This window comes from Salmo salar, chromosome 13, assembly GCF_965601325.2.
Source record: "Salmo salar chromosome 13, fSalSal1, whole genome shotgun sequence".
NCBI lineage: Eukaryota > Metazoa > Chordata > Actinopteri > Salmoniformes > Salmonidae > Salmo > Salmo salar.
The window spans coordinates 86,265,001-86,401,051 of record NC_138303.1 but is presented as its reverse complement, the minus strand read 5'-3'; the positions used below and the strand labels follow the sequence as shown (position 1 = coordinate 86,401,051).

At 42.2% G+C, this 136,051-nt stretch overlaps 5 protein-coding genes and 1 long non-coding RNA gene across 13 annotated transcripts in view; 4 read left to right on the top strand and 2 right to left on the bottom strand.

Annotated features, from left to right (window-relative positions):
• The window catches only part of LOC106567831 (transgelin-2), a 13,071-nt gene extending 673 nt beyond the window's left edge, over positions 1-12,398 (top strand). Inside the window, exons 2-5 of the mRNA XM_014137600.3 lie at positions 10,750-10,937; positions 11,138-11,309; positions 11,544-11,646; positions 11,790-12,398. Of these exons, the coding sequence (XP_013993075.1) occupies positions 10,758-10,937; positions 11,138-11,309; positions 11,544-11,646; positions 11,790-11,943 (609 nt within the window). The 5' untranslated portion in view covers positions 10,750-10,757 and the 3' untranslated portion in view covers positions 11,944-12,398. The remainder of the gene's footprint in view (positions 1-10,749; positions 10,938-11,137; positions 11,310-11,543; positions 11,647-11,789) is intronic.
• A 9,877-nt stretch (positions 12,399-22,275) lies between these two features.
• On the top strand, positions 22,276-32,567 carry rnf214 (ring finger protein 214). Of its 3 annotated transcripts, XM_014137603.3 has the most exons (16): positions 24,855-24,977; positions 25,090-25,152; positions 25,284-25,449; positions 25,540-25,599; positions 25,789-25,929; positions 26,051-26,184; positions 26,336-26,404; positions 26,539-26,635; positions 26,798-26,886; positions 26,994-27,075; positions 27,211-27,306; positions 27,412-27,743; positions 27,890-28,007; positions 28,107-28,277; positions 28,385-28,486; positions 28,757-32,567. In XM_014137603.3, the coding sequence occupies exons 2-16, from the start codon at positions 25,115-25,117 to the stop codon at positions 28,817-28,819; spliced, it is 1,758 nt and encodes a 585-aa protein (XP_013993078.1). In that variant the 5' UTR covers positions 24,855-24,977; positions 25,090-25,114; the 3' UTR covers positions 28,820-32,567. The 3 variants fall into 3 exon arrangements, with proteins under 3 accessions (XP_082816537.1, XP_013993078.1, XP_013993077.1); XM_082960411.1 differs by lacking the exons at positions 24,855-24,977; positions 25,090-25,152 and adding an exon at positions 22,276-22,345; XM_014137602.3 differs by having other exon boundaries at positions 24,911-25,152.
• Positions 32,568-32,696: 129 nt separating this feature from the next.
• LOC145860078 (uncharacterized) lies at positions 32,697-33,700 on the bottom strand. The gene is made up of 2 exons (XR_014380173.1): positions 33,284-33,700; positions 32,697-33,127 (listed from the first exon to the last, which is right to left on the bottom strand). It is a non-coding gene; the product is annotated as an uncharacterized LOC145860078 (long non-coding RNA).
• Positions 33,701-41,569: 7,869 nt separating this feature from the next.
• LOC106567833 (platelet-activating factor acetylhydrolase IB subunit alpha2) lies at positions 41,570-72,604 on the bottom strand. Of its 5 annotated transcripts, none has more exons than XM_014137605.3 (6): positions 72,078-72,604; positions 71,509-71,590; positions 57,506-57,595; positions 55,631-55,762; positions 55,379-55,501; positions 41,570-44,091 (listed from the first exon to the last, which is right to left on the bottom strand). In XM_014137605.3, the coding sequence occupies exons 2-6, from the start codon at positions 71,587-71,589 to the stop codon at positions 43,813-43,815; spliced, it is 705 nt and encodes a 234-aa protein (XP_013993080.1). In that variant the 5' UTR covers position 71,590; positions 72,078-72,604; the 3' UTR covers positions 41,570-43,812. The 5 variants fall into 5 exon arrangements, with proteins under 5 accessions (XP_013993080.1, XP_013993079.1, XP_013993081.1 ...); XM_014137604.3 differs by having other exon boundaries at positions 72,087-72,593; XM_014137606.3 differs by having other exon boundaries at positions 55,646-55,762; positions 72,087-72,564.
• Positions 72,605-83,965: 11,361 nt separating this feature from the next.
• On the top strand, positions 83,966-106,221 carry mpzl2 (myelin protein zero-like 2). Of its 2 annotated transcripts, NM_001141083.1 has the most exon segments (5): positions 84,018-84,229; positions 101,742-101,911; positions 102,109-102,319; positions 102,423-102,610; positions 105,761-106,221. In NM_001141083.1, coding segments are annotated over 5 exon segments (786 nt in total). In that variant the 5' UTR covers positions 84,018-84,174; the 3' UTR covers positions 105,923-106,221.
• Positions 106,222-113,070: 6,849 nt separating this feature from the next.
• The window catches only part of LOC106567834 (sodium channel regulatory subunit beta-4), a 24,916-nt gene continuing 1,935 nt past the window's right edge, over positions 113,071-136,051 (top strand). Inside the window, exons 1-6 of the mRNA XM_014137608.3 lie at positions 113,071-113,625; positions 113,950-114,281; positions 132,910-133,073; positions 133,286-133,508; positions 133,709-133,838; positions 134,027-136,051. The exon at positions 134,027-136,051 is cut by the window's right edge and continues 1,935 nt beyond it. Of these exons, the coding sequence (XP_013993083.1) occupies positions 114,179-114,281; positions 132,910-133,073; positions 133,286-133,508; positions 133,709-133,838; positions 134,027-134,123 (717 nt within the window). The 5' untranslated portion in view covers positions 113,071-113,625; positions 113,950-114,178 and the 3' untranslated portion in view covers positions 134,124-136,051. The remainder of the gene's footprint in view (positions 113,626-113,949; positions 114,282-132,909; positions 133,074-133,285; positions 133,509-133,708; positions 133,839-134,026) is intronic.

The following is a 136,051-nucleotide window of genomic DNA, read 5'->3' as shown; positions in this document are numbered from 1 at the left end:
AAGGGTGTAGACAAACTGACACGGGGGAAAACCTGACCTAATCTATTTTATATTCAGTCTCTTAATTACACACACACACACACACACACACACACACACACACACACACACACACACACACACACACACACACACACACACACACACACACACACACACACACACACACACACACACACACACACACACACACACTCAGTCACTGCATGGCATGTAACTAATTTATTAATTTCATGAAATGTTAAGAAGCCTCAGTGAATGACGCTGTGGCTTTTAGGTTTTCCTAAAAGTCTCTCTGTAAGGCTCTGTTCTCTCTTCTCTGCCCAGAGAGGCTCTATCAGATGGATCCTGTTCACTATCAGATCCTGCTTCTTATCAAGTCCTGCTCTCAGCACTCTCTCACACAAAAACTGGATACACCCCTGTTTAAAACAGCTAGCTCCATGCAAGGCAAATTCATTAAGTAATATAGGGGTACTTTCTTTACCATGATGTATGTGCTGTATCTTTGAGATGGAGATAGAGGTATCTCAACATGCAGTCAGAGAGTGTTGTGTAATGCAGGGTGCCTCCTCATTCCCTGTCCATCCTCTGGTATCAGTCTTCAGCACAGCTATGGTGTCAAACTGTGTACATGTGAGGGATTATGTGAACTATGCTGGTATGGCCAGGGGTCAATATATAACAGTGGATGTTTCAGTGGACGCCCTGATAACTCTGACATCACATTTACATGGACAAGTTGCTTTCGGAACACTGCATGATGGATCTTTTGTGAAGTAACCCCAGTAGCTTTCACACTCTCTGTTTTACATCTCTGTAATAATGTAATCTGTAACAGTAAAAATGTAGTCATGTATTAGTGAGGACACAAAGCACATATTGGGTAATAGGAAGTCAAGACGGCTTTACAGGCTGATTTAGGGAGATCTGGTCTGGACCTGTAGCAGCAGGCCTGATCCTCAGAAGAGCAGCTGTCAGGAGCCAACAGGTCTATCCTGCCCCACTCCTTCCCCTCCATGCACATCATGCAAGTTCACTCCTATACATATCAGGGTTTTTGGATATGCCAATAATTTGACATTTAAAAAACATACGGATGTGCTAGCTAAGAAACTGAGATTTAAAGTAGGCTTATTTTATAGAAATAGATAACGCCTCTTCCTAAACAGTAGGAAGCAGATTGTACAGTCAACTTTCCTACCAGTTCCTGACTATGGTGACACCATTTACCAGAATGCAGCAGCCACTACTCTTAAACCTTTGGATATCGTCTACCAAAGCGCCCTTTGCTTTATCACAGGTGACAGTTTTAATACGCATCACTGCCTCCTGTATCAGACAGTTGGCTGGTCCTCATTGATGTACCGTAGACCCCTTCATCACTCCCTTTCTGTTTACAAAGCTCTACTACACAAGCTTCCGACCTTCCTAACTTCACTGTTAATACAAAAATATGACATACCAAACCCGTTCACAGGGATGGTTAACTGCCTCTAGGGCAGTTTAGGACTTTAATGTTGAATGAAATTTAAGGAGAATTGCAACTGTTCGGATTGAATGAAAATAATTGTATTTGTGGTATTTGAAGCTGAAGTGTTGATTCTGTAACTTGTAGTTTATTTTATTTGTATTCCTCAGGGCACCATTGTAAATGAGACCCTGGCATCAATGGGTTCCCCTGAATAAATACAAGTTTAATAAAACATTTAAATACAATAGTAGACTATGCTTATCCCCCTCCTCTCCTTCCTCTGTTCCATTCCTGGGGAAAAGGGCAGTAAACAGATCTATAAACTCTCAATCACACATGGATTTATTCAGGTTCTGTGACGCAGCACACAGACAGGTTTAACCCAAGGCTTTTCACGGTTTATCGAGCCTGTTAGACACTTGATATAAGGCTAGAGTGAGGTTTGGAAAGGTTAGTGTAATATATGTAGTGATCTTATGGCCCCTGTCCCTTGCTGACCCATAACAGTCCTCATGAGCCAATCAAGAGCCTCCGTGTTCAGATAAGGCCTGATCCAGCCAGTGATGTGCTCTGTACTGAGGGGGGGATCCTCTCTGTGCATGCTAACACAGTGCTTGGAGGCAGATCCTCAAATTGTAAAACAGCCCTTTAGATTGGTTAGAGCAAAATCAGGTATTTATGATGGTATTTACAAGGGTTGTTGTTACAAACTGTTTCTGGTTGTGACATAGGGGGAGTGGGGTAAGTTGAACCATTTTTTGACATTCAGCATCACTCCTTCATGGGAAATATAGTATTTTTTCGAACCAAGGTATCCACATATATTTCAGGATGTTGTATAGCCCTGGAAATAATGAGAATTCATGTAAACATTACAATCTTGAAAACATAGCTTGTCCCTAAAAACTGGTCACTTGGCACAACTTACACCAGGTATGGGGTAAGTTGAACCGCAGGACAGGGTAAGTTAAGTTGAACCGCAGGACTGGGTAAGTAATGCCGCTTACAAATTTCTGTACTGAATGAAATATTATCGCTACCTTTTTAAAACCATGTATATCTTTATTTCCCAAAGACAATTCAACACAATCCCAATCACTTTTTTGTCTGTTTATCATTTTAAGCATATTTTAACACATGCTTAACACCTAACAAACACTTCGTACTTTTTAAAACACTTTTCAAATAGGCTAGGCCCTGTTGTTACCTCATATCACAGCGATAATGCCTTGCATTGCACCTGCGAAGAAAACTTAGATTTGCTCAAATTGCCATTGGCTTAACCATTGTTCAACTTACCCCACTGCCATTGTATAGCCAAACAGTTTGACTTTATTAACCCATACAGCTACAAGGATGCACATTCATTCTAGGTTTAGTACCTCATATTGAACCTTATAGAGACCCCAACTGATATATTGAACAATCTTAAAAGTATCTACTTTGGTTTAGATACAAGCATCATGAAACCTTTTAACATAATAAATTCATTTGACTTGAAAATCTGTTTTTTTGGACCTAACTTGCTTTTTCCAAGTGGTTTCTTAGTTCACAGACTCCATAAAATGATGATCTCTTCCTAAATATTTGGTCAAATGATTAATTTTATGTTTGATTTCCTAGAAACAAGAGTGGCTCATTTTACCTCTTTGGCTCAACTTACCCCACTCTCCCCTACAATAACTTGGCTGGCAGATAGAGAACAACAGGTCCCTCCTCCACATTCCATATAACATATGTAGTAAGAACTGTAGCCTGCTCTGCTCTGGGTGAGGAGAGATACTGACATGGAACTATGAGGTATTACAGTAGCTCTAATAGCTCTGGTCTAGGAGTCATTAACTACTGGATGACAGCTGATGTATTAGGTTTAGGAAGTAAAGCTTTCTCTGTGTTAGAGCTGAACAACATAAACAAGTGCTAACAACTGACACAAACATAGCAGTGCACGCAACCATGCATATTGAGAAACATTGACAAAAACCCTCTGAGAAAGAATTTAAATACGTGTTGCCCGGCCAAAACACAATGGATCGCACAAATACTATGCAAGCATGGCAAATCTGAATCTCCATCTTGGATTCTATTCTAGACACAATCTATCTGTGTGTGTGTGTGTGTGTGTGTGTGTGTGTGTGTGTGTGTGTGTGTGTGTGTGTGTGTGTGTGTGTGTGTGTGTGTGTGTGTGTGTGTGTGTGTGTGTGTGTGTGTGTGTGTGTGTGTGTGTGTGTGTGTGTGTGTGTGTCGCACGCGCAAGGTTGGGCAGTAACTGATTACATATAATCTGATGCCATTTTTTTTCAATGTAATCAGTTACGTAACGTTACCAGCAAAATTATTGTAATCCGATACGAGACGTTTGAAAAACTCGATCATTATTACTTCTTGGATTACTTTTCGATTCAGAAAGGATGTTTGTGAAAAAATACATTGAGACCTTTCTATTTTCTCAATGACATTCAAAGCTTTTTTTAAATGTTTTCCTTTATTTAACTAGGCAAGTCAGCTAAGAACAAATTCTTATTTACAGTGACGACCTACCAAAAGGCAAAAGGCCTCCTGCGGGGATGGGGGGCTGGGATTAAAAATTAAAAATAAATACAATGTAAATATAGGACAAAACACACATCACAACAAGAGAGACAACACTACATAAAGAGAGACCTAAGACAACAACATAGCAAGGCAGCAACACATGACAACACAGCATGGTAGCAACATAACAACAACATGGTAGCAACACAACATGGTAGCAGCATAAAACATGGTACAAACATTATTGGGCACAGACAACAGCACAAAGGGCAAGAAGGTAGAGACAACAATATATCACACAAAGCAGCCACAACCGTCAGTAAGAGTGTCCATGATTGAGTCTTTGAATGAAGAGATGGAGATAAAACTGTCCAGTTTGAGTGTTTTTTGCAGCTCGTTCCGGTCGCTAGCTGCAGTGAACTGAAAAGAGGAGCAACTCAGGGATATATGTACTTTGGGGACCTTTAACAGAATGTGACTGTTGTATGTAGAGAATGAGGGCTGCAGTAGATACCTCAGATAGGGGGGAGTGAGGCCTAAGAGGGTTTTATAAATAAGCATCAACCAGTGGGTCTTGTACAAAGATGACCAGTTTACAGAGGAGTATAGAGTGCAGTGATGTGTCCTATAAGGAGCATTGGTGGCAAATCTGATGGCTGAATGGTAAAGAACATCTAGCCACTCGAGAGCACACTAACCTGCCAATCTATAAATTATGTCTCCGTAATCTAGCATGGATAGGATGGTCATCTGAATCAGGGTTAGTTTGGCAGCTGGGGTGAAAGAGGAGTGATTACGATAGAGAAAACCAAGTCTAGATTTAACTTTAGCCTGCAGCTTTGATATGTGCTGAGAGAAGGACAGTGCACCGTCTAGCCATACTCCCAAGTACTTGTATGAGGTGACTACCTCAAGCTCTAAACCCTCAGAGGTAGTAATCACACCTGTGGGAGGAGGGGCATTCTTCTTACCAAACCACATTACCTTTGTTTTGGAGGTGTTCAGAACAAGGTTAAGGGTAGAGAAAGCTTGTTGGACACTAAGAAAGCTTTGCTGTAGAGTAGTTAACACAAAATTTGGGGAGGGGCCAGCTGAGTATAAGAGTGTATCATCTGCATATAAATGGATGAGAGAGCTTCCTACTGCCTGAGCTATGTTGTTAATGTAAATTGAGAAGAGCGTGGGGCCTAGGATTGAGCCTTGGGGTACTCCCTTGGTGACAGGCAGTGGCTAAGACAGCAGATTTTCTGACTTTATACACTGCACTCTTTGAGAGAGGTAGTTAGCAAACCAGCCCAAAGACCCCTTAGAGACACCAATACTCCTTAGCCGGCCCACAAGAATGGAATGGTCTACAGTATCGAAAGCTTTGGCCAAGTCATTAAAAATAGCAGCAGAATATTGCTTAGAATCAAGGGCAATGGTGACATCATTGAAGACCTTTAAGGTTGCAGTGACACATTCATAACCTAAGCGGAAACCAGATTGCATACCCGAGAGAATACTATAGACATCAAGAAAGCCAGACAGTTGGTTATTGACAAGTTTTTCCAACACTTTTGATAAACAGGGCAAAATAGAAATAGGCCTATAACCGTTAGGATCAGCTTAATCTCCCCTTTTAAATAAAGGACGAACCATGGCTGCCTTCCAAGCAATGGGAACCTCCCCAGAAAGGAGAGACAGGCTTGGCAATGATAGGGGCAGCAACCTTAAAGAAGAAAGGGTCTAAACCATCTCACCCAGATAGTTTTTTGGGGTCAAGTTTAAGGAACTCCTTTCGCACCTTGGACTCAGTGACTGCCTGCAGGGAGAACCTTTGTAGCGGGACCGGGGAAAACGAGGGAGAAGCATCGGGATAGTCACATTAGAAGGGGTGGGAGATGAGGAAATGTTGGACAGGCAAGGAGGCCTGGCTAAGTCAAATAGGAATCCTGACTTAATGAAGTGGTGATTAAAGAGCTCAGCCATGTGCTTCATGTCAGTAACAACCACATGGTCTTTAACCGTTTTCTAGAATGTCTTGGGGTTAGACCCACAGAGAGAGATCTGCTCCTTAAAGTAACAAACTTTGGCCTTCTGGATAGCCTGAGTGCACTTATTTCTCATTTACCTGAACGATAGCCAGTCAGCCTGAGTATCCGTGTGCCGAGCCTTTCGTCAAATGCAATTCCTGAGGTTGACTAACTCTGCAAGGTCATGGTCGAACCAGGGGCTGAACCTGTTTTTAATTCAAACTTTCTTTATGGGGGTGTGTTTGTTAACAATACCACTGAAAATATCAAAAAAGAAGGTCCAAGCATCTTCCTTTTTGTCTTCTTCTAATGCCTCTTAAGGGGAAAGTAACTGGAAGTAATCAGATTACGTTTCTGAGTTTTGGTAATCCAAAAATTACATTACTGATTACAACACAGACATTGACGCATGCACACAAGCAGTGCCTCCACCTCATTTCCAAACACATTACTATTGCAATAGCATGAATCAATGTGGATTTTTAACTGATACCTGAATGTAGACTTTTGAGTCACGTGTAAAGAGGAGAGGAGCATCTTGCTGTTAATTCTAGCTCCTACTGATAATATTTTATCTTACTCACCATGCAGCAACATGGTATTTGGTATTTTATTAGGATCCCCATTAGCCATTGCAAAATCAGCAGCTACTCTTCCTGGGGTCCATACAAAACATAAAACATAATACAGAATGACATAATACAGAACATCAATAGACAAGAACAGCTCAAGGACAGAACTACATCAATTTTTTTAAAGGTACAAGTAGATATCAATGCATACACACAAACTATCTAGGTGAAATAGGGGAGAGGCGTTGTGCCGCGAGGTGTTGCTTTATCTGTTTTTTTAAACTGGGTTTGCTGTTTATTTGAGCAATATGAGATGGAAGGAAGTTCCATGCAATAAGGGCTCTATATAATACTGCAAATTTTCTTGAATTTGTTCTGGATTTGGGGACTGTGAAAAGACCCCTGGTGGCATGTCTGTTGGGATAAGTGTGTGTGTCAGAGCTGTGTGTAAGTTGACTATGCAAACAATTTGGGATTTTCAACACAGGGTTTCTTATAAAAAGTACAAGTGATGCAGTCAGTCTCTCCTCAACTCTTAGCCAAGAGAGACTGGCATGCAAAGTATTTATGTCAGCCCTCTGATTACATTAAGAGCAAAATGTGCCGCTCTGTTCTACGTCAGTTGCGGCTTAACTAGGTCTTTCCTTGCAGCACTGGACCACACGACTGGACAACAATCAAGATTAGACAAAACTAGAGCCTGCAGAACTTACTTTTTGGAGTGTGGTGTCAAAACAGCAGAACATCTCTTTATTACGGCCAGACCTCTCCCCATCTTTACAACCATTGAATCTATATGTTTTGACCATGACAGTTTACAATCTAAGGTAATGCCAAGTAATTTAGTCTCCTCAACTTGTTCAACAACCACACCATTCACTACCAGATTCAGCTGAGGTCTAGAACTTGAGGAATCATTTGTGCCAAATACAATACTCTTAGTTTTAGAGATATACATGACCAGTTTATTACTGGCCACCCATTCCAAAACAGACTGCAACTCTTTGTTAAGGGTTTCAGTGACTTCATTAGCTGTGGTTGCTGATGCGTATTTGGTTGAATCATCAGCATACACATGCTTTGTTTAATGCCAGTGGCAGGTCATTGGTCAAAATAGAAAAGAGTAGAGGGCCCAGAGAGCTGCCCTGCGGTACACCACACTTTACATGTTTGACATTAGAGAAGCTTCCATGAAAGAAAACCCTCTGAGTTCTATCAAATTGCCATTTCGTGGATTCAGAACTGAGGTTGAAAAACCATAACACGTTTTTTCAACAACCGGTTATGGTCAATAATATCAAAGGCTGCACTGAAATTTAACAGTACAGCTCCCACAATCTTATTATACATTTTTTTCAACCAATCATCAGTCATTTGTGTCAGTGCGGTACATGTTGAGTGCCTTCTGAGTAATGTCCTGTTAGGGGGAAATATTCACTATGCCACACTTTGACTCATACAGTAAGATCATAAGGTAATTTTGGATGTATACATTTATCCCAACAATCTCATCTAGCTAGCATAATTCCCTGTGCATTTACTTACATTGCATATTATACATTGGGCTATAGGGTTTTCCACTTGCAGGGGACTTTGATGGGCTGTAATACACAGTAGAGTGTGAGCAGGTCTATGAAAGTTTACTCTAACAGCTACCTCAGTGAGAGAGGAAGGACGTGACAGAGGAGAGCCAGCTGAGAGGACTAAGCCAAACAGGATGTAGACAGCAGAGTGTGGCTGGGGAGGAGGACAGGAAGCAGCTAGAAGTCAATGAGAGCAGCAGGCTCACAGAGAGATGGCATCAACCTTTGACCCCCAGCTCTGAGAGGTTCTGTGATAGTTCGCAGCACAGGTGTTGAGACTTTTTGATTATACTGTCCAAGAATTGGGTCTAAATCTGAAGTCTCTATCTGGTGGTCCATTTGTCCATTTGCATGCTCTGATCTACATACTCAGTTGTCATACTCGAGCAAAAGTAAAGATACCTTAATAGAAAATGACTCAAGTAAAAGTGAATCTCACACAGTAAAATACTACTTGAGTAAAAGTCTAAAAGTATTTGGTTTTAAATATACAAAAGTACAAAAGTAAAAGTATAAATCATTTCAAATTTCTCATATTATGCAAACCAAACAGTTTAACGGATAGCCGTTATGGGGCACACTCCAACACTCAGACATAATTTATAAACAAAGCATTTGTGTTTAGTGAGTCCGCCAGATCAGAGCCAGTAGCAATGACCAGTGATGTTCTCTTGAAGTGTGTGAATTGGACCATTTTCCTGTCAAAATGTAACAAGTACTTTTGGGTGTCAGAGAAAATGTATGGAGTAAAAAGTACTTTATTTTCTTTAGGAATGTTTTATTTATTTAACCATTATTTAACTAGGCAAGTCAGTTAAGAACAAATTCTTATTTACAATGACGGCCTACCCTGGGCCAAACCCTATCCCGGACATGTAGTGAAGTAAAAGTTGACAAAAATATAAATATTAAAGTAAAATATAGATACCGCAAAAGACTACTTAAGTAGTACTTAAAGTATTTTTACTTAAGTACTTTACACCACTGCCCCCGGCATAGTATTCTTCAAGTTGGGAGGCATTTAGGCTCTCTGTTATAAGTTCTGAACCCCGAACTCAAGATCAGATCAGAGTTCAGATCTATATCATAGGACTGCAGTCACATTTGCGGACCTACTGTACTTGTGTTGACGCATTGCCAGTTTGGAGGGCTTGGACAGGCCAGGAACATGAATGTGAGCACTGTTCCGTCTATTAAGTGGGTCTGTTGAGCCAAGACAAAACGAGAAAGAGTTAAGCTGCCACTGTTACACATATAGACAACCTATCACAGTATTCATGGGATTTTCTATGTGAGGATGTGGCTCCTCACCTACAGACATTCTGGTTCATCATATTAACTCAAAGTATCGATTTATTTGTGTTTTGTATATTTAATAACTCAATCAGCCCAATTCTGATATTTTTTTCCACAAGGCTGCGTTTACACAGGCAGCCCAATTTTGACCAATCACATCAGATCTTTTTCAGAGCTGATCTAATTTGAGCCCAATAAGTGAAAAACATCAGAATTGAGCTGCCTGTGTAAATACAGCCTAACTGGTCTTTTGACCAATCACATCAGATCATTTCAAATCAGATCTTTTTAGAGCTGATCTGATTGGTCAAAAGACCAATTAGTGGAAGAAATATCAGAATCCACATTGTGGTTGATAGTGAGGCATGAAACAGGTCTGTGTGATGAGTGTTTAGTGGAGGAAATGGTGGAGCATGTGTTGATATTTTGTGAGCTGTATGATGGAGATAGGGAGTGATTGTGTAAAAAGGTTAGAGAAGCTGGACGGGGTTGGGATGGAGAAGTGGGGGGAGGTAAATGGTGTCTAGGGCTCTATTTTAGTTTCTTAAACGAACAGGAGTAATGAAGAGAATTTCATGTGCGTAGGCTGTGACTGGCCTCACACTCCAGTATAGCAGGTGGCGGTGAATGCACCTTAAAAGTTGGATGCGATCCGCCTAACCCAACTCCAAAGAAAAAAAGATCAGAATTGAGCTGCCTGTGTAAACGCAGCCCAACGGGTCTAAATTTGCTTATACATAATCTCAAACCTCTACAGTAAATTGTGTTTATGTGGGGCATATTCATTACGTCAATTCTGTTGCAAAACGTTTCTTAAACAGAAGCAAATTGAACTAAACTGGGCGGGACCTACCTGAATTTGTCCATTAGAAACTCTTGGACTAATGATTACACCTGTGTTTAATTATTTCTTTGTTTCTCTTAGCCAAACTGTCATTATGTGGCTAATTGACAGCTGATTTTTAACCCTGGTAATTAGGTTGCCTGCCATTTTAAATAGGTGTGCCCAAAGATTTGTCACTAGGATGTCTTTTAACCTAGGTGAGCCACAGTTTTAAGCTGCCAATGTAGTTATGGATAAAATAAATATGCCTTTGAATTGTTTTTTAATATTTGTTTTTAAAGCCTTAAGCTTTAAGACAGCTCTTTCACTGTTTTCTATACTTTGGTTAGCTTCTATGTAACTTAAGTGTATAGATGGTCAATACAATATGCAACAGAACAAACCAATGTTTGCTTGCCTTATCTGAAACGATATCTCTCTCTCCCTGTAGGAACAGCAATGGCAAACAAAGGTCCCTCCTACGGTCTGAGCCGTGAGGTACAGAGTAAGATTGATAAAAAGTATGACCAGGATTTGGAAGAGAGGTTGACTGAGTGGATCATTGCCCAGTGTGACGCTGGAGTGGGCCAACCCGAGGCAGGCAAGACCGGCTGGCAGAACTGGCTCAAGGACGGATGTGTGAGTGCCTGTCCTCATGTCTGTGTGAATGGGAGACAAATTCTAAGACACACACAGTCAACATTGTAAAGTACGGGCATTAAACAGTGACTTTGGTTTTATGTATGGCTTTCTGAATGCAACTAAAGTATGTTTTATATATATGTGTGTGTGTGTGTGTGTGTGTGTATGCTCCATTTCTCACACCTCTCCCTCTTCAGGTGCTGTGTGAACTGATCAACAGCCTGTCCAGTGGGAACAAGCCCATCAGGAAGATCCAGAGCTCAGGCATGGCCTTCAAACAGATGGAGCAGATCTCCCAGTTCCTCAATGCGGCTGAGAAGTACGGCATCACCAAGACTGACATGTTCCAGACAGTTGACCTCTGGGAAGGTACGTCCAGCCAGCTGCGATCAGCTGTACACACACACCCACACAGATTACATGTCATACACATCACTTCTATTCTCAGCTCAACTAGCATGCTATACAGATGGATATGTTTAAAAATGCTAGGGTGACTAAGCAACAATGTCTAGTCATGATGGCTACATTCACTTATGCTATACAGTAGCTGCACTTATTAAACATGTCTGATGTGCAGTACTGTGTATTAATTATCTGTAGGGAAAGACCTGGCTGCTGTCCAGAGGACCCTGATGGCCCTGGGAAGTCTGGCTGTCACCAGGGACGATGGGACTTACCGCGGCGACCCCAACTGGTTCCATAAGTAAGTCGGCGCCTCTGTCCTTTTCTCTGTAGAAACAGGACTGTCGTTACGGCGCTCTTAGTTCTCTGCATATTCCCGTTTAGCTAATAAAGGGTAACATTTGATTAAAATATGTAGTGATGGACATGACTTTGTCTGTGCAGGAAGTCGGTGGAGAACAAACGTGAGTTCTCAGAGGACCAGCTGAATGAGGGAAGGAGTGTCATCGGCCTGCAGATGGGCACCAACAAGGGGGCATCTCAGGCTGGCATGACTGGATACGGGAGACCTAGGCAGATCCTGAACAACAACCCCTAAAACATGACAACGCTCAGTCACCCTACACCTGAGTACGCTCCCTTTCTCAGCCAATCACTTAAGACTGAAACGTTATGTCTTAACTTGAACAAACAGGAGCAACCTTAACTTCAAGACCAAACTGGACCAAGGAGAACTAGTACTCAATGCACAGATGCACACAATCATGTTTTGTTAAAAATTTCGAACAATGGACACGGTTACATAGCAATGGGAAATGGTCCGTTTAGATACTGCTTAAACTGCACTCTGTTTGGTAATGTTAGAAAAAGATGTTGCTAGAATATGCTGCGTTAATGGGAAAGATGTTGCTAGAATATGCTGCGTTAATGGGAAAGATGTTGCTAGAATATGCTGCGTTAATGGGAAAGATGCAGTAAGATGTCCTTTTCAGAGCTCAGTATTTTTGTATATTGTATATTGATTATGAAATAAAGTTCAGTTTAATTTTAAAATCTTCTGCTTGTAATGTCTTATTGATATTGAGTGCCTGTATAAGGTTAGTTTAACAGGCAGGGACAGAACAAGAAGCCTCCCGAGGGATCCAGTGGAGGTGTGACACCTCTCTCGCCTGCCAAGGGTTTGTTCAGCTTGAGTGCCCACTGAACTACTCACCATGAGGTTAAACAGTAACTGGCTGGGGGGGACAATAGCTATGAGGATACTTCTAGGGTGAGATGTAGGAGTGTGATAGTGCTCTCACCACTGGGGAACAGTGTCTGGAATCAGAACATTACCTGAAAAGGACTGCTCACAGCAGGGAGAGGGTAGCGAGAGGGACCACTTTTCATTCTTAGACGGCATACAGTCCCTCAAGTGAGGGGAATAGTCTCACCACCTCTGACCAGCTAAACAAGTGAGTGAACTCTGACATGGCTGGAGACCCGCAAACAGTAACTGGATCAACTCGCAGTTAAAAATGGGAGCTGTCTGACTAAACTAATCCATTAATCACTACAAATGTAAAGGATTTTTATTTTATTTCACCTTTAACTAGGCAAGTCAGTTAAGAACATTCTTATTTACAATGACAGCCTACCTGTTTAGTGATCTACTAAAACCATGTAACCCCTGACTAGAATGATGCTATGCCCTCGTAGACACCATGTTTTGACATGTTTACCATAGGAACACGTGACTGATTTCCCTCTAGCTGTGGTTGAATGTAATGTTCGTGTGAACTAACCTAACGTAGAAGGGGTAAAAAGACGCCTGAGCGGAGCCCCCACATTGTTTTTAATGGTAAACAAGTTAGGTTGAAAATACTGTATTCCTGAAAAATGTAAACATGTCCTGATGAGCTCTGACTGCGGCAAAGTTCTGAAGACTGCTCTGTCACGTCAGCAACATTTACACTGGCCTCAAACGCTCCTGCCTCAGTGGATACGGAGGGCACTATGGTGGGGGCCTGGGAAAATAGGAGAGGTGGGATGGAGGCGGGGTCCTGTACAGCTGTAAAGAGGAGTTAGGATTTTAAAAAGGTGGGAAGTGTATGTTGATAAGTCTGTACTTGAAGAGGGAGGGGTCTGGGTGGGGTGTAGGAAGCTTATATTATGACCTAGTTAAGGTCAGTATTTACGATATCAGCGTCTCTCACACACCCTCGCAGCCATGACATCATCAGACATGGCTTGGTCACCAGGGAAACAGCAAACAACAGAAAGCAAAGCAGTCCGTGTCAGCTCTTCTACATCTCATCGCTTCCTTCCTGCCTTCCCTCCTTCCTTTCTCCTCTCTGGTGATCACTAAACACCATTTATTTTAGCCTATCACAGCAGAGCACCTATGACCCCCCCCCCCCCCCCCCCCCCCAATGTATTTTAAACCATTGTATTGAAGGGGTACTGTTTTCAAATGTTGTTCAGGTCACATTTATGAACCTGCCGTCTCCTCCCTATTATGGTGTTGGTGTCTACCTACACAGTAAATTTGAACGTGTTAAATCAACACTTTAAGAGTTAAATTTAACACTGTCAGCGTGTACATATGGTCCCACACTACACAGAGTAAAAAGTACACTGATAAAAGTGTTATATTTCTAGTGTTGATTTAACACTGAGTGCAAAAAGTTAACACTCCACTACACTGGCCAGTGTTGATCAAAATTAACACTTTTAAGTGTTATAGTGACACTATTAGAGTATTAGAGTAAAAATGTGTTTACTCTATTCAGTGTTAATGTATTTACTCTTCCCCCATGTAAATGGAAATTATATTTAGTAAAAGCACTTGGAATTTCACAAACTCAATCAAAGCTGTTTCAACATTCAAATATGTTTCTCACAACCTAACCATAAGTATCAGCCCTGGCTTAAACTGTTATCAAGTGACAGGTGGGGACAATGTAGTCAAAAAAATCCCTTGCTCCATTTGACATGAGCAAATCAAAAGGTTTGTGGTACATGATGTCATTTACATGAAATACATTGCATGGTGGACTTCACTTCAAAACAACTTTAAATGCATGCAAATGATCAACAAAACATAAGGTTTCAGGAGCTTACCCAACCAAAACATTTTTTTCCTCTTCCAGAACAATAGCCTTAATTTTGTTAAATACTGGCACTTCAATGACTACTTCACCATATATGACCAAATCAAGACGATATTCTGTACCATGGTGCTTTACCCATTTAACTGACAAAACATTTGTGTGCACTGAGACATTCAACTTTGCAGCAATCTCATGGCTTTCATTCAGGTCATTGAGCCTTGACATCTTTCCTGGACGTATAGCTAGTCTATCCTGGCTGAACATTTCCCAATTATATGCCATGTAATTTTGGTGTTTCTTGGCTAAGGTCATAGTGACATTCTTAAAACTCTTCAGTTGCTTTTTAAAGAAATAATGTTTTGCCATTCTACACCACGAGTGAAGAATGGGCCCAATACTCCTTATACAAAGAGATAATGTATCATGAAGTGGTGTTTCAGTAACAGATTTCTGTCAGGAAACAAATACATGAAAAGCCTATGATGTTCAGCAATGAAGTGCTTCAGATAGTCATGCCCTCTGTTAGTATAGGAGAAAACACAATATTTACAATTTGTAGTAGTAAGAGAAGCAGCTGCCAGTATTTATCATATTTTTGTATCAGATCACCAAACATCAATGGCAAATTACAGAAAAGACACTAAGACTGAATAGCATTTAGACCCAAATCATTGCTCTCATCCTCCAATTTGAGTGCAGGTTGACGATTCCTCCTCTCTGTGTAGCCATAGTTACATGAATGAACTCTACCGTACACATCTTTAGCAGTCACAAAGTTGGCTTGTATTTACTGTAACACAAGTTACCTCAAATTATGCAACTCCTAAAATGTCATGCATTATATCAACAGAAAAATTGTCTGTAGTATTTGAAGTACTGCAGAGAGTTCAATAAGCAAGCATGCTTCACACCGTATTCGAGGTAGTGTTGGGTTTGACTGAATAGTTTGACAATGGTCTGAGTGCATGTGTTTTGTTCGTAAAGTCACTCTTGGGTCATCCCCAGACAGTTTGAAAATCCACTTTCTCAGTGAGGCAAAAATGGCAACAATAACGAGCACTAAATGATTCCACAAAACCAAACAGGCAACATATACCAAGATTATCTCCAGTTACTTGGACAATACTGCCATGTATACGACCACTGAAGAAGGGAACTTCAATACCCTCAGTCACAAGCACTTTCAAATCACTTACTATTGGCTCAAGAATGGAATCAAATCCATAAGTCTTAAGGTCCTGGGTATGGAAGAGTGCACAAGTGAATATTTACCAAAATTGAATTAAACTTTGGGGTATCATTTCTCAAAGTAAAGTATACCTCCCAACTTGTGAATACTCTTTTTTAATCCCAATGGATTAGCAGTCTCAAAGTCATCATAAGAGTTGAATTTGCAATGCATTTTTCTCTTTAGAAAAGAGATCTCTTAATATATAGTCCATCTTCCAAATCAAAGTAAACTCCATCTTTAAAAAAGCTCTGAGCTCAGCAACCCTTGAAGTTTCCTTAACCTTCCCAATGTCTATGTTGTACACAGTTGTCTGTATGAAGGTGTGCATGTTGCGCAGCATTGTATTGTACGCAGTACCAAAAACAAAGTGAGTCTTGAAAAGCTCATCGGAAGCACCAAGAGTGCTTGTTGACTAACACGGCAAGGCTCGCTTGTCCAGGATGATGAAGTAAGCATCGACGCTGCTCTCCCTGGTCCCGACTGCAAGAAGATGTGGTTGGCGGCTCTGGTCAATCACATCAAGGTGCTCCTGGATACTGGTTCCTGCCTGAAGACGAGAAAAACAAACAGCATCATTAGTTCATCATAACGGCTGCAGCACCCACCATGAATAAGAATACCAATACAAACCTTTTGGAATATCACAAGATGCTGTTCAGCTTGGGATGCAGACATCATGCCTGGTCTTCTGCGGCCTTGTGATGAAGGAGGAGTCAAATGGAGCAGGGGAAGGATGCAGGAAAAGTCACCATCCCATCCTAAACAAAGAGATCCTGATTAAAATGGTTAATTCCATCAGTGACGTTAACATTTCAGAGTTATTTGAAATATAAATTATAAATTATGATCATCTAACCATCAGCATTCGTGTCAGCTCCCTCATCAACTGCAGATTCTGCCATCTGGATCAGCTCCTGAAGTTCAGCTCCCTGGGTGGCCTTGCTTAGGGTCTTGCTTAGAATGATGATCTTTTCCTTGAATGTAGTTGGCCACCTCTCCAAAAACATGACTGATGTTCCCTCTCCAAACAGCAGCACAAAATCCTGTTCAATCTGAAACAAATAAGACAAAAACATTCCATTTTAACCTCCAAAACAGAGTTTGAGTAAATCACCAGCCTACACATTCATTGAACTACTATTACTGGCCAACCTGAATTGGCATCTGGAGATTAAACACAATTTATACAACTTAAAACTATTTTTTTTTTAACTCATTCACATCAAGAACAACAAGCCCTTCACATCAAGAAAGCGTGGAAATTCAGTTAGGATGGTGGAGCATTTAATCGGGTCGTAGGTCATCTTCTTCCTGTACTCAAAGGTCAATTTCATCTTCTGTTTGACTGTTTCTTCATCAGAAGAATGCTTCATAAGAGAAATGGCCTCTCTGCACTGGTCTTCACTCAGGGTAGCCAAAGTGGATGGACTGGACTCCCTCTAAGCAGTTGGCCCTCCAGAGTATAGTTGAGTGGGCCGTTTCTCTGATGAAGCCAAATTCCTCTCAATGGTTTTGATTCTATACGAGAGGTACCCTTCTCCACATGGTTACTAATCTTGAAAGAAAAAACAAATAACCAAGTCCCATTTGCTCAGATACCATACCAGATGAATTAAAAGCAGATGCCCTTTATCAGTTGTAATGTATACTTACATATCCATTTGTGGTGTAGGGATCCTTCAGGTATGGGAACAAGGAGATGATGCCTTGTGCAAACGTTTCTCTCACACTGCGCAGTGGTGATGTCCTGACAAGAATATAATGTTATGTTTAGGTGGCAATCAGAATCTCCACAAGCAGCATTGGTCCCCAGTCAGCTAAATATTAGGAGTGATTTTGGAATCAGTATCATGCCCATCGAGTTTGATACAAGAAAAATCTTCTACCAATAGCAGTGGATGGTCAGCAGTAGCCTAACCAATTATGTGACTGAGATACTGATACAGAAGTCATTTTTAACATTCAGCAGATATGGGAGCAAGTAATGCTCAACAATTTTCATTATGAATCTTTCCTTTAAACTTACCCATGAGTCTCCGTCATCGCCGAAACAAGAATGTTGATCATCTTTAGTCTGGTGCAGTCAGTCAGGCTTTTAGTTTTGGAGTATTCCTTGATGACAACCTCTCCACCAGGCTTTTTCTTCAGTATGCTCTCTATTAGCTGTAAAAAAAAAAAAACAGCAGTGAAAAATCCATTTGATGCCACTTGAATTGAAGAATGAATTACAAACGTAAATGTTTTGCTTCGTCATCAGATCTTTGACGCTTCGTGAGGGGCTTCCATCCTCGCTCAATATGATCGTATCAACTGACTCATGGTCTGAACCACCCATCACAGAACTGGCAGAGACAGGACTCATCAGGGAAGATTCTGAAATACACAAAGATGACAATACAGGCATGTCAAATGTATGGTTATATTGAAAGTGATGCCACAAGTAACCAAGACCTGAAAACCAGCACATACCTTTAGCATCATTGGTCAGTGTGATCTTGAAAACACCAAGGTCTGGCCGTGTCACCACCTCCTCAAACACATCCCCATCAACTTCAGTTCCAGACCCATCATACAGCTTTGCCTCTGATAAACTAGTAAGTGGGATCTCAAATTTCAGGAAAGCTGTGACAAACATTAAAACAACAACCTACAATTAGAATTGCAATCGTAATGGTAAGAGTAATCAGACTGACTGGTATGAAAACATACATTTATTTCCAATCACAAATTAAATGTATACCTCCAATCAAAAGATTTAAGTGTCAGGTCAATGATCTTCACATATTTTTGTTCACCATTGAATTTCACCCTGATCAGCATGACTAGGTCTGAAAGCAGTTAATGGTACGAGATAGGGCCAACATGGATGAAAAAGCATTACATTTGTATTTCAATCATGACACATTATATAAGGATGACTACAAACATTTTCACCAATACTCCTGCAATGCTAATTTCAAAGTACCGTAATTTCCGGACTATAAACCGCAACTTTTTTCCCACGCTTTGAACCTCGCGGCTTAAACAATGACGCGGCTAATATATGGATTTTTCCCGCTTTCAACATTTTTTTTTCCAAAAAAACACATTCTGTGACGTGATCAGTTTTTTGGCGGCATGAAGCTTTCATTAGACCAATGAAATTGCTGAACGGGTTAAGGTCAAAAAACTTTTTGGTTTACTGTTTAGATTAAATTGAGCTCTCTCAAACTTCCCATCATTCTGATTAAGGTAGTCATTTTGTCACCCTCATCATGGCAAAGACACGGAGAAATGCATATGATGCAGCTTTCAAGTTGAAGGTAATTGATCTGGCTGTTGGAAAAGGAAATAGAGCTGCTGCATGGGAGCTTGGTCTTAATGAGTCGATGATAAGACGTTAGAAACAGCAGCGTGAGGAATTGACTATGTGCAAAAAGACAACTAAAGCTTACTGCTAATGTTTTATTTTTGTTACAAACCGTGTTTCGTTAAAGCCTATTTATTTTTGTTACAAGCCGTATTTCGTTAAAGCCTATTTATTTTTGTTACAAGCCGTGTTTCGTTAAAGCCTGTGTAAAGTTAATTTGTTTCAATGTACCGGTGGGCACCTGCGGCCTATAGACATGTGCGGCTTATTTATGTTCAAAATAAAATAAAAAAATTAATTCAGTGGGTGCGGCTTATATTCAGGTGCGCTCAATAGTCCGGAAATTACGGTATATTATGAAAATATTGGATCATGACCACAATTTGTCTGATATTACTTGAAGCAGGTCCCAAACTACAGCAAACACACTATTCAACTCATATTCACTGTCCCGAAATATTGACGGCCTAATTAGTCCAGTAAAATACACTCATAATTCCAGCTAGTCACTAAATTATGTTGTCATGTTCTAGGTGCAGTCTTAAAAGCCCGCCAAAATCAACTGGTGATAAAGCGAGTGGGAAACACAGTTAGCTAGACTAGCTAGTACAATATGTATCTATAAGCGTCACCCACAAGTCAAAAATGCAGTTATAATGTGGCTAAATAAACAACTCACCTTAATCAGACTAGTCCTCAATATATAGTATGCAGCTGAAATAAATTAGAACAAACTTGCATGAGGCTAAAAAAGCTTGGTGCTGAAATGAGACACTCGCCCATGGAATTACCATGTGGAGCAGGCTAACTGCACAGGTCAGGGGTGAGCTAGTTAGCTAGCATGCTAGCTAGCTATCTAGCAAAGACTTGCAAAAAGTGAAACGCAAGTAACTCTAACATTAGCTGCACACACACACAATCAAAACTGTTAGACTTTTTATGTTACACTGCAGTCTGACAACCATGTATCAAGTATATACATTAAAATAGCTAAATAATATCAGTGAAATAATTGTTTAAAACTCACCTTTGCGTGGAACAAACTAGGATTTTGTTGATCCAACAATGGTGTCAAGAAAAGAGGAAATTTGAACGCAGAAACTGAATTTATGGGTGGGGTTGTGATGGTGTTTACACTTACTGAGTAAAAGTCTACACTAATAGAGTAAAATGTTACACCATAGCAATTAACACCAGTTATCAGCACTGACGCTAGGGGTCATTTGGCACTGCTAGTTGCTAAAACAACTCTATGGGAGTCCATCACTTTTGACACAGTGAATTTAACCCTGGTGATTTTACTGTGTACAGTATGTAAACAATTTACATCTGATTTGTGGTCAAAATATCTACATTCCATGTCAATCATTGTCCACCTATATCCTAAGCGTATACTGTAGGCCTGTCTACCCACAGACAGCGTTTCCAAAGAATAAATTAAGACACATTTTCCCAGAAGAGTTAGAACCTGGGAATGTGAAGTAACATGAGACTGACCCATTTAACAAACCAGAAGTACTCAACTAGGATTCTTAAAGGCATGCTTCTGGATTCAGTATGTGTTTTCTTTTTAATTGAACAAATCACCTTGTTGTAGGCTTAGTAAGAATAGATTTGTGATAGAGATTATGATTTCTCTAGTCTAGTACATGAGATTAGCACTGGAATCAGGTGGCATAAGGAGTTCCTGGCTGTCTATCAATCCCTTCTATGATTGTTATGTTCAGGGTTAGCTGTGTTCACTATGGTTCATTCTTTCTAATCAGAAGTCCGAGAAAAGAAATTGTTGATAGTTTATGCTCTCTAGTGGCTTTGAGGGTTGCTGTCATATACTTAGATAGACATTGCATCACTGTACTGTATCTGTCTCATTATGTTGTCTGTGAGAGCATGGGCAGCACCATTGAGGCTTGCCTGGAAACCCGACGTTGAATTGCGTTGAATTCTACATTGGGCAGAAATTAGCCTTTGAATCAAGAAAGTTTCCTCTCATGAAACAAGCCAGAATGTTGAATATAATTATATTTTAACATACTGTCGTGGTTACGATTAGATGGTCTTGTCCTCTTCAGCCTTTAGATGACCGTTAGCTAGCTAGCTGAACTTAGTTAGCTACTGTACTGTAACGTTAGCTGGCTATAAACTGTACTGTTGTTGTAGCTCCACAGACCTTCTAATATGTGGAAAGAAGGTCCACGACACTCTTCTCTCTTCAGGATGTTTATTGTATTTAAGCAATAAGGCCCAAGGGGGTGTGGTATATCGCCAATATACCACGGCTAAGGGCTGTTCTTAAGCACGAAGCAACGCGGAGTGCCTGGATACAGCCCTTAGCAGTGGTATATTGACCATATATCACAAACCCCCAAGGTGCCTTATTGCTATTAATAACTGGTTACGAATGTAATTAGAGCAATAAAAATAAATGTTTTGTCAAATCCGTGGTATACAGTCTGATATACCATGGCTGTCAGCCAATCAGCATTCAGGGTTCGAACCACCTAGTTTATAAAACACTTCAGTTGTTGTTTATCTCTAATACAGATCACATGTAGGTGTCCATACCGGGGCCATACAAGAGAACTGACAAACCAACAGAAAAAAAATAACATAATTTACAACATAATGACAATTGGAACATACAGTTGTCAGTCATGTAGGGATTAAAGGAGGCGGGACATATTGCTTCTGTGGCAAAACATTATTTACCAGTTGTCTGTACAGATGGTCATTTTGGTGGTAGTGATGTGAGACTATATACACAGGAAAGTATAATTACATTCACTTTTCAAAGCGATGGTAGTGCGTTCAGATTTCTATCACCTGAAGCATGCACACAAGATTAAAAAAACCTGCATGAGACGCATGCATACATGCCGAGATTGTGCACGTATTTATATGGTTCTGCGCTTGCTTCAGGTGATCGAAATCTGAACACACTACCAGCGCTTTGAAAAGTTTTAGGGCAGACCCCAATTATTCGATTTGTTTGCTGTTGGTCGACCGAGATTGTTTTATTTGCAATGCCACTAGAGATTCAGGGTTCAAGTCCAGGCTCTGTCGCAGCCGGCGGCACACAATTGGCCCAGCGTCGTCCGGGTTAGGGGAGGGTTTGGCAGGCAGGGATGTGCTTGTCCCATCGCGCACTAGCGACTCCTGTGGCGTGCCGGGCGCAGTGCACGCTTACGCGGTCGCCAGGTGCACAGTGTTTCCTCTGACACATTGGTGCGGCTGGCTTCCGGGTTAAGTACACATTGTGTCAAGTAGCAGTGCGGCTTGGTTGGGTTGTTTTGGAGGACGCATGGCTCTCGACCTTCGATATGAGTAGGTGTGTCCAAACTTTTGACTGGTACTGTATATTTGCTCCCATCTCAGTGAACTAATCCATTGCGGAGGCCTAGACTAAAATGTGGTCGGAGGCTCCATATGAAGGGTGTGAAGCCTCCAGAGACGTGCAGAGGACAAATCTAGCTCTGTACCACATCGCCATGTGCCTCCCAAATTGTGTAACAATGCAGAGCAGGGTTGCCAGGTCAAACAATTTTTTTTGCCCCATGACCATTCAAAACCCGCCCAAAGGCCTGAAAACGAGCCCAATTTGTTTTTGTCACAGCAAGAGAGGGGTTGCCGTATCTATACAATAAAGCCTTTTTCCATAACGTTATCGAGCCAATTAAGAAGGAATCTCATAGTAACGACGTTAAAGCTAAATTCGAGTTTCCTTAAAATAATAGTTATTGCAAGCTATTACATGGCGCCCTTACTAAACTCGCCAGAGCATTCAATTGATGTCGATTTAACTTGTTTAACAACAAGGCTACAACAACAATAAACTGAAGTTATAGGCTATTTATTAAATTAGCTTGCCAGCTCCAGGTAGGCTACGCAAGTGGCACAAATTGATTTGATATGACTCCAGTGATATCGTTTCAACATATTTATTGTATCAAATGGTAGCCTACAATGGCATATACATTCTAAGGCTACTTGATCGCCAACATAGGCAAATGTATAATACTCCACATTTAGCCTAATGCCAGTGTCATTGAGGACTTAAAAAGAAAAATAACCACGCGAAGGAGTTCCATAATTTCCATTTCAAATTTCCACTCGAAAGCCCCAGAGACGCAAGAAATGAGCATGAATAAAGCACTTCGCTTGATACCGTTTTCTTTAAGCGGTCAACATTAGAATGCAGTTTAAACCACCATGAGCGGATTTATGTAATGCGCTCTAGTGGTGCGCCCAAAGTCGGTTTCCACTGCTTTGTCTACATTATTTATTGATGTGCATCAGTTCTAGAGTATTAATATGTTTAATATAAATGTTTTGGGAAATAGGTGTCTCCATAACGACAATCTAAATAGCCTACCTACAACTGGTAAAAAAGTAGTCAACGTGCGCGCTTGCCGCTCTCTTTTCTTCTCGCTCACGTGACTCAGCCAATAACTGTATAGCTCTCAACACAACACACACACACACACACACACACACACACACACACACACACACACACACACACACACACACACACACACACACACACACCCCTTCCGGCCCTCCCCACCACTCACCCCCCCAATTTCAATTCAATTTAAGGGGCTTTATTGGCATGGGAAACATATGTTTACATTGCCAAAGCAAGTGAAATATATAATAAACAAAAGTGAAATAAACAATGAAACATTTACAGTAAACATTACACTTGCAAAAGTTCCAAAATAATAAATACATTTCAAATCTCATATTATGTCTATATACAGTGTTGTAATGATGTGCAAATAGTAGCATGAAAGGGAAAAAGTACAAAAGGGAAAATAAATATAAATATAGGTTGTATTTACAATGGTGTTTGTTCTTCACTGGTTGCCCTTTTCTTTTGGCAACAGGTCACAAATCTTTCTGCTGTGATTGCACACTGGTATTTCACACAATAGATATGCGAGTTTATCCAAATTGGATTTGTTTTGAAATTCTTTCTGGGTCTGTGTAATCTGAGGGAAATATGTGTCTCTAATATGGTCATAAATTTGGCAGGAGGTTAGGAAGCCCCCCCATAGTCACTTTACACATTACCCTGACTAACCTGTACCCCCTGTATATAGCCTCGTTATTGTTATGTACATTTATTGTGTTACCTTTTGATTGATTGGATTTTTTAAACTTTAGTTTATTTAATAAATATTTTATTAACTCTATTTCTTGAACTGTATTGTTGGTTAAGGGCTTGTAAGTAAGCATTTCATGATAAGGTCTACAGTACACCTGTTGTATTCAGCGCATGTAACAAATACAATTTTATCTGATTTGCCTTCGGTGACATTTCTCAGTCGTCAAAGATGTCCTTAATTTTGGGTCAGTCACAGTGGTCAGGTATTCTGCCACTACTCTCTGTTTAGGGCCAAATAGCTCTGTTTTTTTGTAAAATCTTTCCAATGTCTCAAGTAATTATCTTTTTGTTTTCTCATGATTTGGTTGGGTCAAATTGGGTTGCTGTCCTGGGGCTCTGTGGGGCCTTTTTTGTGTTTGTGAACAGAGCCCCAGGACCAGCTTGGTTAAGGGGCTCTTCTCCAGATTTATTTCTCTGTGGGTGATGGCTTTGTTAAGGAAGGTTTGGGAATTGCTTCCCTTAAGGTGGTTGTAGAATTTAAGGTCTCTTTTCTGGATTTTGATAATTAGCGGGTATCGGCCTAATTCTTCTCTGCATGCATTATTTTGTGTTTTACGTGAAATGTATATATATTTTTTAGAGAAATGCCTTGGCGGCCGCGGTGCAACTTAGAAATAGTCCAAAACCCCTCGACCAAAACATTTTAACCCGCGACATTGTTTTTTTAAAGTTGTCAAATGACAGGAAAATCGCGAACATGGCAACACTGTTGCGCTGCGTGAGCTTACCCGGAAGTGTATGTCAGCAAACGTGTAATGTTTATAATTTTCTAACGTGGTTTGTCGATGAGGTAACACACAACTCAACATCTTCATTTTCCGTTTTTGATTACTAATAATGCACCTTGTCATTTAAGCTACAGTTTCCCAACACGTTTACCGCTGTTTAATTTCAATTTCTAGTCATAGAAACTAGCTAACTAACGTTATGGACTGGGGATTGGCGCTCGAGGAGGACATGGCGCGGTAAGTCCGGTGACTTATCTTGGGAGCTTTTGTTTGTTATGTGGGGTGGGTGATTACACGCTGTTATATCAGCTGAGTACGCCTACCTAACGAATTATTTACCCTAGCAACAACAATTCTGACCCCCCCAGCGAAACCTCCGCCACGGGAAACCCTGAGCAGCAATACAACCCCTGGTCCAACCAGTCCAACCCATGGTCAGATCCAGGCTGCACCTCGGGATCTATAGGGGAGCTGGAAAAGCTGGCCTCAGGGGATGGACACCATGGCACTCACTCGAAGAAGCAAGGCGTCCAGGTGGAAAGAGTTTGTATAGGACAGCAGTAATTTCCCAGACAATTGTGGGCATGTGACAGAAAGTCATTGTATGTGTTGTGTCTCTTGCAGACAGATGCCTGGACAGCAGACAAAGATGTTAACACAGATCAGGATTGGGAGTCACTGATGGTAATTTGTTCACTCTGGGGGCATGACTGGGGTATGGTGAATCAGTGTGGTAACTCACACACAACATATATATCTGTACATGTGCATGACACAAGTTAACAACCTCTTTCATTCTTATTCTGTGGTTACATTTTCCCCTCTTTCTCCAACATTTCCTCCTTCCCTTCCTATTTCTCTCTCTCTCTCTAGCGGTCAGTGGATGAGTACAGCACTCACCTGGCCCTGCAATATGAGGAGCTGATGAAGCAGCAGCAGGAGGAGGAGGCTGATCATGGCAACCTCGTAGACAGCCTGGTTCAGAAGAAAGATGAGGGAATCCACCAGCAGCAGGTCTGTGTTCAAATGCACATCTCTGTGCTGTAGGCTACGTATAGGCCTACTTGTGTCTTTTCATCAGCTTGAGATGTTGTACATCTTTGGACTAATTAACTGTGAGTGACAATATTTTCAGGTGCTGCTGGACAAAATTGAGTCTCTGCGTGTGAAGCTTCAGCTGAACTGCTGCAAGACCACCCGAAAGAACTTTGCAGTCAAGAAGCAAGACCTCAGCGTGGAGAAAATCAAAATGGAGGAGGAGAGGAACAGGTAGAGATATTGAGAAGAAGGTGAAAAAGGAGAAATTGGGGAAAACCCTTTGAGGTGTGGGACAGACGGTAGGCTAGGTGGTGGCCACCAACAGAACTGTGACAAGATGTCCTGTCGGTCAGCCATGTTCCTCTGTCTGTCCCTCTACCAGACTGTCTCAGGAGCTGAAGGAGACCACCAGGAAGCTGGCTTTGCTGATAGAGGAGCAGAACCAGGAAAAGTAAGACTACTGAGCCACACCTACACTTCATATAACCTAACCATAGACAACATATCATATACATTATGATGCTACACAACACATCTTGTCCACAATATAATGCTATACAACACACCTGCTGTGCTAATCTATAGGCTTATGTGGGAGCGGGAGCTAGCAGACCTGAACACTGAGATGGAGCGGCTACAGAAAGAGTCAGAGGAGGCCACCCAGACAGCTCTACGGGATGAGGTCAGTCTCTGTCCATATTTATCATCTCTACATCAGTCAACCATCACAACCCTATGACACTGAATGTTCATTCTGATTCACCTATCCACATGTCGCCATGGAGTTTGATTTGAAGACAATCGGGGATTAACCCTGATTTGTATTCTGATTTATGTTCAACAGATTGCAGCTCTGGAAATGCAGAGAGATGTGACCATGTCTGAGGTGGACGACTGGCTGAAAGAGGCTGACCAATACATAAACACACTTAGGTACTGTACTGAGCATGACCCTATGACTGAAGCTGGATGTAGCCTACATAGTGTAGCTTCTCCCATAAAGGCTGTGCTTCAGTGATTGGTGTTTCCTCTGTCTGCAGATTTGACCCCTCTCAGCAGCACAAAAGGCTGGAGTGGGAGAATAATGTGGCTGTTGTTCACAGCAGTTTGGCGGGACTGCAGGTGAGGGACAAGAGGGATGGTAGACCACTGCCTTTCACTGGATAAATGTAGGCTTTAAGAACATGCCTAGGGGGGACTTTATTATTCTCTCTCTCTCTCTCTCTCTCTCTCTCTCTCTCTCTCTCTCTCTCTCAGAATCAGTTCAAGGAGCACCTTCACCTGCTGCAAAAGGGCCAACTGATGGAAAGCCTCCCTGGAGTCACATTACCACACTTACCCCAAGTCCCCACGGTCTGTGTGTGATACATGTGTGTAGTTGATTCTGACGAAGACAGTCAATGTCAGTGATTTAATGTGGATACTGTATCTGTTGTTAATGGAACCATTCCTCTGCAGGTGGACTTGGTGATGAGTCCGATGATGTACGCTCCACCCCTCCCCCCTTTTCAAAATTTCCAAATGGGCCCTCCTAACGCCGTGGGGATGCCCTTCCAACCCCAGCAGCACCACCCAGCTGCCTTCATAGCCCCAGCCAGATTAACTCCCCCACCTGTCCCCTCCTCTACTCCCCCTGCCTCCGCTCTACCGCTCCACCCAGCCACCCCAACTGTTTCCCTGCCCACCACCGTGGCCTCCGCCCAGCCCCTGCCTTTCAGTAACCCCCCTGCTGCTGGCAAACTGGACAACCTGCTGAAGAGACTGGGGGACATATTTCCACAGTGCAACAGGTGAGCTCAAAGTCTGTAACTTACTCTGAATTTACTAGTCAGTAAAAGATCTTGCAGACTACAATCAATAAATATTGATTCTCGTCTCATTCTTTCCATTTACCTCCCTCTCTTTCTACTTTCCGTCCCTCCCTCTCTCTCTCCAGAACTCAACTCATGTCAGTGCTGCAGCAGATTAAGAATTCCCGTGGCACCATGGCTGGCATGTCTATGGATGAGGTCACACAGCAGGTGGCACAGAGACTGGCACAGAGTGAGAAACCGGTAAAACAATCACACAAACTCACACTGAGACACATACACACTAAGTGTGCACACACACCAACACAGTCTAAACCTTAATCTAACCTTTATCCTCCACAGGCTCCAGGGCCCACCAGGCCTCTTTCTGCTGCCAGGGGCGTTCCTGGTCTTCCAGGCCCAATCCAGCGCCCTCCAGGGCCAATCCAGAGGCCTCCTGGCCCCATCCAGAGACCCACAAATCCCCCTCAGAGACCTGCAGTAACTCAAGTCTTCCAGACAAGGCCTCCACAGGTACAAACCACTACCAACCCGCAGAGGGCACAATTGAGAATTTTAGGCTTGGGTGACTATGTACATAATTAATGTATTTCTGAGGTGCTGCTTCTCTCTCTCTCCAGCCTGTGACTCCCAGTAATCGTAAGCTGTGCTTGATGTGCCAGAACCACGTCGAAGCAGACAGCCAGCACCCCATGAGCTGCGCCCACACTGTTCATAAGGATGTAAGCCCTACACTGAATTAAAAACGTATAGATTACTGAGAACTGTATGGCTCAGTTGGTAGAGCAGAGCTTACAACGCCAGGACTGTGAGTTAAATTCTCAGGGCCACCCATACGTAAAATGTATGCACGCATGACTAAGTCGCTTTGGATAATAGCGTCTGCTAAATGGACACAGATGATAGATGATACTTTGCTATAACCCTAACTATGCTTAAACTAGTTAGGCACTGTTAGCTGATGTAAAGCTGATGATTTGCCTCTGTTTCAGTGCATCAGTGTATGGCTACAGTCCAGCAAGAACAACACCTGTCCCTTCTGCCCAGCCAAGTGAAAGGAGTAGCAAAAAAGACCGAAAGGAGAAGACATGAAGGGAAAGAGGAGCTGAACACTGATGGTGTTCTGTTCAGTGTCACAGAACGGAAGAAGGAGATGGTGGAATATGATTCACATCAACTATATACACAGAGCATACACGGTGACGTATTACTATTCACCTACAGTGCATTCAGAAAGTATTCAGATCCCTTGACTTTTTCAACATTTTGTTACGTTACAGCCTTATGCTAAAATAGATTAAATTAAACAATTTTCCTCATCAATTGACACCCACCATGATGACAAAGTGAAAACAGGTTATTTAAGTATTCAGACCCTTTGCTATGAGACTCGAAATTGAGCTCAGGTGCATCCTGTTTCCATTTATCATCCTTAAAATGTTTCTACAACTTGATTGGAGTCCACCTGTGGTAAATTCAATTGATAGGAAATGATTTGGAAAGGCACACAACTGCCTATACAAGGTCCCACAGTTGACAGTGCATGTCAGAGCAAAAACCAAGCCAGGAGGTTGAAGGAATTGTCCGTAGAGCTCCGAGACAGGATTGTGTTGAGGCACAGACCTGGGGAAGGGTACCAAACAATGTATGGAGCATTGAAGGTCCCCAAGAACACAGTGTCCTCCATCATTCTTAAATGGAAGAAGTTTGGAACCACCAAGACTTCCTAGAGCTGGCCACCTGGCTAAACTGAGCAATCAGGGGAGAGGTGACCAAGAACCCGATGGTCACTGTGAAAGAGCTCCAGATTTGGGAGAACCTTCCAGAAGGGCAACCATCTCTGCAGCACTCCACCAATCAGGCCTTTATGGTAGAGTGACCAGACGGAAGCCACTCCTCAGTAAAAGGCACATGACACCCCGCTTGGAGTTTGACAAAAGGCACCTAAAGGACTCTCAGACCATGAGAAACAAGATTCTCTGGTCTAATGGAACCAAGACTGAACTCTTTGGCCTGTATGCCAAGCCTCACCTCTGGAGGAAACCTGGCAACATCCCTACGGGGAAGCATGGCAGGGACTGGGAGACTAGTCAGGATCGAGGGAAAGATGAACGGTGCAAAGTACAGAGAGATCCTTGATGAAAACCTGCTCCTGAGCGCTCAGGACCTCAGACTGGGGCGAAGGTTCACCTTCCAACAGGACAACGACCCTAAGCACACAGCCAAGACAACACAGGAGTGACTACGGGACAGGTCTCTGAATGTCCTTGAGGGGCCCAGCCAGAGCCCAGACTTGAACGCAATCGAACATCTCTGGAGAGACCTGAAAATAGCTGTGCAGCAACACTCCCCATCTAACCTGACAGAGCTTGAAAGAATGGGAGAAACTCCCAAAACACAGGTGTGCCAAGCTTGTAGCTTCATACCAAGAAGACTCAAGGCTGTAATCGCTGCCGAAGGTGCTTCAACAAAGTACTGAGTAAAGGGTCTGAATACATATGTAAATGTGATATTTCAGTTTATTTAAAAAATGTTGTGCAACAAAAATCTATTTGCTTTTGCTTTGTCATTATGGGGTAGTGTGTAGATTGATGAGAAAACAATTGTATCAATTTTAGAATAAGGTTGTAATGTAACAAAATGTTGAAAAAGTCAAGGGAATAAACAGAAGTCTTTCATATTATGCATCCCTATATTGATACAGCTGACTAAATAATTTAATACCTTTTTAAAGGCTGACCAAAAGTACATCTGTTGTTAACAACGGCAATGATAATCTGGCACCATAACTTATTTTCTGTTTTCACATTACTGTTGTGTGTTAACCCATAGGGATATCATGTTTGTTATGTATGCCTTTTTATTTATTGTAAAATATACTTCTCATACCCTTTGACATAATTATAACAACTTTGACATGTTATTTTGTAAGTGTTGTTTCTAACTTCCATGCATTTGGTATGTTTATTTTTATTTGTCATGATCCTATGTTGACCATTTTATAATTTCTATGGCAAAAAAAATACACTAGAGTTATGTTAAGTGCCTTATTAAAAGTCACACTGAAGTATGACTCATTGAACTTAAAACTGGCCAATTTGAATGAGCAGAATGTTGAAATACTTACAGTTGAAGTTGGAAGTTTACATACATCTTAGCCAAATACATTTAAACTGTTTTTCACAATTCCTGACATTTACTCCTAGTAAAAACTCCCTGTCTTAGGTCAGTTAGGATCACCACTTTATTTTAAGAATGTGAAATGTCAGAATAATAGTAGAGAGAGTGATGTATTTATTTCATCACATTCCCAGTCGGTCAGAAGTTTACACTCAATTAGTATTTGGTAGCATTGCCTTTAAATTGTTTAACTTGGGTCAAACATTTCGGGTAGCCTTCCACAAGCTTCCTACAATGAGTTGGGTGAATTTTGGCCCATTCCTCCTGACGGAACTGGTGCAACTGAGTCAGGTTTGTAGGCCTCCTAGCTCGCACACACTTTTTCAGTTCTGCCCACAAATTTTCTATCGAACTGAGGTCAGGGCTTTGTGATGCCCACTCCAATACCTTGACTTTGTTGTACTTAAGCCATTTTGCCACAACTTTGGAAGTATGCTTGGGGACATTGTCCATTTGCGACCAAGCTTTAACTTCCTGACTGATGTCTTGAGATGTTGCTTCAATATATCCACATAATTTTTCTGCCTCATGATGCCATCTATTTTGTGAAATGCACCAGTCCTTCCTGCAGCAAAGCACCCCCACAACATGATGCTGCCACCCCCGTGCTTCACGGTTGGGATGGTGTTCTTCGTCTGCAAGCATCCCCCTTTTTCCTCCAAACATAACAATGGTCATTATGGCCAAACAGTTATATTTTTGTTTCATCAGACCAGAGGGCATTTCTCCAAAAAGTATGATCTTTGTCCCCATGTGCAGTTGCAAACCGTAGTCTGGCTTTTTCTATGGCGGTTTTGGAGCAGTGGCTTCTTCCTTGCTGAGCGGCCTTTCAGATTATGTCGATATAGGACTTGTTTTACTGTGGATATAAATACTTTAGTACCTGTTTCCTCCAGCATCTTCACATGGTCCTTTGCTGTTGTTATGGGAATGATTTGCACTTTTCGCACCAAAGTACGTTCATCTCTAGGAGACAGAACGCGTCATCTTCCTGAGCGGTATGACTGCTGCGTGGTCCCATGGTGTTTATACTTGTGTACTATTGTTTGTACAGATGAACGTGGTACCTTCAGGCATTTGGAAATTGCTCCCAAGGATGAACCAGACTTGTGGAGGTCTACAATTTATTTTCTGAGGTCTTGGCTGATTTCTTTTGATTTTCCCATGATGTCAAGCAAAGAGGTAGTGAGTTTGAAGGTAGGCCTTGAAATACATCCACAGGTACACCTCTAATTGACTCAAATGATGTCAATTAGCCTATCAGAAGCTTCTAAAGCCATGACATAATTTTATGGAATTTCCCAAGCTGTTTAAAGGCACATTCAATTTAGTGTATGTAAACTTCTGACCCACTGGAATTGTGATACAGTGAATTATAAGTGAAATCTGTCTGTAAACAATTGTTGGAAAAATTACTTGTGTCATGCACAAAGTAGATGTCCTAACTGACTTGCCAAAACTATAGTTTGTTAACAAGAAATTTGTGGAGTGGTTGAAAAATGAGTTTTAATGACTCCAACCTAAGTGTATGTAAACTTCCGACTTCAACTGTATGGAGAAGAGAGATGGCATTAACTATTTGGACTGTTGTATTAACCTGACAATAAACATGTTTAATTACCATCTGTGATAAAAGATGAAGGAAAACCATCACCGCAGTATTTTGGAGACCTTATCCATTTTACTGACAAGACGTCATCTCTGGAGTAGAGAGCAAGATGTTTGGAACTCAGCAAAAGAAGAAACATCCTCTCACTGTCAACTGTTTATTTTCAGCAAACTTAACATGTGTAAATATTTGTATGAACATAAGATTCAACAACTGAGACATAAACTGAACAAGTTCCACAGACATGTGACGAACAGAAATGGAATAATGTGTCCCTGAACAAAGGGGGGGGGGGGGGGGTCAAAAGTAACAGTCAGTATCTGGTGTGGCCACCAGCTGCATGAAGTACTACATTGCATCTCTTCATGGACTGCATCTGATTTGCCAGTTCTTGCTGTGAGATGTTACCCCACTCTTCCACCAAGGCACCTGCAAGTTCCTGGACATTTTTTTCAACACCTGCTTGGTGGCATCAAGGAACTGGGTGCTGAAGGCATCGCCGTAGGGGGCCAGGGTCTGGGAAGCAGTCTGGGCATACTCATGCAGCTTGTCGAAGCTCTTGGACAGCTTCATCCTGGGGGTACAGAGAGGTGGAGGGTAAAATGAGGGAGAGACCAGAGCAATCCATTGCTATTATGGAAAGAAGGATGAGGGGTTGTAGGGAAGAGAACATGAAGACAGAATAATCTGATAGAAGTTAACTATGAGTGGAGATATTTTTGTCTCTTACTTGTACTCGGCATATTTGGTTCTATCCAAGTGGTCCAGGGATCTTCACATGAGTGACGTACACCATGGCAGCAGCCTTGATGTGCTCGATCTGGGAGGGGAATTGTTCTGCAGGGCTCTGGCCTGGGAGCCTGGTGGGGGAACAACCACATGAGACCTAGGCTAGCTATAGAGTTCAGGCCTCTACACAAAACAATGTACTATGTCATATAACATTAGAGCTAATACTGACCTACTGCCAACAAGAGAGTCAGTGCAAGAGCGACTAACTGTATGGTGAGGGACTGTGAGAGGAGATGAGATAGAAAGGGAGAGGGGGATGGGTCAGATAAAAATATTGAGAAGCAAGCAACTTAACATTCAATGTTTCACACAACCAAAAACATTTGAATCTAACACCAAACATTCATACTCAAACTTTAAGGTACAAAATGCCACTGTTCAACACAATAATAACCTTTAAATTACTTTTGATGAATATGATCCATATTTCAAATGGCAAACATTTATTTCTTACATTTCTTTCCAAGAACCTAGTTTCAATAATAATATCTGCTGTCTTTCAGCAACTTTACGCTTGGTCATTCAATTCCTCCATTTTCCAATGTTGGCTATATCCTATGCTTTCTTTATACGCCCCATACCTCCCTTCGAGAGTCTCAGTGAGGCTGGCTGTGTTACCTGGGGGTGGTGCTGCTCTTTAAGTGAGGCCGATGCACAGCACCAGGCAGCTTTTATAGGTCTCTGAGCAGGTGTGTGTGTGCTGTCTCAGACATGGACCTCCCCCCTTACAACTCAACTGGAGGAGCAAGTTCAAGGGCTAGAAACAAATAGATTTTTTTTTTTTTTTTTACAAAGTACAGTTAGATGAGCAAATAGACAAATATAAGTTTGGACACCTACTTATTCAAGTGTTTTACTATTTTCTACATTGTAGAATAATAGTGAAGACATAAACTATGGAATAACACATGGAATCATGTCGTAACCAAAAAATATATATTTTAGATTCTTCAAAGTAGCCACCTTTGCCTTGATGACAGCATTGCACACTCTTGGAATTCTCTCAACCAGCTTCACCTGGAATGCTTTTCCAACAGTCTTGAAGGAGTTCCCATATATGCTGAGCACTTGTTGGCTGCTTTTCCTTCATTCTGCGGTCCAACTCATCTCAATTGGGTTGAGGTCGGGTGGTTGTGGAAGCCATGTCATCTGATGCAGCACTCCATCTCTCTCCTTCTTGGTCAAATAGCTCTTACACAGCCTGGAGGTGTGTTGGATCGTTGTCCTGTTGAAAAACAAATTATAGTCCCACTAAGCGCAAACCAGATGGGATGGTGTACAGTCGTGGCCAAAAGTTTTGAGAATGACACAAATATTAATTTTCACAAAGTCTGCTGCCTCAGTTTGAATGATGGCAATTTGAATATACTCCAGAATGTTATGAAGAGTGATCAGATGAATTGCAATTAATTGCAAAGTCCCACTTTGCCATGCAAATGAACTGAATCCCCCAAAAACATTTCCACTGCATTTCAGCCATGCCACAAAAGGACCAGCTGACATCATTTCAGTGATTCTCTCGTTAACACAGGTGTGATGGTTGACGAGGACAAGGCTGGAGATCACTCTGTCATGCTGATTGAGTTCGAATAGACTGGAAGCTTCAAAAGGAGGGTGGTGCTTGGAATCATTGTTCTTCCTCTGTCAGCCATGGTTACCTGCAAGGAAACACGTGCCGTCATCATTGCTTTGCACAAAAAGGGCTTCACACGCAAGGATATTGCTGCCAGTAAGATTGCACCTAAATCAACCATTTATCGGATCATCAAGAACTTCAAGGAGAGCGGTTCAATTGTTGTGAAGAAGGCTTCAGGGCGCCCAAGAAAGTCCAGCAAGCACCAGGACCGTCTCCTAAAGTTGATTCAGCTGCGGGATCTGGGCACCACCAGTACAGAGCTAGCTCAAGAATGGCAGCAGGCAGCTGTGAGTGCATCTGCACGCACAGTGAGGCGAAGACTTTTGGAGGATGGCCTGGTGTCAAGAAGTGCAGCAAAGAAGCCACTTCTCTCCAGGAAAAACATCAGTGACAGACTGATATTCTGCAAAAGGTACAGGGATTGGACTGCTGAGGACTGGGGTAAAGTCATTTTCTCTGATGAATCCCCTTTCCAATTGTTTGGGGCATCTGGAAAAAAGCTTGTCCGGAGAAGACAAGGTGAGCGCTACCATCAGTCCTGTGTAATGCCAACAGTAAAGCATCCTGAGACCATTCATGTGTGGGGTTGCTTCTCAGCCAAGGGAGTGGGCTCACTCACAATTTTGCCTAAGAACACAGCCATGAATAAAGAATGGTACCAACACATCCTCCGAGAGCAACTCCTCCCAACCATCCAGGAACAGTTTGGTGACGAACAATGCCTTTTCCAGCATGATGGAGCACCTTGCCATAAGGCAAAAGTGATAACTAAGTGGCTCGGGGAACAAAACATCAATATTTTGGGTCCATGGCCAGGAAACTCCCCAGACCTTAATCCCATTGAGAACTTGTGGTCAATCCTCAAGAGGCGGGTGGACAAACAGAAACCCACAAATTCTGACAAACTCTAAGCATTGATTATGCAAGAATGGGCTGCCATCAGTCAGGATGTGGCCCAAAAGTTAATTGACAGCATGCCATGGCGGATTGCAGAGGTCTTGAAAAAGAAGGGTCAACACTGCAAATATTGACTCTTTGCATCAACTTCATGTAATTGCCAATAAAAGCCTTTGACACTTAAGAAATGCTTGTAATTATACTTCAGTATTCCATAGTAACATCTGACAAAAATATCTAAAGACACTGAGGCAGCAGACTTTTGGAAAATTAATATTTGTGTCATTCTCAAAACTTTTGGCCACGACCGTATAGCTGCAGAATGCTGTGGTAGCCATGATGGTTAAGTGTGCCTTGAATTCTAAATAAATCACTGACAGTGTCACCAGCAAAGCTTCACGGTGAGGACTACACATGCTGAGATCATCCGTTCACCTACTCCATGTCTCACAAAGACACAGCGGCTGGAACCAAAAATCTCATTTTGGACTCATCAGACCAAAGGACAGATTTCCACCGGTCTAATGTCCATTGCTCGTGTTTCTTGGCCAAAGCAAGTCTCTTCTTCTTATTGGTGTTCTTTTAGTTGTTGTTTCTTTGTAGAAATTCGACCATGAAGGCCTGATTCACGCAGTCTCCTCTGAACAGTTAACGTTGAGATGTGTCTGTTACTTGAACTCTGTGAAGCATTTATTTGGGCTGCAATTTCTGAGGCTGGTAAATCTAACGAACTCATCCTCTGCAGCAGAGGTAACTCTGGGTCTTCCTTTCCTGTGGCAGTCCTCATGAGAGCCAGTTTCATCATAGCGCTTGATGGTTTTTGCGACTGTACTTGAAGAAACTTTCAAACTTTCAAAATGTTCCATAATAACTGACCTTCATGTCTTAATAAGGATCGGACCCTTTTTTAAAATGTTCTCCTAAAATGACATACCCAAATCTAACTGCCTGTAGCTCAGGCCCTAAAGCAAGGATATGCATATTCTTGGTACCAAATGTGCCTAATTTGTTTATTAATAACTTTTCATGTTCAAAACTGTGCTCTCCTCAAACAATAGCATGGTATTCTTTCACTGTAATAACTACTGTAAATTGGACAGTGCAGTTAGATTAACAAGAATTTAAGCTTTCTGCCAATATCAGATATGTCTATGTCCCGGGAAATGTTATTGTTACTTACAACCTCATGCTAATCGCATCAGCCTACGTTAGCTCAACCGTCCCACAGGGGACCCCCTAATCCTGAAGAAGTTTTAAAGTAATGATGGACTGTCGTTTCTCTTTGCTTATTTGAGCTGTTCTTGCCATAATATGGACTTGGTCTTTTACCCAACATGGCTATCTTCTGTATACCATCACAACACAACTGATTGGCTCAAATGCATTAAGAAGGAAAGAAATTCCACACATTACATTTTAATAAGGCACACCTGTTATTTGAAATGCATTCCAGGTGACTACCTCATGAAGCTTGTTAAGAGAATGCCAAGAGTGTGCAAAGCTGTCATCAAGGCAAAGGGTAGCTACTTTGAAGAATCTGAAATATAAAAAATATTTTGATTTGTTCAATACTTTTTTGGTTACTACATGATTCCCTATGTGTTATTTCATAGTTTTGATGTCTTTACTATTATTTTACAATGTAGAAAATAGTAAAAATAAAGAAAAACCCTTGAATGAGTAGGTGTGTCCAAACTTTTGACTGGTACTGTACATACATGGGTTACTGGGTTTGCCTGATGTTATGTACTGGAGTTACTATCAATCCTCTGAATGTAAAAGTATTAACATTTTTCTGGAATGGCAGATGACACTTATCTATGTGTTGTTTCTGGCAAGCAAAATCTTAGTACATAAATTGTATACATTAATACTGATATACTTCACGTATGTAACTGGATATATTCAATATCACTAAACATGCCCCAGTGTTGGACGTCATGATAAACAATATTTGTTAGATCCATATACAGCAGGGGTATCAAAAATTTTTGCCCAGGGTGCCACATTCGTTCTTCAACGACGTCCGGAGGGCCGCACTGAATTTATAAAACATTTCCTTGCTGTCAAAATTTGCAAAAAAAGAGTTCTCTATCGTTTAAAAAAAAAATCTCGATGCTCCCTGACTATCTAGCTTTCATTACGTGATTATTAGCGAGCTGGACACAGTCAATGAACTGTATGCATGTAGGTCCATTATAATTTCTACACAGTTTCAATTTGGTTTTAGTCATTTTAAATTATATTGAGTTTGTTTCCCCCAACAACATCAAAAAAGATATATACAGTGCATTTGGAAAGTATTCAGGTCCCTTGACATTTCCCACATTTTGTTACACTACAGCCTTATTCTAAAACATTTTATTTTAATTCCCTCATTAATCTACACACAATGCCCCATAATGACAAAGCGAAAACAGGTTTTTAGACATTTTTGCTAATTCATAAAAAATAAAAAAATAGATGCCTTATTTACATAAGTATTCAGACCCTTTGCTTGGAGACTCAAAATTGAGCTCAGGTGCATCCTGTTTCCATTGATTATCATTGAAATGTTTCTACAACTTGATTGGAGTCCACCTGTGGTATATTCAATCGATAGGTGTGTGCCTTTCCAATTCATGTCCTGTCTATATAAGCTCCCACAGTTGACAGTGCATGTCAGAGCAAAAACCAAGCCATGAGGTCAGAGGAATTGTCCGTAGAGCTCCCAGACAGGATTGTGTGAAGGCACAGTACTGGGGAAGGGTACCAAAACATTTCTGCAGCATTGAATGTCCTCAAGAACACAGTGGCCTCCGTCATTCTTAAATGGAAGAAGTTTGGAACCACCAAGACTCTTCCTAGAACTGTCCGCCCAGCCAAACTGAGTAATCGGGGGAGAAGAGCCTTGGTCAGGGAGGTGACCAAAAACCCGATGGTCATTCTGACAGAGCTCCAGAGTTCCTCTGTGGAGATGGGAGAACCTTCCAGAAGGATAACCATCTCTGCAGCACTCCACCAGTCAGGCCTTTAAGGTAGTGGCCAGACGGAAGCTACTCCTCAGTAAAAGGCACATGAAAGCCCGCTTGGAGTTTGACAAAAGCCACCTAAAGGACTCTCAGACCAAGAGAAACAAGATTCTGTGGTCTGATGAAACGGTGAAGCATGGTGGTGGCAGCATCATGCTGTGGGGAAGTTTTTCAGCGGCAGGGACTGTGAGACTAGTCAGGATCAAGGGAAAGACGAACGGAGAAAAGTACAGAGAGATCCTTGATGAAAACCTGCTCCAGAGCGCTCAGGACCTCAGACTGGGGTGAAGGTTAATGAGAAGGGTGTGCTTGAAAGGATGCACATAACTCTGCAATATTGGGTTGTATTGGGGAGAGTCTCAGTCTTAATTCATTTTCCACACACAGTCGGTGCCTGTATTTAGTTTTCATGCTAGGGAGGGCCGAGAATCCACTCTCACATAGGTACGTGGTTGCAAAGGGCATCAGTGTCTTAACAGCGCGATTTGCCAAGGCAGGATACTCTGAGCGCAGCCCTATCCAGAAATCTGGCAGTGGCTTCTGATTAAATTACATTTTCACAGAACCGCTTGTTACAATTTCAATGAGGCTCTCTTGTTCAGATATCGGTAAGTGGACTGGAGGCAGGGCATGAAAGGGATAACGAATCCAGTTGTTAGTGTCGTCCGTTTCGGGAAAGTACCTGCGTAATTGCACACCCAGCTCACGCAGGTGCTTTGCTATATCACATTTGACATTATCTGTAAGTTTGAGTTCAATGATGGAAAGACTTGTGTGTTGTCCTCGTTATTGCAGACAGTGTCCTGCACATTGAATATAGTTGCAGAGTCCCTGTAATCCTAGATTCAGATCATTCAGGCAGTCACCCAGATAGGCCAGTCGTGTGAGAAACTCGTCATCATGCAAGCAGTCAGACAAGTGATAATTAAATGTAACCTTTATGTAAATAGCAAGTCAACTTTAAGCCCGTCTCTCAATTCAAAAAATGTGTCAATACTTTGCCTCTTGATAACCAGCACGCTGCCCAAGTTAAAGCGTTACATGGTCGCTGCCCATATCATTGCATAATGCAGAAAATACACAAGAGTTCAGGTGCTTTAACAAAGTTAACCATTTTCACTGCAGTGTCCAAAACGTCTTTCAAGCTGTCAGGCATTCCCTTGGCAGCAAGGGCCGTTCGCTGGATGTTGCAGTGTACCCAAGTGGCGTCGGGAGCAACTGCTTGCACGCGCATTACCACTCCACTATGTCTCCCTGTCATGGCTTTTGCGCCATCAGTAGATACCAACACATCTTGACCACCAAAGTCCATTTGATGTCACAAAGCTGTCCAGGACTTAAAAAATATCCTCTCCTGTTGTCCAGAAGAGGATGTCTTCCTTAATTGACCTCCCCATAAACGTAACGGACATCTGCCAGGCCCGCCACATCTGTTGACTCATCCAGCTGTAACGCATAGAATTCACTGGCTTGTATGCAAAGCAGTAATTGTTTCAAAACATCTCCTACCATGTCACTAATGCGTCGTGAAAGTGTTGTTTGATGAAGGCATTGTCTGTGTAATTCTTTTGGCCTTATCCCCCAGCATTGTCCCAGCCATATCCGCGGCAGCAGGAAGAATTAAGTCCTCCACAATAGTATGGGGCTTTCCTGTAATAGCCACTCGGTAGCTCACCATATAAGAAGCTTCTAGCCCCTTCTTATTAATGGTATCTGTTGCTTTTATACGTCTTACTACTCGAAAGTTGTCTTAATTCTCACTCCAAAAAACTCTGGTGGCTTATTTTTCAAATTGGCATGTTTCGTTTCTAAATGTCTGCACAAGAGTGAAGGATTCATAGAGTTGTGAGATAGTACTTTTGCACATATAACACACTGTGGCTGAGGAAAGGCACTACTCCCAATATAAGTGAACCCCAAATCAATGTAGTTCTCATCATATTTGCGCCTATTCGATGGTCCAACGCCCCTGTCTGTTGTTCGGGGCTTTCCCTGGTAAGGGGGCAGTAGCTCTTCGGCTGCATTAGATTCACAACTGTCAGTGTCCATGCTCGCTGGGCTAGCAACAAATGTAGAATTACTGATGCTAGCATTGGATGTGCTCGTGGAAGCAGAACAACTTGTGTCGTCGACAGGTGCAGGTGTAGTACTGGTCGTAGTAGTAGTACTGGTCGTAGTAGTACTACCAGTAGAGCTGATGTGTCTCTGTGGACGCGGCCTTACTTTTCCAAACCATTTATCAATTTTCTAGCAAACGGAATGAGCTGCAGCTACGTTTGGCTACATACGGACCGTTTGTGGAATTCCCGAGGGAGTAACAGTTAATGTGATTGGATGTTAATTATTTGATTAGGCTACCTGTATTTGACATTGTCACTAGACGGTTTAATTTCATTTTTGGCAGTGAAACGAGGCTACTCGGGCGAGAAAAAAAGAAAAAGCACCCAAAATGTATAGCCCTGTTGGAAAATCTAAATGAACTGTTTGAATGTGAATCACATTTTAATTTGGCGTACCCCAGTTTGGGAATAGCCGCTCTAGAGGTTAAATGGGACTCCCGCAAGTTAGTACTGCAGTGACTGAATCACAGATAGGTTATTTTATCATCAAGGTTTGTGATTAGCTAGCCTTTCTTCACACTTACACCTTAAAATCAAGTGAAATGAAGCAACACCACAAATTATGTACATTCATGGTCCTTTATTGGAACACTTAAGCATGTGAGAATAAGCCAAATATAGCGCAGTTTGCACCAAATACAGATACTCACTAACGTTAATTATCTTACAAACACTACCACATCCGCAATACAAGGCCATCTATCCAAGCTTCACATATATGTATTATATACAAATGGGTCACTTCTAAACAGTCATACAACCATAAGCGACACATACTGTACACACTTCTCACCCAAGCCAGTGTTGAAGGTTCTCACACACACACACACACACACACACACACACACACACACACACACACACACACACGAAGAATACGTGTAGAGCTTAAAGGACAATTTAGCTTTTTACAACCAAATACATTTTTTTAAATATATATGGCATGTCCAGACACTTGGTGATTTCACTTGTTTTTGAGAAACTTACCCCAACCAGCGATTCACTTCCTTATCCTCGTTGTACAGTACGGGGGCTCCAAAAAAACGTGAACAAAGGCTCCAAAAACACCCAAATACATCCTTTAAGAAACAGAAAAGCTCTCAGTATAGTGATGCAGGTCTTTAGATGTTGTACACGTGAAACAGACAACTCGAGTGATATCTCTCCGCCCATTCTAGCAGCAGGCTACATGGAGAATGGAACAGCTGGATAGGGGCTTGACGGCTTGAGTTGCACAAAACGGAATATAAAGTTGCACATAAAGTTCAAAAGACCTGCATCACTATAGTGAGAGCGTTTCCGTTTATAAAAGGATGTATTTGGGTGTTTTTGGAGCATTTGTTCAGAGCTCCAGTACTGCACAACGAGGACGAGGAAATTATGGCTGGGGTAAGTTTCTCAAAATCAAGTGAAATCGCAAAAAATAAAAATAAATAAAAAGGGTTTGAACCCTTCTATAAATTTGCCATTTACATCAAAACAGAGATTTGGTTGTAAAAAAAAAAGCTACATTTCCTTAAAGACGGTAGCTAGTAACATGAGAGCAAGAGGACCTCAGAAACCACTTCAGTTCAACTGCACCAGGAAGAGACAAAACAGGGTTGTGACCTGTGGTTGGGTTTTAGTGTAGTAGTAGACTATTAAATCTATGTAATTCTATGTCAGTAGCTTTATCATGATGCTACTGTTTAAGACGTCCTGCGACAATGTCATACGTTAGGAGGCAGGTGGTAGTGCGGACAGGGATGGGTCGGAGTTCTATATACTACACACAAAGAGACAAAATAGGGACAGAAATGAAGAGTAGGCGAGAGACAGAGTAAGCAGGTATTGGAGTCTGTAGGAGAGAGTGTAGTTTCCTATGTGTAAGAAAGGGAGAGAGAGCCGATGTGTGTGTGTGTGTGTGTGTGTGTGTGTGTGTGTGTGTGTGTGTGTGTGTGTGTGTGTGTGTGTGTGTGGCAGAAGGCAGGTATGGGAGGATAGCTGGACTATCCTCCCACGACACAGATTGAGGGAGGGAGGAGAGAGGATTACAGTTGGTACTCGGATGGCGGTTTAGAGCTTTTAAAGAGCTGTTGGTTTAGACTGAGGCATATGGAGCCAACTCAAACGGATTTCTGAGAGGGAACGTATAGGAGTGTTTATTACTGTGCTGTTAAGCTGTGCCCAAGTAGGAAGCTAATTTACATTTCAATTGGCAAAGCTGACATTTTAGAGTCTACTACAGTGTCTGTGTGTGTGTCTCTCTTCTCTCAGAGTCTATGCATGTTTACCATTAGCCTCTCTATACAGCTTGTGCAGGTGTCCGATCTCTCTCTATCCTCTGTTGCTGCTACAGCGTGTACGATGTCTCTGGAAGTATTGTTGTCTCTCTCTCTTTCACTTCTCCACACCGTCAACTCTGTCTCCCTGCACACATGCACATGAACCCATGCACTCCCCCTCCTCTCCTGCAGTTCCAGTTCCACTCATATGAGTGCCCATTCTCTCTGCTTGGCCCAGCAAGTGACATCTTGATCTGACCCCATCTCAATAGACAGGAGCATGCCTCACCTCTGACTACCCCCCCTCCCCACGTTCCCTGTAGAGGTAGAAGTTGCCACAGATCTTGCCCCTAACAACAGACCTAGGACCAAATCAGATCTAGGATATATCTAGGACCAGATCAGATCTAGGAACAGATCAGATCTAGGACCAGATCCTGGATGAGTGGTTTTAGGCAAATTCCAGCTACTCCCCAGCAGAGTGAATGAGTGAGGCATGCCCCTGGCTGTGTGGGTGTGTGGCCCCTGGGTCGTGGCCCTCAGACCAGCGAGGCCCTCTTTTCCTCAGGCGTCTCCTCCAGTATCTGCAGCAGCAGGTCAATGAGGGGCTTGGCGATGGCCCGGTAGCCCGAGGCTGTCAGGTGCAGGAAGTCAAACATGTCCCGGGTGGAGATGGTTCCGTCAGAGTGCACGAAGCCTGCCCCCACATCAAGGAACTGGGTCTGGCCCAGCCGTGGCAGCCAGGAACGCAGGAAGCTGTTCACCGCCACGTTCTTCTCCCGCAGCGGGTTGGGCCACTCGCCCCGTGCCAACAGACCCTGAGACGGACAGACAGGAGGGGTTAGTTACTACTGGGAGCTAAGGACACATCTGTAAATGCATGCATCCTCATATACATGATCATATCAGACCTGGGTTCAAATACACGTGTATTTAAGTAACTGTTATGTAAAAAAACAAAAAAAATATTCTCTGTGTATTTGAGTATTTTTAAATACACAACCAAAAAAAAAGTACTTTTACTTGAAATTGTATTTGAATTCCATCATTCTGAAGTTGTATTAGGATATTGCATTTTTATTTAATATTTTTGAATTTGTAATGCACAAATTGAATCATTGAATTAATAAATTGAACTTTTTCATTATTTGAAACTGAATTGATTGAATATTGCATTCAATTTTAAAATTCAAAATAAATGTAATTCAATATTTAAATATTCTGTTTCAATATGGTATATATTGCATTCATTGTCTGTGTATCAAGTTAACAAACTATCATTTCAAGTTGATCAAAGTTTAATATATTCAACTTCTCAGATGCATTCAGATCAATGTTAATTTTGGCACTGTTTTTTATTTTTAGATTTAGTCTAGTCTTAGTCATTTTGGCAAAAATATCATTAAATCTTAGTCACATTTTTACCATTTGAATAAGGATTTAGTCTAGTTATTGTCGAAATTAGGAAAACTGTGGGCCATTTTAGTCAACTAAATACCCTTTCATTTTAGTCACATTATGTTTGTATTGCCTCAATAACCTACAGCAAACATTCATATTTTTTATTTATTTACATTTTATTTAACCTATATTTAACTAGACAAGTCAGTTAAAAAAACGTAAGGATCGGCGTCCCGTCGTCGGGACAGTTGTAAATCATTCAGCGAGTTATGTCAAGATTGCAGATTTTAGAGTAACAACAAATGTCGGTACATAGAAGTGTCTTACATTGGCTGAAAGCTTAAATTCTTGTTAATATAACTACACTGTCCAATATACAGTAGCTATTACTGCGAAACAATGCCATGCTATTGTTTGAGGAGAGCTCCTAACAACAAAATAGTTTTTTCACCGCGATAGGTTTGATAAATTCACCTCCGAAGGTGTAATGTGTACTTTCATTCTGGAATCTTGCTCTGATTTATCATCCAAAGGGTCCCAGAGATAACATGAAGTGACGTTTTGTTAGATAAAATCCTTCTTCATATTCTAAAAAGGTCCATATATCACGCACGATCGATTTTGTATTTCCACTCGTTCAATTTGCAAAGAAAGGAATCTGAAAATCTCACCCTAAACGTTGTTTCAACGAGTCAAATCACGTTCGTATCTATTCCTCAGAGATCCTAGAAGGTAACGAGACTTCCCTATTTCATTAGGGGTGTAGTATATCCTACAGAACACCATATTTGGTCAGAGAGCGACGCCTTCATGGCACGCCGATGACACGGGCGGCCATCACTTGAACGACTGTATCTTTGTCAAATAAGCACCAATTGGAGTCAAACAAAGCTAGCTAGATAGCCAATGAGCTGGGCTTTATGGGAGTATCATGTATATGTCCTAAAATGTAGCTTCTAGCCTTGTATGACAGCATGCCTTTTCATTTTGGACAAAAATTATAAGGATATTCAGAGTTATGAAGTTATGAAAACTGGTTGTTTTGCAAATGTTGAACTTCTATAATATGGCTACTAATACTTGGAAAGCTAAATCAAAGTCCAAGTATACAGATTTGACGATATTCTTGCAGAAAAATGGAATATGAATGCGAATGTCTCCTTCACGATTTGCCCAAATGTACTTGGGGACTTCACACTAAAAGGCTTGAGGATCAGTCATACTCCAAGTTATCCATCTGAAACTTTGCACATACACTGCTGCCATCTTGTGGACACTATCAGAATTAGTGTTGGCTATAACTATGACCTTTCGCTTGCATTTCAGAGATGGTGGTTGAAAAACACTTGTTGTTTTTTTCTTTGTATTTTCTTCTACCAGATCTATTGTGTAATATTCTCCTACATTCAATTCACATTTCCACAAACTTCAAATGTTTCCTTTAGAACGGTACGAAGAATATGCATATGCTTGCTTCAGAGCCTGAGCTACAGGCAGTTAGATTTGGGTATGTCATTTAGGCGGAAATTCAAAAAAAAAAAAAGTTTTAAGAACAAATTCTTATTTACAGCCCACCCCGGCCAAACCCTAACCCGGACGACGCTGGGCCAATTGTGCGTAACTCAATGGGACTCCCAATCATGGCCAGTTCTGATACAGACTGGAATCGAACCAGGGTCTGTGGTGACGCATCTTGCATTGAGATGCAGTGCCTTAGACTGCTGTGCCACTCGGGAGCCCAAATGGAGGGAGACAGCATGATGCTCCTTCATTGTCTCTGTGAGTCAATTTGCAAGTCCCATATAATGTGATAACGATGAGTTGAAATCCACTTAGCCGATTGTTTTCTGGCACATATATATATTTTTTGCGTGTTTCATATGTAGCCACGGAGTGGTGGCGCATAGGCTTACACTTCAGCTCCACTATAAGTGTTGCTTTGTCAACAGTGTGTTAATATGACATTCTACCTGCAAAACAGAGCACAGTGGAAGAGCATCTTTACTCTATTTTTCCCTACTGAACCATATTCATCGATTATGCATATGTACAACAGCTTTGATCCAGTTCTTAAATTGTTGCTAGCGATTGTACTAAATGATCCTCTAATTACACGTTGCTTTTGTTTTGTTTACATTGACTATGTTTACAATGTAGCTAGCTGGAGTTTCTGCTAGCTAGTAGATTCTTTACTTCAACCAATTCTTGAGCTTGGACGTCGAACGTGATGCAACGCGGGCGCAACACGGGCAGTATCTTTCATTGATTTCAAAGGAAGCATTCCCTCAACGGCTGACGTCTGATGGTAACGCCGGATGAATGATGGCTGTAGCGTAGCAGGGCCGCTACTGTGCTTTGATTGACAAACAGCAAGCTTGACTAGTTTATAAAAAGGTGTTGAACTGACTGAATAAAGTTGATCTCATATATCCTTGCCATTCAGAAATCATTTAATGTAGTTATATATCCATGGTATCACATCGGGACAAGTAAACTAAAGACCTCGATTATATTTTAAGTATTTAGTCCATTAAGACTTGCATGACAGTCATGAGATAATAATGTGTCCCTGAACAAAAGGGGGGGGGGGGGGGGGGGGGTGTCAAAAGTAACAGTCAGTATCTGGTTTGGCCACCAGCTGCATTAAGTACTACAGTGCATCTCCTCATGGACTGCACCAGATTTGCCAGTTCTTATCTATGCTTATCGACAACAAACATTTTGTTGAACCTTTATTTAACTAGGCAAGTCAGTTAAGAACAAATTCTTATTTACAATGACAGCCTAACGGGGAACAGTGGGTTAACTGCCTTGTTCAGGGGCAGCACGACAGATTTTTACCTTGTCAGCTCGGGGATTCGATCTAGCAACCTTTCGGTTACACGCCCAGTGCTCTAACCACTAGGCTACCAGTGTCGAAACTTTTCATTGATACTGAAGGTTGGGGTAAAGTGACTATGCATAAATAATAAACAGCGAGTAGCAGCAGCGTAAAAAAAAAAGTGGGCGGGGGCAGGTCAATGCAAATAGTCCGGGTAGCCATTTGATTAGCTGTTCAGCAGTCTTATGGCTTGGGGTTAGAAGCTGGGGCTAGGTGGGACGCTAGCGTGCCACCTGTGGTGCACTCCATCAACAGCAGGTGCATTTCAAGAGCGGCAAATTTGAATCCAAATAAATGTCAAAATTCAAATTTTTCAAAAATACAACTATGTTACACCATTTGAAAGATAAACATCTCCTTAATCTAACCACGTTTTACGATTTCAAAAAGGTTTTACGGCGAAAGCATAAATTTAGAGTATGTTAGGACAGTACATTTACAAGAGTTGTGTGTAATGTTTTGTCAAGTCAAAGACAGGGTCACCAAAACCATAAAACCAGCTAAAATGATACACTAACCTTTTACAATCTCCATCAGATGACACTCCTAGGACATTATGTTAGACAATGCATGCATTTTTAGTTCTATCAAGTTCATATTTATATACAAAAACAGCGTTTTACTATGGCATTGATGTTGAGGAAATCGTTTCCCTCCAATAACCGGCATTCAAGTCAGCGTCAGAAATTAAATAATTAAAATTAGAAAACATTGGTAAAATATTATATTGTCATTTAAAGAATTATAGATTTACATCTTTTGAACGCAATCAACTTGCCAGATTTAAAAATAACCTTACTGGGAAATCACACTTTGCAATAATCTGAGCACTGTGCCCAGAAAAATACGCGTTGCGATACAGACTAGACGTCATGTTGGGGAGATCTAAAATCGAAAATACTATGTAAATAATCCATTACCTTTGATTCTCTTCATCAGATGTCACTTCCAGGTATCACAGGTCCATAACGAATGTAGTTTTGTTCAAAAAAGCTCATCATTTATGTCCAAAAATCTCCGTCTCGTTAGCACATGATGTAAGCCAGCCGGACTTCTCGTCATGAACGAGGGGAAAAAATATATTTCCGTTCGTTCAAACATGTCAAACGTTGTATAGCATAAATCATTAGGGCCTTTTTTAACCAGAACATGAATAATATTCAAGGTGGACGAATGCATAGCCTTTTATAACGTATTGGAACGAGGGTACCCAACATGAAGTAGCGCGCCAGGTGTCTAATGGGACATCACCGTTCCATGGCTCTTGTTCGGTCAGATCTCCCTCCAGAAGACTCAAAACACTTTGTAAAGGCTGGTGACATCTAGTGGAAGCAATAGGAAGTGCCAAAATATTCCTAAACCCCTGTGTTTTTCAATGGGAGAGGTTTAAAGTCAATACAACACATCAGGTATCCACTTCCTGTCAGAAAATGTCTCAGGGTTTTGCCTGCCAAATGAGTTCTGTTATACTCACAGACACCATTCAAACAGTTTTGGAAACTTTAGAGTGTTTTCTATCCATATATAATAAGTATATGCATATTCTAGTTACTGGGTAGGATTAGTAACCAGATTAAATCGGGTACATTTTTTTTATCCAGACGTGCAAATGCTGCCCCCTAGACCCAACAGGTTAAGGAGCCTTTTCGACCTAAACTTGGAGCTCCGGTACTGCTTGCCGTGCGGTAGCAGAGAGAACAGTCTATAATTAGGATGGCCTTCCTCTGACACCACCTGGTATTGAAGTCCAGGAAGCTTGGCCCCAGTGATGTACAGGGCCATACGCACTACCCTCTGTAACGCCTTGCGGTCGAATGCCGAGCAGTTGCCATACCAGGCGATGATGCAACTAGTCAGGAAAGGAAAAGGGGGATACCTAGTCAGTTGTACAACTGAATTCAATCAACTGAAATGTGTCTTCCATTAACCCAACCCCTTTGAATCAGTTGCTCTCGATGGTGCAGCTGTATAACTTTTTGAGGATCTAAAGACCCATGCCAAATCTTTTTAGTCTCCTGAGGGGGAATAGGCATTGTCGTGCCCTCTTCACGACTGTCTTGGTGTGTTTGGACCATGATAGTTTGTTGGTGATGTGGATACCAAGGAACTTGAAGCTCTCAACCTGCTCCACTACACCCCCGTCGAGGAGAATATGGACGTGCTCGACCCTCCTTTTCCTGTAGTCCACGATCATCTCCTTTGTCTTGATGAGGGAGAGGTTGTTGTCCTGGCACCACACTGCTAGGTCTCTGACCTCCTTCCTATAGGCGGTCTCATCGTTGTCGGTGATCAGGCCTACCACCGTTGCAAACTTAATGATGGTGTTGGAGTCGTGTTTGGCCATGCAGTCGTGGGTGAACAGGGAGTACAGGAGGGGACTAAGCACGCACCCCTGAGGGCCCCTGTGTTGAGGATCAGTGTGGCAGATGTGTTGTTGCCTACCATTACCACCTGGGGGTAGCTCGTAAGGAAGTCCAGGATCCAGTTGCAGAGGGAGGTGTTTAGTCCCAGGGACCTTAGCTGAGTGATGAGCTTTGAGGACACTATGGTGAACGCTGAGCTCTAGTCAATGAACAGAATTCTCACGTAGGTGTTCCTTTTGTCCAGGTGGGAAAGGGCAGTGTGGAGTGCAATAGAGATTGCGTCATCTGTGGATATGTTGGGGCGGTATGCGAATTGGAGTGGGTCTAGCACCATTACTGATAAAATTGATGTAATTAATGCATTTAATCACCATTTTATTTCTGTGGGCTATATTTTTGACTCAGTTTCTAAGCCAACTCACATTAAGTGTAGTTTGCATATTAATGGAGATAATTTGTTGATTGATACTGTAAAAGTTGATCTGGGGTATTCTTTCAGACAATTCTCTGTTAAGGAAGTCCTTGATGCCTTGCTAGTATTAGACATTAATACATCTAAAAGGGGCCGATCATTTGGAACCTGGTCTGCTTAAATGTGCAGCAACCTTCATTGCTGCCTCAGGAATAATTCCTGAAGACTAAAGTATGGTAATCTGCGTATGTGTTGCCACTCCATAAGGGTAGTGATAGTAGTCATCTTGACAATTACCGAACAATTTCTAGGCTTCCTTGTCTAGCGAAGATTATTGAGTCGTTGGTAAATGTGCAGCTTTGTGACTGAGAAATGTATTTTAAATGTAAACCAATCAGGGTTTAAACCATGGAATAGCACTATTACAGCCACCACATTAGTTGTGAATGACCTTGTCAATGCATTGAATGCTAAAATGAATTGTGCTGCTTTGTTTATAGATCTGTCTAAGGCCTATCATACATATTGATCATGGTATTGTTTTGAAGAAACTGTCAAAGTCTCATAAAAGTATCTCAGTTGGGTTACATCTTCACTCCTTGAATGGTTCTGTAATAGAACATGTCCCTGCATACAAATACCCTGGTATTTGGATGGACAATGATCTATAATTTAAGAAGCATACAAATGGTTAAATAAATACAGGGGTCAAAATCAAATAGCTAAATGATCCTTGGTATGACCATGTTAAAACAACTCCATATCTTAGCTTAGTAGAAACCCAGCCCCGGGCCCTTAGACTCCACGGCAGGGATGGGCAACTGGCAGCCCACACCCCTTTGAAGGGTCACAGATCAATTCCCCTCCATTTTTTAGATTGCTAAATTAGTTTAGCAGCCAAATATCTAACCTTGTTATCATGGTCAAATTACCAGCAGTTGATTGATTTTGTTTGTTAGTCTCAGTCATTCAGTGGGGGAAAAAAAAATATTTTTTACAAGTATTATAATTTTAATGGTAGGTTTATTTGAACAGTGAGAGACAGAATAACAACAAAAATATCCAGAAAAACGCATGTCAAAAATGTTATAAATTGATTTGCATTTTAAATGAGGGAAATAAGTATTTGACCCCCTCTCAATCAGAAAGAGTTATGGCTCCCAGGTGTCTTTTATACAGGTAATGAGCTGAGATTAGGAGCACACTCTTAAAGGGAGTGCTCCTAACCACAGCTTGTTACCTGTAAAAAAAAGACACCTGTCCACAGAAGCAGTCAATCAATCAGATTCCAAACTCTCCACCATGGCCAAGACCAAAGAAGTCTCCAAGGATGTCAGGGACAAGATTGTAGACCTACACAAGGCTGGAATGGGCTACAAGACCATCACCAAGCAGCTTGGTGAGAAGGTGACAACATTTGGTGCATTTGGGGCTCCATGCAAGATCTCACCTTGTGGGGTTGCAATGATCATGAGAACAGTGAGGAATCAGCCCATAACTACACGGGAGGATCTTGTCAATGATCTCAAGGTAGCTGGGACCATAGTCACAAAGAAAACAATTGGTAACACACTACACCGTGAAGGACTGAAATCCTGCAGCGACCGCAAGGTCCCCCTGCTCAAGAATACATATTCAATCCCGTCTGAAGTTTGCCAATGAACATCTGAATGATTCAAGGACAACTGGTGAAAGTGTTGTGGTCAGATGAGACCAAAATGGAGCTCTTTGGCATCAACTCAACTCGCCGTGTTTGGAGGAGGAGGAATGCTGCCTATGACCCCAAGAACACCATCTCCACCGTCAAACATGGAGGTGGAAACATTATGCTTTGGGGGTGTTTTTCTGCTTAGGGGACAGGACAACTTCACCGCATCAAAGGGACGATGGACGGGGCCATGTACCGTCAAATCTTGGATGAGAACATCCTTCCCTCAGCCAGGGCATTGAAAATGGGTCGTGGATGGATATTCTAGCATGACAATGACCCAAAACACACGGCCAAGGCAACAAAGGAGTGGCTCAAGAAGAAGCACATTAAGGTCCTGGAGTGGCCTAGCCAGTCTCCAGACCTTAATCCCATAGAAAATCTGTGGAGGGAGCTGAAGGTTCGAGTTGCCAAACGTCAGCCTCGAAACCTTAATGACTTGGAGAAGATCTGCAAAGAGGAATGGGACAAAATCCCTCCTGAGATGTGTGCAAACTTGGTGGCCAACTACAAGAAACGTCTGACCTCTGACCTCTGCCAACAATGGTTTTGCCACCAAGTACTAAGTCATGTTTTGCAGAGGGGTCAAATACTTATTTCCCTCACTAAAATGCAAATCATTTAATAACATTTTTGACATGCGTTTTCTGGATTTTTTTGTTGTTATTTTGTCTCTCACTGTTCAAATAAACCTACCATTAAGATTATAGACTGATCATTTCTTTGTAAGTGGGCAAACGTACAAAATCAGCAGGGGATCAAATACTTCTTTCCCCCACTGTATATCATATTAAAAACTGCAAATCCATCCACCCTATGGCAAAATGTGTAGAATTGAAATAAAATAACTGTAAAACATCTCATTTTCCTTTCCGCCCCATAGCAAAATAAGTAGAATGGCATTACATTAGTTATACAATTGCTAAATCATCCCTGCTCTAGGAGGTTAACATGTAATGACCCAGAGCATCTGTTCTGTTTAGAGATCCATTTCATAATATGAAAAAAAGTGTCCATCACACAACTAGTTTGATTTAAAATTGTATCTTTAATTTGTATATCAAGATCATTTGAGCTATTTACTTAACTTTTCTGTTTTAATAAAATATATAATAATAAAAAATAAAAAACATAATGGTGTGTCACGCCCTGACCTTAGAGAGCCGTTTTATTTCTCTATTTGGTTAGGTCAGGGTGTGATGTGGGTTGGGCATTCTATGTTGTTTATTTCTTTGTTTTTGGCCGAGTATGGTTCCTAATCAGAGGCAGCTGTCTAGCGTTGTCTCTGATTGGGAATCATACTTAGGCAGCCCTTTTCCCACCTGTGTTTGTGGGATCTTGTTTTTGTGTAGCTGCCTGTGAGCAGCCTCAGAACGTCACGTTTCGTTTTTCTTCTGTTTTGGTGAGTTTCATCTTCATTAAAAGATGTGGAATTCCATGCACGCTGCGCCTTGGTTTATTTATGATCGGGAGTTTGAAGATAGTGAACGTGACATGGTGCCAATTCATATCTTGCAGGAAAATACATTAATCTCAAGAGAAGACAGGTTTAATGTTCTCATGATCATATAGGTCTTTGCCTAGACAATATCCAAAATGACTAACAATACACTGAATTCATACATTTTCAGTAACTGTAAACACAATTTCTGTTTTTGAATGGAATCAAGGCATTAGAATGTACCAAAGGCCACCAAAACACAGATTGTTGGCAAAAAAATGTCTTCACTCACTATTTTTTCTACGGTGCATCCGGAAAGTATTCAGACCCCTTGACTTTTTCCACATTTTGTTAGGTTACAGTCTTATCCTAAAATGTATTAAATAAATGTTTTCCCTCATCAATCTACACACAATACCCCATAATGACGAAGTGAAAACAGGTTTGTAGAAACTTTTGAAAATGTATACAAAAATAAAAACAGATATACCTTATTTACATAAGAATTCAGACCCTTTGCTATGAGACTCAAAATTGAGCTCAGGTGCATCCAGTTTCCATTGATCATCATTGAGATGTTGCTACAACTTGATTGGAGTCCACCTGTGGTAAATTCAATTGATTGGACATGATTTGCAAAGGCACACACCTGTCTATATAAGGACCCACAGTTGACTATGCATGTCAGAGCAAAAACCAAGCCATGACGTTGAAGGAATTGTCCGTAGAGCTCAGAGACAGGGTTGAACTCTTTGGTCTGAATGCCAAGCATCATGTCTGGAGGAAACCTGGCACCATCCCTAAGGTGAAGCATGGTGGTGGCAGTAACATGCTGTGGGGATGTTTTTCAGTGGCAGGGACTGGGAGACTAGTCAGGATCGAGGGATAGATGAACGGAGCAAAGTACAGAGAGATCCTTGATGAAAACCTGCTCCTGAGCGCTCAGGACCTCAGACTGAGGCGAAGAATCACCTTCCAACAGGACAACGACCCTAAGCACACAGCCAAGACAACGCAGGAGTGGCTTCGAGACAAGTCTCTGAATGTTCTACAGTGGCCCAGCCACTTGAACCCGATCGAACATCTCTGGAGAGACCTGAAAATAGCTGTGCAGCGATGTTCCCCAACTAACTTGACAGAGCTTGAAAGGATCTGCAGAGAATGGGAGAAACTCCCCAAAAACAGGTGTGCCAAGCGTGTAGCGTCATACTCATGGCTGTAATCGCTGACAAAGGTGCTTCAAAGTACTGAGTTAAAGGGTCTGAATACTTATAAATGTACTATTTCAGTTTTTAAAATGTATTTATACATTTGTATCAGGTATTGTGTGTAGATTGATGAGGAAAAAAATACATGAATACATTTTAGAATAAGGCTGTAACGTAACAATGTGGAAAAAGCCAAGGGGTCTGAATACTTTCTGAATGCACTGTATTTGGCTGGCTACTCCATGTGCATGTGTAAAACACTGTATTCACTCAATTCAGTTTCAAATCATGAAATCAACGATTCAATTAAAAAAATATTACATCCCAATTCAATATCCTAACACAAATTCAAAATGATGGAATTCAAATACAATCTCTGTTGGCAATGAAATCACTCCATATTTTAAAATACTTTCAAAGTGTATTTCCAAATACATTAAAATATTCAACTACTTAATTTAAATAAAATTTATCTGAATACTTACTTTGTATGTACAGTATGTGAAAGTAATTGAGATATTTGAAATAGTATCGGAACCCAGGTCTGGCTCATATAGTACAGTATTGACACCGAGGCGATAAAGCAAACCAAATTTCCAAAGGGACAATTACACTTTCTGAATGCAAACCCTGTATGAGATTGCATAATGGTACACTCCACTGTACACAAATAACACAAACTTTCACTTACCAGAACAACAACCTTAGTCTTAGGAAGACGGGAGGTGAGCAGTTGTGCAATGGCAAGGATTCCCCCTGCAACTTGCTCTGCCGAATGCTCATGATTGTTGGTTCCTACCCACACCACCGTCACCTGGAGGGGAGCAACGAGGTATTGATTAGTTTAATCAGATGTCATAGTTCTGATCTGGATGAAAAGCACTCCAGGACCACAACTGTCCACCTGTGCTGTGCCCTTTCCTCTCTCAGAGCCTGTGCTGACCTGTTTGAGTCTCACCTTAGGCCCAATGTTATCCAGTTCTCCATTCTGCAGCCTCCACAGCACATTACAGGTGGTGTCTCCCCCGATGCCAAAGTTGAGCGCGTGCAGAGGAGAGAAGAGCTCCCGCCAGATCTGTAGAGTGATGTAGCAGGTTGAGATCCAGGACAAGGATTAGTGTAAAATACCAGTGTCATAGCAAAAGGTAAACAACTAACACATGCACATAGGTCCACACACACAGAGTACTATAACTGATATAATGCACAGCAACATGTATCACACACACACACACACACACACACACACACACACACACACACACACACACACACCACACACACACACACACACACACACACACACACACACACACACACCACCGGGTTTCCGTTGTGGTGCTGGACAGTTGACCTGCAGCATTCTAATTTAACAGACATTTAAGAAATTTACCGGACCCATATGCATTGGGTGCATAACCGGATTAGGGTATCCACCCACAGTGCTCAGAATGACAGAAATCACATTTAGTTCATGGTAATTAATCTTAACAGAACATAAAACTCAAGGATGCAATGGCGTCCGTCCTTCTTACCGAATGCACAATTTGAAGATGTCCATATTTACTTTTCCGAACAGCAAAATCACTAGCCTATGCCAATCTACTATGCCCAATAGTAGAAAAGTTGACCAATTCTATTGGTCAGCTTGTCGTTCTGTGCAAGAAATAAATAGCCTATTCCAAACACACACTGGGAAAGTTGTGGGATGATAGATCCCAAATTCATACAACCTGTAGGCCTAGGCAACAGTCAAAAAAATGTAAACGCAATGAGGATCATGCAACAGATCAGAATGTTTAGTTTCAAATGTTGGTAAACTATTATTTCTTCACATTATAAGCGCAGAAATGCGCACATGGCAGTAGGCTACAAGATCAAATCCCTGAGCTGACAAGGTACAAATCTGTCGTTCTGCCCCTGAACAAGGCAGTTAACTCACTGTTCCTAGGCCGTCATTGAAAATAAGAATTTGTTCTTAACCGACTTGCCTAGTTAAATAAAGGTAAAAAAAAAAAAAAAAGATGCAAGAACTAGCATGAGTTGCTAATATGACTAGGATTGTGCATTTGGCTACTGGACAATGAAAGAAATTGGATTTCAAATCAACTAGAAGATGAGAGAAATAGGCTACTGGTTTCAATGGCATATGGAAGTCTATAAATAACTGCCTGCACGTTTGGTTGGATTTTGGCTAAGCTACTTTGAAGCAAGGTAAGACATGCCTCATTATATGCAGTAAAACATTCAGGTTTCAAATAATTAGGTATGCATTTTCAAAATGGATACGCCTACTGACTCCAGCTCATTGCAAAGTGGTGTGTGACCTGCTGAGGCTTGCCTAGTTGCTTATGCACTTGAATGGCAAATGGGAAACTCGCTTTAATTACCAGTTGAGAAATAAAAATAGTAGCTCTTTTTAATCTTGGCCATCGTTTTTAACATGCGATTGCATTAAGAATTGTAGGTCAATGATTGGGCAGGCTTCACTCCAGTAGCAACCAACAGCTAGCTGTTTGATGAGCTGTAGCAGCAGCTCTCACGCTACATTGACTGGGATCAATCAATGAATAGGCTAAAATGTGTTATTTTGCAATGGAATATTTTTATTCTCGCGGACAATTGGCCAGCACCAAATTGTATTTATCGCCTTTTCATTTATATTTTTGGGGGGGCAAAAGCCAGCTGTTACCAGCTAATGGAAACCCTGACACACACACACACACACACACACACACACACACACACACACACACACACACACACACACACACACACACAAAGTATGTTGTATACACAGGCATCTGTCCTCTCTCACCTCGTACTGCTGCATTAGCTGTACCATGGAGTCTCCAATAAACAGCACCTCTGGCTCTGCATCCTTACACTCCTGAACAAACCGCGTGTGCTGCAGAAACACAACACGTCATCCCCAGGCAGACACTCTACAGCCAAAAAGTTCTACAGCTGCCCCATCGAGAGCATCTTGACTGGCTGCACCACCACTTGGTAAACTCTGCTACCGTCTGGAAATTGGTACCGAAGCATCGGCATAACAAACTTATTATGGATACTCTTCCTGGGGTCCAGCAAAATTAAGGCAGTTTATACAATTTTAAAAACATTACAATACATTCAGATTTCGCAACACAGGGTGTGCCCTCAGGCCCATACTCTCCCCCTACCACATATCTCCAGTAGTAAATTAATGTGTATGTATAGTGCGTATGTTATCGTGTGTGTGTGGGTGTGTATGCATGTGTCTGTGCCAATGTTTGTGTTGCAGGCATGAGTTACTTGATGTGGAATAGAGTTCCATGTAGTCATGGCTCTATGTTGTACTGTGTGCCTCCCATAGTCTGTTCTGGACTTGGGAACTGTGAAGAGACCTCTTGTGGCATGACTTGTGGGGTATGCATGGGTGTCCGAGCTGTGTGCCAGTAGTTTAGACAGCTCGGTGCATTCAACATGTCAATACCTCTGGTAGACCCCCCAGTCACGTCACCTGGTGCTTGTTTACAAGCACACGTGTGCACAACTGCTGTGCAGCATGCTCCATGTGATGTTTATCAGCTAGATATCTTATAATATCTTATAACCATTATATATATATGCTTGATTTCAGAAGACGCTAACCAGTAAATTAGCAAACTAATATATAAATAAATAACTGTCTAAAATGTGCTAAATGCTCTGCGATTTAGATTTAGTTTGCTAATTTACTGGTTAGTGTCTTCTGAAATCAAGCGTTCCCTTGGTAACAGCAGAGAATCTCCTTCTGGATCAAGAGCCTTGCTGCCTAATATTTGTTTTATGCGTGCAACAAACTGTGAGAAGCATTTGAGTTACTTGTATAGTTTAGGTCAGACACTGTATGAAATGTTTGCAATGTGCTCGTTAGCATTTAGTTTGCATTCTCTATGGGATTTGACATATATTTGGATTACAGAGTATGAGTGGGCTTTGAAAACAGCAGCCCTTGTGTTCAGTGCCAGTATTACCGAATATTCCGGTATGGCACAAGGTCGGTATGAAGGTATGACAATCTGGATATCTCCCAAGCCTAAAAGGCGCTGCATGTGATACGGCCTCAGCAGAAGTTAGGGCATTTATACTTCTTGCGCTTCGTGGAGCAAGGCAGAGGTGTTGAGCAGAGCTGTTGTCAAGGAAGTGAGTGTGTTTATACAGGACCTCCCGCCCCCACCTACCATCAAACAATCATGTCAATGTGGAGCCCTCCGCATTGTTACAAAATTTGGGAGGCGCACGGTGATGCGTTACGGCTCAATTTGGCCTCTGCATGCCTCCAGAGGCGCCTCAATACGGAGCCTCCGACCACATTTTGGATTAAGCAGGAATTGGCTTTTACACACAGACAACTAGAGGTCTTCACGGGTTCAAAAAGTTGAACCCCTTCTGAAATGGACCTGGGGCTGCCCCACCCAGACCCGATATGCATAAATAATTGTTTTATATATAGAGACCCGCTTCGACCGGACCAGAGAAAAACTAGACCTATTTCGTATAGACCTGGTCGGATCCAGATCCGGTCGGAGTGAGGGAAGCTGCAGAAAAGTCATTTTTTAAGCTACCCGAGCTGATAAAGCGCAAGGAGGAGAGAGGTGCCACTCTAGCAGCCGGGGGAGGGGCCGTACTGTGAATGAGTGACAGGGAGGGAGAGACAGGAACCGACCAAGTAGACTCGTGCTATAGTAGACTAATAGCTGCCATAGCTAAGTTATTTATCATAAAATATGTTAACGTAGTACCCGTCTTGACTGAGTCAAACCGGGAGAAGCTAGTTACGCTAGCTAATGTTAGCTAGCTAGGCTAATTGAGGCTGCAGTGCATGCGCTTTCCCGTCCTACAGTTACAAATAACTCCATTCAGAATATTAGTAGCAGCCTACCAGTTGGCTCTTGGTCGTTGTACCCGATCCTTCTCCTTTCACTTTTAATTCCATCTTCCATTGTTTAGATATCTCCTAACTTTTGCCAAACAGGAGCTCTATGACTGTAACCTATTGCCGCTTTGATGACTTATGATTGGCCGCCCAACAAGAACAACTTACACACGCCACCCTCCACTATCGTGAAAAGCAAGAGCAGCAACATAAACGTCTCTCGCTCTCAAAATTACACATATCCGAGACCCATGACAATCATATCAGAACCGACCGAGACCTGCAACATTATTTAGAATTCGGGTACAGGATCGGGTATTCGCGTACAGGTGGATCCGTGAAGATCTCTACCGACAACTCAAACACACGTGGGTGATTCTCACGAACTTGGTACATTTTGAAAATTCAAAGGAAAAACACTATTTTGTAATCGATAAAATACCATCTCAAATGATTATCTATGTTAAATTAATTAACTGTTCAGATTTCAAATATTTTTTACACATTTTCTAAGACCATGCACAAAATAAATCTCATCACCGTAACTCATGTAAAGTTTGAAAAAAACCCATGGCAAGGTGAAAATTTAGCAAATTTTTTAATTGCCTAAGATTTAAAAAAAGGTCATTTTGATTTAAGTATATTTTCATTTTAATCAGTTCTCATTACCGTAACATGTGACATGTTCATAACCTGGATTTTTATAAATTATTTCTGTTTTAAACTATTATTAATATTTCAAAAGTACATACACATAAAGAGCTAAATGTAATTTAAATGTTATGGACATCTCAAATATTTTTAATTCTGTAATATTATTCTAGGAATATTTTATCATTGAGGGTGCATTTCGGTAATGAGATCCATGTTACGGTAGATGAGACCGAATTACGGTAATGAACAAACGGTACTTCATCATGAGCAAAAAATATAATTTTGAACCATATTAACCATCTGAAGCATTAAGAACAAATTAATAATTAACTACACACCACTGCCCAGCTCTACTCGCCCCCCTCCCAGTACTTCACATTCTTTCTGTGTTCTTTAGGAGTTAAGTCTGCCACAGACTTAAGTCCATTTCTCTTTTGTTTTTGGTACCTGTGAAATATAGAAATTAATCAAATTAAATGTCATGATAGCCCCTCTCTAGCCACTCCTTTCCTATTCCTTGTGTAATAAACAGCTAAACTCCATTAGTATGCAATTACAATGCAATAACATGATTACAGTGTTACTAGTGTAGGCTAACTACAGTGTTATAACCAGTGCCTAAAATAATGCTAATCACAAATGCTAATCACTATCTAAACTCAGCAAAAAAAGTCCTCTCACTGTCAACTGCGTTTATTTTCAGCAAACTTAACATGTGTAAATATTTGTATGAACATAAGATTCAACAACAGACGTAAACTGAACAAGTTCCACAGACGTGACGAACAGAAATGGAATAATGTGTCCCTGAACAAAGGGGGGGGGGGTTCAAAATCAAAAGTAAGTCAGTATCTGGTGTGGCTACCAGCTGCAGTAAGTACGGCAGTGCATCTCCTCCTCATGGACTGCACCAGATTTGCCAGTTCTTGCTGTGAGATGTTAGCCCACTCTTTCACCAAGGCACCTGCAAGTTCCCGGACATTTCTGGGGGGGGGGGAATGGCTCTAGCCCTCACCCTCCGATCCAACAGGTCCCAGACGTGCTCAATGGGATTGAGATATGGGCTCTTCGCTGGCCATGGCAGAACATTGACATTCCTGTCTTGCAGGAAATCACGCACAGAACGAGCAGTATGGCTGGTGGCATTGTCATGCTGGAGGGTCATGTCAGGATGACCCTCCACGAGGGAGGAGGATGTCTTCCCTGTAACGCACAGTGTTGAGATTGCCTGCAATGACAACAAGCTCAGTCCGATGATGCTGTGACACACCGCCCCAGACCATGACGGGACCCTCCACCTCCAAATCGATCCCGCTCCAGAGCACAGGCCTCAGTGCAACGCTCATTCCTTCGACGATGAACGCGAATCCGACCATCACCCCTGGTCAGACAAAACCACGACTCATCAGTGAAGAGCACTTTTTGCCAGTACTCTCTGGTCCAACAAAGGTGGGTTTGTGCCCATAGGCGATGTTGTTGCCGGTGATGTCTGGTGAGGACCTGCCTTACAACAAGCCCTCAGTCCAGCCTCTCTCAGCCTATTGCGGACAGTCTGAGCACTGATGGAGGGATTGTGCGTTCCTGATGTAACTCGGGCAGTTGTTGTTGCCATCCTGTACCTGTCCTGCAGGTGCGATGTTCGGATGTACCGATCCTGTGCAGGTGTTGTTACACGTGGTCTGCCACTGCGAGGACGATCAACTGTCCATCCTGTCTCCCTGTAGCGCTGTCTTAGGCGTCTCACAATACGGACATTGCAATTTATTGCCCTGGCCACATCTGCAGTCCTCATGCCTCCTTGCAGCATGCCTAAGCCACGTTCACACAGATGAGCAAGGACCCTGGGCATATTTATTTTGGTATTTTTCAGAGTCAGTAGAAAGGCCTCTTTAGTGTCCTAAGTTTTCATAACTGTGACCTTAATTGCCTACTGTCTGTAAGCTGTTTGTGTCTTAACGACCGTTCCACAGGTGCATGTTCATTAATTGTTTATGGTTCATTGAACAAGCCCTTTACAATGAAGATCTGTGAAGTTATTTGGATTTTTACGAATTATCTTTGAAAGACAGAGTCCTGAAAAAGGGCCGTTTCTTTTTTTGCTGAGTTTAGTTAGCTGGCTAGCTAAATGCACCAGCTAGGGCAAAGCAAACATTAGCTCTAATACAGTTTGCTACCAGTGGTGGTGTAGATCAGCATGTTGTTTGTGCAACGCACCCGGCACAGCCAGAAGAGGACTGGCCACCCCTCAGAGCCTGGTTCCTCTCTAGGGTTCTGGTCTTTCTGAGTTTTTCCTAGCCACCGTGCTTCTACATCTGCATTGCTTGCTGTTTGGGGTTTTAGGCTGGGTTTCTGTACAGCACTTTGTGACATCGGATGATGTAAAAAGGGCTTTATAAATAAATGTGATTGATTAATGTTCTGAATCTTTGTCTAAATGCTATTCAAATACGATTAGGGTCCCGTGGGAGACACCAACCAACACTTTGATTCATACCCTGTCATAACCACTACCTGGCTTTTCCATTTGCTGTTTGAATAATCATTCTATGATCCAAAACATTTGGGTGAACTGTTAGAATCTATAGCGCAAGTTAAAATCGCAATATTTGTTTTTGCCCATATCACGCAAGCCTACTTACAACCTGGTAACTTTACCAGTATATGCAAACATTTGGTGGCACAGAAAGAAAGGAAATGTATATCTTCTTCAGGAGATGTACTTCAAAAGTAAGTAGGTACTGTAGGCTATATCTTAAAAATCTATTTTTCTGCTACTTCTAAATTGAATGTGGTGCTCCTAACTTTTCTACCAATGAAAAACAGTGCTACCAATTATAATTTTTTATTAGAGCCCTGGTTAAAACACAGATCTAAAATCAATGTCAAGTGCACTGTTAGCAAACCTTTCTGTAAGGACAAGTGAGTCATCAATAACCCTCATCTGCAACCTCTCTTTCCTTTCTTCTGTACTCCTCAAGCAGCTCTGGATTTCTGTACAGTTGCTCTTTATGCTTCTCCACCCTAGCTTTTGAAGCTTTCTTTCCTTATCTGCCAGTCTTAATAAAAATAAGTTTAGATTAATCAGATTGTTCTGTTTATTATTAAACAACCCCGAAAGGAGCATTACACTCAAACATGTTAAGTTTGTCAGATGTTTACATACCTCAAAAGTCTTATGGGGATAGTTCACCCAAATTAAAAAATTACACTGGTAAATTGGTTTCCTTACCCTGTAAGCATTTGATGGACAAGGTAAGATAGCAAACTATGCTTTGGTTTTGTTTAGCATTTATAGCACAAAACCATTGCAACTGGATATCCCCGACATAAGCATTTTCACACTCCATATCCAAATCATCCCAAAGTGTAAAAAAAAACATTGCATAGCTCAATAAAAGTTACTTTAAGATATGGAAATGAAATGCGAAAAATTCTAATATCATGGATATTAACTTACATTGGTTTTGTGCTATAAATGCTACAAAGTTGGAGACAGTGATCAGGTAAACAAAATACAAGCATAGATTGCTGTCTTATCTCGTTCATAGACCGCTTACAGAGTAGGGAAACTAATATGCCATTTTGTAATTTGTGTGGACTATCCCTTTAAGTCCACATCCCAGGCCATTCACTGTGTAAATACACCCATTATGCAAAAAAATATAAAATAAATTAATGAAAAAGATAGGCACCAAATAAGATCTGGAAATGATGGTGTTGAGGCATACAACTGGCTCTACACAATCAATGGCATGGGATGTGTATTTATCTTGTGAAAAGCATGAGCTGGCGCACATCCCCAAAAAGTTAGTAGAGGTGCTGACGAACAGTGAGTAAACTGTAGGCTATAAAAATAGAGTTGCACACTCTCTATATACAGCGCATTCGGAAAATATTCAGACCCCATGATTTTTTCCCACATTGTTACATTACAGCCTTATTCTAAAATTGATTAAATATTTTTACACCCCCTCAATCTACACACAATACCCCATAATGAGCAAATACAGGTTTAGACATTTTTGCAAATTTATTAAAAAAAAAAAAAAAAGAAATGTCACATTTACATAAGTATTCAGACCCTTTACTCAGTACTTTGTTTAAGCACCTTAGGCAGTGATTACAGCCTCGAGTCTTCTTGGGTATGACACTACAAGCTTGGCACACCTGTATTTGGGGAGTTCTCCCAGTCCTCTCTGCAGATCCTTTCAAGCTATGTCAGGTTGGATGGGGAGCGTCGCTGCACAGCTATTTTCAGGTCTCTCCAGAGATGTTAGATCGAGTTCAAGTCCGGTCTTTGGCTGGGCCACTCAAGGACATTGAGACTTGTTTCGAAGCCACTCCTGCATTGTCTTGGCTGTGTGCTTAGGGTCGTTGTTCAGTTGGAAGGTGAACCTTCGCCCCAGTCTGAGGTCCTGAGTGCTCTGGAGCAGGTTTTCGTCAAGGATCTCGATCCTGACTAGTCTCCCAGTCCCTGCCGCTGAAAAACATCCACACATCATGATGCTGCCACTAAGCTTCAACATGGGGATGGTGCCAGGTTTCCTCCAGACGTGACGCTTGGCATTCAGGCCAAAGAGTTCAATCTTGGTTTCATCAGATCAGAGAATCTAGTTTCTCATGGTCTAAGAGTCCAGCTCTAGGAAGAGTCTTGGTGGTTTCAAACTTCCATTTAAGAATGATGGAGGCCACTGTGTTCTTGGGGACCTTCAATGCAGCAGACATTTGATGTTACCCTTCCCCAGATCTGTGCCTCGACACAATCCTGTCTCTGAGCTCTACAGACAATTCCTTCGACCACATACCCAAGAAGACTCAAGGCTTTTTGCTCTGACATGTGGGACCTTATATAGATAGGTGTGTGCATTTCCAAGTCGTGTCCAATTAATTGAATTTACCACAGGTGGACTTCAATCAAGTTGTAGAAACATCTCAAGGATGATCAATGGAAATAGGACGTACCTGAGCTCAATTTCGAGTCTCATAGCAAAGGGTTTGAATACTTACGCAAATAAGGTATTTCTGTTTATTATTTTTAAGACAATTGCAAACATTTCTAAAAACCTGTTTTTGCTTTGTCATTATGGGGCATTGTGTGTAGATGGATGGGGAAAAAAATACTCCATCCATTTTAGAATAAGGCTGTGACATAACAAAATGTGGAAAAAGGGAAGGGTCTGAACTTTCCCAATGCACTGCAAGCTCCCAGTAATGTAATGTATTGGGTAAACCACCAGTTCCGGCATCATCTTCTATTCATAATGAGAATTAATGTTGGAATTTGAGTGTAATGTCCCCTTAACACAATTTATATCAAAGTTTGTCAGTTGCTTTCAGACCTCAAAAGTAGGGTAATCTCAAGAAGAGTCTAAATCGCATGCCAACAATTAGAACATCATACTATATGTCTCAAAATGGTTTGTATTGCTTTTATTCGGAACCCCATTAGCTGTTGAAGAAGCAGCAGCTATTCTTCCTGGGGTCCACCCAAAACATGACAAATACAGAACACTAATGGACAGGAACACACATTTTAACTAACACTAGGACTAAAGAACAATATGACTATTTTAAAAAGTAATAAGAACTAAAAAATAAAGAAAAATAAATTAATAATACTACAAATAATGTGTGGGTGTCTCATTGTTCCTTGAGGTGATTTCTTTTTTTCTTCTTAAAAAAAAAAAAAATAGAAATTGTATTGCTTGCCTGAGTTGGAAGAGAAGTCCATGTAGTCATTGCTCTATACAGTACTGTGCGTCTCCCAGCCTCTGTTCCGAACTGAGAAGAGACCCCGATTGCGTCTTATAGGATATGTATAGGTTTTGAGCTGTGTGTTAACTGGCTGAAGAAACAATTCTGTATTTTCAGCTTGTCAATACTTCTTACAAAGACCAGCAGTGACGCAGTCAATCTCTCCTCCACTCTGAACCAGGAGAGTCTGACCTGCATGTTATTGACATTGGCCCTCCATGTACATTTGAGGGCCAGACGTGTTGCTCTGTTCTGGGCCAGCTGCAGCATTCTCTGTCCTTTTTTGCCACACATGACCATACAACTGGGCAATAGTCAAGAAGCAACAAAACCAGAGCTTGCAGGACTTTTTGGTTGCATGTGATGTTAAAAAAGCAGATCATCTCTTTATCACAGACAAACCTCTCCACATCTTTACAACAATATAATCAATATGCTTTGACCATGAAAGTTTACAATCTAATATAACAACAAGAAGTTTAGTCTTCAGTGGAAAAGATAACCACCACAAATCAGGAAATTATTTGGTGCTCAACTTTTCCATTCATTTTGGATTGTTTGCATACAGCTGAGCTGAATCTACAAAACAGATGGTCTAGGATGGGGACATTTGTTGACCGAAGACCACTTTTGAGTTCTGAAAACATCAGACAAAATTTAGATTTTTAAGTGTAATGTGCCTTTAAAAAACAAAGTGTTTCCCCTATATTTTATTTTTTGCAGTGGTGGGACATGAAATGGTCATGGAAGGGGCAGGGGTAGTGGTTGGTCAGATTATTTTCCTCCAGGTTTCCCCTCTTAAAAATCACTTTTCTAAAAGAAAAACAACAAAATCGAATGTGCTAACAATGCTTAAACCACACCAGGAGACCATTTTTTCGGTCTGGGAAAAATCTGCACCCCAAAAAATCTATTCATGCTCTTTCTAATCTATTATATGGTAAATAGTTAAATCAATAATATTGCTCAAAGTATTACACAGTTATTGTAATGGTCATCTAAAATGCCTAAATGGGGTGTAAGAGGACAATTATCAAATTTAAACATAATAAAAGAGACCAGCTTACCTTATAGCCATCTTTGATCTTCCCTTCTTAGTAATGCATTATGGGTCAAAATAAATACACAAAAACACTGTACTTTGTACAGGAACATTAAGAAATACTAAGGTAATGTGAAACACGTGCTCAGACATGTTTTGTCTAAAATATGACTAGTTTGTAATGGGAATACCTAGAAATGATAACTGTCTTTGAATATGTAGCACTTTAAACAATATTTCATAGGTTTTAATTAAATATATGTTAGTTATTTTGGTAACACTTTACTTGACACCCAGCGTAAAAACACACACACACATATATATATATATATATACATACATATATACACACACACACACACACACACCTGTGACATATATTGTGTTATGTTATGGCTGGTTATGACATAAGCGTGTCAAAACCCACGTTGATTCACATTTATTTTTTCCCTGCCAAGAACTTTCCTTTGAAAGTTTTTTAAGTCCTTTGTTGTTGTTGTAATGAATTCCTTACATTTTTTTCCATCATATTTTAAATAACTTGTAGAAAATACACTTTATGATGAATATCATAAGGCATTATGACCATTCTGTGTCACTTACGACTAAGAAAATACACTTTATAACACAGTCAAGAAGCATTACGACCATCATAATCTTATAAACTAGATAGGCCTATCAGCTACATGCCCTTATGTCAGTCATCAGTCCTGCCGCTGAAATCTGTTCCTACATTCATCCCAGTCATCAGAAACAGAGCACTGGGGTAGGTGCATGTCTGACATCAATGTGTGCACAATTGCCATGACCATTTAATATGGTCAATTTCTGAAAATGTAATATAACATAAACATACTGTTGACAAGTAGGCTATGGTGTAATGGAATGTTTTGCCTTGTGTAGGTTTTGACATTTATAAAAGGTGTCATAGTCAGCCACAAAATAATGCAACATATATCACCACAGGTCTAAATATATGTGTAATGACAGTTATGTCAGCTGTTATGACATATGACATGGTTATTACCGTGTCATAACGTGTTATGACGCTGTGTGTCAAGTAAAGCGTTACCGTTATTTTTTAGCAATTAAACGCATGTAAAGTCCTTGGACCCGAATGTATTACGGTAATGAGATTATTATTGACATTTTTTACACTTAAGATTTAAGCCCAAAACAGATTAAAGAGCCAGAAACCAAGCATAGTGAGCCTTAAAATGAAAGTAAATGATTTACGAGTCCCTTTAGAAAGTATTCACACCCCCAGCCTGAATTGAACATTTATTAAATTGAGATTTGTCGTCACTGGCCTACACACAATACCCCATAATGTCAAAGTTGAATGTTTTTTTTCTTGTTTTTTTTTACAAATTAATACAATTTGAAAAGCTTAAATGTCTTGAGTCAATAATTATTCAACCCCTTTGTAATGGCAAGCCTAAATAAGAGTAAAAATGTGCTTAACAAGTCACATAATAAATTGCATGGACTGTTGAACATGATTTTTGAAGGACTGGCTCATATCTGTACCCCACACATACAATTATCTGTAAGGTCCCTCAGTCGAGCAGTGAATTTCAAAAACAGATTGAACCACAAAGACCAGGGAGGTTTTCCAATGCCTCGCAAAGAAGGTAACCTATTGGTAGATGGGTAAAAAATAAAACAAGGCACTAAAGTAAACCTGCAAAAAATGTGGTAAAGCAAGTAACTTTTTGTCCCGAATACAAAGTGTTATGTTTGGGGAAAATCCAATACAACACACTACTGTTCACCGGACGTGCTTGTTGCACCCTCGACAACTACTATGATTATTATTATTTGACCATGCTGGTCATTTATGAACATTTTAACATCTTGACCATGTTCTGTTATAATATCCACCCTGCACAGCCAGAAGAGGACTGGCCACCCCTCATAGCCTGGTTCCTCTCTAGGTTTCTTCCTAGGTTTTTGGCCTTTCTAGGGAGTTTTTCCTAGGGAGTTTTTCCTAGCCACCGTGCTTCTTTCACATGCTTTGCTTGCTGTTTGGGGATTTAGGCTGGGTTTCTGTACAGCACTTTGAGATATCAGCTGATGTACGAAGGGCTATATAAAAATAAATTTGATTTGATTGATTTGATTACCACTCTCCAAATGTTCAAGCAGAGTGGTGGCTGCATCATGTTATGGGTATGCTTGTAATCGTTAAGGACTGGGTAGTTTTTCAGGATAAAAATAAATGGAATGGAGTTAAGCACAGGCAAACTCCTAGAGGAAAACCTGGTTCAGTCTGCTTTCCACTAGACACTGGGAGATGAATTCACCTTTCAGGAGGACAATAACCTAAAACACAAGGCTAAATTTACACTGGAGCTGCTTACCAAGAAGACAGTGAATGTTCCTGAGTGGCCGAGTTACAGTTTTGACTTAAATCTGCTTGAAAAATCTATGGCAAGACTTGAGAAATGGTTGTTTAGCAATGATCAACAACCAATTTGACAGAGCATGTAACATTTTGAAAAGAATAAATGGGCAAATGTTGTACAATCTAGGTGTGCAAAGCTCTTAGCTCTTATATCGACTCAGGTGAATACTTATGTAAATGAGATACTGTATTTCTGCATTTAATTTTCAATAAATTTGCTAGCATTTCTAAAAACTGGTTTTCACTTCGCCATTATGGGGAATTGTGTGTAGATGGATGAGGGGAAAAAAGTATTTAATAAAATGTTGAATTTAGGCCTTTCTGAAGGCACTGTATCTGAATTCATCACAGACATGGTTTAATGAGAATGAACCACACACACTTTGACACTCATCATATGCTGCTCCTATTCAGTTCTTTATTTTAATCGTATTATTATCTATCCTGATGCCTAGTCACTTTACCCTGCCTTGATGTACATATATACCTCATACCTCGGCACATTGATCTGGTACTGCTACTCCCTGTATATAGCTCCGTTCTTGTGCATTTTATTCCTCGTGTTACTAGTACTCCCTGTATATACACACTACATGACCAAAAGTATATGGATACCTGCTCATCCAACATCTCATTCCAAAATCATGGGCATTGGAGTTGGTCCACTATTGTAGGAAGGCTTTCCAGTAGATGTTGGAACATTGCTGCGGGGACTTGCTTCCATTCAGCCACAAGAGCATTGGGCTATTAGGCCTAGCTCGCAGTCTGCCTTCCAATTCATCCCAAAGGTGTTCGATGGGGTTGAGGTCAGGGCTCTGTACAGGCCAGTCAAGTTCTTCCACACCAATCTCGACAAACCATTTCTGTATGGACCTCGCTTTGTAAGCACAGAAACATCTAGAATGTCATTGTATGCTTTAGCGGTAAGATTTCCCTTCCCTGGAACTAAGGGGCCTAGCCCGAACCATGAAGAAACAGCCCCAAACCATTATTCCTCTTCCACTAAACTTTACAGTTGGCACTATGCATTGGGGCAGGTAGCATTCTCCTGGCATCCGCCAAACCCAGATCCGTCCGTCGGACTGCCAGATGGTGAAGCGTGGTTCATCAGTCCAGAGAACACGTTTTCACTGCTCCAGAGTCCAATGGTGGCAAGATTTACATCACTCCAGCCGGTGCTTGGCATTGCGCATGGTGATCTTAGGCTTGTGTGCGGCTGCTCGGCCATGAAAACCCATTTCATGAAGCTCCAGACGAACAGTTCTTGTGCTGACGTTGCTTCCAGAGAATGTTGGGATCTCGGTAGTGAGTGTGGCAACCGAGGACAGACGATTTTTACGCACTATGCGCTTCAGCACTCGGCAGTCCCGTTCTGTGAGCTTGTGTAGCCTACCACTTCACGGCTGAGCCATTGTTGCTCCTATACATTTTTACTTCACAATAACAGCACATGCAGTTGACCGGGGCAGTTCTAGTTGAGCAGAAATTTGAAAACTGACTTGTTGGAAAGGTGGCATCCTATGACGGTGCCACGTTCAGTCACTGAGCTCTTCAGTAAGGACGTTCTACTGCCAATGTTTGTCTATGGAGATTGCATGGTTGTGTGCTCGATTTTAAACACCTGTCTGCAACAGGTGTGGCTACAATGGCCAAATCCACTAATTTGAAGTGGTATCCACATACTTTTGTATATATAGTGTAGCTCCATTCTTGGGTATTTTATTCCTTGTGTTACTATATTTCTTTTCATTATTATTTTTTTAACTCTGCATCGTTGGGAAGGGCTAGTAAGCAAGCATTTCACAGTTAAGTCTACACCTGTTGTATTTGGCGCATGTAACAACTACAATTTGATTTGTTACATACTGGTGGAGATGGAGATTGAATTTAAGATGGACATGATTCTGTGTTCCATCCATGTTAGGTTCTCTCTATGTTTTCTACACACACACATGTATTACCATGAATCAGTGACCTTAGGTTTCAGAGTCAGAGTCCTTCGGGTCAGTCACTGACAGGACAGTATGGTGTAGTTAGACAGAGGCAGTAGGGTCGACTAACCTGGGACATCCAGCGGTCGTCTCCCTGTATATCCTCCACTGCCTGGGCCACTGCTGCTGGGTTCATCTCATCGCCACTCATCCTATCACACACATCACAGAGGAATTAACGTTACAACACACACACAATAAAAATAATATGTCCATTAATATGTCCTGGAGAATAACACCTGGTAGGTTTTTATTGACAGAAAGTTGTTGAGGCTAGCTTCTAGCTTTCAGTTTGTGCAGAGTGGGTGGTGAGAGACAACATTGCTTGCTGGGAGGCCTCACAGACAGCCAGGGGTGCGATGGTCGGGAGAATCTAATGTCAACACTGAGGCGAGGGCAATGAAGCGAAAGCGCTGGAATTTCGCACACATCGTATCTACTGATAACAACAACCCACTGTCCTTGGCGCTAGCAGTTCAGCAAGCTTAATTTGAGTTTGAATGATGAAATTATGAAAGGGCCATGCTAGACGACCAAAGAAGCAGCGTTAATAACTGCGGACTGTCGCTGTTGTCTCTCCCGACCAACACACAAGGCAAGCCCGCGAGTCAGTCAGCCCGTGAAACCGCCGTACCCTACCCCTTGTACCTGGAAGCTTCCGATGATGGCTAGTTCTTGTCAATATAACCAGAATATTTCCTCGCGCACGGAGGCTGCACGGCTCCGATGTTTTGCATCCAATGATGATAGTGCGTCGGTGCAGATTCTGATCTCGCGCTTGGATGCTAGCAAGCTAACGTTAGCTGGCTAGCAACTCACCCTAATAAATTAGCTCCTCGTTTCCTGTCAATAAAGAACTACGATATAGCTTCTCTGTTACTCTAACAATCAACTATCTGCAAAATAAATGTCTCAGAGATTGCTCTAAATGTGAAACTTATCGGTCGAGTCGACCCAACCTCCCGCTCTTCAGCATCCGACGTTTCCTTTTTTTGCTCCCTCTCTTTCTCTCTCCAGCAGGGTTGCCAGGTCAAGCTAAAATTTCTAGCCCAATTACGACAGAAAATGTGCACAAAAGACCTGAAACTAGCCACATTTTTTTTCACAGCAAGAGATGAGTAACCATATTTATACAAATAAAACTTTTCCTCATAAGTTATCGAGCCAATTAAGAAGGAATATCAGAATAACTTCTAACGACTTCTCACAACGAAAATTCGTGTTTCCTCAAAATATTAATTATTGCAAGCTATAACATGACGTAATAAAGGAATTTGAATATGTGGCAAGATAAAAGATAGTTCACCCTTATTAAGCTCGCTAGATCATTTAGGGGGTATGGTATATGGCCAACGCAGACGTTAGCCATGGGATATTGGCCATATACCGCAAACACCGGGATTCCTTATTGCTATAATAAACTGGTTACCAAAGTAATTCCAACAGTAAAAAGTAATGTTTTGTCATACCTGTGCTATATGTTCTGATATACTACGGCTTTCAGCCAATCAGCATTCAGGGCTCGAACCAGGTTTATAATTAAGCAATATGGCCTGAAGGTGGTATGGTATATGACAAACGCTAAGGGGAGGGGCTCGAACCACCCAGTCAGGGCTCGAACCACCCAGTTTATAATTGTAAATAAATCCCCTTTGCGCATGTATTTGTATTTATTATGGATCCCATTTAGCTGGTGTCAAGGCAGCAGCTACTCTTCCTGGGGTCCGACAAAATTAAGGCAATTTTAAAAACATTACAATACATTCATAACAGATTTTACACTTAGGCCCCTATTCCACTACCACATTATCTACAACACAAAATCTATGTGTACGTGTGGGTATAGTGCGTATGTTATCGTGTGTGTATGCATGTGTCTGTGCCTATGTTTGTGTTGTTTCACAGTCCCCGCTGTTCCATAAGGTGTATTTTTATCTGTTTTTTAAATCTGATTATACTGCTTGCATGAGTTACCTGATGTGGAACAGAGTTCCATGTAGTTATGATTCTATGTAGTACTGTGCACCTCCCATCATCTGTTCTGGACTTGGGGACTGTGAATAGACCTCTGGTGGCATGTCTTGTGGGGCATGCATGGGTGTCTGATCTGTGTGCTGGTGTGGCAGGTAGCCTAGTGGTTAGAGTGTTGAACTAGTAACCGAAAAGTTGCAAGATCGAATCCCCAAGCTGACAAGGTAAAAATCTGTTGTTCTGCCCCTGAACAAGGCAGTTGTTTCTAGGGAGTCACTGAAAATAAGAATTTGTTCTTAACTGACTTGCCTGGTGCTTTAAACATGAGAGTACCTCTCACAAATACAAGTAGTGACGAAGTCAATCTCTCCTCCACTTTGAGACAGGAGAGATTGACATGCATATTTTTAATGTTTGCTCACTGGTACATCCAAGGGCCAGCTGTGCTACCCTGTTCTGAGCCAATTGCAATTTTCCTAAGTCCCACTTTGTGGCACCTGACCACACGATTGAACAGTAGTCCAGGTGCGACAAAACTAGAGCCTGTAAGATCTGCCTTGTTGATAATGCTCTTTGTTAAGTGTTTCAGTCATTTCAGTCGCTGTAATAGCTGACGTGTATATTTTTGAGTCATCCGTATACATAGAAACTCTGGCTTTACTCAAAGCCAGGGGCATGTCGTTAGTAAAGATTGAAAAAAGGATGGGACCTAGACTGCTGCCCTGGGGAATTCCTGATTCTACCTGGATTTTGTGGGAGAGGCTTCCCTAAAATAACACCCTCTGTGTTCTGTTAGGCAGGTAACTCTTTTTCCACAATATAACAAGGGGTGTAAAGCCATAACACATTTGTTTTTCCAGCAGCAGACTATGATCGATAATGTCAAAAGCCACACTGAAGTCTAACAAACCCCCCCCCCCCCACAAATGTTTTATCATCAATTTCTCTCAGCCAATCATCAGTCATTTGTGTAAGTGCTGTGCTTGTTGAATGTCCTACCCTATAAACGTGCTGAAAGTCTGTTGTCAATTTGTTTACTGTAAAATAGCATTGTATCTGGTCAAACACAATTTTTTCAAAAACTTTACTAAGCGTTGGTAACAGGCTGATTGGTCGACTATTTGAGCCAGTAAAGGGGGCTTTACTTAGGTGACTTTTGCTTCCCTCCAAGCCTGAGGGCACACACTTTCTAGAATGCTTACTTTGAAAATATGGGAAATAGGAGTGTCAATATCGTCCGCTATTATTCTCAGTGATTTTCCATCCAAGTTGTCAGACCCCGTTGGCTTGTCATTGTTGATAGACAACAATCATTTTTTCACCTCTTCCACACTCACTATACGGAATTCAAAATTACAATACTTGTCTTTCATAATTTGGTCAGATATACTTGGATGTGTAGTGTCAGCGTATGTTGCTGGCATGTCATGCCTACGTTTGCTAATCTTGCCAATGAAAAAATTATTAAAGAAGTTAGCAATATCAGTCGGTTTTGTGATGAATGAGTCATCTGATTCAATGAATGATGGAACTGAATTAGCCTTTTTTCCCAAAATTTCATTGAAGGTGCTTCAAATCTTTTTACTATCGTTCTTTATATAATTTATCTTTGTTTGATAGTGTAGTATATTTTTTTTATTCAGTTTAGTCACATGATTTCTCAATTTGCAGTACATTTGCCAATTGGTTTTGCAGCCAGACTTATTTGCCATTCCTTTTGCCTCATCCATCTCAACCATACCATTTTTCAATTCCTCATCAACCAATGGGGATTTAACAGTTTTTACAGTCATATTCTTAATGCGTGTATGCTTATTAGTAACTGGAATAAGCAATTTCATAAATGTGTCAAGTGCAAGGTCTGTTTCCTCCTCATTACACACCACAGACCAACAAATATTATTTTCATCGACAACATAAGAATCCCTACAAAACGTATTGTATGACCTCTACACTTTATTAGGCCCATCCTTTGGAACTTTGATTTTACTAGATATGGCTACTATATTGTGATCACCACATCCGATGGATCTGGATACTGCTGTCAAGCACATTTCAGCAGCATCAGTAAAGATGTGATCAATACATGTTGATGATTTCATTACTGTGCTGTTTGTAACTACCCTGGTAGGTTGACTGATAACCTGAACCAGGTTGCAGGCACTGGTTATAGTATGAAGCTTTTTCTTGAGTGGGCAGCTTGTTAGGCATGTGAATAACTGTAGAAAAATCCGACAGGAGAGTTTGAGTGATGAAAGTTGGACAGAGGATCTCGAAATCTATTAGCAAGAAACACTTGGATGAACATACAGTGGGGGGAAAAAGTATTTGATCCCCTGCTGATTTTGTACGTTTGCCCACTTACAAAGAAATGATCAGTCTATAATTTTAATAGTAGGTTTATTTGAACAGTGAGAGACAGAATAACAACCAAAAAAATCCAGAAAAACGCATGTCAAAAATGTTATAAAATGATTTGCATTTCAATGAGGGAAATAAGTATTTGACCCCTCTGCAAAACATGACTTAATACTTGGTGGCAAAACCCTTGTTGGCAATCACAGAGGTCAGACGTTTACTTGTAGTTGGCCACCAGGTTTGCACATATCTCAGGAGGGATTTTGTCCCACTCCTCTTTGCAGATCTTCTCCAAGTCATTAAGGTTTCGAGGCTGACGTTTGGCAACTCGAACCTTCAGCTCCCTCCACAGATTTTCTATGGGATTAAGGTCTGGAGACTGGCTAGGCCACTCCAGGACCTTAATGTGCTTCTTCTTGAGCCACTCCTTTGTTGCCTTGGCCATGTGTTTTGGATCATTGTCATGCTGGAATACCCATCCACGACCCATTTTCAATGCCCTGGCTGAGGGAAGGAGGTTCTCACCCAAGATTTGACAGTACATGGCCCCGTCCATCGTCCCTTTGATGCGGTGAAGTTGTTCTGTCCCCTTAGCAGAAAAACTCCCCCAAAGCATGATGTTTCCACCTCCATGTTAGACGGTGGAGATGGTGTTCTTGGGGTCATTGTCACGGATATGTAGGGCAGGAGGAAGGAGCAGAGTCAAATGCAGGATACGATTGTTCGGTAGGCCGAAGTTTATTGACACCCAACACACTAGGTGTATCAAAAGCACAGGGATCGCACAAAACCCCAAAAGGGAAACAGGTATTCCAATAAAGAGGAAAAAATACGCACGGGGCGCAGCCCGGCTAGAATCAATACTCCAATATAAAAACGCTGGAGAAAAAACACAACGTACAACCCCACTGCCCGCTGACAAACAAATAATCCCGCACAAAACACAACCCCAAAGGAACAAACTAAATACCCCCCCACTAATGACAGAAAAGGAAACAGGTGCGGACCTAGACAGACAAAACACAACGAACACAGAAACATAGATCGGTGGCAGCTAGTAGACCGGCGACGACGACCGCCGAGCGCCGCCCGGCCGAGGAGGGCCACCATTTTCTGTGGATACTGTGACAGTCATAGGCAGCATTCCTCCTCCTCCAAAAACGGCGAATTGAGTTGATGTCAAAGAGCTCCATTTTGGTCTCATCTGACCATAACACTTTCACCAGATGTCCTCTAAGTCATTCAGATGTTCATTGGCAAACTTCAGACGGACATGTATATGTATTCTTGAGCAGGGGGACCTTGCGGGCGCTGCAAGATTTCAGTCCTTCACGGTGTAGTGTGTTACCAATTGTTTTCTTGGTGACTATGGTCCCAGCTGCCTTGAGATCATTGACAAGATCCTCCCGTGTAGTTCTGGGCTGATTCCTCACCGTTCTCATGATCATTGCAACTCCACGAGGTGAGATCTTGCATGGAGCCCCAGGCTGAGGGATATTGACAGTTCTTTTGTGTTTCTTCCATTTGCGAATACTCACACCAAATGTTGTCACCTTCTCACCAAGCTGCTTGGCGATGGTCTTGTAGCCCATTCCAGCCTTGTGTAGGACTACAATCTTGTCACTGACATCCTTGGAGAGCTCTTTGGTCTTGGCCATGGTGGAGAGTTTGGAATCTGATTGATTGATTGCTTCTGTGGACTGGTGTCTTTTTTACAGGTAACAAGCTGCAGTTAGGAGCACTCCCTTTAAGAGTGTGCTCCTAATCTCAGCTCGTTACCTGTATAAAAGACACCTGGGAGCCATAAATCTTTCTGATTGAGAGGGGGTCAAATACTTATTTCCCTCATTAAAATGCAAATCAATTTATAACATTTTTGACATGCGTTCTTCTGGATATTTTTGTTGTTATTCTGTCTCTCACTGTTCAAATAAACCTACCATTACAATTATAGACCGATCCTTTCTTTGTCACTGGGCAAACGTACAAAATCAGCAGGGGATCAAATACTTTTTCCCCCACTGTAAAAAACGAATGTTAGGCTATTTTCTGGCAATTGTGCTGTTATTATGTTCCAAATGTTAAAACTACAAATGGCCCATTTACGAGATTGACTCATCATTTCAATAGGCTTTGGCTACATGCAAAAATTTTGGTTTATGATTTTAATTCAATTTTGCCATGGTTTGCTTAAAAGCAGGTAGCCAATAGCCCCTAATAGGCCTACATTTCATTTCAGATAGTCTACAGTAGCCTAGACAAGATGTAGGCAAGATGTAAACTGAACGACTTAGCAGCTTGCTTAGTTCAAATTGACAGACTAATTTATACAATATGAATAGCGATGCGATTAAGAGGTAAGAAGTGGTTGTGTTTCCCAGTAGCCTTCTAGAATAGGCTACTGAGGATGGGGTCATCATTTCAATCACTGAATAAAATATTAATACTGTGTACAGTACCAGTCAAAAGTTTGGACACACCTACTCATTCAAGGGTTTTTCTTTATTTTTACTATTTTCTACATTGTAGATTTACAGTGAAGACATCAAAACTATGAAATATCACATATGGAATCATGTAGTAACCAAAACAGTGTTAAACAAATCAAAATATATTTGAGATTTGAGATTCTTCAAAGTAGCCACCCTTTGCCTTGATGACAGCTTTGCACACTCTTGGCATTCTTTCAGCCAACTTCATGAGGAATGCTTTTCCAACAGTCTTGAAGGAGTTCCCACATTTGCTGACCACTTGTTGCCTGCTTTTCATTCACTCTGCAGTCAAACTCATCCCAAACCATCTCAATTGGGTTGAGGTTGGGTGATTGTGGAGGCCAGGTCATCTGATGCAGCACTCCATCACTCTCCTTCCTGGTCAAATAGCCCTTACACAGACCGGAGGTGTGTTTTGGGTCATTGTCCTGTTGAAAAACAAATGATAGTCCCACTAAGCGCAAACCAGATGGGATGACGTATCGCTGCAAAGTTCTGTGGTAGCCATGCTGGTTAAATGTGCCTTGAATTCTAAATAAATCACTGACAGTGTCACCAGCAAAGCATCCCCACACCATCACACCTCCTCCATGCTTCGCGATGGGAACCACACATGCGGATCAGTTCACCTACTCTGCGTCTCACAAAGATGGCGGTTGGAACCAAAAATCTCAATTTGGACTCATCACACCAAAGGACAGATTTCCACTGGTCTAATGTCCATTGCTCGTGTTTCTTGGCCCAAGCAAGTCCCTTCTTCTTATTGGTGTCCTTTAGTAGTGGTTTATTTGCAGCAATTCGACCACGAAGGCCTAATTCACACAGTCTCCTCTGAACAGTTGATGTTGAGATGTGTCTGTTACTTGAACTCTGTGAACTATTTATTTGGGCTGCAATTTCTGAGGCTGGTAACTCTAATGAACTTATCCTCTGCAGCAGAGGTAACTCTGGGTCTTCCTTTCCTGTGGCAGTCCTCATGAGAGCCAGTTTCATCATAGCTCTTGATGTTTTTTATGACTGCACTTGAGAAACTTTTCCGGATTGACTGACCTTCATGTCTTAAAGTACCTTGTCACAACACAACTGATTGGCTCAAACGCATTAAGAAGGAAAGAAATTCCACAGATTAACATTTAACAAGGTACACTTGTTACTTGAAATGCATTCCAGGTGACTAACTCATAAAGCTGGTTGAGAGAATACCAAGAGTGTGCAAAGCTATCATCAAGGCAAAGGGTTGCTACTTTGAAGAATCTCAAATATAAAATATATTTTGATTTGTTGAACACTTATTTTCCTACTACATGATTCCATACGTGTTATTTCATAGTTTTGATGTCTTCACTATTATTTTATAATGTAGAAAATAGTAAAAATAAAGAAAAACCCTTGAATGAGTAGGTGTGTCCAAACTTTTGACTGGTACTGTATATAACTGAATATGCTAGTCAACAACAACCATTGTTGATTTTTTTGTATTTGTTTTACCTGTAGCCTAATCTGACTACTGTTATCATCAATCTAATACATTCTAACAACTGATCGGCAATTGCAATAGAGCTTTGAGAATTTCCAATTGAATTTCCTAAACATGGCCGTTATTAATTGCACAATAACACAAGGCTACTACAACAATAAACTTATAGGCTATTTATTACATTGGTTTGCCAGCTCCAGGTAGGCTACACAAGTGGTACAAATTGATTTGCAATAACTCCAGTGATATCGTAATTTCAACATCTTTATTGTATCAAATGGCAGTCTACAATGGCATATATAGTGCATTCGGAAAGTATTCAGACCCCTTGATTTTTTCCACATTTTGTTTCATTACAGCCTTATTCTAAAATTGATTCAATGTTTTTTACCTCATCAGTCTACACACAATATCCCATGACAAAGTGAATACCGCTTTTTAGAAATGTTTGCAAATTTATATATATATTTTTTAAACAGAAATACCTTATTTACATAAGCATTCAGACCCTTTGCTATGAGACTTGAAATTGAGCTCAGGTGCATCCTTTTTCCATTGATCATTGACGGATCACCACCTCAAGCTGAACCTCAGCAAGGCGGAGCTGCTCTTCCTCCGGGGGAAGGACTGCCCGTTCCATGATCTCGCCATCACGGTTGACAACTCCCTTGTGTCCTCCTCCCAGAGTGCTAAGAACCTTGGCGTGATCCTGGACAACACCCTGTCGTTCTCCACTAACATCAAGGCGGTGACCCGATCCTGTAGGTTCATGCTCTACAACATTCGCAGAGTATGACCCTGCCTCACACAGGAAGCGGCGCAGGTCCTAATCCAGGCACTTGTCATCTCCCGTCTGGATTACTGCAACTCGCTGTTGGCTGGGCTCCCTGCCTGTGCCATTAAACCCCTACAACTCATCCAGAACGCCGCAGCCCGTCTGGTGTTCAACCTTCCCAAGTTCTCTCACGTCACCCCGCTCCTCCGCTCTCTCCACTGGCTTCCAGTTGAAGCTCGCATCCGCTACAAGACCATGGTGCTTGCCTACGGAGCTGTGAAGGGAACGGCACCTCCATACCTTCAGGCTCTGATCAGGCCCTACACCCAAACAAGGGCACTGCGTTCATCCACCTCTGGCCTGCTGGCCCCCCTACCTCTGAGGAAGCACAGTTCCCGCTCAGCCCAGTCAAAACTGTTCGCTGCTCTGGCACCCCAATGGTGGAACAAGCTCCCTCACGACGCCAGGACAGCGGAGTCAATCACCACCTTCCGAAGACACCTGAAACCCCACCTCTTTAAGGAATACCTAGGATAGGATAAAGTAATCCTTCTAACCCCCCCCCCCCCCCACTTAAAATATTTAGATGCACTATTGTAAAGTGGTTGTTCCACTGGATATCATAAGGTGAATGCACCAATTTGTAAGTCGCTCTGGATAAGAGCGTCTGCTAAATGACTTAAATGTAAATGTAAATGTAATCATTCTTGAGATGTTTCTACAACTTGATTGGAACCCACTTGTCGTAAATTCAATTGATTGGACATGATTTGGAAAGGCACACATCGGTCTACATAAGGTCCCACATTTGACAGTGCATGTCAGAGCAGAAACCAAGCCATGAGGTTGAAGGAATTGTCCGTAAAGCTCCAAGACAGGATTGTGTCGAGGCACTTCTCGGGAAGGGTACCAAAAACATTCTGCAGCATTGAAGGTCCCCAGAACACAGTGGCCTCCATCATTCTACATTGGAAGAAGTTTGGAACCACCAAGACTGTTCCTAGAGCTGGCCGCCTGGCCAAACTGAGCAATCGGGGGAGAAGGGCCTTGGTCAGGGAGGTGACCAAGAACCCGATGGTCACTCTGACAGAGCTCTAGAGTTCCTCAGTGGAGATGGCAGAACCTTCCAGAAGGACAACCATCTCTGTAGCCCTCCATCAATCAGGCCATTATGGTAGAGTGGCCAGACAGAAGCCACTCCACAGTAAACAGCACATGACAGCCCGCTTGGAGTTTGCCAAAAGGCACCTAAAGGATTCTCTGGTCTGAGGAAACCAAGATTGAAATCTTTGGCAGGAATGCCAAGCATCACGTCTGGAAGAAACCTACGGTGAACCATGGTGGTGGCAGCATCATGCTGTGGGGTTGTTTTTCAGCGATAAGGACTGGGAGACTAGTCAGGATCTAGGGAAGGATGAACAGAGCAAAGAGAGATCCTTAATGAAAACCTGTTCCAGAGGGCTCAGGACCTCAGACTTGGGTGAAGGTTCACCTTCCAACAGGACAACGACCCTAAGCACACAGCCAAGACAACGCAGGAGTGGCATCGGGACAAGTCTCTGAATGTCCTTGAGTGGCCCAGCCAGAGCCTGGACTTGAACCAAATCGAACATCTCTGGAGAGACCTGAAAATAGCTGCGCACCATCCAACCCGACAGAGCTTGAGAGGATCTGCAGAGAAGAATGGGAGAAACTCCCCAAATACAGGTGTATCAAGCTTGCAGCATCATAACCAAGAAGACTCGAGGCTGTAATCGCTGCCAAAGGTGCTTCAACATAGTACTGAGTAAAGGGTCTGAATACTTATGTAAATGTGACTGATTTCTTTTTTTTCTTCCCCCCCCCCCCCCCCAAAAAAACAAACTGTTTTTGCTTTGTCATCATGGGATATTGTGTGTAGATTGGTGAGGGAAAAAATCGATTTAATCAATTTTAGAACATGGCTGTAATGTAACAAAATGTGGAAAAAGTGAAGGGGTCTGAAAACTTTCCAAATACACTTTAGGTCTAACTACAGTATACATGTTTGAGGGTTGCTACTACAATACATCATTCAAAACATGAAAACATTACTACATAAAACCATTAAATACAGTTGGAATGTAGTTAGAACTCTCAAACTGTTTCCATCAAACAGAATAACAACAAGCTGGGGAAATACGTTTAGATTGTAAATACTGCACTTTGCCTTTGCATTACCCATATATACTAAACAAAAATATAAGCGCAACAAGCAACAATTTCAAAGACTTTACTGATATACAGTTCATATGAGGAAATCTGTCAATTGAAATAAATCTTTAAGCCCTAATCTATGGATTTCACATGACTGTGAATACAGATATGCATCTGTTGGTCACAGATACAGTACCTTAAAAAAATGGGTCTCACAATGGGCCTCAGGATCTTGTCACAGTATTTCTATGTATTCAAATTTCCATCGATATAATGTTCATTGTCTGTAGCTTATGCCTGCCCATACCATAACCCCACCACCACCACCATCAGCAAACCACTTGCCCACACGACGCCATACACGTAGTCTGTGGTTGTGAGGCCGGTTGGACATACTGCCATATTGTCTAAAACGACGTTGGAGGCGCCTTATGGTAGAGAAATTAACATTCAATTATCTGGCAACAGCTCTGGTGGACATTCCTGCAGTCAGCATGCCAATTGCACGCTCCCTCAAAACTTGAGACATCCGTGGCATTGTGTTGTGTGACAAAACTGTACGTTTTAGAGTGGCCTTTTATTGTCCCCAGAACAAGGTGCACCTGTGTAATGGTCATCGGTTTCTTGATATGCCACACTTGTCAGGTGGATAGAATATCTTGGCAATGGAGAAATACTTAGTAACAGGGAGGTAAACACATTTGTTCACAAAATGTTTAAGAAATAAGCTTTTTGTGCTTTTTTTCGACCAACACTTTACATGTTGAGTTTATATTTTTGTTCAGTGTAGTTGTTTAAGGTCATTCAAAGGCAGATTGCAGTATCTGCATTTTATGGGTCATAGGTCAAATCAGTGGTTATGATTGATATGAATACAAATGACTACATAATAAGATGATACATCTTTGCATTATCAATGATCTACCTACAATATATTTGGCTGGCTAGCAAAACAACTTTGAAGCCATTTTTCTGTTTCACTTTGTAGGGCAGCATTGGTAGGCTATGCTTAATGCGTTGCCTCTGCGCAAATGACGGGGGAAGAAAACGGAAAACTTTCAAGATGATTTTGCCTCAGTAGCCTATTTTTTTATGAAAACAAAGACGTTTGAGCAGCAGTAGACAGTTTTGACATATCCTAATTGCATCAAGTCTTGGATACAAGTAAAGGCAGGCCAGCAGTATTAATACTTTGCACAGTTTTGGGGGGACAAAAACAGGTTTTACTCAAACATGTTTTACAACAGCGTGCGCCTCCCACCAGTCCGTCAAAGGCAAAAGGTGCGTAATGCTGACTCCGCCTACAGCCCGAGTGTGCACACACAGCCTTTGCGTTTCAAACTTCCGAGTCCTAGAACTAGGACTCTTTATCAAAAACCTGTCGAGGTATTCGCCTGAATTTTCCTTAAAACGTTCGCTTTTGGAGGTTTCTAGTAACTCGTTGAAAGTTTGTCAGTGTATTTGAGGCCTGGACAAACTGACAATCAAATGTATCGGACATGGCAACAGTTCCTCGCGTTTATGGGTTTATTCGCAGTGCCAGGTGAGTACGAAGTTACTTCATTAATTTATGTGTTCAGTCCTATGGCAATTAGTCGCTATTCTGTATGATCAAGTAAATCAAACGAATATTGTTGATAATTTATAGTTTTACATGAACACTTAGGCCTATTATTATTCAGTCAAAACATTGATCAGAGGCTCCAGCAGTCTTGCTCAAGAATCACATTGACACCACTGTCCAGTTGTGGACCCGAGTCACACATTTGATGACTTGAGACTCCACTTAATAGAAAATAAAATGACTTGACTTGAAATGATCTTGCCAGGTTTTGTCATGCTTTGTCACTCGTTTTGTGGCACAGAGTCTTGTGGATTAAAGCCAATTCAGGGTACTAGGAAGTACAGTGCCTTGTGAAAGTATTCGGCCCCCTTGAACTTTTCGACCTTTTGCCACATTTCAGGCTTCAAACATAAAGATATAAAACTGTAATTTTTTGTGAAGAATCAACAACAAGTGGGACACAATTATGAAGTGGAAAGAAATGTATTGGATATTTCAAACTTTTTTTTAACAAATAAAAAACTGAAAAATTGGCTGTGCAAAATGATTCAGCCCCTTTACTTTCAGTGCAGCAAACTCTCCAGAAGTTCAGTGAGGATCTCTGAATGATCCAATGTTGACCTAAATGACTAATGATGATAAATAGAATCCACCTGTGTGTAATCAAGTCTCTGTATAAATGCACCTGCTCTGTGATAGTCTCAGAGGTCCGTTTAAAGCGCAGAGAGCATCATGAAGAACAAGGAACACACCAGGCAGGTCCGAGATACGGTTGTGGAGAAGTTTAAAGCCGGATTTGGATACAAAAAGATTTCCCAAGCTTTAAACATCCCAAGGAGCACTGTGCAAGCGATAATATTGAAATGGAAGGAGTATCAGACCACTGCAAATCTACGAAGACCTGGCCGTCCCTCAAAACTTTCAGCTCATACAAGGAGAAGACTCATCAGAGATGCAGCCAAGAGGCCCATGATCACTCTGGATGAACTGCAGAGATCTACAGCTGAGGTGGGAGACTCTGTCCATAGGACAACAATCAGTCGTATACTGCACAAATCAAATCAAATTTATTTTTATATAGCCCTTCGTACATCAGCTGATATCTCAAAGTGCTGTACAGAAACCCAGCCTAAAACCCCAAACAGCAAGCAAAGCATGTGAAAGAAGCACGGTGGCTAGGAAAAACTCCCTAGGAAAAACTCCCTAGAAAGGCCAAAAACCTAGGAAGAAACCTAGAGAGGAACCAGGCTATGAGGGGTGGCCAGTCCTCTTCTGGCTGTGCAGGGTGGATATTATAACAGAACATGGTCAAGATGTTAAAATGTTCATAAATGACCAGCATGGTCAAATAATAATAATCATAGTAGTTGTCGAGGGTGCAACAAGCACGTCCGGTGAACAGGTCAGGGTTCCATAGCCGCAGGCAGAACAGTTGAAACTGGAGCAGCAGCACGGCCAGGTGGACTGGGGACAGCAAGGAGTCATCATGCCAGGTAGTCCTGTGGCATGGTCCTAGGGCTCAGGTCCTCCGAGAGAAAGACAGAAAGAGAGAATTAGAGAGAGCATATTTAAATTCACACAGGACACCGGATAAGACAAGAGAAATACTCCAGATGTAACAGACTGACCCTAGCCCCCCGACACATAAACTACTGCAGCATAAATACTGGAGGCTGAGACAGGAGGGATCAGAAGACACTGTGGCCCCATCCGATGATACCCCCGGACAGGGCCAAACAGGCAGGATATAACCCCACCCACTTTGCCAAAGCACAGCCCCCACACCACTAGAGGGATGTCTCCAACCACCAACTTACCGTCCTAAGACAAGGCCGAGTATAGCCCACAACGATCTCCGCCATGGCACAACCCAAGGGGGGGCGCCAACCCAGACAGGAAGACCACGTCAGTGACTCAACCCACTCAAGTGACGCACCCCTCCCATGGACGGCATGGAAGAACACCAGTAAGCCAGTGACTCAGCCCCTGTAAAAGGGTTAGAGGCAGAGAATCCCAGTGGAAAGAGGGGAACCGGCAAGGCAGAGACAGCAAGGGCGGTTCGTTGCTCCAGCCTTTCCGTTCACCTTCACACTCCTGGGCCAGACTATACTTAATCATAGGACCTACTGAAGAGATAAGTCTTCAGTAAAGACTTAAAGGTTGAGACTGAGTCTGCGTCTCTCACATTGGTAGGCAGACCATTCCATAAAAATGGAGCTCTATAGGAGAAAGCCCTACCTCCAGCCGTTTGCTTAGAAATTCTAGGGACAATTAGGAGGCCTGCGTCTTGTGACCGTAGCGTACGTGTAGGTATGTACGGCAGGACCAAATCGGAAAGATGGGTAGGAGCAAGCCCATGTAATGCTTTGTAGGTTAGCAGTAAAACCTTGAAATCAGCCCTTGCCTTAACAGGAAGCCAGTGTATGGAGGCTAGCACTGGAGTAATATGATCAAATTTTTTGGTTCTAGTCAGGATTCTAGCAGCCGTATTTAGCACTAACTGAAGTTTATTTAGTGCTTTATCCGGGTAGCCGGAAAGTAGAGCATTGCAGTAGTCCAGCCTAGAAGTAACAAAAGCATGGATTAATTTTTCTGTGTCATTTTTGGACAGAAAGTTTCTGATTTTTGCAATGTTACGTAGATGGAAAAAAGCTGTCCTTGAAACAGTCTTGATATGTTCTTCAAAAGAGAGATCAGGGTCCAGAGTAACGCCGAGGTCCTTCACAGTTTTATTTGAGACGACTGTACAACCATCCAGATTAATTGTCAGATTCAACAGAAGATCTCTTTGTTTCTTGGGACCTAGAACAAGCATCTCTGTTTTGTCCGAGTTTAAAAGTAGAAAGTTTGCAGCCATCCACTTCTTTATGTCTGAAACACAGGCTTCTAGCGAGGGCAATTTTGGGGCTTCACCATGTTTCATTGAAATGTACAGCTGTGTGTCGTCCGCATAGCAGTGAAATTTAACATTATGTTTTCGAATGACATCCCCAAGAGGTAAAATATATAGTGAAAACAATAGTGGTCCTAAAACGGAACCTTGAGGAACACCGAAATTTACAATTGATTTGTCAGAGGACAAACCATTCACAGAGACAAACTGATATCTTTCCGACAGATAAGATCTAAACCAGGCCAGAACTTGTCCATGTAGACCAATTTGGGTTTCCAATCTCTCCAAAAGAATGTGGTGATCGACGGTATCAAAAGCGGCACTAAGATCTAGGAGCACGAGGACAGATGCAGAACCTCGGTCTGACGTCATTAAAAGGTCATTTACCACCTTCACAAGTGCAGTCTCTGTGCTATGATGGGGTCTAAAACCAGACTGAAGCGTTTCGTATGCATTGTTTGTCTTCAGGAAGGCAGTGAGTTGCTGTGCAACAGCTTTTTCAAAAATTTTTGAGAGGAATGGAAGATTCGATATAGGCCGATAGTTTTTTATAATTTCTGGATCAAGATTCGGCTTTTTCAAGAGAGGCTTTATTACTGCCACTTTTAGTGAGCTTGGTACACATCCGGTGGATAGAGAGACGTTTATTATGTTCAACATAGGAGGGCCAAGCACAGGAAGCAGCTCTTTCAGTAGTTTAGTTGGAATAGGGTCCAGTATGCAGCTTGAGGGTTTGGAGGCCATGATTATTTTCATCATTGTGTCAAGAGATATAGTACTAAAACACTTTAGTATCTCCCTTGATCCTAGGTCCTGGCAGAGTTGTGTAGACTCAGGACAATGGAGCTTTGGATGAATACCCAGATTTCAAGAGGAGTCTGTAATTTGCTTTCTAATGATCATGATCTTTTCCTCAAAGAAGTTCATAAATGTATTACTGCTGAAGTGAAAGCCATCCTCCATTTGCGAAGGCTGCTTTTTAGTTAGCTTTGCGACAGTATCAAAAAGACATTTCGGATTGTTCTTATTTTCCTCAATTAAGTTGGAAAAATAGGATGATCGAGCAGCAGTGAGGGCTCTTCGATACTGCACGGTACTGTCTTTCCAAGCTAGTCGGAAGACTTCCAGTTTGGTGTGGCGCCATTTCCGTTCCAATTTTCTGGAAGCTTGCTTCAGAGCTCGTGTATTTTCTGTATACTAGGGAGCTAGTTTCTTATGACAGATGTTTTTAATTTTTAGGGGTGCAACTGCATCTAGGGTATTGCGCAAGGTTAAATTGAGTTCCTCGGTTAGGTGGTTAACTGATTTTTGTCCTCTGACGTCCTTGGGTAGGCAGAGGCAGTCTGGAAGGGCATCAAGGAATCTTTGGGTTGTCTGAGAATTTATAGCACGACTTTTAATGCTCCTTGGTTGGGGTCTGAGCAGATTATTTGTTGCAATTGCAAACGTAATAAAATGGTGGTCCGATAGTCCAGGATTATGAGGAAAAACATTAAGATCCACAACATTTATTCCATGGGACAAAACTAGGTCCAGAGTATGACTGTGGCAGTGAGTAGGTCCAGAGACATGTTGGACAAATCTGGCCTTTATGGAAGAGTGGCAAGAAGAAAGCCATTTCTTAAAGATATCCATAAAAAGTGTCGTTTAAAGTTTGCCACTAGCCACCTGGGAGACACACCAAACATGTGGAAGAAGGTGCTCTGGTCAGATGAAACCAAAATCGAACTTTTTGGCAACAATGCAAAACGTTATGTTTGGCGTAAAAGCAACACAGCTCACCACCCTGAACACACCATCCCCACTGTCAAACATGGTGGTGGCAGCATCATGGTTTGGGCCTGCTTTTCTTCAGCAGGGGCAGGGAAGATGGTTAAAATTGATGGGAAGATGGAGCCAAATACAGGACCATTCTGGAAGAAAACCTGATGGAGTCTGCAAAAGACCTGAGACTGGGACGGAGATTTGTCTTCCAACAAGACAATAATCCAAAACATAAAGCAAAATCTACAATGGAATGGTTCACAAATAAACATATCCAGGTGTTAGAATGGCCAAGTCAAATTCCAGACCTGAATCCAATCGAGAATCTGTGGAAAGAACTGAAAACTGCTGTTCACAAACGCTCTCCATCCAACCTCACTGAGCTCGAGCTGTTTTGCAAGGAGGAATGGGCAAAAATGTCAGTGTCTTGATGTGCAAAACTGATAGAGACATACCCCAAGCGACTTACAGCTGTAATCGCAGCTAAAGGTGGCGCTACAAAGTATTAACTTAAGGGGGCTGAATAATTTTGCACGCCCAATTTTTCAGTTTTTTTATTTGTTAAAAAAGTTTGAAATATCCAATAAATTTCGTTCCACTTCATGATTGTGTCCCACTTGTTGTTGATTCTTCACAAAAAACTGTAATTTTATGTTTGAAGCCTGAAATGTGGCAAAAGGTCGAAAAGTTCAAGGGGGCCGAATACTTTCGCAAGGCACTGTAACTATCCCCTTAACCCCCTTAAGAACAATGTCTAATTTCTGACACAAAGCAACGTTTGGAAAGAATATATATGGGATGAAGGTCATGTTAAGGCGAATAAACTACATAGGGAAATAAATGGCTACAGTTAACACTTTTTTTGTCATTTCATGAAATGTTGCTTTTAGAAAAGTTTTTTTTTTTTAAGTACCGGGGTAACTTTAGTAAGTAATACTTAAAAGCTAAGTCTAGTTGTCTTATTTTAATTATTTAAATAAAATATTGGGGGAAATGGTGTTGCACATTAATATCTGAACTATGAGGAGATTTGATGTAAAGTCCCTCTTTAAATCACCTGCACATACATTTTCTTAGATTTTTTTCGTTGTTGTTCCTTTTCCATAATATCCATTATGTATAATTGCACTAAATATTATTTGAATAATGCCAGATTTTATATCCCAGTAGTCTTTAAAATGACATTCAGGAGCAAAAGGTTTTAAATAGTTGTTTTATAATTAATTCAAAAAAGATGAATTGGAATATAATATTGGAATGGAATATAACATTTTAATAACTTAACTCATTAATTCAGTGTAACATTGATGTGGCAACTGTCTTATGCTTTGCTGAGGGTGTGCCCAACATGCCCCCATTCACATCGACGGGGCTGTAGTGGAGCGGGTCGAGAGTTTCAAGTTCCTTGGTGTCCACATCACTAACAAACTATCATGGTCCAAACACACCAACAAAGTTGTGAAGAGGGCATGACAATGCCTTTTCCACATCAGGAGACTGAAAAGATTTGGCATGGCTCCGCAGATACTCAAAAAGGTTCTACAGCTGCACCATCGATCATCCTTACCGGTTGCATCACCGCCTGGTATGGCAACTGCTCGGCATCCTACTGTGAGGTGCTACAGAGGGTAGTACGTAGTACATCACTGGGGCCAAGCTTCCTGCAATCCAGAACCTATATACTAACTAGGCGGTGTCGGAGGAAGGCCCAAAAAATTGTCAAAGACTCCAGTCACTGAAGTTATAGACTGTTCTCTCTGCTACCGCACGGCAAGCGGTACCGGAGTGCCAAGTCTAGGTCCAAACAGCTTCTACCCCCAAGCCATAAGACTGCTGAACAATTAATAAAATGGCCACCGGGACTATTACACTGCTGCAACTCGCTGTTTATTACCTATGCATAGTCACTTTACCCATACCTACGTACCTTGACTAATCTGTACCCCCGTATAGTGATTCAGTACCGGTACCCCCTTGTACGGAATTATTGTTGCTTTAAAAAATTGTTTTACTTTAGTTTATTTAGTAAATATTTTCTTAACTGCGTTGTTGGTTAATGGCTTGTAAGTAAGAATTTCATGGTAAGGTCTACACCTGTTGTATTTGGCACATGACAAATAAAATGGGATTTATTGCACGATTCTAATTTGTACATAGGTCACAAATAAAGCTATTCCCAGTCAAATTGGAGCACAACTCACTAGCCTACCTCCTGCACTGCTCACACCTAATCCAGTGACTGAAAACAGGGGAGAGATGCCAATTGAAAAGCTCTCTCTTAAAAACATAGCTGGCTATATGACATAAAATGCTGTGTAAAAGAAATCACAGAAACAATGACAAAATAAGGAAAACTAAATAAATAATGAAATGTTATAAATCCGTGTAATCATCGGCCCGAGACCCAAGTAATACATTTGGGTCAGATAACTCACATCGGAATCGGCCCGAGCTCAATCCCCGCATCCTAGCCATAAGTAATACTGCTTAAGGCGGCCCAGACTCGGGCCACATGACGTCGGCCGAGTCTGACTCTCAGCCTAGTGCCCCAACTCTCAGCCGGAATCGGCCCAGATCCACTGTGCTAGCTGGGGTGGCAGCCAGGGAAAGTGTTGGTGGAATAATTTGGTGACATCTTGTGGTCTTAATCTGAATTACAGGGGGCTAGTTACCTAGTACCTTATACTTGATCCGAAAATGTGGTTGGAGGCTCCATATGGAGGGTGTGACGCAATTTCGGGGCCTTCGGAGGCTTGCAGAGGCTAAATCCAAATCAAGCTCCTTACCGCATCGCCTGCCTCTCAAATTTTCTAACAATGCAGAGGGCTCCGTATAGCTCTGCATTGACATGATTGGTTGACGATCGGTGGGGGCGGTAGGTCCTGTATAAACACAAACTCACTTCGTTGACAACTTCCTTCATAACAGCTCTACTCCGTGAAGAGCAAGAAGTATGAATGCCCTGACTTCGGCATAGGCTCTATCACAGTAAATTCTGTAAGGCCACTGCAAATGTCGGATTGACCATGCATGCAGCACCTTGCACTCTACACGCAGCCAGAGACAGTAGCCTCAGCATCGCCCTTGGAGAAAAAAAACCTGCAACAGATTGGCTAGTGCAATGCACACTCCGCACTCTGATTTGACAAGCAAACTATCAATCAACAAAGGTCGGGTGAGCGAACGGATTGCTGATTTGCTGTACAGCTGTAGGATTGGGTGCAGCGCGAACATCATATTATGAGGGATGTTGGAGATTCCGGTTGAAATTTGGAAAAGATGGCGGAAGTGGATGCTCAGTTTGAATCAAGCAGCGTGTTGAGCAAAGTTGGTGAAGTCGAGTGTTCTGACACTACAACAGTAGTAGCGAAAGCTGGAACAAAAAGGACATTGTCTAAAACTGGAGTGGAGGATACGTGTATGAATGATAATGAATCGCTTTTTGTCGAGATGCGTTTGAGTAAGGATGAATGTGGGAAACCCGTTTGAGGTGTCAAATAGTGAAGTATGCGCTGGGAAAAGTGGAGTCAGTCAGTGACCAGGAGTGGGCTTATTTTGATGAATTGTATTTCTGAAGAACAGAGGAAGATTGCAGTGAGCCTCAAAAGAATCCGGACAGAAGTTTTGTGTTTTGAACTTCGGAGTAGAGCACCCGTTTAAAGGAGTCATCTCAGGGGTAATGACGGATGTTCAGGTTCAATACCTGAAGAGAATTTGTGATGTGGTTGGTGCCCAGCGTCTGACCCACTGGGTGAATGGAGAAAAATAAAGTCAGTCGGTCCTGTTGTTTTTTGATAAAGAGCAAATACCTGTGTGATCGCCAATAATCCATAGAGGAAGAATGTCAAATTATAGGTAGAGAGGATTGCCATAATAAATAAATGTGCAGCGCCAAAAATTGTTTGGTGATCAAGAATATTAACTGTTTACTTTGCAAGCTCATCAGCAGTGGGGCACAAATACTAGCATAGGCCTATTGGTATTTTGGTATGTAACAATTGCTTGAAATTGATGATTTACTTATGAAGCTTTCATTTGGAATTTGTTTAAAATGAGTTATTACTGTGGCAAAGACTCAGCATAGGCGCCGCTGTCCAAACACCGGGAAATTGAGTTTTTTTTTCTCTTGTTGAAATGTTTGCTCTTGCTTTCACATGTTTAAATTCATTGGCCCTGTGTGGTAAATCTATATCTAATACTAAAATAATTGCTAGTGTTTCATTCCATCCCGGTACCGTTTATTACAACATGTAGACATTTCATGTTTGATAGGCCTACAATATACACTGCTCAAAAACATAAAGGGAACACTTAAACAACACAATGTAACTCCAAGTCAATCACACTTCTGTGAAATCACACTGTCCACTTAGGAAGCAACACTGATTGACAATACATTTCACATGCTGTTGTGTAAATGGATAGACAACAGGTGGAAATTATAGGCAATTAGCAAGTGGTTCTGCAGGTGGGGACCACAGACCACTTCTCAGTTCCTATGCTTCCTGGCTGATGTTTTGGTCACTTTTCAATGCTGCCGGTGCTTTCACTCTAGTGGTAGCATGAGACGGAGTCTACAACCCACACAAGTGGCTCAGGTAGTGCAGCTCATCCAGGATGGCACATCAATGCGAGCTGTGGCAAGAAGGTTTGCTGTGTCTGTCAGCGTAGTGTCCAGAGCATGGAGGCGCTACCAGGAGACAGGCCAGTACATCAGGAGACGTGGAGGAGGCCGTAGGAGGGCAACAACCCAGCAGCAGGACCGCTACCTCCGCCTTTGTGCAAGGAGGAGCAGGAGAAGCACTGCCAGAGCCCTGCAAAATGACCTCCAGCAGGCCACAAATGTGCATGTGTCTGCTTGAACGGTCAGAAACAGACTCCATGAGGGTGATATGAGGGCCCAACGTCCACAGGTGGGGGTTGTGCTTACAGCCCAACACCGTGCAAGACGTTTGGCATTTGCCCGAGAACACCAAGATTGGCAAATTCGCCACTGGCGCCCTGTGCTCTTCACAGATGAAAGCAGGTTCACACTGAGCACGTGACAGACGTGACAGAGTCTGGAGACGCTGTGGAGAATGTTCTGCTGCCTGCAACATCCTCCAGCATGACCGGTTTGGCGGTGGGTCAGTCATGGTGTGGGGTGGCATTTCTTTGGGGGGCCGCACAGCCCTCCATGTGCTCGCCAGAGGTAGCCTGACTGCCATTAGGTACCGAGATGAGATCCTCAGACCCCTTGTGAGACCATATGCTGGTGCGGTTGGCCCTGGGTTCCTCCTGATGCAAGACAATGCTAGACCTCATGTGGCTGGAGTGTGTCAGCAGTTCCTGCAAGAGGAAGGCATTGATGCTATGGACTGGCCCGCCCGTTCCCCAGACCTGAATCCAATTGAGCACATCTGGGACATCATGTCTCGCTCCATCCACCAACGACACGTTGCACCACAGACTGTCCAGGAGTTGGCGGATGCTTTAGTCCAGGTCTGGGAGGAGATCCCTCAGGAGACCATCCGCCACCTCATCAGGAGCATGCCCAGGCGTTGTAGGGAGGTCATACAGGCACGTGGAGGCCACACACACTACTGAGCCTCATCTTGGCTTGTTTTAAGGACATTACATCAAAGTTGGATCAGCCTGTAGTGTGGTTTTCCACTTTAATTTTGAGTGTGACTCCAAATCCAGACCTCCATGGGTTGATAAATTGGATTTCCATTGATTATTTTTGTGTGATTTTGTCAGCACATTCAACTATGTAAAGAAAAAAGTATTTAATAAGATTATTTCTTTCATTCAGATCTAGGATGTGTTGTTTAAGTGTTCCCTTTAGTTTTTTGAGCAGTATATTTTCATTTTGCCAACCTCTGAGTGGACGCAATGTTTATTGCGCACATGACCGTTCACAAGATTCATGGGGTAGAAGTTCTGTTTATTTAATTCAATATATGGTTTCCTTTTGTTCATATTTCCTCGGTTATGTCGGAGTTCCGTGCCTCTGTTATCCTCGTTGTGCGTAATAGGAGCACGCGCACCTCTGTGCGCATAGAAATAGGCTTGTGGCCTGCACCCTTCGCTTTGGAGTCAGAACATTGAATAAGAGAATGTATTGTTCCATGTATGTATTGTGTTGAAACATCATTAATAATCATTAAGTCTGGTTAAGATGAATGTACCAATGTAACAATGGATGTGGAAATTGCCTTTTCGTATGAAATGGCGCTTTCACCATTGGATCACCAAGACCTGTAAATAAATCTACTCTCTGAGCACGTCAACCTGCCTTGCCTTCTGCTGATTCTATGCCCTTATGACTGCTACAAGTTTTACAATTACAAATGCTAATCAAAATGCGTTGTAGACAAAATTACGAAAAGGCTGTCTCAATACATAGACAAAGATTTGTAGTTGAACAAGTCGTTGCATGTATCGATTTTATTTTTACTTGAGTCTTGATTTGACTTGCTGATAGAATGCACGACTTGGAGTCGAGTCTTGACCCGTTCTACTTGGGACTCGACTTGAGAACTCCGACCTTGTGACTTGAGACTTGCTTGTGACTCGAATAATAGTGACTTGGTCCCGTCTCTGCCACTGTCAGGCTCAGATGGCTACAGGTCAGGTGACCAGAACCCCAATCTAATTTCCATAATCTTGATAATGAGTAGCCTACTCTTGATTTATACTTTATCATTATAGAATAGCTTGGACATGCAGTATATATTGACATTTCTGACATGTTTCTCAGGTTGACCAGGCCAAAGCTCATAGTGATCATAAGTTATTGTCCTCTTGGATAATTGTTAGATTGATATGGAAGGACAGGTTACTCCAGGAATGATTTAGTTCTCTATCAGGTTGTGAAAACAACAGCCAGTAGTATCACTGTTTTATTATTTTCTGCTACCATTGAGTGTGTGAAAATACTGAATATTCTTCTCATGGTATTGATGTATGAATATGAAAGTCTATACTGTGTACCTATCCGTTGTGTGTAATACGCCCTATATCTCTGTGTTTGAGAGGGCTTTATCTGGATGTCTGATATCATGAAGCAGGGGAGTGTCTTTAGTGCTGCAGATTGTATTTATTCTTTGGATCTGACTCTGACTAGCTCTGCCTTGAAACAACTCAGCCAAAGGTTAGTGGATCACACCCAGTGTTTATTTGAAAGCATCCGTTCTGTAAATGTCTCTGTTTTGTTTATGTGGGTTATACTTTCAAGGACATGGGAGGACTATCTCTCCTCCCTGTAGTCAAAGTACTGTGTTCCTGCTCTAGTTTGAATAATACAACACATCTGTCATCACATGAATTCCATCCAATCAGTGAGCGCAGAGAGGGGCCTTTCTGAAGTCTGTCTGGGGAAGTGCAGCTCAGCCATCGGGTTGATTGATTTAGTGCTGTCATGTCTACTCTAGGGTAGTGAATGTAGTTTGTTACAACACAGCGATTTGCCAGGATGGTTCCCTCAGCTCAGATACTTTCTACAGTGTTTTTTACTGATCTTTTGCTTGTCTGCCCATGGACATGACAGGATGGATAGGAATTACCTGGATGCTGATTTAGAGTGACAGCCTGTTTTAATCCATAACACAGGGCTATCAGGGCAATGAGACAGAGCATGAAGGAAAAAGGAATGCTCATGGCTGGTATTAATCCCTGTTTGTCTCGAGCCCCTACCCTGCCGTACTCCCTGCCTGGACACCGAACTCCTGAAGGAGATAAATCTAATCTACGCTTCAGAGTGGTGCCAATGGGTACAGATGGAAGATTTTCATGTTTGCCAGAACGCTTGATGTTTTTTTTTTATACCTTTTATCAGAATTTTTTTTTACTCCCTTGCTGGTTCAGGCTCTCATACGTGGACCTCTGGACTGAACACCTACAATCATTAACCAGCCACCTGCCGGTATCGTTAACCAGACAGAGAGACACACACACACACAGAGAGACTGCCAAATATAAACACAATGGAATGCTGAGTAGAGGTCTTCACGGGTCCAAAAAGTTGGACCTGTCCGTGGGTTTCCCACCTGACCCGATTTCTATAAATGAATTTAAAAAAGAACGGCGGTCTGTTGCGAGTGGACCCGAGGACAGTCAGACCCGTTCCGAAAAGGCACGTGGGGAAAAAGACCCAAACATACCAGTGCTGGTTCTGGTCTGAGTGACCCATTTAGATCAGAGAGTAGAGAGAGAGAAAGACACCTCCGACTGGGCGCTGTCAGTGCCATAAATAAACGAGCGATAGTCCTATTGGCCAAATGATCCACAGTTACGTGCCCTTAAAATCTGCCTGAAACGAATTACAAAAATAATATTGGTTGTGTTTTGATGTGTAGCATATTAAAAACGTCACGGTTCAGCTGTCGGCGATCAGGCCTTTATGGTAGAGTGGCCAGACGGAATCCACTCCTCAGTATAAGCCACATGACAGCCCGTTTTGGAGTTTGCGAAAAGGCACCTTAAGACTCTCAGCCCATGAGAAACAAGATTCTCTGGTCTGATGAAACCAAGATTGAACTATTTGACCTGAATGTCAAGCGTCACATCTGGAGGAAACCTGGCACCATCCCTACGGTGAAGCATGGGGTGGCAGCATCATGCTGTGGGGATGTTTTTCAGTGGCAGGGACTGGGAGGATCTAGCAAAGTACAGAGATCCTTGATGAAAACCTGCTCCAGAGTGCTCAGGACCTTAGACTGGGGTGAAGGTTCACCTTCCAATAGGACAACAACCCTAAGCACACAGCCAAGACAACGCAGGAGTGGCTTCGGGACAAGTCTCTGAATGTCCTTGAGAGACCTGAAAATAGTTGTGCAGCGACACTCTCCATCCAACCTGACAAAGCTTGAGAGGATCTGCAGAGAAGAATGGGAGAAACTCCCCAAATACAGGTGTGCCAAGCTTGTAGTGTCATACCCAAGAAGACTCAAGGCTGTAATTGCTGCGAAAGATGCTTCAACAAAGTACTGAGTAAAGGGTCTGAATGCTTATATTAATGTGATATTTCCGTTACATTTTTTTTATGAATTTGCAGAAATCTCAACTGTTTTTGCTTTGTCTATTGTGTGTTGATTGATTAGGGGAAAACGATTAAATGGTTTATATAATAAGGCAGTAACGTAACAAAATGTGGAAAAAGTCAAGGGGTCACCAATTGAGCATGTTTGGGATGCTCTGGATCGACGTGTACAACAGCATGTTCCAGTTCCCGCCAATATCCAGAAACTTCGCACAGCCATTGAAGAGTGAGACAACATTCCAAAGGCCACAATCAACAGCCTGATTAACTCTATGCGAAGGAGATGTTTTGTGTAGCGTGAGGCAATTGGTGGTCACACCAGATACTGACTGGTTTTCTGATTCACTCCCCCCTACTTAAATTTTTTTATAATTGGGTATCTGTTACCAACAGTTGCATATCTGTATTCCTAGTCATGTGAAATCCATAGATTAGGGCCTAATTCATTATTTAAATTGACTGATTTCCTTTTATATGAACTGTAACTCAGTAAAATCTTCAATTGTTGAATGTTGCGTTTTATATATTTGTTCAGTGTAAGTTTTTTGCAACTCACGCGCTCTTTGGTTTTACATTTTTATGGTTTGAGTGCTAGTAGCCCTATATTGTGCCAAACACAACATTAGTGGGTGGAAGAAAATGGCTCAAAACAATGAAACAAAACACTTGTTGCATATTTTAAGTTGGCCAACAATTATCATAGAGGTCGACCGATGTTATGATTTTTCAACGCCGATACCGATTATTGGAGGACCAAAAAAAGCCGATACCAATTAATCGGCTGATTTTTATATATTTTTATATTTATTTGTAATAATGACAATTACAACAATACTGAATGAACACTTTATTTTAACTTAATATAATACATAAATACAAATTAGTTTAGTCTCAAATAAATAATGAAACATGTTCAATTTGGTTTAAAATATCAAAAACACAGTGTTGGAGAAGAAAGTAAAAGTGCAATATATGCCATGTAAAAAAGCTCACTTTTAAGTTCCTTGCTCAGAACATGAGAACATATGAAAGCTGGGGGTTCCTTTTAACATGAGTCTTCAATATTCCCAGTTTAGAAGTTTTAGGTTGTAGTTATCATAGGACTATTTCTCGCTATACCATTTGCATTTCATATACCTTTGACTATTGGATGTTCTTATAGGCACTATAGTATTGCCAGCCTAATCTCGGGAGTTGATAGGCTTGAAGTCATAAATAGCGCTGTGTTTCAAGCATTGTGAAGAGCTGCTGGCAAACGCAGGAAAGTGCTGTTTGAATGAATGCTTACGAGCCTGCTGCTGCCTACCACTGCTCAGTTAGACTGTTCTATCAAATCATAGACTTATTTACAATCTAATAAACACACAAATACTAGCCTTAGGTCATTAATATGGTCAAATCCGGAAACTATCATTTTGAAAACAAAACGTTTATTCTTTCAGTGAAATACGGAACCATTCCATATTTTATCTAACGGGTGGCATCCGTCTAAATATTGCTGTTACTTTGACAACCTTCAATGTTATGTCATAATTATGTAAAATTCTGGCAAATTAATTACGGTCTTTGTTAGGAAGAAATGGTCTTCACACAGTTCGCAACGAGCCAGGCGGCCCAAACTGCTACATATACCCTGACTCTGCTTCACAGAACGCAAGAGAAGTGACACAATTTCCCTAGTTAATATTGCCTGCTAACATTCATTTCTTTTAACTAAATATGCAGATTTAAAAAAATATACTTGTGTATTGATTTTAAGAAAGGCATTGATGTTTATGGTTAGGTACATTGGTGCAACAACAGTGCTTTTTTTGCGAATGCGCTTGTTAAATCATCACCCGTTTGGCAAAGTAGGCTGTGATTCGATGACAAATTAACAGGCACCGCATTGATTATTTGCAACGCAGGACAAGCTAGTTAAACTAGTTAAAGTTATGTTAAGATTGTTTTCTTTATAAGATAAGTTTAATGCTAGCTAGCAACTTACCTTGGCTACTTGCTGCACTCGCGTAACAGGTGGTCAGCCTGCCACGCGGTCTCCTTGTGGAGTGCAATGTAATCGGCCATAATCAGCGTCTAAAAATGCAGATTACCGTTTTTGTTATGAAAACTTGAAATGGGCCTAATTAATCGGCCATGCCGATTTAATCGGTCGACCTCTAATAATAATCATTATAATGAATACGAAAATAAGTTCAATTGCTTCTAACCTTAATAGTGAGTTGCACGCGGTCCATTTGGCCATGCCAACGGTCTTCTCATCTTTGTCTACTACAATATGAAAACTGTAAAACTAATAAGGACTCAATAATCCATGCCTTCAGGGAATGTTATAAAGTCCAAAAGTTATGAGCGGAGTTATAAAGTTGGCTGTCAGAAGGAAATATTGTTGTTACATTTTTACAATGTCAATTGACTTTTAATCCGCCTGTATGCATTTCAAGACCTGGCATATGAGGGTGAAGTGAGATACCTGATGGGTTGGACGATACTTATCTCGTCAATCATCTAAAAACAACATATATACTTAACTGTGAATCAACCAATCCTCCGTCATTCACGCAATGGAAAAGCCAAATGCTTTATCTAAAAATTGAAAGTGTGTGGGCTACGGAGAGAAACAACAAAATGGTACAGTTTGAGGCCATGTGGCGTACAGTGATGTGGACGCTGGAGATGGGGGGTGCTAGTGGGTCTGGGCAGGTGTGATGTAGTTGATATTTGTATGATGTCATGTGTATGTTTTGTATTGTTTATAAAATATCAAATTAAATATTACATTTAAAAAACAGTACAAATAAAACTTGTCGCCGAGTTTTCTTTTCACTATACCCTTTCTCCTCTTACTTTTGTTTTAATTCAATAAAAAATGCTGCCATCTTCTCAATCAACAGTAGCCAAGGCTCCTTTCACTCGCTCTCTCTCCCTCCTCAGCAGCAGGCACATGTTAGGTGAGCAGCCAGAAGCAGTTTCAGCTGGACATAAGCTATACGTTTTATTGAGTTGCAAATGGCTGACACAGATAACAAGCTTGTGCAGTTCTCATCACCTCACACACATTCCATTAACTGAGGACGAGTCCAATCGGGTCCAGTAGGCAATTTTAATAGTAAATTAAGACCCACGGAAATTCTATTTGACCCAACCCAGATCAGAGACAAAAGTCTGAATTTAGGACCCGTACCCAACCCGGGCCAAATCTCAGAATTTCAGGTCTGTTGGACCTGTGAAGACTTAATGCTGAGTGAATCAATACAGGGCCACTCCACCTGCTTTCTAATTTGATAATTTTTTATCGTTTTTATATGTAAAATAAGTTTGTGTTTGACTCGGGTGTGATTTATAACTCTAGCTCAGCTCATTATGGAGATCGGTCCACACTGGACCGCACAAAGTACAGTAGGAGAGAACATGCTTGAAGGGTTTGACTGAGTACAGGTTGAAGCGTTTGAGGGAGGGTACACGTAGTACTGAGCTACGCTACAGCTCCAGGGATTTGAAAAGTGTAGTCAACGAACCACTTGACTTTTTGGAAGTCGAGGCTGCGTTTACTGAAGAGAGCGGACCGAGTTTAGACTGAAGATGTGTAAACAGACACGGTTGTTGCTAAAACCGCTATCAACCTTCTCATGGTCATCATGTGTACACATGAGGCTGTGAAATACAGTTTTCTGTGTTTAATAGTGTGCTCTAAAAGTTCTGTAAGGACTTTGATAAGGTGCTTGCTTATGCTACTCTCAGGGTTATTGTGTATATAATGTAGTGTATATAGCTGTGCTTACGTGTCTCATTGGGTCTACTCTGTGTGTCAGGTGTGCTGCGAGTCGTTGGAATGGAGATTTTCACATCCAATGAAGTGGAGGCATTGAACGGGACAGAAGTGAGATTGAAGTGCACCTTTAAGTCCAAACACCCAGTGTCCCACTCCTCTGTGGCTGTCTCCTGGAACTTCCGTCCCCTGAGCCAGGGAGCTGAGGAGTCGGTGGGTGACCTTTCCACACTGGAAGCAGAACTAACACTTGCCATACAAGGAAGGTGTCTGAATTAGGAGGGAGACTGGGTTAGCCTCGTAAACCAGCTTGACTACTGGATGGACATGGAGGCTTTTTTGAGCAGAGTATTATGTAAAACATCAACATTTTAGAGCAGCGCATAATTGTGTGTGTGTGTGTGTGTCAGGTGTTTTACTACCAGGAGACGGCGTACCCCCCTACAGAGGGGCGGTTTAAGGGCCATGCAGTGTGGTCAGGGGACATCATGAGACAGGACGCCTCCATCAGCCTGCATGAAGTCCCCTTCACCTTCAACGGCACCTACACCTGCCAGGTCCGCAACCTGCCCGACGTCCACGGCATCAATGGAGAGGTCACCCTCAGGGTTGTCCACAAAGGTCAGTCAGTCATTCACTCACACTGGTGTGTTGCATAGAAACCTTAACGTGGACTGATGTATTGTTGTTTGTGTGTGTGTGCTGGCTGTGCTGCTCCTTCCAGTCTCCATCTCAGATATAGGCATCCTGGCTGCAGCCATCGGGGGAACCATCGCCATAGTCCTGGTGCTGCTGGGTCTCTTCATGGTGTACAAGTACTGCAACCGCCATGCCAACACAGACATGGAGCTGCAGGGGAGCAAACTGCAGGAAACCAGAGAGCTGCAGGAGCGAGAGTTGCAGGCCAACATCCTACAGGAGAAAAAGCTGAAGGCCAGTGAGAAGGAGCGTAAGGACCCTACAGTGTGGTGATGGGGTGTGTCTCCCTCCCTACCTCTGCTGATTGGTGTGGGGAGGTGTTCTGTCTGGACAGACTGGTCTCTGACTGGAGGGGCTGGCCAGTCCAGGACCACAATTTGGAGGGACTAATGCTTTTTTTTGGTCGGTGTCCCTTTTTCTACACTCCCTCACTATGAGTATTAGGGATCTCTGTACATGTTTTATGCACTTAATGTTTTTTACAGACAACTATGTGATTGGGTTGACTGTGCCTGTGCCATCCTAGGATGTAAACCCCCCCCCCCCCCCCCCCCCAAAAAAAAAACATCACTAGAATGCTAACAAAATGCAAAAAAGTACTGAGGAATCCCCATAGCGGATGCTAGGTCAATGCTAACGAACGCTTGTGAACATTTTACTATTAACAACCCAGCTCCTAAAGTTATGCAAGCATCTCGAAACGCAGCATGCACAAAATAAATTAGACAGCAGGGATCTTATTTCAGGACGGGATCGTGTCTGCTGCTGTTACCAAGAAGCTTGATCTTGCAAGCTAAGGTTAGCCACTTAGCTGGCATTAGTAAAGTTGTAGAACCCAGCTGGAGATAATTTATTTGCTACATCTAAGATAGTTAACTTAATAGTTATAAGATGCATAGCTGGCAAACAGCTGTAACTTGATCACCTCACTTAAGTTGCGCTGTCGGGGTGACTCACCTCATGAAGCTCCCATTTTGCTCATTGTCTATCTTTGTAAACAAACACACTTGACTTGCTCAAACAGCTGTTTTGGGATCTAGTACTGGTAAGCTTCATAATGGTTAACGCGGTCTGCTTTATCTATTACCTAGTGCACAAGTTGACTGCAGCTATTTATTTAAAAAGTACTAATATTCAAATTTATAAAAACAAAAAACATTATTGACAGTATTGGGAAACCATACTGATGTTTCGAAATACCCCGGGATACGGTATATACGGCGTACCGCCAAATCCTACTATGTGATTGTATATACGGCGTACCGCCAAATCCTACTATGTGATTGTATATACGGCGTACCGCCAAATCCTACTATGTGATTGTATTTTGACTATGTAGTATGACTACTCTTATTAGATATGGCTGAAATGACACCAGCAGCAGTCTCTTGGTGTGGTGTCATCTGTTTCTTAACATTACGTTTGGTAGCCATTTGTTCTAAATTAATATACAGAATTATTTTAACACTTGAATAATCAACATTATAACTGAGCTAATGGCCCATACATTTACATTATTCCCAAATGAATGTATGTGTATCTGGCAGCAGATATGTGAGTGTGTTTTATGATTAAGGTCCCGTTGTGAATTTAGTCAGTGAAACCCTTTTTATTTTTTTTAAACCTGTGGTATCTTGGGTAGGCTACGGTGCTGGTGGAAGCCCTGTACTAGGGGTGGCTAAGGGCTAAGCTCAAGGTAAGGGAAAGGGCAATAGGGCTGGTGGAAGCTTTCCTGGGCCAGGAGCTTTCAGTGACAAACCCACTCCTGCTTCCTGCAACAATGACAGCATAAATGACTGCCTATTACTGCTGGACATAAAAAGTAACTGTCATACACCTTTGAATGCAGAAGAAGAACCCCACAATTCCAAGAAGCCTGTTTTCCATGTGTTATGTAGTTTTTGTGATCTGATGTGCCCAATGTGTCCATTGAAGGAAGCTGTTCCATCTCTCTTTCTGGGTCCATGCTGAGGATCATGGGTGTTGTGGTCTCAAAGGTTTGGCTATGGTAATCTGGTACATCAATGCAGGACCCTCGCTGCTGTCCAAATCAATACACTATCGTGTGTGTGTGTGTGTGTGTGTGTGTGTGTGGAGGATGACTAAGCTCGGTATAGATAGGGCTGGAAAAGCCTCGAGCAAAGAGGGTGGAATGTTAGCAGTAAAGCTTTTATTGGCCACAATTAGACTAAATATCAGTATTGTCAGGATCAATGAGTGTACAGTACTCGATCCTTTTATTTTCATCATAATGACGTAGCTATTGATTTTGGTGGTTAAATCGATCATGCGTCTTCACCTACTGATGAGACTGGAAGAGCTATGTGATTCTGAATGACACTGGAGGTCAAGGCTGTATTATGTTTGAATCTTCCTCATCTGATGCACATAGACATGGATTGTGACTGTGATGGCCATGTTGTATCACACTGTGCTGAGAGAGAGAGAGCGAACACTCCTAACAGTGTTTGAGAGATGGTCATATGGTCCTACCCGGTGGAGCCTGCCGCTCACTCCTACAGTACACACAAGTATGGCTTTCAGTTTAGGAGAAACATGAAGATGTCACTGGCCCAAACACGACTGCGTTTGTGTGTGGACCATGTTAATTCCTTAGTGATGTGGACATCGAGAAACTTGAAGCTCTCGACCCGCTCCACTACAGCCCCATCGATGTGGATAGGGGCGTGCTCGTGCTTCGTTTCCTGTAGTCCACGAGCAGCTCCTTTGTCTTACTGATGTTGAGGGAAAGGTTGTTGTCCTGGCACCACACTGCTAGGTCACTGACCTCCTCCCTATAGGCTGTCTCATCATCATTGGTGATCAGGCCTATAGATGTATATCGTACATGTAAACACATTTTATCTTATAAGGTAGAGATTTATTTTATTTACTAACATTTTCAATAATGTATATTTTTAATTGTATTATTTGCACCAAATATAAACGCAACATGCAACAATTTCATAGATTTTACGGAGTTACAGTTCATATGAGGAAATTGGTCAATTGAAATAAATTAATTTGGCCCTAATCTATGGATTTCACATGACTGGGAATACAGATATGCATTTGTTGGTCACAAAAGATGGGCCTCACATTGGGCCTCAGGATCTCGTCACGGTATTTTTGTGAATTCTAATTGCAATCGATAAAATGCAATTGGATTCGTTGTCCGTAGCTTATGCCTGCCCATACCACAACCCCACTGCCACCATGGGGCACTCTGTTCAGAAAACCGCTCGCCCACACGACACCATACACACCATCTGCGTTTGTTAGGCCAGTTTGACGTACTGCCAAATTCTCTAAAATGATGTTGGAGGCGGCTTATAGTAAGGAAATGAACATTAAATTATCTGGCAACAGCTCTGGTGGACATTCCTGCAGTCAGCATGCCAATTGCATGCTCCCTCAAAACATGAGATATCTGTAGCATTGTGTTGTGTGACAAAACTGCACAATTTTCGAGTGGCCTTTTATTGTTCCCAGCACAAGGTGCACCTGTGTAATCATGCTGTTTAATCAGCTTCTTGATATGCAACACCTGTCAGGTGGATGGGTTATCTTGGCAATGGAGAAAACAGGAATGTAAACAAATTTGCGCACCAAATTTGAAAGAAATAAGCCTTTTGTGTGTATGGAAAAGTTCAGGGTCTTTTATTTCAGCTCATGAAACAGGACCAACACTTCACGTGCTTTATATTTTTGTTCAGTGTATATATACGGTGTAAATCAGACTTGCCTGTAAGACTATGAAGTACAATTAAGCACAGGCTTAACTGAATGACAACAGAGACAGAATAAATACAATATGGAATTTTATTGAATAGTTTGGGGTAGGCCTCGTCTCTGAGAAGTGCGCCTCAGAGCCAGATGCTGAGGACTGATTGCCTCCCCCACTGGGAGAACGGGGATCTGATTACGGGCCTTCAGTTGGTGGAGGTGGAAGGTCGTTGGAAGATTGTTGCTGCAAAACAAGTGGGAGACTCAAGGTTTGAGTTGACATATACCCCCCTAGATTTATGCCCATTGGTTGAAAGAAAGGAAAGTGTTTATTGCATGAGTGAGCCCATAGGTTAATCAGCAAGAATGGTGAAGTTGCCTTAGTGTGCCGTGCTTATAGGCTGAAGTTAATAGGTGTGTGACAGTCAGCACATTTGCTAATAATAAGGTGTGATGCTATGTGAATGAGAACATGACACTATCATATAAATACCTGCTATGCTGATAAGGGTAACATTATAAACATTACAATAGATCCCATCAATGCTTAAGAGGTAACACTATAAATGCTACCAAATAAATACCTGCTATGCTAATGAGGTTACATTATGAACACTCCCTTATAAATACCTGCTATGCTAATGAGGTTACATTATGAACACTCCCTTATAAATACCTGCTATGCTAATGAGGTTACATTATGAACACTCCCTTATAAATACCTGCTATGCTAATGAGATAGGAAGCAATGTGAGTTATTATTTTTACTAGTGACAAGCCATTCAAACCAGCCTTCTTCATTGAACTTTTGTAACATACATTTGTTTTAACAAGATAGATACAGTATAGAAATTGGGGCATTAAAGACAGACTAAGCATTAAAGGGAGAGATGACAGTGATACAAAGGGAGTATAAGCCATGGTTGATCCTATCACTTCAGAACATTGGCTGCCTATCATTGCCCCACACCATGTCACCTTCCACCCACAGAATCCTGCCTGACTGTGTGTCACTCATTCACTCAGATCTAACTTCCTAAACCAGAAAACACAATAATGAATTGCAACAATGACACGCTACACTACTGTTAACCTTGGAGACGGATTGAGCAATGTCACTTCCTGCAGTATGGTGCAGGATTTTAAGGCATATAAACATTCAAGGCAGTGGGTGTGTTAATGTAGTGATGGAGACCTGTACACTGTCGATAATGATCAGTTTTCTGAAAGAGGGCGCCCCCTTGTGTCATGTTGCGTGCCATTTTAAACACCACCAGAAGTATAATGTTTACTGTTTACTGTACACATCTTTCATGTGTGTAGCTTTCCTGTTGTAGAGACAACCGCATCAACAAACTGGGTTCAGGCCAGGCTTGGTTGTGTCAGCAAGCAGGTGTTGTGTAATGGCGAGGAATGTGGAGAAAAGCTGGGTAAGTGTATCTTGGACTAGCCCAGTGACATGAGGACCTGCTACTGGCTCTGTGACTGCAGGGCTTTGTTGAGCTGAAATAAAAGCTGTCGCCAATTGATACTCACTCTGATTCAGTAGACACTTAACACACTGGGGGTGGAATAGAAGATTCTATTCACACAACACCATAAACCAGGGATCATCAACTAGATTCAGCCGCGGGCCGATTTTGTTCTTGGGTGGATGGTCCGGGGCCCGGAACATAATTACAAATCATTTGTAGACTGCAAATTGACCGCAAGAACCCTAAACAAATATATTTCTCTAAAATATAATAATTTCAAACCTTGCTTATATTTGCATACGATCACTTGCATCTCTATTATGCGTGGGAATACTTGAGAACAGATTTCCAAAATTATAATCACTTGGAGCTGATTTCTGATTTATTTTACAGTATTTTATGTCCAACAATAAATTCAAAGAAATTCAAATGTTTAAAAAACATCAGTAGCGGTGCGTGGGTAAAATTACGGGGGAAGCCAAGCCAGAAAAAAATGCCATACTTTATTACACTCTGTGTTGTGATAATTGCGTTGTTTGCTCTATAACCTGTTAATTCATATACCTTATTGCGACCGTGATCTATATAGGCCTAAGGCTTAGACAATAAGACACAGTGGCAAAATAAATTCAACCACGCCTTTATTTCATCACAAAACTAGAGAGCAACCTCTGTCCGCAAAGGATATTGCATGTAGCAAACAGTTACATTACCTACAGCATGGTCAAGCAAGTTAAATGTTTCCGTCATTTTCGGACTACTAAATAACTATTGATTTAGAACTACGGAGAGTTACCTCAAGTCGCAAAGAAAACAGGAACTGCCTCCACTATTCCAGCACTATTTCAACATAATCAAATCACCTATGCTTAGTCTAGTACAGTGACAACTAAAAGATACCAAAAACAATTTAGTCCAATCAATGTAAGCTAAATACGATGTGGCTGTCCATGGTTCTGATTTGTGTGTGTGCGCGTGCATTCGTGCAAGTAGAAAAACATGTTGACTCACCCTACTTGTAGAGAAACACCATTTCTCTTGATGCCATGTGATAGGAGAGAAGCCAAATCCAAACTGGCTTCCCCTGACATTTTTTTTGGGGGGGGGGGTGTGCCAGGACCATTCACAGTTGAGTTCACTCAGTTTTGCTCAACTCTGATTGGCTATTATTTTGGACTTATTTATCAAGGGAGGCCAAATGCTTGCATTCAATCCCGGGGCGGCAGGTAGCCTAGTGGTTAGAGTGTTGGACTCAAGGTTTGAGTTGACATATACCCCCCCAGATTTATGCCCATTGGTTGAAAGAAAGGAAAGTGTTTATTGCATGAGTGAGCCCATAGGTTAATCAGCAAGCGTGGTGAAGTTGCCTTAGTGTGCCGTGCTTATAGGCTGAAGTTAATAGGTGTGTGACAGTCAGCACATTTGCTAATAAGGTGTGATGCTATGTGAATGAGAACATGACACTATCATATAAATACCTGCTATGCTGATAAGGGTAACATTATAAACATTACAATAGATCCCTTCAATGCTTAAGAGGTAACACTATAAATGCTACCAAATAAATACCTGCTATGCTAATGAGGTTACATTATGAACACTCCCTTATAAATACCTGCTATGCTAATGAGGTTACATTATGAACACTACCCTATAAATACCGGCTAAGCTGATGCGGTAACTTTAAGGACACTCCCTTTATAAGATCAAATCCCCGAGCTGACAAGGTAAAAGTCTGTCGTTCTGCCCCTGAACAAGGCAGTTAGCCCACTGTTCCTAGGCTGTAATTGAAAATAAGAATTTGTTCTTAACTGACTTGCCTAGTTAAATAAAGGTAATAAAAAATACTACAGGCGGCAACAATGTCATACTCTTTATGACCAAACATTATCAGATAGATGGTCTAAACATACAGAGACAGAGGGGCACTGTTTCACTCACTTGGATGCTTTCTCCAGTCAGAAACAATCAGCCTCTTGCGAAGTGAAAGAAAATTATGAAAACACAGAGAGATGAAAGACAAATCATTTTATATGTTTTTTGTTATTTACTTCTTGGTACATTTTTTTTGGAGGGAAACCTGGCTTCCTTTGGCATCCATGAATACACGCCACAAGCAAATAAAACCAACTGTGTGCCAAATTCATCTCGCAGGCTGCCAGTTGGGCAACCCTGCCATAAACTTTGATTTACCTTTTACAAACAGTACACACTCAGAAATACATTTATACATCATTATAAATACATTACACAGGAAGCCATCAAGATACAGTATTTTAATCAGTCTACACTGAATATACTTTTTAAAGATCTTATGTGCTTGATATACTGTGAAATATGCTTTTCCTGATATTGTGAGTTACACTGTGTAGGTTCTTGTGTTTTTTTGTTGAGAACTAAATCATTTATAAAGTAGAAGCAAATGAGACACAATTCTTTGAATATTTATTCTAGTCAGTGACCTTGACCTTGAGTAAAGGGCAAAGAGAGGAAGAGGGAGCGAGAGACAGAACGAGGAAAAGTGGGAGGAAAGGGAATCAGCGATCTGATGCAACACTTTAGGTCATGCATTCATCTTGTGAGAGTCTTGAATCATACTTGTCACAGTGTGTTAATGGCTTACACTTTAATGTTAACGTTGCAGGTACATAGCTAGTAATGCTAATGTTGTCGGTACTAATGCTAAAGTCTATGCGTGTGCAGCTGTGCATGTGTGTGTGTGTCCTCAAGATGGAATGCCTGGTTTGCAGTTGCATGCCCTAAGCCCAAAGTGATATACTTCGTATTTGTAAGTAGGCATCTAGAATGTGCTTATAATAGTGTGTGTGTATATATGAGGGTGTGTGTGTATGTGAGTGTATACGTGTTTGTGCGTGCTCTTTGGCTGCAGTAAATCAGTGTGTGCTCATCTCCTCCCTCTGGAGCAGACACCGTGCTGCAGTAACGGCAGAGGACACCTACTCATCCAAGGGTGTGTGTGTTTTAGACTGAGAGTGCCTCTTGAGGCTGCATGGTTGTGAATATAAGTATGTTGAATGTATACGGTATGAGTGATAAATGTGGTGCATGTGAGTGTGTGCATGCGTGCATATCTGATGACTGTAGACCCAGGCTGAGATCTGCAGCACCCTTCTCTTTCTGCAGTAAAATATTATTTATTTTTCTCAGTTCTGGAAGCGTTCCCAGCACTGCTGCAGTTATTCTCTGGGGAGGAGACCGGACAGCAGAACGAACACACACACACACACACACACACACACACTTCAATTCACTCCACTTCCTATTGCATTGATCATGCTTTTAACTGGGATGAAGTTAATGTTAAAGTACACCTCTCTCTGCTCTATCCACTGCACCTTAGACCACATCTACTTGGCCCAGTCCCAACACACTGATAAGTGTCCCAGTACTTCTTGAAAACTTTTCAGAACATACACTTAGCAGAAGTTTTAGACCAAAAGCAGAAAGTACTTAACTGACAGATGAAAGGCAAAAAACATATACATACAGTACCTCATGTGTCTAATATATTTAATCCGAAAGAAAAATGTGTAGATGGCTAATGAAAAGTTCTCCACACCCCCTCCTAAAGACTTTCTATAAATAGTTCATGACGCAGGAAATAACATTCCTAATGAATAATAGATCACAATGCAACTAAATTGCAACAGAAGCAGAAATATGCAGTACTGGCCATTACCTGCAGCTGCCTACTTTTGAAAGTCCAGTCACTATTTTCAAAGTAAGGTCAGTCAGGTACCCATCCGGTTAGCTAATAATTACAATAATAAAGGTCCAATTGAGCCGAGCAGCTGAAGTAGAAGAGTAGAGACCTGTAGGTCCACTCCTGATTCCTGACATGAGCTGTGAGGTCCAGACTTGTACTGACTCTCCACACTGCAATCCAAAAGGTACAGGAACATAATGGGAGAGAGTGAGGGCAGGCAAAGGAATGAGAGAGAAAAAAGACAGAGTAAGGATGTGTATAAAAGAGAGGGGGGGTAGCTCTCTCTGATCTTTAGCTGTGTGTCTTCTCTTCTACTGTAACTGTAGACCGGCTCAGGTGGCCTGGTTTTTGTTTTTTGCTTCATCATCTAATTTCTCCTCACTGTTGTAAGAATGCTTCTCTCTCTCTCTACATCTCAATATCGATACCTTGTTCATTCCATAAAGGGCTATTCTCAGGTTTTAATCATTTAGAATAGATTATCTTATTGCTTCATTTTTAGTTTGCCACAAATGAACAAGTCCTGACAGTCTAATAGCACATAATGGGGGGTGTCTGAAAGCTGTAATGGTATTCTGTAATACGTTTATGAAAATAATGTAGTGATCCCTCTACTTTTACAAGTTGCTGACTAATCAGTGATAAAAGGAAGGATCGAATCGGAGAACGCAGTGGCAAGCAGTTTTCTAGAGTGTAATGACTCCCAAGTACATTCAGTCAGGCACCAGTGGTCCTCTCTCATTGGCATCTGTTGGGCACATCTATCATAGGATGTCAGGGGTGTCAACATGAGAGGATTATTGGAGGGGGGGCACCGTGTTTTTTCACACCGTCTCATCTTTGCACTGCCAGCCACAATACGTTAGCATAACGTTCTCATAACTCTGCAGTGACACTATGTTCACCGGTTTGACCTTCTGAGGCACACATCCCATCCCTCACACATAATTCCTGGCTCCTTGATTGCCAGATGGTGTACTCATGGTTATAGATGCTAATTATCCTGATGTACGGGAATATGACACTGTCGTTAGACCTGCTTTGGCCAGGCAGGGCTGGGGACAGCAACTAATCCAGACCCCAACACCATATCCATATCATCATGTGAAAACCTGGGAAGAAGAGAGAAGGCAGGGAAGAGGAGGGGAGAGAAATGCAGTCAGAGGAAACTGAACTCTGTCATAGTGTAAGGATGAGTACAGACAGAGACTGGGAGGGAGGAGAGAGCGGGAGAGCTCTCAAAGTCACATTCACATTGCAGATAAACACACACCCTCATTTATTCAGGTATAGACGTCAGATATAACGGGAGTAAAATATGTTCACATTTAACAGCAAACATCCTCACTCTCAATTCTGTGATTTGAAGCTATGCAGTGTAACTCAAGGGAGTGATTGACGAACATATAGTTCTTTATTACCAGGACATTGTCACATACCGTATATCAATGTTAGAACATGTCATATCTATTTCTACATCCAGGATGTTTATAAATACAAGGTAGTGCGTAGAGGCTGGCGTGTCCCTGGCGCTCTGTTACAGAACCCCCTCCAACCTGCACTGCAGAACTTTCTCTGATCTCCACAAGCACTATGGCAAAAGTGCCTGCGTCTGCATTCACAGTCAGGAGAGGGGAGGGGGGAGAGAGAGAGAGGAAGGCAGACAGGGAGGGGGGTAAAGAGGAGGAGAAGGCTAAGAAAGAGAGAGAGGGTGGGGGAGGGAGGGAGAGAAAGAGAGAGGGACAGGCAGGCACTGAGCAATGAGAGAGGGTGCAGGGGAAAGTTGAGAGCGAGCCAGAGGGGCAGGCTTGCAGGCAAAGAAAGGGAAGAAGAAACTGGGGCTCTGCTATCCAGGAAGAAGAGAAAGGACCGTCCGAACCACCAGCCACCAGGGTTACTGCAGCAGCACTCCTCCTGTCCATTCTCTCTCTCTCTCTCTCTCTCTCTCTCTCTCTCTCTCTCTCTCCTCGCTTGCTCGCTCTCTCTCTCTCTCTCTCTCTCTCTCTCTCTCCTCGCTTGCTCTCTCTCTCTCCTTTCTCTTCTCGCTTGCTCTCTCTCTCTCTTCTTTCTCTTCTCGCTTGCTCTCTCTCTCTCCCTCTCTCTCTGACTGGGACTGCATCGTGCCTTTCTCTGCAGAGGAATCGCTGGCTGGTGGAATCTCCTTGACTGCACCCTGACTGGCTGTGCGCAGTGATTCTCCCCTGGCTCAGCTCCTCTGCTCTGCCGTGTGTTCTGACTCAGCTGTGCTGTGTAGTCAGCCTGCTGGTCCGGCTTCTCAGGGAACACAGCCACAGGAAGAGGTACGGTGCAGTACTGTCTCACACTGCGTACACTGTTTTACATCCCCTTTACTCTCTCCTCTCTCTCTCCTCTCTTCCTCTCTCTCTGTCCCTCTCGTGTCTCTTCTCTCTATCTCTTAATAAATCCTCACTATTTCTGCTCGTCTTTCTCTCAGTTTAGGAGTGCTCTCTTACTGAAGGATTATAGCTGATTGACTTAGTTCGTCTTGAGTTTGTTTTTAAGTCTGTACCCTCTTCCCTTACCCCCCCCCCCCCCCCCCCCCACATGCTCCCTCTTTCTCCCCTCCTGCTCGCCCTCTGTCTAACCTACAGTCTTTATAACAGGAGTGTCGGGGCTGGCAGGCAGACGCACCGCTACCAGGACTGGATAACAACACAGTGGGACGTGGTGCCTCGGTTGGGACCAGATCAGTCGCCCAGGCACAACAAACAACCAGACCAGGGGGATTCAGGTTTACACAGACCTGACCAGTTTCTGAGGGGATAACTCCAGCCCAACGGACCCTGGGCTGGATCCCACAGCAGGGGGTGTTTTGGACGGGATCATAGTGCCATGGAGGTTCAGGGGAATGGGCCTGAGGAGCCCAGGTCCAAGTATCTGTTGTCCTCACACACCACCTGGCCCTGGACCAGCCTGATCATCACTTTGCTGCTCAGTAAGACTTTCTGTCTCAGTCATATATTACTTCTCTTTCATCCAATCCCTCTCTGCATCTCTCACTCCCAGGTTGTCCTCGCTCTCTTTCTGTTGAGTAAAGTTTTAACAATTTCCCCAATTCCGCAACCCCAACTGCCCTGTAGTGTGCTATGAAACATTTACTGCATTTGCGATCGGATGTCATTTTGCAGATTCTCCAGTTCCATAGAATAGACTCATTACAGTTAAAATCTTGCTCTCACTTCAGAATGGTAGGCAACATTGTGGCAGTTGGCTTTTCATTGTGTGGATTGATTGGTGAAATGTTATCAGTTTCATTTGTGTGGTGGCTAGAAACTGCTGTCAGTTTGCATGCTGAAGTATGTTTGATGGATAACTAAGCATACGTCACCATATAGAATGGTGATTTTTATCATCTCAGTGTACATAACCTGAATCCGAGTTCAGAGGTTTGTCACTAAATACGTCATCCAGAGTATTATTATGCAGGACCTATCAGTGGCAGCCTATTGCACAAGCATTCTATCATAGCAATAGTATTCATAAGAATTAAAAGGACTAAAATAATATATAGTGCATTCGGGAAGTATTCAGACCCCTTGACTTTTTCCACATTTTGTAACGTTACAGCCTTATTCTAAAATGGGTTAAATACATTTTTTTTCTTCATCCATCTACACACAATAACCCATAATGACAAAGCGGAAACAGGTTTTTTTTGTGTGCAAATCTATTACAAATAAAAAACAGATACCTTATTTACATAAGTATTCAGACCGTTTGCTATGAGCTCCGGTGCATTCTGTTTCCATTGATCATCCTTGATGTGTCTACAACTTGATTGGAGTCCACCTGTGGTAAATTAAATGGATTGGACATGATTTGGAAAGGCACACACCTGTCTATATAAGGTCCCACAGTTGACAATGCATGTCAGAGCAAAAACCAAGCCATGAGGTTGAAGGAATTGTCCGTAGAGCTCCACGACAGGATTGTGTCGACACCATCCCTACTGTGAAGCATGGTGGTGGCAGCATCATGTTGTGAGGATGTTTTTCAGTGGCAGGGACTGGAATCGAGGGAAAGATGAACAGAGCAAAGTACAGAGATCCTTGATGAAAACCTGCTCCTGAGCGCTCAGGACCTCGGACTGGGGCGAAGGTTCACCTTCCAACAGGACAACGACACTAAGCACACAGCCAACACAACACAGGAGTGGCTTCGGGACACGTCTCTGAATGTCCTTGAATGGCCCAGCCAGAGCCCGGACTTGAACCTGATCGAACATCTCTGGAGGTACTTGAAAATAGCTGTGCAGCAAAGCTCCCCATCCAACATGACAGAGCTTGAGAGGATCTGCAGTGAAGAATGGGAGAAACTCCCCAAATACAGGTGTGGCAAGCTTGTAGCTTCATACCCAAGAAGACTCGAGGCTGTAATCGCTGCCAAAGGTGCTTCAACAAAGTACTGAGTAAGGGGTCTGAATACTTATGTAAATGTAATATTTCAGATTTTTATTTCTTATACGTTTGCAAAACATTCTAAAAAACAGTTTTTGCTTTGTCATTATGGGGTATTGGGTGTAGATAGATGAGGGGGAAAAAACTATTTAAATAATTTTAGAATAAGGCTGTAAGGGTAAAAAATTTGGAAAAAGTCAAGGGGTCTGAATACTTTCTGAATGCACTGTAAGTACTTTATTGATATCAGACATTACCAGTTTAACACATTTTATTTTGCCTTTACAGTAAACACAAAACCAAGAGCTTCTGTGCAACATTGAGTTACTGTATTGATTTTTCTTTAGCTTTTAACTCTGTGTCAATTTTATTCCGGTTAACAACATTTCAGTGTGATGAGAAGCTCCTCTGTAGACCCAGGTTAATAGAGTAACAATGCAGTTGGCTGGTATCAGTGGAAGTGTAGTGGGGTAATGGGGACTGGTCTGAGATGAAGTGAGGGATGGCATCAAGACAGCAGCATCTGCTATGTGAAATATCATGGTCATATTATTAACAGCTAGACAGACCAGGAGCTCTCAGCCAGGCTCAGTCAGGCTCCGGTTCAGGCTCTGAGGTTCTCACACTCTGAGTCAACAGGACTGCAAGACAAGTCCACCCCGTCCCTCCCCTCCAGCCAAATTATGCCTCGGTGTCTGCAATTAAACTATTAAATGTCCACACAATTGCTGGGTCATTTAGGAAATACTGTAGGCTCATAGTTTAGACAATTTTCTTGGTCTATCAACATTTTTGTCTAAAATGTTGATAGTGTTCATGATGTGTGCTCAGTTCTGGTTCTATGGATGGTATAGTTGTACAGGTAGGTCTATGAGGTTTCATGATAGAATTGTTCTTGAAAGAGACACATGTAGGTTAGAAAGTAGAGCATCACTGTTCCAGTTAGAAGCCTAGCACAAGGGAGAGCCTTACAAATGACAGTTTGGAAACAAAGTAATTACATAAGCAACCCAGTGGAGACTGCTTCTGACAGAATCCATAGGAGGGTCTAGGGTTAGGGTGCCTTTATTTTTCTGGGACAATCACCATGTGAAGTGTCCTGGAGTATGATGTCCTGGTTTGGCTCTGATTGGGATTTGGTATGAGGCTATGAGGCTGAGTGTTTGCTGGATTATGTCAACCTCACTGGATTTGTCTCTTACCTTGTTATTTTTCCATTAAAGTTAATGGCCATATCCTGTAGAACCTGCACTATCTTCAGTTACAACTATATATCAATGGTCACCAAACAGCAGAGAAAATATATAGACAGACAGATGCAGGGTTGTCACTAGTTTCCACATCCACAAAGTCATAAGTATGACTAAACTCCTTCTACAATTTTATCTTTTTAAAATCTGATTTTCAACCTTACCATAACCTTAAATTAAGACCAAAAAGCACATTTTTGTAGCCAGTTTTGACTAAGCTGTGGAATCTGATTTTTGTGGCTGTGGTATCTAGTTGAAAACCAGATGCAGAATCACAATGCAGAGTGACAGTGTGACAGAGAGAGACACAGACACAGAGAGAGTGACAGAGGAGAGAGAGAGAGAGAGAGAGAGAGAGAGAGAGAGAGAGAGAGAGAGAGAGAGAGAGAGAGAGAGAGAGAGAGAGAGAGAGAGAGAGAGAGAGAGAGAGAGAGAGAGAGAGAGAGGAGAGAGAGAGAGAGAGAGAGAGAGAGAGAGAGAGAGAGAGAGAGAGAGAGAGAGAGAGAGAGAGAGAGAGAGAGAGAGAGAGAGAGAGAGAGAGAGAGAGAGAGAGAGAGAGAGAGAGAGAGAGAGTGAATATCTGCGGGTCGTTTCATTTCAGCAAGTCATGACACCCACTATCTCTGATTATTCTGAAATAATTTCTGTAGTTAGAAACAAATAAGATTAGCATTCCTGCAACATTATTTTAATGAAAAATAATTTGAACTCTGAGAATTTAAGCTAATTGATTGCATCCAAATTGGCCATTGAAATGTATAGGATTCATATATTCAATAAATATAGTACCTAACATTACTCGAACAATGAGTAAAACATGAGGAATCTAAAGATATTGTCAAAAGCTAGCCACGGACCCCCCACACCCCACAACAATCCCACCCTAACAATGAGTATACAGTAATAATTTCTCTGTCTGACAAGTAGTATGGAGCTGCAGCTCTGAGTATTGTTTCTTCATCCTAGGCAATGTGTTCAGTGAATTTGTTGCCCCCCCCCCCCCCCCCCTTCAGAGAAATTAGTCATTGAAGTTACAGTAGGTGTACAGAGGCCCATTATCAGCAACCATCACTCCTGTGTTCCAATGGCGTGTTGTTAGTTACTCCAAGTTTATTATTTTAAAAGGCTAATTGATCATTAGAAAACCCTTTTGCAATTATGTTAGCTGAAAACTGTTGTGCTGATTTTAAAGAAGGAATAAAACTTGCCTTCTTTAGACTAGTTGAGTATCTGGAGCATCAGCATTTTTGGGTTCGATTACAGGCTCAAAATGGCCAGAAACAAAGAACTTTCTTCTGAAACGCGTCGGTCTATTCTTGTTTTGAGAAATGAAGGCTATTCCATACGAGAAATTGCCAAGAAACTGAAGATCTCGTACAACGCTGTGTACTAGTCCCTTCACAGAACAGCGCAAACTAGCTCTAACCAGAATAGAAAGAGGAGTGGGAGGCCCCGGTGCACAACTGAGCAAGAGGACAAGTACATTAGAGTGTCTAGTTTGAGAAACCGATGCCTCACAAGTCCTCAACTGGCAGCTTCGTTAAATAGTACCCGCAAAACACCAGTCTCAACGTCAACAGCGAAGAGGCAACTCCGGGATGCTGGCCTTCTAGGCAGAGTTTTAAAGAAAAAGCCATATCTCAGACTGGCCAATAAAAAAGAAAAGATTAAGATGGGCATAAGAACACAGACACTGGACAGAGGAACTCTGCCTAGAAGGCCAGCATCCCGGAGTTGCCTCTTCGCTGTTGATGTTGAGACTGGTGTTTTGCGGGTACTATTTAATGAAGCTGCCAGCCGTTTCCAGCTACAATAGTCATTTACAACATTAAAAATGTCTACACTGTATTTCTGCTCAATTTTATGTTAATTTAATAGACCAAAAAATTTGCTTTTTCAAAAACAAGGACATTTCTAAGTGACCCCAAACGTTTGAATGGTAGTGTACATCCTGATATTATCAGGTTCTAACCACTAGATGGTGCTGTTCCCTCCCCACCCTCAGTGTTAAAGGGATAGTTCACCCAAATTACAAATTTACATATTAGTTTCCTTATCCTGTAAAGGTGTCAGCATGCTTCAGTTATATATATATATATTTGTTTTAAAGTACCTGCACTGTTGGAGCCTGGAGCATCTGCGTCCCTGTAGATGTCACTACTAAACAAACTCTAATGTTATTATTATTATTTTTGTATTTTACCTGCTTTTTTCCCCCAATTGCGATCTTGTCTAATCGCTGCAACTCCCCAACGCACTCGAGAAAGGCAAATGTTGAATCATGCGTCCTCCGAAACATGATCCGCTAAACCTCGCCTCTTAACACCCGCCCCCTTCACCTGGAAGCCAGCCACACAAATGTTTCGGAGGAAACACTGTTAAACTGATGATTGAAGTCAGCCTGCAACTCCTGCCACACAAGGGTTTCTAGAGCGTGATGAGCCAAGTAAAGCCCACCCGGCCAAATCCTCCCCTAACCCGGACGAAGCTGGGCCAATTGTGCGCCACCCTATGGAACTCCCTGTCACGGCCGGTTGACATAGCCTGGGATCGAATCCGGGTCTGTAGTGATGCCTCAAGCACTACGATGCAGTGCCTTAGACCGCTGCGCCACACGGGAGGCAAACTAAATCTAATCTAAACCTAGTAATATCAGGATGTAGGATGGGACGTAAACCTAACAGCTTCAAATACATCAAATTCATTGGGAATAGATTAGAGGATGAAGAAACAATTCTCAATACTGCGGCGCCATACTACTTGTCAGACATAGAGAACTGATACTATATTATTTTTGTTTGGGTGGGATTGGCGTGGGTTGTGGGAGATGGCTTTTGGCCATTTCTTTGGATTCCTCATGTCAACAAAACAATGTTGCAAAAATGCTAATCTAACAACAGAAACAATTTCAGAACAATCTGAGATGTGTGTGTGAGTTTCTGCAGCATCACTGTGCTGCATTGGGACAGTGTGTGTGTGTGTGTGTGTGTGTGTGTGTGTGTGTGTGTGTGAGAGAGCGAGCGAAAAAGAGGGAAGGAATCTGAGTGAAGGAGTCATTTTGCTCCCTGTGCAGCCCTCCCTGGAGTTTACAGCCATGTATTATCCCAAACTGCTTGTCTAAACCTGACCTTGAGTCGGTTATTGATGATGTGTCACACAGCTGAGGTGTGATGTAAAAACGGAGAGGGAGGAAAAATGTTTAGGAATGGGGGCTGCAAAGGGACAAACAGAGCAAGAGAAAATTGGATAGAAAGGGACAGCCAGGACAGTTAATACTATTGTTTAGTGAATTTGAGGAGAGGACAGACTGGGCAGAGGGGGAAAGTATGTGAGCAGCATTACTGTATAGTCCCAGTGATGGCATGTAACCAGACTAAGCATCCATCATTTGTAGGTCCACTTGAGAAGTGTTGGTGTTGGCATTATCTGGATTGTGTTAAAGAGGTGGTGGGACCTGCGTTATTTGGATTCCCTTAAAGGGGAGATGAGCCTGAAGTAATTTGCTAATTACTGAGTTTAATGAGCCTGCATTGAGTTAAATGGCCTCACAACATCCCAAACACTGTAATAAAATACTACACACACACAATAACTGTACATACAGATGTAGGATCTTAATTTGTGCAAGTTTTCTATAGCAGGAAAATAATCCTGCAGCAACAGGAAATGTAAATGATGTGGATAGTAATCAATGGACATTTTTGTAGGGGTTGATACTTTTATTTCAAAGGGGAAATTACAGACTTTAGACGCCTTTTTTAAACCTCACAAGTTAAACATTTCCTGCTTATGTCATTTTTAGTATTACATTGTTGGGTTTAGAGCTTGCAAGAAAGGCATTTCACTGTAACATTAACTTGAGTTCTCCTGCAACAGGGTGATCAAATGAAGATCCTACATCTGTAATATGTAGGAATAGCTCTTCTTTCCCCTTCTCTTTCACCCTCCCTCTCACTACATCTAGACTGGGGGTCTGTGCCATAAGAGTACTACAGACCTAAGTGTGTGTGGTCTGTGAATTGTGTGTGCCAGCGTGCGTGCGTTTGTGGCGGATGTGTATGCAAATGAAAGTACGGAAGTGTATATACTTGTTGCAATATGCACATTTTCTCTACAATAGTTAAGCGTGCAGTTTTTTTCAATTGCTAAGAAGCGTCGGTCAATACTGAAGCCACTTCAAAACTCTACAGTCTGCATTACCAACATGAATCTTGGCCAAACAGTTAATCTCACCTCCAAAATTCAAAACACTTCATACTGTACATGTCTCAAAAAAGCTTGTTCGACCATAACTGGCAACAATTCTCACTCAGAAAGCATACATTGTCACTCATAACACACTAACCTTAAAAACACTAACACGGAGCATTACATAAATTAACTTTTCTCTTTGAATGATTTCACATAAATCAATATTTCATTATAGAATAAGAATAACACCTTTTCACTTTGACTGTACTAAAGTATATGTAACAAGAATGAATAAGAAATGCCGCAATTTGCGTCAATAGCCTTTATTTTTTCTATATCTTTGCATATAGTAATTTACTTAAGTTGAAAAAAAAAACATTCCTGAAATTCCAGGGCTGCAATAATAATAAAAACATGTATAATCACTCATTGTACAGTACTGTGAGGGTTCTAGTTCTCCCTCTCTCCTGCATTTGGCCACAAGTTCTCATCAACATCACATCTTGTGTCTTCTCTGGCGATCTTGGAAAGTATCTTCTGGAATGTCTAATCTAACCCTGGCAGTCTTCAGGAGAAGTGTCTCCACACCCTGCATTCATGACATCCAGTAAGGACATCTGGTCATGTGGATGGTGGTCTTAAACCTTCCACCTCCACACAGAGAAACTCCTCTATGGGGTTTAGGAAGGGGGAGTATGGAGGCAGGAATAGTACTGACATCCTGGGATGTGCAGTAAACCAGTCTGACTGCAGCAGTTTGGTGGAATGCCACATTATCCCACACAACAATGAAGGTAGGGGAGTTTCTTGCCCTTCTTTCCTCCGCTGGCACAAGTCAATTATTCAGGTCATCCAGAAAATAAATGAGCCTCTTTGTATTGTAGGGGCCAATGAGTGGTTTGTGTAACAGCAAACCATCATTGGACAGTGCTGCACATATTGTGATGTTAGCTCCTCTCTGGCCTGGGACATCCACGGTTGATCTGTTTAATCAAATTTCATTCCTCTGCAGCATGTTTTTGCCAGGTTGAATCCAGCTTCATCCACAACGAAGAATGCATGTGAAGTTTGCCTGACTTCCATCTCCATTACTCTCTAAAATACAGTAAATCCACAGGTTTACAGTACTTTACATTATGCATAGCTGTGTATGTACCCTCTTTGGTTATTGAACAGACATCTTACCTGGACATATTGATACCAGAGTTCTTTCACACGTTCACTGTTTCTCTCAAAGGGTACAGTGTACAACTGCTTCATCCTTATTTTATGTTTCTCTAGGACTCTTGCAATTGTCGTTGTGCTGACCGTATTCACATTCCCAAAAGTGATATTGTCTGCCAGCACTCTGTCCCGAATTTCCCGCAGTTTTATTGTATCGTTGCCAATTACCATGTCAACAATGGCAATTTCCTGCTCATCTGATAGTATTCTGCCTCTCCCTCCTGTGGGAGGTAACCTTTTGGATCCTACTGAAAAGCACAACAATCAGCATATTTCAAAATGTTGTACTGTAATATGTAGTTAAATTATTATTTAAGGATGCACATCTCACCTGCTGTTTTGCTGGAAAATTTGTAACTATTGAACGCTGCAGATCAGGTATCAAGGTAAGACCCAAGTGCAGACTGTGTGAAATAATAATGTTTATTGTAACAGGGGCAGGCAAACGACAGGTCAAGGCAGGCAGGGGTCGATAATCCAGAGTAGGAGCAAAGGTACAGGTCGGCAGGCAGGCTCAGGGTCAGGGGCAGGCAGAGTGGTCAGGCAGGCAGGCTCAGAGTCAGGACAGGCAAGGGTCAAAACCAGGAGGGTGAAAAAAGAGAGACTGGGAAAAGCAGGAGGGCAGACTGTGATGGCACCGATAGAGATGGTCGCCTCACTTCGTGTTCTTAGGAAACTATGCAGTATTGTTTTTTTTTATGTATTATTTGTTACATTGTTACCCCAGGAAACCTTAAGTCTTATTAAATACAGCCGGGAGGAACTATTGGATATAAGAGCAACGTCAACTTAACAACATTACGACCAGGAATATGACTTTCCCGAAGCGGATCCTCTGTTTGGACCACCACCAAGGACAATGGATCGGATCCCAGTAGGTGACCCAAAACAATGGCGCAGACGGAGCGGTCTTCTGGTCAGGCTCCGTAGACGGGCACATCGCTCACTGCTCCCGAGTATACTACTCGCCAATGTCCAGTCTCTTGACAACAAGATAGATGAAATTCGAGCAAGGGTTGCCTCCCAGAGAGACAGAGATTGTAACATTCTCTGTTTCACGGAAACATAGCTCACTCAGGATACGTTAGTCAGTACAGCTACCTGGTTTCTTCACGCATCGCGCCGACAGAAACAAACATCTCTCTAGTAAGAAGAAGGGCGGGGGTGTATGCCTTATGATTAACAAGTCGTGGTGTGATCATAACATACAGGAACTCAAGTCCTTTTGTTCACCTGACTTAGAATTCCTTACAATCAAATGCCGACCGCATTATCTACCAAGAGAATTCTCTTCGATTATAATCACAGCCGTGTATATCCACTCCAAGCAGACACCTCGACGGCCCTGAAAGAACTTCATTGGACTCTATGTAAACTGGAAACCACATATCCTGAGGCTGCATTTATTGTAGCTGGGGATTTTAACAAGGCTAATCTGAAAACAAGGCTCCCTAAATTTTATCAGCATATCGAATGCGCGACTGGCAAAATTCTGGATCATTGCTACTCTAACTTCCACGAAGCATACAATGCCCTCCATTCGGCAAATCTGACCACGACTCCATTTTGTTGCTCCCAGCCTATAGACAGAAACTAAAACAGGAAACACCCGTACTCAGGTCTGTTCAACGCTGGTCCGACCAATCTGATTCCACGCTTCAAGATTTCTTCGATCACGTGGACTGGGATATGTTCCAGATAGCCTCAGACAACATCTATTAAAACCTTCCCCAACCAGAAACCATGGATTGATGGCAGCATTTGCGCAAAACTGGAAGCGCGAACCACTGCTTTTAATCATGGCAAGGCGACCAGAAACATGACCGAATACAAACAGTGTAGCTATTCCCTCCGCAAGGCAATCAAACAAGCTAAGCGTCAGTATAGAGACAAAGTAAAATCGCAATTCAACGGCTCAGACACGAGAAGTATATGGCAGGGTCTACAGTCAATCACGGATTACAAAAAGAAAACCAACCCCGTTGCGGACACCGATGTCTTGCTCCCAGACAAACTAAACTTCTTTGCTCGCTTTGAGGACAATACAGTGCCACTGACATGGCCCGCTACCAAAACCTGCGGGCTCTCCTTCACCACAGCCAACGTGAGAAACATTTAAATGTGTTAACCATCGCAAGGCTGCCGGCCCAGACGGCATCCCTAGCCGGGTCCTCAGAGCATGTGCAGACCAGCTGGTTGATTGTGTTTACGGACATATTCAATCAATCCTTATCCCAGTCCGCTGTTCCCACATACTTCAAGAGGGCCACCATTGTTCCTGTTCCCAAGAAAGCTAAGGTAACGAGCTGAATGACTATCGCCCCGTAGCACTCACTTCCGTCATCATGAAGGGCTTTGAGAGACTCGTTAAGGATCATATCACCTCCAACCTACTTGACACCCTAGACCCACTCCAATTTGCTTACCGCCCCAATAGGTCCACAGACGACGCAATCGCAATCACACTGCACACTGCCCTAACCCATCTGGACAAGAGGAATACCTATGTAAGAATGCTGTTCATCGATTACAGCTCCGCATTTAACACCTCAACTCACCATTACGCTCAAGACCCTGGGTCTCGACCCCGCCCTGTGCAACTGGGTCCTGGACTTTGTGACGGGCTGCCCCAGGTGGTGAGGGTAGGAAACATCTCCACCCCGCTGATCCTCAACACTAGGGCCCCACAAGGGTGCGTTCTCAGCCCTTCCCTGTACTCCCTGTTCACCCATGACTGCGTGGCCATGCACGCCTCCAACTCAATCATCAAGTTTGCAGACGACACTACAGTGGTAGGCTTGATTATCAACAACGATGAGACGGCCTACAGGGAGGAGGTGAGGGCCCTCGGAGTGTGGTGTCAGGAAAATAACCTTGCACTCAATGTCAACAAAAGGAGATGATCGTTGACTTCAGGAAACAGCAGAGGGAGCACCCCCCTATCCACATCGACGGGACAGTAGTTGAGAAGGTAGAAAGTTATAAGTTCCTCTGCGTTCACATCACGGACAAACTGAAATGGTTCACCGACACAGACAGCGTGGTGAAGAAAGCGCAACAGCGCCTCTTCAACCTCAGGAGGCTGAAGAAATTTGGAGCATCCTGTCGGGCTGTATCACCGCCTGGTACGGCAACTGCTCCGCCCACAACCGTAAGGCTCTCCAAAGGGTAGTGAGGTCTGCACAACGCATCACCGGGGGCAAATTACCTGCCCTCCAGGACACCTACACCACCCGATGTCACAGGAAGGCCAAAAAGATCATCAAGGACAACAACCACCCAAGCCACTGCCTGTTCACCCCGTTATCATCCAGAAGGCGAGGTCAGTATAGGTGCCTCAAAGCTGGGACCGAGAGACTGAAAAACAGCTTCTATCTCAAGGCCATCAGACTGTTAAACAGCCATCACTAGCATTGAGTGGCTGCTGCCAACATACTGACTCAAATCTCTAGCCACTTTAATAATAAAAAGTTGTATGTAATAAATGTATCACTGGTCACTTTAAACAATGCCACTTTATATAATGTTTACATACCCTACATTACTCATCTCATATGTATATACTGTACTCTATACAATCTATTGCATCTTGCCTATGCCGTTCGGCCATCGCTCATCCATATATTTATATGTACATATTCTTATTAATTCCTTTACACTTGTGTATAAGGTAGTTGTTGTGAAATTGTTAATTACTTGTTAGATATTACTGCATGGTCGGAACTAGAAGCACAAGCATTTCGCTACACTCGCATTAACATCTGCTAACCATGTGTATGTGACCAATAAAATTTGATTTGAAGCAGGAGCTGAGACAAAAATGCTGGTTGAGTTGACAAACAAGACAACCTGGCACAGACAGACAGAAAACACAGGTATAACTACCCAGAGGATAAGTGGGGAAGATGGGCGACACCTGGAGGGGGTGGAGAAAAGCACAAGGACAGGTGAAACAGATCAGGGTTTGACAGCACCCTTAAACCGACCTCTCAAAGAGAGACCATGGTTTACAACATGGTCAAGGAGGCATCTCACCGTGCACGTTGGCTGGCCATCGATGACACGGGGGAGGGATGGGCCTAGAAACAGAGGACAAGGGTCAGTCAGACAAGGTTTTGACTCTAGACACAAATGGTAGGAAGAATACAGAGGGTACGGGGCTTACAGAGGACGAACAGCAGAGGGGCTAATGATCTTGGAGCAGGGGGGAAAGGTCTTGGCATCTGGGGGTGTAGCCGTGGAAATATAGCGGCGTGCCAGCGCCTCAGGCTTGACCTTCTTGGATACCGGTCGGTGCTGCGGAAGCGAAGTGGCCCGGGCCTTACTGAACCCCTCCCGGAGGTTCTGGTACTCTGCAGAGCGGTCCGGGGAAATTTCCAAGCCCACCAGGAAGACGTCCCGGGGCAGGCAAAACTGACTTCAGGTAATGTGTGTGGCAGGACGGACTCCAGCCCACGATGGCACCAGTAGCCCAGTCAATGGAGGGATTGTGTCGTTGGAGCCAAGAGAATCCCAATACCACGGGAACCTGCGGAGACTCAACCAGAAGGAATTGGATCATCTCGCTGTGGTTCCCCGACACTCGTAGGTTGACGGGAGTTGTCTGGTGGGTGACCCGGCCTACAGAGCACCCGTCCAGCGCTCTAACACCCATAGGAATGGAGGGGTTGAGTGGGGATGCCCAGCTCGGACGCCAGGGTAACATCCATGAGACTCACATCGGCCCCCAAGTCGATGAGTACCTGGAGAGTGTCGTGTCTTTGGCATCATTAAAACGGAAGACATGTTTATCAAATAACTCTTTGTAATTATTATTACACGATTAAACTGATTAATCATGTAACTGTAATTAACTAGGAGGTCGGGGCACCAAGGAAAATATTCAGATTACAAAGTTATAATTTACCTAATATAACTTTCAGATATTATAATATCTGATTGATTAGTCTCCTGATTAATGATGTGTTATTTACCTCGTCAGTCTCATTCCAAACGTCGTAAATTGTTGGTTATCTGCACGAACCCAGTCTTCGCTATGAGTCATCCATACATCAATTGTCTTAAAATAATTTATTTACTAATCTAAGTAATTCACAGAAATGCATAACAAACAGTAGGTATCGTTACAAAGAAATGATAAAGGAATGTGCCCTAGTGGGCTAAACCGGCATGGCGGCGTGTTAGACAAAAGGGGAGTGTGGGTCAGCTGAGAAGGCACTACAGAGTTGATAAATATTAACAATTTAAATGCTAATCCTTTGCACATGAACGCTCACTCATTCGGGAACAATTGCAATCAATCAATATATTTACGCTCAGTGAGTCGTTGGGATCTTTGTTGAACAGTTCGGTTCTGTTGGAGAGTTTTGTCCTCGCGTTCTCTCTCTCTCTCTCTCCTCTCTCTCTCTCTCTCTGTTAGATTGGATATTTCAAAGTGACATTCATTAATGTCGTTATAGGACAGATGTTTTCGTCGGTCTTCACATTTAATGATACCGAATTCCTAGCTGCAGACTAGTAATTAATATCAAAGACTTGTTATTATTCTGTCGGTATCAATAGTCTAAGAGTTTAACCACGTGGTATGGTTAAAGTTCAGAACGAGGAATGCATGGTCAAACCTTGGCCCTCTTGTTCTCGAGGTAAGCTGGTCTGGTGATAGAAACCCTGGGTGGAGGTTATATTCGGAATGACAGAAAAAGGCTGTCTCATGATGCCAGGTCCCGTCTGTTCATGGAGGCGTGCCGATGACTTGGTAAAACTTTAAACAGAAAATACAATTCTCTCACATTAACCTCTCTAGGGTAGGTGGCACAAAATCGTCCCACCTACGCAACAGCCAGTCTAATCCCGTGGCGCGATATTCAAATACCTTAAAAATGCTATTACTTCAATTTCTCAAACATATAACTATTTTACACCATTTTAAAGACAAGACTCTCCTTTATCTAACCACACTGTCCGATTTCAAAAAGGCTTTACAACGAAAGCAAAACATTAGATTATGTCAGCAGAGTACCCAGCCAGAAATAATCAGACACCCATTTTTCAAGCTAGCATATAATGTCACATAAACCCAAACCACAGCTAAATGCAGCACTAACCTTTGATGATCTTCATCAGATGACAACCCTAGGACATTATGTTATACAATACATGCATGTTTTGTTCAATCAAGTTCATATTTATATCAAAAAACAGCTTTTTACATTAGCATGTGACGTTCAGAACTAGCAAACTTCCGGGGAATTTACTAACAATTTACTAAATTACTCACGATAAACGTTCACAAAAAGCATAACAATTATTTTAAGAATTATAGATACAGAACTCCTCTATGCACTCGACATGTCCGATTTTAAAATAGCTTTTTGGTGAAAGCACATTTTGCAATATTCTGAGTACATAGCTTGGCATCACAGGGCTAGCTATTTAGACACCCAGCAAGTTTAGCCTTCACCAAAATCAGATTTACTATAACAAATATGATATTACCTTTGGTGTTCTTCGTCAGAATGCACTCCCAGGACTTCTACTTCAATAACAAATGTTGGTTTGGTCCCAAATAATCCATCGTTATATCCAAACAGCGGATTTTGTTAGTGCGTTCTAGACACTATCCGAAATGGTAAATCAGGGTTACGAGCATGGCGCATTTCGTGACAAAAAATGTCTAAATATTCCATTACCGTACTTCGAAGCATGTCAACCGCTGTTTAAAATCAATTTTTATGCAATTTATCTCGTAAAAAAGCGATAATATTCCGACCGGGAATCTGCGTTTCGGTAAATAGAGGAAAAAAAAGAGACGGGGGCGACCAGTGCACGCGCCTAAGCCCACTGTCCCCTGATCGGCCACTTGACAAAGGCGATAATGTGTTTCAGCCTGGGGCTGGAATGACGACATTCAGCTTTTTCCCGGGCTCTGAGAGCCTATGGGAGCCGTGGGAAGTGTCACGTTACCGCAGAGATCCTTTGTTTTGGAAAGAGATGTCAAAGAAAGCCAATAAATGGTCAGACAGGCCACTTCCTGTAAAGGAATCTCTCAGGTTTTTGCCTGCCATATGAGTTCTGTTATACTCACAGACACCATTCAAACAGTTTTAGAAACTTTAGGGTGTTTTCTATCCATATCTAATAAGTATATGCATATTCTAGTACTGGGTAGGAGTAGTAACCAGATTAAATCGGGTACGTTTTTTATCCGGCGGTGTAAATACTGCCCCCTAGCCCTAAGAGGTTAACATCTTACAAGCATCCCAACATATTCCAAATAGCTTTATCCTTATTCATTAATTGTATACAACCATTAGACGTAAGTCTCACAACTGAGGCTATGATATAAACAGAGCCATGGTAATGTGGCCGTATTGTCTCTCATGAGTTTCACAAAATTGTACCAAACGGACCAGTTCGTAGCTAGATTCTTCACCGATCTTTTATACCTTCTCCAGAACATAAATGTTGTTTGGTTCTCCAGTCCTGTGAGGTGGAAGAATTCCTGGGTTCTTTCTATGAAACCCACTCTCTCTGTATACTGTGGCCATGAGGCGGAACATTTTCTTAGGAATTTACGACCTCGCTCACAGGGCATGAGTAGGGGGAGGTAGGGGGATGGTACATAGAAAACCCAAAGAGGGCAACGTCATGACAAGAGACTTGGACTGGTCACCCCATAGCAGGGTGGCATGGAGAGAGGGGCGAGTAAGGAGAGTAGAATAACTATCTTTAAGACCCACCAATGTACTCACTCCAACGAATGAGCTAGATCTCTTGAAGGAACAGGTAGACACAAAATGACCGGCAGTACCGCAATACAGACAACTCTGGTCTCAAGTCTGCTGAGCTGCATCGGCTTGGGAAGAGGTGAATCGGCAGTCTCCGGAGGCTCTTGGAGGGACTCGGGTAAGCGCGGATCCTCTCGGGGACGTAGACGCCGAAGAGTTCCAGAGTTCATCAGCTGCAAGTTGGGATCCCTGAGTGAGTGATTGGGACCCCAATCGGACCGCTTCTCCCTCCTATGTTCCTGTAGTCGACCATCGATCCAGATGGTAAAAGCGATGAGTGAGTCGAAATTCGTCGGTAGCTGCCAGCTCATCCTTTACCACCTCCGATAAGCCGGCAGGAACGTGTTGAACAGCGCTTCCGGGTTCCAGGCACCCTCCGCTGCTAGCGTGTGGAACTCCACCGCATAGTCTGCCACACTGAGGGTGTCCTGCCGAAGCTGGAGTAACTTCCGGTCAGCCTCTCTCCCGGACACCGGAGCCTCAAACTTTTCTCCCCTCCGCCACCTATACCTCCAGACTGAGGCAGACGGCAGATTCTTGCTCCAACACTGCCGTGGCCCAGGTGAGTGCCCTCCTGGACATCAGCGTAATAATGTACGCTATCTTTGAGGGGAACGAAGAAGGCTGCAGTTCGAAAATGAGGGAACACTGGGAGAGAAAGGCCCGGCAGATTCTGGAGTCTCCATTGTAGTGCTCTGGGGGATGTAAGCGGGGTTCCCGGGAAACCGGGGTGATTGTGCTGCTACCAGCCGGGCTACAGAGGGTCTGGGAGGTTACCGTCATGGTAGGCTGCCTTGTAGGCCACCCACGGAATTGCTCCTTCAAGGCTAGGTTGTGACGTTAGGCCACGTCCTGGAACCCTTCCATCAGACCGCGAAGCAACTCCTCGTGCCTACCAATTGTGGCTCCTTGGGAGGAGATGGCATTGTGGAGCTGGTTCAAGTCTGCTGGGTCAGTCATGTCCAGTTCGTACTATCAGGTATCAAGGTAAGACCCAAGTGCAGACTGTGTGAAATAACGATGTTTACTGTAACAGGGGCAGGCAAACAACAGGTCAAGGAAGGCAGGGGTCAATAATCCAGAGATGGAGCAAAGGTACAGGTCGGCAGGCAGGCTCAGGGTCAGGCAGGCAGGCTCAGAGTCAGGAGAGGCAAGGGTCAAAACCAGGAGGGCGACAAAAAGAGAGACTGGGTAAAGCAGGCACTAAGACACAAAACCGCTGGTTGACTTGACAAACAAGACGAATTGGCACAGACAGACAACACAGGTATAAATACCCAGAGGATAAGTGGGGAAGATGGGCGACACCTGGAAGGGGTAGAGACAAGCACAAGGACAGGTGAAACAGATCAGGGCTTGACAGCACCCTTAAACCGGCCTCTCTCAAAGTGAGACCATGGTTTATAACAACATGATCAATAATTGTGGCTCTTATCTCATCAGAGACCACTGCTCTTGGTCTTCCTCTCCTTTGTCCTCCACGCATTCTCCCTCTCCCTGACACTCTTCTTTCCCCACCAACCTGTCTACCTTGATCCATGTTTCCAAACTAAATCATTCCGAAGCTGTCCTCTTTTGTCTGTTTTGGTAACGAGACTAAAAACAGGACACTTGGGTAGACTTTCAGCTGAAATTGCAATAAGCTGTGTTTTGGAATGATTAAATATTCTGCTGAGATGTTCTATATATTTCAATCTGGTTACTGCAGAAATGCATGACATTTGCCATCGTGTTTTTAACAGTTTTGGAAACAGTGTGTTAGCATTTGAAAACGTGCTGCAAATGTTTTGTTTTGCAGGTGGTGGAGTATGATTGAGAAAAAAGTTCATTGATTTCGGAGAATGTGGTTATTGAATGCATTTTGTGTGAAAGCAATGAAAATGATTCACAGTTTGGTCCACATACACTTCTGTTTCACTGACTGTGAAGAGTTTTGACAATGTGACTTCGGTTTTGACCAATGCATATTAGCGATTGAAAAAAACGAAGTGTATGTTTCATTGGTAAAATGGGTTATTGTTCATATATTTTGCTGTTCCTATCCTTTTGTCAGCAACTATCTGGGTTAAGGTCAAAGGGAAGACATCAGAACCAGATATGATATTGACCCTCAGTTTAGGTCAGACGTAGGGCTCTATTTAATCCGTATTGCTATTCAGTGTTACAGCGTGATTGAAATTTAAAGGCAATGTTCCCTCATTAGCGGAGACTGCATTCACGGTAAACGCTGCAGATGTCGGCTCAATAGGAAATTTACTTTTACATTTCCTTCAGCGATACAGGTTGAATAGAGCCCGTAGTCTTCAAATCCCTGATAGTTGGCAGGATCAGTTAAGAAGGGATAGGGGTAGAGGGGATTACAATAGACGTCAATCATTCATTCTTTGACAGCTCTACAGTATGTCAATGGATGAGCTATAGTAACCTGGGAATGGGCCAGGGATGAGTACATCTCTCTCTCACACAAAATGCAGCACAATTTGACAGGATTGTAAAAGAGAGGAGCTGGCTTGTTATGCACTTGTTAAGTAAAATAGATTATATTTCGGGAAGGATTTAATTCTGGAAACGGTATCCATTGAAATGTTGAAACCACATGAGTAGACTGTGTACTTTCATTTCTCACTCAGGTGTGTGTTGTCTTTTCATTTTCTGTATTTCTAAGTAGTATTGTGTACTACCTTTTTAATTTCCCCCTGCCCCCTCCCTCCCAGGTGTGTGGTCTGCTCAGGGCCTGGAGATGTCCACAGGGAAGGTCCCGTTCCTGGAGGCGTTGAACGGCAGTACTGTACTTCTACCCTGCACCTACGCCAGCTGTATCGGCATCAAAAACCTCTACTTCAACTGGCAGTACAACGACAACGGCACTATGCAGAAGGTGGGTCAGAGCTGCCCAGATCTCACACAGATAGCGGCAGGGATATTCAAAGTCAGTGTGGGGAGATCATATTTTCAAGTGTTCTAATTTGTGGTGAAGACCCAATGGTTTTTCTGCATCAGTAAGTGATATCTCTAATGTGAGTGTTTTGATTGGAGTTGTGGTCAGATATTGTGAGTGTCAGATGATTGTCGACTGCCTGGTCCTCTCAGGTGTGTGAGTCTGTGATTCCGTTAGACGGGATGGATCCCCATCCAGTGAGTATCTACCGGGAGCGGGTGGAGTTTATCGGCACCGGTGATCACAACAACATCTCTATCCTGCTTTGGAACATCACCTTTGAGGACGAGGGCCAGTACACCTGCTTCGGACGCAACCCCAAAGAGAAGGGCAAGAACCACAGCGCTATCTTTACCCTTGTCGTGGTGGACGAGTGTGAGTATTAACTAGCGTTCTCTTTGCTTTACTGCAGGCAGATCATATACTGTAGGTCCTCTGGTGCTGCCAATGGGCAGGGCGGATACTATATGGACCACAACGTCTAGATGTGTTGTGCTGTAGACGATGCACTGTAGGTAGGTACTGTTTGTCTGATCAGCCTCCACCTTCTCCTCTCCCTGGTTCCTTCTCGGCAGTACGAGTGGTGGACAACACTCTCACCATCATAATTGCTTCTGCAGTGGGCGGAGCCATCGCCCTGCTGATGACTTTCATGCTGGTGAAGAACTTCATCCTCTTCGTTCTCTTCAAAATCGAGGAGAAGAAGTGAGTAAGACCGATAGGGCCACAGAGAGTAGCCAACTGGCCATCCACACAGAGAAACACCTTTAGCTCATCTTGGTGCGTCCAAACTGTAGCAAAGCATCAATAAAGTCGGGCTACAATATCAAATACGTAGAAAACGCAGGTGTCTCTTTTAACCCTCCTCTCCCCTCTACTCTTCCCGTCCACAGAAAGATCGAGTGCCTTGTACAATCTTCCTCAGCAGATGAAACAAACAATGTCTCAGGATCCAAAACTTCGAAACCAACGACACCAAAGAAGAAATGAGAGTACTTGCATGTATGTACAACCATATATAAATATACAGTTATATCTATGCATATATTTATATGCACAAACATGTGTATGCACTCATGTGACTCCATGGGCAGGTTTCTTGGGCAGGTTTTTTGGACTGAGAAGCACGTCTGATGGAGAGTCTTCATTGAAAGTGTTTGTTAGTCCAATAAGCTTAGGCTGTGTCCGGGAAACCTCCCACATATGTTTAAGTTGATATATTGTTTAAAAAAAATCTTAAACCTAGGACTGTTTTTCATATGATAATAAAAAAAAGAAAAAGAGATGAATTGAATATACGCTTGAGACAGGGAATAACGCGATGTAATAATGTTGTTTAAACTGTGCTGGATCCTGCTCCTCTCTTCACCAACCGCACTACCCTGGGCTTAACTGAAACTGTCTACAAATTCAAATATTGTGTTTTGTGGAAACACATAGTCTAATTCAATTTCCAGTGACATTTTGCCACTTCAGATTCAGCTTATTCAGTAATGCTCTGATTCACATAGAGTTGAGTTTAGTGTTGTTTAGATAGAATACAATGATATTAACTCTGCCTATCCAAAAGTGATTAATTTAGCCTATTTTATAATATTTAGAAACAAAGGTCTTTAAAAGGGTGATGCTGTGGTGAGACATGAGAAAGGATCCAGTTCAGAACTTAATACACTTTCTTTGCTTGATATAAAGCACTGGTGCCTGTTAGCGCTTCTATCTTCCTCTGCTGATAGGAAGACTAAATACTGCAAAACCATTTACCTAACGCAGAAAAACGCAAGAGAATAATACTGCAAGCTGATGAATGAAATTATAGACAATCCCTTGAAACCAACCCCCTAGAAAAAATGAACCTCTAATAATGCTGCTTTTAAGACAAATAACCTTTTTAATGCATTTATAAGCATGTGAAACCCCAGGGCGGATTTAGAGGCACAATGCTTGACAATAGACATGTACTCTCTCTTGTGTTCCTTTCCGGAATCCAAGATTTAACCACATGTAATGTGGTAAGTTCTGTCTGCTTTGAACCTGGATCTAAATCTCCTCATATCATGCCAACCCCTGCTACATCCAGTGTGCCAAGGCTATGCACACTATTTGGTAAAGTGGGTCTTCTGGCATGAACATTAACCCCCCCCCAACAGAAATATCTGCCACATTTCTTATAGTAAGTCATTTACAAATGGATCTCTCTTTGCTGTACAGAGCACATTCACACACATTCATGTTTTTACACACTGCAATAAGTACTCAGCAGAATTTATGATGGTTCATTCATGGCTCATGATTCAACACAAATTCACCATCTGCAAAAAACAGATATCGATCAGCTACAGTCATTATGGATACCTCCACTAACTATACCATAAAGAGATGCATGGGGCAGCAGTTAAGTTGCAGGTAGAGTGAAAGACTGGAACAGATCTTTACTGGACAGTGTAGAATAGACACATAACTAATATCCCATATTCAGCCAATTATTTTGCCAAACTGGGATAACCCTGAGAAACCCACGTCTGATCAGGAATGGACTGGGATAACCCTGAGAAACCCACATCTGATCAGGAATGGACTGGGATAACCCTGAGAAACCCACATCTGATCAGGAATGGACTGGGATAACCCTGAGAAACCCACATCTGATCAGGAATGGACTGGGATAACCCTGAGAAACCCACATCTGATCAGGAATGGACTGGGATAACCTTGAGAAACCCACATCTGATCAGGAATGGACTGGGATAACCCTGAGAAACCCACATCTGATTAGGAATGGACTGGGATAACCCTGAGAAACCCATATCTGATCAGGAATGGAATGTCATTGGGTTACTATGGAAACCCATTGCTAGTGAACTACAATGTCAAGATACAATAGTGGTGTTTTTAACACACAATGTCTTGTTTTGAAGATA

Bases quoted from the DNA above. Each gene is read 5' to 3' on its own strand.
- rnf214 (XM_014137603.3), top strand. From the start codon at position 25,115: ATGGACTGGGGATTGGCGCTCGAGGAGGACATGGCGCG. The intron at 26,887-26,993 runs GTACTGTACTGA...CTCTGTCTGCAG, and splicing joins CAATACATAAACACACTTAG to ATTTGACCCCTCTCAGCAGC. The intron at 28,008-28,106 runs GTAAAACAATCA...TATCCTCCACAG, and splicing joins TGGCACAGAGTGAGAAACCG to GCTCCAGGGCCCACCAGGCC.
- LOC106567833 (XM_014137605.3), bottom strand. From the start codon at position 71,589: ATGAGTGGCGATGAGATGAACCCAGCAGCAGTGGCCCAGGCAGTGGAG. The intron at 55,763-57,505 runs GTGAGAGAGGAC...ATCACTCTACAG, and splicing joins AGCTAATGCAGCAGTACGAG to ATCTGGCGGGAGCTCTTCTC. The intron at 44,092-55,378 runs GTAAGTGAAAGT...TGTCCGTCTCAG, and splicing joins AGACTAAGGTTGTTGTTCTG to GGTCTGTTGGCACGGGGCGA.
- mpzl2 (XM_014137438.3), top strand. From the start codon at position 84,175: ATGTATCGGACATGGCAACAGTTCCTCGCGTTTATGGGTTTATTCGCA. The intron at 84,230-101,741 runs GTGAGTACGAAG...TCTGTGTGTCAG, and splicing joins GGGTTTATTCGCAGTGCCAG to GTGTGCTGCGAGTCGTTGGA. The intron at 102,320-102,422 runs GTCAGTCAGTCA...TGCTCCTTCCAG, and splicing joins CCTCAGGGTTGTCCACAAAG to TCTCCATCTCAGATATAGGC.